Below are 144,179 nucleotides of genomic sequence, written 5' to 3'. Positions count from 1 at the left end.
GTAATAAGGACCAAATGCACATACAGATAATCAGTCTGTGTCTCTCAGGAAAATACCCCTACAACTTGAAGGAATGTCCAGCAGGAAGCGAAAACCCAACTGGACGGACCAGGAGTGTCTCCTTCTTGCTCAATTAATGCAGGAGCGGAAAGACATAGTCCGAGGCAAGTGCAGCACTGGAGTTTCAATAGAGGATAAAAGACAAGCCTGGGAGGAAATAGCCCAAGCCATCAATACTGCCTTTCCACAGGTTCAGCGTACAGTTTCTGACTGTAACAAAAAGTGGGAAAATCTTCTGGCAAAGTCAAGGGAGGAGATCAAACGCCAGAGAAGACAAGCAAGTACAGGTGAGGACAATGTGCCATGAGTCCATATAATTAGGATGATTAAATCTACAAACTAAGACTGGTGAAATAAGCCGAGACCTTGATATGTGGGGATGACTGCAGGAAAATGAATTAAAATCCTAGAGTGAGATATAAGCAAATCCACATCATCACTGTTTGTGTTTTATTTATTGTATTTAATATTAATCAGTGCATGGTATGCTTTTTCGTTCGCAGACGGCCTGTCCCATGAACAATTCAGTACTGTGACTCAAGTAGTGATTTCTGTGATGAACCTCTCAGACATGCTGCAACAGGATAGAGACGACTCTTCAATTTCAGAGTTGGCGGAAACTCAACAAGACAGGTAATACATTTTTTATTTGTTGCCTTCTCTCATGTGTCTAGACTGCATCAAATCAGAACTTTATTCTGTGCAGTAGTTTCTTGGAAATATGTATCTGTAATTGGGGTCTGTTCACCTAAATAAACAATAAACAAAAAGCAGACAGTATTTTCTCACTTAGTCACACTTAATGTCTTAATGATGAAAACTGCCCACACTGAGGTCTGTGGATTATTTAGAGTAACAGGAAAATTGTTTCTGGAAAGAGATGCCATTCATTTATAAAAATTTAACTAAAAATAATCTGTTCACCTGCACTGTACTGGGGTGGAATCTCAAAAGTATTTACGTGGATGGATACCAGTAGAAGCAAGTGAGAAAAATGTTATTTCTTTTCTAATTTGGATGAACAAACCCTTTTTCTGTTCAGGATGAAATGCAAATTCTTGTAATTCAATTCAGCCTTTCCCCCCCCAGCCGTGACGAAGACGGACATGACCACAACATAGATGAAAGATTCACAAACAAACATCCACTGAGAGAGCTCGAGCTTCCTACATATCCAAATCCATCCACTCCTCCAACACAACCAAATTTGGCCGCTTTTACTAATGTCCCTAAATCCCCCGCAGTGCAGTTTAGTACTCATTGTGCTGCTGGCTTCACTGCTTCTGCAGAGCGACTACGTACTCCCTGCTCTACGTCTCCACCCTCAGTACACTGCACAACTTTGCAAGAACGAATGGATTTGGAAATGGCTGTGCTGAGAAGACAAGAGGCAGTCCTCAAGCTTCAAGAGGAATATTACACACTAAAAATAAAGCTGATGAAAAAGCAAATGGAAGGGCCACATACAAACAACTGAAGTAGTTGTATATACATTGTATTGTATAAACATGATTTTGTGTTTAGCTGAAGTCGTCAGTGTTCTCTTTAAAATAAAATATCTCTGTTCATCTGTTTCTGTATCTCTGTTTAAGGCTATGGTCCAACAGCAGTTTTGTCTGCACCAGGCATCCAGGCACCCGTATGACAGTGAAAATGAAGGAATTCATCATGTTTGGTTCCTCACTTTACCTTATTACCACTTCAGAGTCTCAGACTGATAAATTACTGCAATATAGTATAATAAAAACTGTAATGAACCAGATTTAATTTGTTTTCAAATACACCTTTATGATCATATCTAGGGTAAAATATAGGTTTTGTGTAAATCATTTATTGCTTTGAATACTGTTTTTGTGGACTGAAAACACTGATCCGATTTTGCGGATAGTGCGGATCATAGTTATTGAAATACAATGATGAGCGTATAGCTTATACTTAGTACAAAGAGAACAAATGGCACATACACACACAAAAGTTCATATAACCTTGAAATATTTCCACAGGTGAATGTCATGTGCCATATAACTGAGGAATTAAAACAATTAACTTCTTGAAATCACATGTTTTCTTTGTAGGAAGTATAGTTTAGTTAAGTCCAAGTACAGTTTTACACTGTGAGAAATGTAGTTTTTTACTTACTTTTTAGTTTTTTTACTGATTCATGCCATTTACTCCTAAGTGGGAATTTGGAAGCTGTAAATGTTTGACATATACCAATTTACATATTTATGAAAATTGAACTTGGTCATTCCAGTGCAAGTAAAGCTAAAATAATGTCCTGTCTAGACAAATGTAGTAATTTGTGCGTAATATTTTTCATAAATCCGTTTATTTGTAAGTGACTGGGTTTGGCACCCAGATGTAAGCAGTGGGGCCCAGAGTGTTGAATAAAAGTCTGTTATTTGCTGTGTGGTTTGCTCATTTCCTTTGTTAGTGTTGTGCCAGACTGTGTTACAACTGAGTGCTGTGACTGTCTCTCCTTTTCTGCCTCCTCAGCATTAACTACTCGTCATTTCTTTTTTTTTTTGACTGTGGAAAGAGAGCAGCTTTTCAAGGGCCAAGGTTATGGGCACAAAAAGGCATGACTGCCTTTATGTTACTTATGTGTTGATATGAGGAGTCTAACACTAATTGCGCTTGCTGCAAGCATGTACTGTACTGGGCTAGAATGGAAAGAAGGATGACTGGCTGCTACTTCAACAACTGATTTAACATAAATATGTTTCATAGAGTGACTGTGTGTTCATTCATATGTTGAAAGGCCATCTTTTCTCAGATCATGTTTATCCTCGAATACAGTAGTTCCCAACCTTTATTGTCTGATGTACCCATACAGACCAGCTCAAGTCCTCCTTCACCTCCACCACTCAAATATGTTCTTATCAGTGGATTATAAAATGGATGTTATTTAACATTATTAATGATATGAAAGTGGATAGTGTCCATTTGTGTTAGCTAACTATTTCTGTTTATCCATTACTTTTTGCTATTTCAACTGTTATTCATTAGTATAACTTTTTAAACCATGTATCCATTAATTTGAACAGTTTTGAACCATTTATACTTTGCATTACTTTTAACTAACTATTATTTCAACTTCCGTGCCCACTTGCTTTCGCACTATCAATTGCAACACATTTTGTTTATGTGTCACAACTAACTCAGATTGATGGGCAGCTTACTGGTTACTGTAAATAACTACAATTTGTAAATCAATTTGGCTGTCTTTTTTTTTTTATTTATTTAAAAAGCTAAAGGTACCCCCTTGGGTACAGGTAGCCCTGCTATAGAATCACTTCTCTAAAAGTCTTTGTTCTGTTTCTTGTACTTCATTCATAGCTGTTCTGTTGTCAAGCCATCTTTATTGTCATTGTAAGAAATCATGTAAAATCCAAACGTGCCGATTAAGCAGACTACTAAAGATATATGATGATGGCACAACAGACTAAGCATTCTTTATAGGCATTCTTAGATACTATCTGTCTCCTGGATAAAGCGTCAGTGACGGTATCCATTCCTCCCATCCCTGACAGATGAGCCATGTTTTGGAGTGTCCTCTGGCCAGTCCACTTAACTGCCTGAAAAGGAACCCCTTAATCTCCACTTTCTCTTTGTTTGGACTATTATCAGACCTGTCAGTCCTGGCTGCTTTATCTTCACAGAACTCATCTACTGACTGCTGGACGTTGGCTTAATTCTATCAAAGGCCCTTATCTCTGTTTTGCCTGAGGATGCATCCTTCCTCTGACTCGTTAGACTAGTCCCAGCTCTCTTATTGGGGAGAATAATTCTATTTGTGTACAGGCTTTGTGATGCATGTTACTGGCTCATTAGCCTTGTGTTTTCCTGTTGTGTTTTCCCCTCAGTGTGCTGTATTTTCTGTTTGCATTGTTTATTACCGAGTGTAGTCTTGAGCCTGAGCTAATGACACAATGATATCCCATCAACCACCACTGATCCAGATTTGAGATAGTCCCCTTTGGTGGCAGTTAACGCTCTGTCTTTTGGCAGGAGTCACTTGAAACAGTCTGAAGGAATGTCATGCAGCTTGATCTGATGAAGAGCAATTACATGGGAGGGAGCCGTTGCCTTTGAGGTGGGAGCTTACCTGCCACACCCTGCAAGCTTACAAATAAACCTCTGGACACGTTCCAAACATATCAGAACGGTCCCTATTCTTTGCGCCCTTGTCCTCATGACATTTGGTCAGACAGGATTTGACAGGTGGGGGGAGAGATGAAAGCGTTGGCCAAGACGGTGAATTAATAATGAGATGAATTAGAGCCCAGAAGAAAAGATTTATGGAGTTGGTGCCAGGATAGATGTTTGACTCAGGTCCTCTGAGTTTCTTTCTTTGCCTCATGACGTCATGTTAATTGAACAATAAACACTGTAAACAATAAACATTCTTCCCATTTATTGTCAAACAAAACTAATTAAGCAAAATACATCTTGTTATTTTAATGTAGGCTGGATGATACTGTGTATAATGTATGGCTGTTAACACTTCCTTGCCTGTGTGTTAGACTGTTAGAAAAGGATTAGGTTCATGTGTGGGTATTTCTCTGGGTCTCTCTTCTGTGCATGGGTTTGCATGTCTGAGAACATTTAAATGTTAATTCTCTTTTTTACCACCATAATAACCAGGTCCCAGATTCTGCATATGAATCACCTTGCATTACATGCAAGGTCATGTAAATGTAAGTTTCCTGGAAAACTAATCAGGGAAAAAACATGCAGCTTAGTTGCCTGGACCAACAAAGAACTACACATAGGTTAGGTACAGATGTTGCAATCACAAATTGGATTTTCCATAATGCAGTCGCTGTTACAAACGCTTAACTTTATTTAGATTAGAAAGGGCAATGCCCATTACCAACAGCCTTCAGGCACAATGTCTCTGCTTCAGGGATTAACCACAATTTATGCTTTTATTTTGTTGGCAGGTTGACAGCCAAGACAGGGAAACCTTCTACACAGGGAAAAATTACCCTTTAACCACTTCTTTTATTTTGTCTTACCCATCACCACAAGCACAAACAAAATGGTTATTAAGGAAACTATTTTTTGGACAGTGAGACATTGGACTGTTGCCATGAACGTTATCATTGAATCTTGTTTGGCACAAACATGTCTCTTGATTCTTTGTTACCATGAGTTTGGAGGTTGTTTTACAGAGACTGTGGATATATGAGTTTCAAATATGATATCATGCCATGGCCACACTAAAAAAGTCCAGATTTAAGCATTTTGGATATGCTTGACTTGATCATTTTCCACAGTGGTCTTCAGAAATGGACGTCAATTGCCCCACCAATGAAAGGAGATCCTCTTTGTAATTAAAGCCAGTAGAAAATTGGATCATTTTTTGCCTGGACAGCTTTCACATTCCAGCCTAATATGGCATTGGAAGCTTTTGAAGTTTCTGTCTTGGCAGTCCCAAATTATACCTTTCATCAGCCAATCATAAGAAAATGGCAGCCTGACATTCCCAATCGCAACTTACTTTTGAGCTGGTGTCCATGTAATCAAGGAGGAGTGCATGATACCCACTGACAAATCGACTATGAATACTAGAGTTACAATTTCCCAATTGTAACTCATGGAATGTTTTATATAGAAGATCAAAGTGACATTTTAGCTTGATCCACCAAAACTCAAATATATGTAATTATTTCTTTACATCTTATTGGTTCAAATGATGACTTTTTTGGTGAACCTTGAGTTATGCTACTTATTGTAATCTTGTGTGATTTAAACAGTTAACAGTTTAAAGAGTTTTTAACCTGAGCTGTGGGGAATGTGGTCCAAGATGTGTGCAGCATCACGGCTCCAAGTCTTGCAGGGGACCTTTGCCACTCATAATACATGCAAAAATATATATTTTCCAATATGAAGCAATGCAGAATAGCAGAAAGACGATGGAGAAAGAACAAAATAACAGTAAATTACCACATTTTTCACGAACAGTTAATATATATATATGCATATAATAAGGCAGTTAGAGACGCAAGACACGCACACTTCTCCAAAGTCATTGCAGACAACCAGAACAACCCTAAAGTCCTCTTCTCAACAACTGATCGCTTAATTAACCCTGTTTTAACAAAACCTAGCAGCATGTCAACAAAATCCAAATGTGAAGACTTTGCACTCCACTTCAGAAGTAAAATAGATTCTATTAGGTCAAATATATCACTACATTGGCAGGTACATTTTAATAAAGTGGATCCTATATCTACATCCAGGGATACACTGGATAGTTTTGACCTGGTTGACGCTGGCATGCTTTGTAAAATTGCTACTCAACTGAAACCAACAATTTGTCTGTTAGATCCCATCCCAACTTCTCTTTTTAAAACACATTATGCCTTTTTTAGTGAGTATCTTCTGACCATCGTGAACTATTCTCTACAGATGGGTGTCTTCCCTACTGCCTTTAAAACTGCTATGGTGAAGCCCCTTCTGAAGAAGAATAATTTAGATGTTACAGTACTCAATAATCCAATTTGCCATCCCAAAGTAAAATTTTAGAGAAAGTTGTTTTTAATCAGTTGAACGATTTTATTAACTCCCAAAATATTTATGATAAATACCAGTCTGGTTTTCGAACCAATCACAGTACTGAGACAGCATTGGTAAAAATTGTTAATGATCTTAGATGGAACATGGATATGAAAAAAACATCAATATTAATGCTACTTGATCTAAGTGCAGCTTTTGATACAGTAGATCACTAAATTCTTCTAAACAGACTGCACAAGCTGATTGGCCTCTCAGGTACTGTTCTTAATTGGTTCCGATCATATCTCACTGATAGAGAATTCTTTGTGTGTATTGATGAATCTCTATCCAGAAGACATAAAATGAATTGTGGTGTCCCACAGGGCTCAATCTTAGGCCCGACCCTTTTTAATTTGTACATGCTGCCGCTTGGAGACGTCATCAGGAGCCACGGCATCAATTTTCACAGTTATGCTGATGACACCTAGCAATACATTTCCGTGTCCCCTGATGACCCAGGACCAGTAGACGCTCTTTTAATTGTTTCCTAAACATACAGTCATGGATGGCAGAACATTTTCTGCAGCTCAATCAGGACAAAACAGAAGTATTGGTCATTGGTTCTGAATCTCAGACGGAGAAACTGAATGAAATTGCGAATGCTGGCACTAAGTCCCTGTGATAAGGTGAAAAACCTGGGAGTTATCTTTGACTCAGATCTCAGTTTTGAGTCACATGTTAGAAATATTTCTAAGACCGCTTTTTATCATCTCAAGAACATTGCTAGAGTACGACCCTTTCTCTCTCAAGGAAAAACAGAGACACTTATCCATGCTTTTATTACTTCCAGAATTGATTACTGTAATGCTCTGCTTTCTGGGCTTCCGAAAAACAAAATCTCTAAACTGCAGCTGGTGCAAAACGCTGCTGCACGTCTTTTGACTGTCAATGTTATGGCCTGCGTTTGTGGAACTCCCTTCCTGTTGAGCTGAGAGCAGCAGGAAATCTGGACATGTTTAAAGGCAAACTAAAGACATACCTATTTAACCAAGCTTTTAACTGAGCTGTATTTTGGGTGGGCGGGGATTGACTGTTGGGCTTGACCTGCTTTTTATTTAATTTTTTAGTATTTTAACTATTTAAATGGTTCTATAGTATGAAGCACTTTGTGTTACATGTATTTGTATGAAAAGTGCTATATAATTAAAGATTTATTGATTGATTGATTGTTTGAAGCCTTTCTCTCTCTCTTTGTAGTGGTTGAACTGAAATTGAGCCCTTTGCTTTTTCTTTCACAACCTTAATATTAACTATGGGCAATAATCTGATGCTTTCAGAGTCATTCATTCAACAATTTTTTAAAATGTATTTTCCCGTCAACCAAGAAAAAATACATTGGCTGGACTAAAAAGTCATATCATGTTACTGTAGAAATATGTAAGTGTTACCAAAAAACAGACTTAGTGTAATATTAAGTCAGCACGTATTGCAGGTCAGAATTAGTCATGTTGCTTATTCACAATAATGGACACAGTAATGGACAGCTACATTGCTTCGCCCTCTGAGCTAAAGTTGAACACATTTGATGGGGATTCACTGAATATTTTTTTCTTCTTCGTCTCAACTTCAGCATGGTCACCCAATTACGACTTGACAGAGCTGACACAGACGAGTACAGTCACCCTGACGTCACAGTCTTTGAGGGGTAAAAAGCTCCATGGAAGCATTTACAGGGCAGGTCACTGGTTGCCCCATTGCCTCATCCTCACTGGACAGCTGTGATGTTGAAAATGTGATTTTGAGTTTGTAATGACTCTGAGAATTATGGGCGTTAGCACAAGTCAGCGGGTTCACTGAGAAAATCTATTTTATAGTGAGAACATTATACTGTGGTAGCATAGGTAACATACAGTATGCTGCAATTTTCTCCTCCATCAATATAACAGTCTGTAATTTTTGTATAATCTTTGTTGACCCACAATGTACAAAAGACAAACCCTCCCAGGACAATTGGCCAGTTGAGGTCAATTAAACTTGTGCTCTTCTGCTGAGAGACTCTTGGCTGACCAGCGTAACCCTAAAACAATGGCCACTATTATGCATCCTCAGGCATGTCTACTGTACAAGCACGTACTTCTGCCCCAGAACAAACCAACCTCCTCAGAGACACTTGGAATGAAACATGAACTAATTTGTGTCTTGGTGGTTTCTCCCATTCTTAACCCCAGGCTCTGGCCCCGGCCAGAACATCGTGACCAGCTTCATGTATTTATAAATAGGCAGGGAGAAAGGGGAAAGAGAGAAATGAGCCCAAAAGATGACTGAAACCATATGGAACTTGTGGAGAGTAACTCATCTTGTGACAATATAGCTTGCAGCTCCCCCCTACCTCTCCAACCACCCTACCCCACAAGTCCCACTCTGTCTCATGTCACAGACGTTCAGGAAAGACTGCAATTGGAGAAGGTCAATCGGTGGCTGGGGCCAAGAACAAAGTGATCGTGATTTTCAAAAAGTACATGCGGGATCTGAGGAGGAAATGGTTTTGCCGCCAAACACTCAATTACACGTAATTACAATAATTCAACCTTGGAGGATGGTTTATTCCATTTTATTATGAGGTTCGCTCTTTCATGTCTTAGGGCAGGAGGAGGGGAGGGGGCGGCAGGAACAGCGACAGGGACTTTGTGAAACAGATACTCGGTCACTCATCTGAATGCTTTCAGTTTCTCCTTTAATGTCCTGCAGGAGTTGAGCCCATGGACTATTATTTTTGCTCAGAATTTGATGTGTCAAATCTTCACACACATTAAAGGGCAACTTGTCATGACTTCACTCAACTACAAACGTATAGAAGGCTGAGTATCCCAAATATTTCAAACAACTGTTAGAACTAATACATCTATTAGTCTTTTGTTATTTATCAAGCAAAAAATACCAAATGTTTGCTTCTTTCAGCTTCATAGTTGTGAGCATTTGTTGCTTTTTTTTGTTTCAGTCTTGACTTTGAATCTGGATTGAGGTCTAACAACACTGGATCCTACATCTCCCATAATGCAACTCAGTATTGTCTTTCCTGAGACCCTCCCTGCTCTCCAAATGCTCAGTTCTTTAAAGTTTGGAAAGCTGGCTCCAGACATTACACAACTATTTACACAGGCTGTGTACTCCTCATGACAGGTAAACTGAACCTCACATGTAAAATCTAATCTAAAAAAATCTCATCTCAGACTAAACATATCTTTTCTTCTAATGTGTGCAAATGATAAAGAAAACAATTACAAATAAGATGCAAGCAATTGTGTCTGCCTGTTGCATATTGGCAATATCTGATTCTGGATCATTTTCAGATTTAACTCAAAAAGCATCTTCTTCAGTGCAAAAGCTCTGACTCATCCTGTTAATTTGATTTGGGTTTTTCATTTGACAGAGGGTGCATTTCCACTGAAGCATCTTGACATAGAACAAAGGCCTACTCACTGTTGAAGCAACTGAGCTTCTTGACTCTCACCTTCAAAAGATGAAAATGTCCCATTCACACTGTAAATTTAACCATTCTATTCCAAAAACACACTCAAATGTCAGCCCACTCAGAGTCGCAGGTCTGCACCACCACACCCCAAATAGGAGACTGAGAATTCTGTGTGATTGATAGTCATTTTCAATTTTGCTTAAGGTTTTCAGCGTGTTTCTCCGCTGAAATATAGGCCTCTTTACAAGACCGAATCACAGACGTGGGCAGAGAGGAGGCTTTGAAATGCGCCAACCCCTGAACCAGAAAATAATCAAGGGGACTTAGGCATGGCACTGTGGCCGGAAATTCCCTGTGAATACTGGTTTCAACCATGACCATTTGAGAGCCCAACTTTTTGGCTTTCACATTGATTTCAAGTCCTCCCCCCACTCCTCCTCCTTCTCCTGTCTCCCTTTCTAGGCTGTGTGTCACACACTCAATTTGGGCTCCCTCTGACCTAAAAGCTGATCAGTAGCGTCTCTGTTTTCAGGGCAGGTCTTGTTAGCAAAAAAACGAACTGATGCATGCCTTTGGTCTACTTGTGAAACACAAACACACAAAGACGCAAATATATACGTTGCTTTTAGACCTCTTCACAACACATCACAGGGATGGCAAAAACGTTCACTCACTGTTCCACCCTCTGTTATTCCTACTGGTCTTCTTCCACTGTGGAGGAAGAAATTGCGGTTCTGAGTTCAGGCCAAGTCTCCCCACAGCTTGTCCTGATTACTAAGTAGACAAGTACCTATGGTGAGACGGAACCAGGTATCTCTGGTCCTCGTTTGCCTTCATATTTCAGAGTGACGTCTCTGAGGTTTCTCTGAAGGACAAGGAACCCCACTGGATTGTGGATGTTCCTAAAATAAACCTGCTTTTAATCATTCACCACGGTGTTGATTAATATGTGTTATGTAGACATTATAATTGTACACAAAGTCCTTGATAAAGTGGGTCATGACCTCATTCAGCATGTGGGAATACACAAAGTATAATTTAGTTATGAATAAACAAGGTTTGACCACATGTCACTGTCTGGCATGTCCTTATAATGTTCTCATCAGCCCTCAGAATGCCAACCAACCATGCATTTTTTTAAATCTGCAGTTTCCACTCCTTCTTTCTTTCCACACCCCCCCCCCCCCCTTTTCCTCCTCTGATCACGATTTTCCCTCTGAATTGTATCAGCAGCTTACTGCCTTCCAGCCAATTAGTAAAGGCAAACACAACAACAATCAGTCTCTTGGCTTAATGCACTCCACTTCTTCAGCAGTAAATACCTACTGATTCCTCAAAGTATTATCATTCAGAAGGGCCCTGCTGGCTCTGGTCTTTGTCGAGAAGAGAGGGCCCCCTTTGAAATGGCAACACTACTTGTTTGAGAGGGAGACAAAGTCTAAAGGGAGTATCACACTAGCTGATGGGGCCTGATAAAGGCAGATTACAGTTAACTGGCCATTTCATCAGCCGAGCGGGTCGCGTTTTATTGTGCAACAAGGACAGGTCATGACACACAGATCTGCCCAGTGTCACAGGTCTGACAGGGCTGAGACCTTTTAATAATGTTGAGAAACTGTTGACTTAAATCAATACAAGTTTGTATAAAATAAGCCTATATTTCAGTTCAGAATGGGGAAAGTTGGTTTTCTGTTTTAACAAGTAGCAACAGGATCTAAATTAAAGCAACAAGGTGTAAAGAACAGAACTAATGATGATGCAGCAAGACTAAAGAGAATGTGAGATTTAGGTTTAGATTATGGAAACTGTGGAAAATAATGGCAAATTAATTTTTTTATTTTATTAAATTTTTTATTAAATTTTTATTAATATTACATTTGAGTTGCAGACCTAAGCATCCGATTTTCCTGAAATTATATAGCCTACCCTGCAATCACAACCCAGAAGGTTTTTCAGCAACACTTACCACTGTTTGGAAGGTTTTTCCAGAATATTCAAAGACTTAACAATCTGGATAAAAATGGTATAAATATAAATCTGTTTTTCAAGTTGCAACTGTATTTCCTCTCCAGGTACTGTAGCTATGATTTTCACTCTTGTGACCTGCTCTGATTTACTGTATTTGTATATTCAAGGTACTATTGTCCTGGAGAGCAAATTCCCTTTATAGCCTGCTGACAAAGTCAGAGGTAAATTATGAGAGAGCTTCATCCCAATAACAAAGAAAAGGTAATCAAGAGACAGTACCAAAGAGTATGACAAAAGGAGCACATAATAAAAAGAAAAATGCTTTGTATGTAAATCATTTGAGTTTCCTTGGCGTCATGTGAAAGTATGCAAGACAGTGCAAAGAATCCCAGGCATGTTGTTGGTACGGGAAGGCCCTGACGCCAGACCGAGCGGCGGTGCCATTGTCAATTTGTCCATCAGAAGCACAGAGAAAGGGGGCGGGGTGGGAACAAAGGGGAGGGATGGGTAGACAGACAGAGAACAAAAAGGATGAAAGGATAGAGAGAATGATGTAAGGAAAGAAAAGATGGAGAGAGGAGACTCAAAACAAACCATTGGGGGGAGACAGGTGCCTGGAGGCTATGCAGAAGACGAAGGGGTGAGGAGGAGGAGAGCTGGATGGATGGATGAAGCAGACCCCTGCTGAGTGTCCGTCTCAGACTCCCGTCTCGGTCTCCTCTGTGTTCCCGTGAGCACAGTGGGAGAGGCTGAGAACTTCAGTGGCTCCCCATCACACATCCTGTCTACACTTCTCTTACTTTCTCTCAACTTTCTCCTTCGCATCAACAGGTTGACTTTCAGTCCTCACACATATACACACCCTTGCTATCCCCCATCCTCCTGACCTCTCTCCCTTGCTTTCTCTCTCCCTCTCTCTTGCTCATTAGGGGCCATTTCACATCAAAGCCCCTCCATTATCTGCCATCTCTGAGGGCAATTAGGAATGGGGTGACTTTGAGCGGCAGGCACGGCCACGGTTTAAAGCTACTCATCCTCTGTCATGAGGGCCTTTGTGGGGGCCGCCGACATTGATGGAGAGGATACTGGGGCCCCTGTACCCCCAGCCCAACTCCCCCTACTCCTCCATATACCCCCAGCCAGCCCCTCCTTTTGACTGGTAAACTGTGGAGTAAAATGGTGTGTAATTAAGTGGCAGTCAAAGCAGGTCCTGTTTGGCTGTGTGACAGGCTTGGCAGGGGAGAATTGGGGTTGAGGCGGCAGTTTGGGATGAATGAGAATGGCGAGAACACAATAGAGAGGCTATGAAGCGCAGAAGGGAAAAACCGTCTTTGGATGAAATAAAGTCAATGTTTACTTGCCTACAGGGAGAGCTGTAAAAGAGACCCACTACCTATATGGATGAGCGCCAACTTATGCAAACAAACATGAATTACACATTTATCCATTTTTTGAAATAAAAAATATCCTTCAGTATATACACCCCACAGAGAGCTCAGTGGGAGAGTTATTGCCTCTAAAACCAAAGTACAGTCCATGGTCATGACTTCCATTTTGTCATTTATGGCATCCCTTTATATGAGTGTGAAACAGAGGCACAGTGAGGGAAGCTGTCACCAAATAAATGTCTCATTATATTCCCTTTCCTTTCCACAACAACTTTTACCACTCCAAACTGGTGGAAGTATACATGCACAGGGCCCCTCAGTGTGTACGCTGAGTGGTATATGAGATTTTCTTAAAGATGGTGCTTACTGTGTTACTGCTGCCAAAGTCATGAAAACAGCCAATAGTAAACTACAAAATGAAGACAGCTGTACTGTTATACACAGCACTGTTAGAGATACATATATGTTTTGCAGAATGTATCAAGGGCTGAGAATTAGAAGAAGTATGAGGAGAAAACCAGGAATAAAACTGCCAAATCTTAGGAGTGAAACTCGTCTACTGCTACCTTTATTGCCAAAGACACTCAGACTCAATCTTAGGTTGTACATTTTTGTTGTTGCAGAGTCTACAAAGCACATACTCCCTTTCATATCTGCACCTTTGAGGAATGCGGTGACTGTGCTGCGGTGGAAAGGAGCTGATTTAGCTGTTCTTTGATGCTCCCACTAGTTAGCCATCTCCCACTGAGCACTGACATCCTGTCAGCATGAAACCTCTTCTCTTCCCCCGGGTTAGTCACTACATGACCACAAGATGTCTGTGTGTGTGTGTGTGTGTGTGTGTGTGAGAGAGAGAGAGGCAGACAGACAGACAGAGGGAAAAGGAGTGTTCCTATACAGGAGGAAGAGTTAATACAGACTAAAGAAAAGGTTATGTATTTCCTGAATTCAATTACTCACACATAAAATAATTACCACAATCTACTTAAAAGTAGCCCTGGAACATAAACTTTCTCAGCAGCATGTTATGCGGTTTACTCCATATGTCTACATAACTTTTGGAAAAGAAAAACAATTGTACTTTATTTAATATTCACACCAAAATGTGTTTATTTTTACTAGCTTGACAGACCTAATGGTATGATCTCTTGATGACAGTGGTCGAACACACCGAGCAAAAATGGATAACGCAGATAAAAGAAAGAAGAGAAAAACAAATGGTGGAGCTTAGAGGGAGCCCACTGAAAGGGGAATAGTCCAGGAGGAAAGTGCACGCAATGCCAGCAAGGGGCATGGTTATATTTAAAAAATAAAACAGAAAAAACATGCTTTCATGGCAGTTCTCTGCACATGACAGCACTCATCCCGAGTCAATTCAATGTTTTAATATATGCAACTGAGTTAAGTGCAATTGACCAACTCTTGAAAAACTGTTTTCAACTATTTTGAATGTGTTTTGAAGCAGTGTGTGTGTGTGTGTGTGTGTAGTAATATGTAATAATGTAATAAAACTAAAAGATATCTTACTGGCATAAACATTAAACAGACGAAATATTTCATTGAAACAGGTCTGTTGTGAGTGTGTGGATATGATGATGAAGATGGCCTAGGCTGACGCTAGATTTATATTATCATGTCGGACACAGTTTTCCTGCACTGATGGGTTACTGGGTGCCCCTGCTTAAGGTTTTACACCAAAATAAAATGATGTTGTAACAACCTCGATGGATGGATTGATGAATAAAAATCTAGAGGATATCATGAAAACACAGTTGTTTTTTGTTATATTAATCTCTGTACAGCACTTTGTGCAACTTCATGATTGCTGTTAAAGTGCTCTATAAATAAATTTTGATTGATTGATTGAGTTGTTAATACAGTAATTCCATTCACCAAGGGTCACATCCACATAACTTATTGTCCATCAAAATTTTAAAGATGAAATCAAGGACACTTCATTCCAACTTTCCAGTATTCACATTTCTTTATAGGCAATCAGACACTGAACACCTCAGGTTTCAGCTAAACACCTAGCTTGTAATATCCTGAAGGCTGGGTGGAATTAGTTGCAATTACTTTTTCAGATAATTATAAACCCTCAGCCATCCAATAAAGCCATTCACACAACCCTCAAGGGCCCTCGACACTGTCATTTAAATGTGGTGTGGAATTAGTGTGAAGCAAACCCAGGTCTCACGCCACCATAATTGTATGATGCAGGAGCCTGTGGGTGGTTGAGGTTTCAAATAGCTTTAATTGATGCTGAGGGAAAAAGCAGGTAACAGAATCGTTGGGAGAGTATTGCCAGCGGGGTAACGATGAAAAATGGTGTAAGAGTGTCACAACTATGTTCACCAAAAACGAGCCCTGAAAAGTAAGCTGAAGAAAATTTAGAAACTGAACCAAGTATGTGATTTAATTGTTGTACATTTAGACCAGTCTTAAACCTTTTGTGTATGTAAACATTTTGACGTTTTTAACCCTTCTTTTTTGCCCTTCATACATCCATACACCACCCAATTAACCCACTCTGCTTTCTCCTGTGTGTTTAATGGGGTGAATCATGCCTCCCCCCACCTTCATCCACACACACATTCCCCCCCTCTACGCCCACTTCGCCAAACACCAAACTGTGAAGTCCTAATGAGTAATAATCCCTATTCTTGCCTCAGCTAGAAAGGGAGAGTCAAGCAATGTTATTGACCCTGGTTTTTGACGTTCCAAAGATTAAGCAAACACTGGTAATTGCCCCCGAGATCAGGTTCTGTTTTGACTGTTTGTCGTCCTCACGTCGCCTGATGTGTATTTGATCTGCAGTGGGATGGCAGCAGTGTTCCTTGTTCACTCCTCACCAACAGCCGAGCAGGAAGCCTGGACTCTCTCTCTCTCTCACACACACGCACACACACACACACACACACACACACACACACACACACACACACACACACACACACACACACACACACACACACACAGTGGTAAAATGTGAATTAGCAGCCACTTACACCATGATGTGTGCATGAAGTTTGCTGTCGTCCTCTGACCAAGTCATAATAATGCCAGGATTTAACAAGTTTCTTCTGAAAGTGGCTGAAAACCTTGCACAAACAAACAAAACAAAAAGATCATGCATGTGCTCGCATGCAATGGGCACATAAACACGCTTGATCAAAGTCAAATATTTATGTGTACACTAAAACAACAAAATATATTTCTCATAAAGTGCAATTCAGTTTCATTATCTCATCCTGAGGTGATTTTGGAGCTCTCAGTGGAAAAAAGACATAAAATTTCATGCTTCCATGGTGGATAACATGGTCATTAAAAACAAACAATTCCTTCCTGCTTTTATTGGTGCAAACAAATCATGCCCAGACGACCACAATAAGCAGCACTAACTAGTCCCATTTCATTGCTAGAATATATCTTGGTTAGAAGTCCAGTCCCAGGAATGAGAAAACAAAGTTAAAGGGCAGATTTAATATTTGTAAACTGCAGACACTACTTTGTTCTCGGCCAAAATAAAAATATCTTTTTTAATTTAACAATAAATTAAAATACTTAAAAATGTGGCCATTTGCAATATGTAAAAACAATTTGTTGAGGATTATAAAACTTCTCTGTTTGCCAGAAAAATACTATCAAATGTAATTTTCAATTATTTTTTTAACCAACCCCAACATGACATGCTGACAAATGATTGCACAGATGAGTCAGAAGCGCTCTGCAGTCAGTCATGACAACCTCTCGGCCCGTTACAGCTGACCTTGTCAACAGGCTTGGATCAAACCAATCAGCTGTGCGGCTGTTTCAGTAGCTGGGCCTGACCCGAGGAGCTCTAACCAGAGGTGGGGTTAATGCCTGTTGGAACAATCAATCTGCTTTTCATTTTCAACCTGCTGGATCATCTCGGCCAGTAAAAAGGTCGCTGTCAAGGGAAAAAAAGATTTTTGCAAGTAATTTTGACACACCAATTATTGAGGATTTACTGTTATTAGGATGATTGCCCCGATGAATCCACCCAGTGAGGTGCCGGGATTAAAGGAGCATTTGACATTTCTTCTGGGATATGGGATGTGATATGTGTGGTGAGTCTTGTTCCTTTTGCAAATAAAAACCTTGAGAAAGTCAGATGATTTGAAATTATTTCATATATAGGAAAATTAGAGCAACTCTTTGTAGGTATTTGGGTTAAGAAAGAAATATACCCTCACTATATTCTGAAATTGATCTCACTATAATATAGTCAGCGGTTTAAGTTTGGATCAATTAGTTCATATATTAACTGGCTTTATTGATTTGGTGATTAAATTGTTAGTGGCTAATAATATTCTCAAATGGTTAGGACCTGACAGCCATGGGAAGGGTTCAGGCTCAAAATAAGGCATAATGACAGCCTGCGGGCAAAGCTAATACTAATAAAACTGCCTGACAACGCTACAGGAATGTTGCCACAATTAATGAAACCTACCGGCCTTTCTTCTGTCTGGTGCCAAGGCACATGTGGAACCTCTAAAAGCCTGTGTTTCTGGTGGAGTGAATTACCCCCTCAAACCAGTCACACCAGGATACCAGGATGCAGTGCTGACTGAAGTTAAAAGGCCCAACGTAGGGCCCAATCCCTAAAAGCATTATTGTATACACGCAAGCTCACAGGGCAGGCTTGCGTCCGCTTAAACACAAATAGGCAGACAGGAACTTGGTTTACTGGCAGATCAATGATAGAGTAAACACCGAGTTAAGAGAGAGATGGTTGAAAAGGTTGACGATGGACTTGGGGGGTTAGCAGTTCTCACTCAAATCTCCTCTGGAATTGCAAAGACACAGTGTTTGGAGGCCTACTAAACAGGATTTGGGGCAGAATATGTCCTACTTTGTGCTCAGCATCAGTTATGTGTTGAATAAAATGTGGCGGATAAACAGAAGACAAAGTGAAAGAAGTGGAATGTGAGAGGCCACAGTTTAGTAGAGGCAACAAAGTGGCAGACAGCAGCAACAGCAAGAGCAGCAGAGGGAGGGAGGGAGCAAGGGAGGAAGACGGACGAGGGGAATCCTCCTGTAATTGCTGGAGCGACATGGGGGCCAATTCAAGGCCTTGGGCTGATATTAAAGTGACCCGAGAGACTCCAGACACAACAGGCCTCTAAACAGTCCTGGCTCCACTGTGGAATGAGCCTCCCACACTGGCCTACGCACTTCACAAACATTGCTGTCCTGCTGGCTATTTCCAGGTTGGCTGACTAACGTCTTCAACACTGTGGATGTGTCATGTAGCATCCCAGGTCAGCTTGAGGAATGAAGTGAAATTGACAAAATACTAATGTCTTTCATGAATGGCTGAATGTAATTAAAATAAAAACTTTTTAAGTCATCTTCACAAAGTCAGACTGGTTTAGGTGGTCCGACCGCGGCACCAGAAAAACATCAGGTTCTTGAAGAAACTAAAACTCCATATAATGATAGATGAAACAACGTGCTGGCGTGGTTATTGTGATGAGCAACCAATAATTACAATATACCATAATGAATTACAATATGCCTTAACGACAGTCATTAAGCAGAATTCTAATTAAGCGTAATTTCCAGTTTTTAGATAAAGATGCAAGACTGCACCTGATTTATAATTAATGGGAAGCATAGCAACCGGCCTATGACTAGGAAAGTTTATTTTTAGTCTTCTTTAAAAATGTCATAATCTCAAAATGTCACAACATACCTGAGAATATAACTCTGAATACAGGAACAGGACGTGGAGATTTCTCAGGTAACTGTGTGAGGAGAAAAGAGATGAGCATGCATACAGCAACATACTGTAAACATGCCAAACCCAAGACATTCAGATACTTTTTATAAACACTTTGGTATTCTTTAGTCTTTACTTTGGCATGTCTAACATAAACATGCACACACAGATCATACAAAATCACTGCAATATCCAACATCAAGCTTATACAGTTTGACTCTCCCACAGTGCTGCAGAACTGTATTCGGAATTTCCCACAGTGTTTTATTGCAGAGGTGGGCCCCCTCACCTGAAACAAAGACCACCTCTGCAAACATCATAAACAATGTATTCACTTTTCACTTTCATATTCAGAGGAAAAGAGCAAATGCGCAGTTTCACACAGCAAATAGCACTTACAGTATGTAATGAGCGTGACAGTTGTTTGAGCCGTCATAACTAAATCAGTTGATTACGAGACAAGACGCATCAGGATCTGGCCAGTTCAGCTGAACAATTTCCTGGTAAGGAGGAGGTATTTAGATCCTTTATTTAAGTAAAAATAGCAATACTATAATCTACAAGTACTCCTTTCCAAGTAAAAGTCCTGCATTAGAAAATGTCAAAAGTAAAGTAGCACACTGATAATGCATAAAAAATGCCCCCTGTGAGTGTTATGGTTTAGGTGGTACGACCGTGGCACCAGAAAAACATCAGGCATTCTTGATGAAACTAAAACTCCATATAATGATAGATGAAACAATGAACAAAACAACAAATATATTTATGTGTATATATATATATGTTATATTGAGTAAATTTATACATAATATTATTCTTTAAAGCAATAATGTCTAAGCAAAAGGAACAATATTTCTGTCTGAATGACAGTGAAGTAGAAGTATAAAGTAGCATGAATCAGGAATACTCAAGTAGAGTAGGCCTACAAACACCTCATATCTGTACTTAAGTCAAGTACTTGAGTAAATATCCTTAGTTATATTCACCCACTGCTGGTTTCATAACCCACATTGCCATCATCATTCTCAGGACACTCCGCTCATCAAGTGTTACCTCACCACTTCCAATCAACCCCCCCCCCCACACACACCCCCTGTGTGTGTTTATGGTGATCTTTGGTCTCAGTTACAATAAAAGCGTGCGTTCATGTTCTCATGTGAGTTTTCTAATGAACAAGCCTGTCTGTCTTCCTCTGTGCCCGAATGGGTGTGTGTGTTTACTGCTGTGAGGTCCAGCGGTGGCTGACTGATGCCTACCTTGGTCTAACACCATAGTTAACACAGTCCCCCTGGCTCCACAGTGGGTGGAGTCGCCAGACAACATAAATGGGCCCTGCAGCCCACTGTAATTAGCCTTATTGAAGCTGTCACTCAATGAGCCGCCCCGATCCGGTCCCAGAGCGGCCCGGTGCTAACATCAAGGAGAAGGTGCTAGGGATGAGGCCCTGGAGCTGCTGGCCGTGCGATGCTAAGAGCAGCTATCTGTTACAGCTTTAATAATACTACTGACAGTCCCTTCTGTTTTCAGCCATTCTTCCCCTCACTAGCTTTTCTCAACCCTCCTCTCCGAGCCCGGAGATGTGTTTTGACAAACTGATTGTTCGTTGTCATGACGTGATGTAATGAGGGACATGTGTTGCCGGGGAGGAGGAAGAATATGAACGTAACATCAAAGAGAGGAAAATCAGATCTCAGGCATGTAGAGCGAAATAGCACTTTTAAATATGTTTATGTATCTCAATGAAGATGTTTTCAATTGGGGGAAATGTAGCTCTCAGATATAAGGGCATGCTTGAGTGTGGGTTTGATAGAATAACAAAGTCCACATGAATTAAAACATGCTGTGTCCAATAGGTTTCCTCACCGTTACTGCGGCTCTGACATCTGCTTATTAATACTCCATGTCAGAGGAATACAAAATGCTCTGTAATTTCCACAAACAAGCACACACTCATTCTAAACATCAAGGCTGTCTGTACACACACACACACTGATACTTGAGATTTTTCATTTATTGTTTCATAAATTCAGCTGAGATACTGTTTTCACATGAGTGCTGAGGCCTAAACAGCAAAGTTTAAACTGGGTCCAAATATCCTGAGGGTGGTATGGATGGTGTGCTGGCACATTATTTTGCATTTAACCTCCTGATACTCATCAGACATAACAAACAGTGTGTGTAACATAGTCGGTGCAAATATACACCGTTTATACTGCTGCAACTGTTCAGGAACATTAAAAAAAGGTTGCATTACCGTGGGTCACTTTGAGTGAACTTTCAGTTGCAATCTGGTATCTTAGATTTAGACTGAAGTTATTCACAAGTACATATTGAGTTTTTTCACGCGCCTCTGTAAATATTTATTATAAAATTATCTTATCTGACAGTTGGGGCCCTTGTTCATATGCTGGAAGAGAAACAAAACAACAAACTCAGCTGACTTGCAAAACATTCAGTGTTTAAAGGAGAACTGTGCTGATTCTGTTTGAAGTCTGTTTCCTGGTCTTGGGGAGTAATACCGCATATGTGAAAAAAGTACTTTGTGGCCCTGGCAGGAGCTCTACAGTGGTTGAGTTCCATCGTTGGTAATGTAGGCACCAACGAGGAAGACGAAGTGTGCGGAATAACAAAGCTTCTTTGATTTGATTCATTATATAGTGTTCCATTGATTTTGATTACAGATATGATCCACTAATGTTGTCACTTAGCTTGTGTCATTCGGAAATTGGCATCTATTCCTTTCACTTTCATTACATTGCATTCATATTCTTCAGTAAATTACACTCTTTTGTGTAACTCTTGGTTATATTATTTCATAAGCACATTTTATTCTGCACGTATTTTTATGTAATTCTAAATTGTAAATAATAAATATACGGCATGCTGTGGTTGGTTCATGAGTTCTTTCTACAGTGAATAACAACATTTATTCACTTTTATTTGTGCTTGTTAGATCCCAGACTATAGAGACACTTGATCACTTATGAATAATGCACTAAATGAGTTTTGGAAAAGTGGACAGAGACTCCATAGCTCTTATGGTCACAAGCTGGAGCAGGTTTTGGCAGGGTCCACTGCAGGATACAACGATTTTGGGCCTGAATTGTGGTGCTTGGACCCTGGGATACCTGATTTGCAGGTCTAGTTAGTATTATGTTTTTTTCTAAAATAAGAGGAATTTAGATCATCAATAAGCGATAACCTTGCTGGTATCATGAAAGCAGTGTGCATCTCTATATGTTGTGTACTAATACGGCTGTTAAATAATTTTTCTAATATTCTGTTCAGAGAGAAATAGACATGGTGAGGGGTGTTGTGACAAATGAAGGAAACTGAGACACAGCACTGCTATGTAATGGAAGAGCTGCATAAGCACACATCTTCTGTTTATCGAGACTTAAATTAATTACACTGTAGTATCTAAATTAGAAATAGCTCGGGACTGGTAAACAAATATGCAACAAGATACAAAGACATGTTGTATTGTGCATGAATGATTCCAGAGTCATTCCCAGCCAAAGCTCTTGTATCGAACACTTAGTGTTAAGCAAAGTACTTGCACACTGCTAAAGGCAGTAAAACAGCTTTGTTACAAAAGCCGGAGGTATTTGTGGGCTTAATTACATTCATTTTACTCTTGGCATTTGATGGTAAAACCCTTAGCTTAGGAATTTTCATTCCCTTTGTACACCATTGTAATGAACACAAACCCATAATTGTTTCTCACCCATAGGCACTAACTGGGCTTTTTAATTTTCCACCGCTTGCTGAGTAGCTGTGCCAAGTTTTCTTCAGGTAATGTTGAAACTCTGACTCACTGGGGTGCAGGCTATGAGAGCCAGGCCAGAATGGAGCTAAATATATATCATATTCATCAAAGCTTCCTGGGATATGTTATACAAGCTGAATCTACCCAGTGAACCTTTTAGGTGGGCACAACAGAATCACACGCGCTGTTTTTTGTAATTAGAATTGCTATTTAATTATGTCTTCCATAACAGCATCATTGTGCTTATTTGAGGAAAGCAATCACTCAAAGGTAATTAAAGGCTAAACTCACATTCTGAAACAGCCACATCCATCACAGCTGCACTTTAATGATGAAAACACTGTGTTGGGCTCATAAGTAGTGCTTTAGCATTGTCACAAAAGAAACACTGAGCAATATCTTATGTGGATTCTAACTGAAGGGAAAATCAGCCTTGCTGGCAGTGGGCAGAACAAAGTATTAGAAAAAAATGCATCATGAGCAGAGAAAGTGGCCTGTTGGCACGGAAGGAGCGTTATTACCTTGTTGCTTAATGCTGAGTCACTCCCTGACAACGCGGGGTGATTAGCCACGACACAAAAACCCAAATCACTGCAGGATGTATCTCAGCTCTTGTGACGGTAATTACAAACAAATGTTAATTTGAATAATCATTCATTTCTCAGAACCAACTTTTGTTAGTTTTATATTTGAGTTGAGTTTTGCCATAAAACAAAATCACAGCATTTTTTAATTCGATATGAAAAACAACACACAAAAAAGCATTTTTTTTAGGGCTTAGAAGGATGTAGATATATTCCAGTTTAGTGCTAAATGTAGCTCAGCTTGATAAAATGGGATCCCAGCAGAAAGAACAATTTAAGGTATCTTTGCCAAAGGCAGTGGGAATTCATACATGCTGTAGTTTTGATGAGGTATGGTTCAAAATGTTTAGCAACCTTTTTTCCCCCTTTTTCTGCAAGTTATTACCATGTTTGCCAGCTCTTCAAATTGTTCCATATACACCATCACTACATGTTGGTGTCGCTGATCTCATCATATCAACTAGCTGTTTAAACAGCTAAAACTCATTCTTGCATGCAAAGTTTGTGCTGTGATTAAATCACTCTCAACATCAATCTTGGCTTGAGGGAGGAATCGGGGTTATACTGAGTGCTATTGTCAACACTGTGCAGAAGGGCTGCATTCCTCAGAACGAACGCTGGGGAGAGCCCCTCTGCTCGGCGTGAGCCCGGCTCTCTGCGCCCTCCCCTCCAGCATTCATTCTGTTCCACGTTGTGGTTTCATTTGTTTGTTTTGACAAGATTATGAACTTACAAAATCGCACCTTAAAAGAGCGCAATCATTTGGAAACAAACACAGAGAAATTAGTGCACCAGAAGCAGTCAGAAAATGACAGATGTTCAAATATGTCTCCTCATTGTGAACTCTTGTATTTGAAAAGATACATCACTGCTCCACTTATGAGAAAAATATGATGCCTGAAGTTATTGCTAAACATTCCCCATCAACCCTTTACTGTCTTTATAGTCACATCTTTCTTTCTTAGTACTGATCTTCTTAGACATAAAGCAAACCGAGGGCATGCAAAGAAAGAGCGTCAAACTGTCTGCCACATAATGAGCATCCCTTTTCTTATTTAACATGGGTGATTGCTCTGTTTGGGTGGTCCTGCCATCATATTCTTTTATTTAGGTGTACAAACATGAGAAACGTTTGGGAAATCTAATCAAGATGCAAAGATAATGACGTGCTATGCACATAAACACATGCTCTAGTACAGTAGACGTTCCCCAAACAAATTTCAAGTCTACTTAAATCATGTATGGTTTCTGAGGCCCTGCGGGAAACATCATCATGGGCTGGTTTCGCAGTGGACACCATGATGGATTCAGATTCACTTTGCTTTTGATAAATGGAAATGGATTGCATGTCAAGAAGGTACAAAAATGGCCGAAGAAAGACCACACAAACAGGACAATACATGTGCAGCGCGCAGACCTGCACGAGTGTGCGCACTTGAGAGTGAAAACACACACACACACAAATCTGCAACAATTGCTTAGCTTCTGAGTCATCGCCATGTGAACAGTGTGACAGATTGCTGAGAGACAGGGTGGTGCAAATAAAACACTAATGACAATATAATAGCTCATTTGCTTATGGTGTGGGAAGCATTGTGAGCATGCAGACATGTGAGTGTGCAAGCATGTGTGAATGTGTGTGTGTTTGTGTGTGTGAGTGGAAGAAATGCCTGTTGTATGAGTATTTTCCCAGGCTAACCTGACAAGGTGAGACTCTCTGGCACCAGCCTCTCAGTGCAGCCCCAGGGGGAGACGCACAGCGCTGCAGCCTACAAACTGAGGTATGCATGCACACACACACACACACACATAAAGTATAAGCAAAGGTAGAGGGTTTTCAGGCTGTTCTTTCTTTAGGTCTTGTCTCTGTACAACTTCTTTTTAAAAACCTGTAAGAAAGCTACATCATTATGCTATTTATGTTCCCATTACCACAGTGTGTTACACTTAACACTCCCGTGAAAAGGTAACCTTCTGCTCACTGTGGTGATGGGTAAGTTTTTGGGGTCAGGTCTCTTCATGTGTTTGACATTATTAGCAGAGCTACCATGTAATCCAGACTCAATCCTCAGGCCAATGAGACTTTATTGGGGGTAAAGGGTGATGGTTATGGAAGCTATTAGACAATAACTTATTCAGTCCCTGGAGGATTGTCCTTTTCCAAAGAAGGTGCATATCGCTCTGTATTTAGACAGGATTGATGACATACCCTAAAAGGTTTCGGTAGCTCTCATTTTGAAGATAATCTCGAAGCTTGATAATCCCTGTTATGATTTAAAGTATGGTAATCTCAGAGAGCGCTTTCCCAGGGTTAGAGCAGGGGCTGGAGGCATGAGCTCGGGAGATATGATCAGTAACTAAACCATGAGGTTGATGGACATTAACTTTTTAATTTTCTCTTTCGGTAAAAAATTATTATCCTTCTGAGCCTTATTTAATCATAAGTGCTGCATGTTTGTGTGCTAATTCAAATGGAAACTACTGTGTGACTCACTGCAAAGAGAAGTAATTAAAAGTGATGCATCTGTCAGTCAACCATCACTTTTATAATTGACTCATAAAAAGAACAAAAGCGCAACACATTCCTGATGAGTGTAAAGTCACATCAGAAACGCTTAAAAGAACCAATTATGAGGAGTCCTCTCTCTCTCTCTCTCTCCCTCTCTCTCTGTATACCAGCGTTATTATCCATCATTAGCGTCTATTACACACTAAGCTGTTGAACTGATCACTGTCTTTGAAGAGGCCATAATTACAGAGGAGGTTGCCAGAAAAGGTTTTGAAACGTCTGAGACAATATGGTCTGACGAAGACAAATTTGCTGCAGGTTGCCTCCACTCACTGGTGCCTGTCACTGATTTTTTTTTTTTAAAGGAGAACGGTGCTACAAAATACTCCAGACCGGCCAGCCAGCTGCCTCTAGCTTGCACTGTGCACTTTATCTGTCACAGCTTCTGCTGCTTTATTCTACTTCAAAGAGGGCCATATTGTTGAATTTTAAACTGTAGGAGAAAAAAACTGAAGACACAACCCGGAAGTGTAAATTCCTATATTTATCGGTTACCAAAATGCAAGGAGCTTAGCTCTCATTTCAAAATAAAATCCTAGTCATAGGGTACAGTGTACCTGTCCTTCTCCGGCCACTCATTCATCCTGAGAGTAGGAGAACAGAGGTAAGAAGGAGTCCTCTCCTCACAGTCTAACCTGTGTGAGTCCCTGGGAGCCTGCGGTGGGGCGTTTGGCTCTGTGAGAACGCGGCATGGAGGCTAAGCCCCCTGTTCCACTGGAACGTGTTTTCCTTTCTCCGTGTTTAGACACACAGCAGACAAGTGGAGGTTAGGACAACACTCCACTAGGAGCCAAAAGACTTATCCGACAAGTAATTAGGAGCGGGGTCAAGTTGAGAGAACTGAGCCCTGTAATTCCCCCTCCAATGCCACGGGTGAGGTAAGGTCCGACTGGAGATCCTCTCCCTCCTGAGGAGGCCCACTAAGAGAGAGAGAGGGAGAGAGAGAGATGGATGAGTAGGTCACAGATACAATGAAGAGGACAGAACATGAAAGAAATTTATAATAATGTAAATGTTTAGATTTTACTACTCAAAAACCTGTCTAGGATAAGTATATCTCATCCAAGACTTATCTCAGGGCTTCCAGGGATAAATTGAGTCGGTGACTCAACGTTGCCAGTCCTTGTACAAAATATTTGTGCTTAATGCCACTTCATACTTCTCCTCCACTACATTTATCTGACAGCTTTACTCTAGTAACTTTGCTTATTAAGGTTTTACATAAAAAACACAGACAGACTCATAATATATGATTAAACTACCCATCAGTATATAAAGTAGTTAAAAACTATTCAACTCCAGCTACACCAGTGAAATTCTGCTTTCACATTAACGCAGCAGTAATAATAATCTACTAACAAAAAAACAACAACACTTGCAATTGCCATTTTCCTGCATTATGAGTACTTTAACTTTGGATTCTTTAAGTAGCCTACATTTAACTACATTTACTTTTAATTAAATAAAGGATTGAGGTACTTAGTTACCGTGTAGATTAAGAACACTCTTAAAACAGTGCAACAGTATATGAAGTTCAGACATTAAAAACACTTCACTTTGATGGCTGCAATATTAAAATGCTACATAAAAATACATGTTCACATATCATTAATAATAATCCAATGGTATGATATAATAGCATAACACTCTGCATTCTGCATAATGCATTCTTTTTCTCTTTTACTTAAGAGTATTTTACTTGTAACACAATATTTTTATGTACACTATATGTGTACTACAGTCATAGATTAACAGGTAAACAATCAAAAAATGTTGAGCTATAGTCATAGATGCTCTGAAGTGATCAGATATTTTAAGATCAGCCTCTTCAGCATGAACACCGTGTGAAAGACACACAGTCACGTCGTAGATTGTATTCCTGCATTAAGGAGCATATGAAATTGCCTGGTGATGTAAAATCCTATGTACATTTTTGAGCGAACGCACCTTTTGATGGTGGCACTGCAGAATGCACGGCCTATCTTTGAGCCCAGCATGCTCGTGTGTGAGCCCTGGCAAGAAAACACCCACGATGTTTTCATAGCCACAGCGGGCCTGTGCTATTGACCTTCACCTTGGCTTTCATGTGGCCCATTCCTAAAGCAAACCTCGGATCCCACAACATGTTCATAAATCAGTGGCTCAGGACAGATCCAGGGATAATCATTGAGTTTTGAAGCCACATAAAGAACAAAATCTGGCCAAAAAAGACATTACGATGGATGTTTTGCAATTTAAATCAGTTGCTCTATAAACTGTTGTTGTTTGGTACCAGTATATTCTCTTCTCTCTGCTTGGAGACTGCGGATTCCTCTCTGTAAATAGTGTTTTGTTGAATGCTGCATTGAAATATAATTTTCCAAGTTATTTGTTGAGCTTTTCTGGCTCTGTTACAAAAGCCCTCTTATCCATTTTGCCAAATGCGTTCACAAAAACAGATATGAATTATTGTAATGGGAAAGTTGTGAAAAATATTGAACGATCCTTTAAAACGCAGGTTTCCTAGATGAAAATGCCCACAGTTTTGCATGTTAGGAGGAAATTTTAAAAAGTCTTGTACGCACCATGTGTTGTGAAGGAAGAACGGCTACATGTTAGCGAGCACTGGCCTCTGTGTTTGGACATGCCTGCATGTTGCTTGTTGTCTTCACTTTGCTGCGGTGGTGGAGGATGTTAAAGAAGGACGGATCAGCCATCTCAGCGATGGATTAGACCGGACTCGGAGGCTCTGCCGGGAAATAGAGCCTTCATTAGAAAAATGGGAAATAGACCTCTGTTTCATAAAGAGCCATTAGCGTTTAGTGATGAGACTAATGTGTGTGTTTAAAGTAAATTAGAAGGGGAGAGGCCATGCTTTAGGGGAGCTGGTGATGAAAGGCTTGCGTTAATGTAAATGGTGGAGGGACTGCTGTTTTCCATTTGAACTAACCGCTTCCCCTCTGCTCAATTCACCAAACCGCACACACACATACACACACACACACAAACACACTACCTGCTTAGATATACTGTATACTGTGCATACTGACACTCTCTCTCTTTTACATACACACACAAACACACACCAGTCCTCCCTCTCAGCAGCCTACACATGTAAGTCATATGCTAACCAGAGTAGGCCTGGCGCCCGGGGAGAGCAGCCTGGAATTGCCCCTAAGAAACCAAATCCACTTTATCAAACTGCCAGATGTCACTACCAATCCCCTTCCACTGGACACTGCTTTCACCAGGCAGCAGCACGGAGACACAGAGCCTGCTGGAGCCGGTGCGGTAACATGGAACAAAAATACAAAAATAAAGAGAGAGAGATCCGTCTGCACATTTTATACATGACCAGGACCTGTAACTTCTACTTTAAATGTATAATTTTACAATAAAAGACACTTTGTCATATGGTAATGGGGAAGAATTTCATTTGAATCTCTTGTGCATCTAAACATCAATGCACATACACTTCATACACAAATAGACAAAGTCTATACACATGCAAATAGTTTTGTTAATTCTGAATCTGTTTTATTCATTCATTGATTTATTTAGCTGTTTTACCCTGAATTTGAAAGCCTAATCAAGGACGGAGCCTGCAAATCAGCTTTACTTAGACATATGATATATTTTTTTCATTTTCATTGTGCTTGTCTGTGCTGTTCCTGTTTAAACAAATAAACAATAAATGAATAAAATACATAGTAATAATAACATTTTGTTCACATTATTGTACAATTATAGTATATCTTGTGTATGAAAAGAGAGCAACATTAAACATTTTAAAGCATTTCTGTTCTGTTAAACCAAAGAGATCATTTCAAAAACTAAATCACATAAGTGCCATTGCAATTTACCCATTCACATTACTGGATCTGTTCCATGCAGCGTTGGGATGTTGCTGTTGTAAATAAGGCATGCACAAAAATTAACTTTCCAAAATGGTAAATTATTCTTCATTACAACAGGGTCACGGTTACCGGAGATGCCAAGCTAAGCAAACACTTTTCAAAGTCCAACAGCTCCCTTGACGGCTCGAGTGCCCACTCAGATTGAACAGGAAGTGAGGGGTAATTTGCCGTGAGTTCTGTCCAGACTCAGAACTCCCAGACATTGTGTCGTCCAATTAGAGCCGAGTCGCGTGGTTTCAGAGACACAGAGCCAACGGGTCACAAAGTTGAAATGGATTCCTACCATCCCCAGACAGTTGTTGATTGAGTTCTTGGTAATCTGAATGCTGAAATCATTCTTTCCCTGCTGTCATTTTTTGGTCATGAGTGTGTGTGCATGTGTTTTACATAAATGAGCCGGCCTCATGAATCTGAAAAATCAACTGCAAATGGGACGGCCAGGGAGATCGGTAAATATCTTTTGAAAACAAAATACTGTATTACGGATGCTTTGAGGAATGGAATTGGGAAATGGGGACATGCAACATGACCAATATGGTTTGAATCAAGTCAACCTTATTTTGCCATGATTATGTAACTAATTACATTTCAGGCTCTTCCATTCTGAAAATGGATGTTGTCTTCAGTGGGAGAGAGACATTTTAACGCATTTCCATGCCATAATTAATTAGTTCCACTTAATAGCTTGGAAAAGGCCCCTGATTGTACTAACAACATGCAATCTTTTCTCCATCCAGGCACAGTCAATTATTGATCGGTCTGTACAGAAGAATCATAGTGGTCCGTGTCTGTGCAAAGTTATATTTTTATTTCAAAATGACAAATCTGTAATAGGAAAGACAAATTATTTTAAACGTATGTTTTCAATTTATTTTTGAACTGATACCTCAAATAAAAAAAAACAAATGCTGTAGGTGAGATTATTATAGTGTTCTGTTTTAAAAGACAGTTTTCTGACTGGATCTACACAGAAATTAAATAAATGTCTTCCAATCTGTTTTGTACAAATAGACAAAATGTTTCATAATAAGTTTCAGAGCAAAGGCCCTTTCAAGGCGACTACTGATGCTCAGAACAAAACAGCAACTGGAAAAAACTAGCCTGCTCTTTAGAAGCTAACAAAATCTGTCACTATGAGGTTGCGAGGCAACCAGCTGAGACCCCACAAAGTCATTACATCTGTCCAACAAATACACCATGACATAATCCACTGTGAACCCACAACGTGCTGTTTTTACACTTTGTTTTCTTGAGATATGTTAATCAGTGAGCTTTTGACAGAGCCATCACATTCTCACTCCCAACTCTTTGCATATCGGACGCTTAGTCAAGACTGGCGGAGACCCCTCAAGCATTGCTTTTTAACATACTGGGTACCCCTTTAGCAAAATTTTTGCACGTGTAGGGCACCGTGGTCAAGTTAGCAATAATAAACATGCAACATCCAGTTAGACTGTTAGCCGTGATTGGTTGGGTTTAGTCACCAAAACTACTTGGTTGGGTTTAGAAAAAAATGTCATGGTTTAAAATAAGTACGTTCGTTACTTACGTTCGTTATGTAAGTTACGTAGCATAAGTTAAAAATAATCAGCGTTGACTGTTTTTTATGAGAAACAAACACTGGTCTCCTGGGTGAAAGTCTGGTGTCTGACCAATCTTATCACCCAAGTGCCTCCCTACTTTTCTGTTATTTATTCTATATTAGGCCTACTTGTAGCGTTCATCAGTGACACTAAAGGGATTCACCAAGGGTCCATATGTGATGACTTGGGTGTGAGAATAGTGCTGGATGTACTTTCACCGTACATACTTCTCATCTAACTCATGTCAAGAATGTGAATATCCATATTTCCCAAAATATTGAAATATTCCTTTAAGAACTCATCTGCCAGCACCAACTATTAACTTGTGTACTTACTTACCCTTCTGCACACACACACACACACACACACATGCACAGAGTCCTCAGTCTGACCAGATACCAACAGTGAACTTAAGCAGTTTTCCCATCATATACAGGAAATGGTTTCTCAACCATCACCATTCCCAAGTTGCCATGGGTAACTTACCACCTCTTCACCGTCTTCGTCTTTATCCCCTTTCTCTCCCTTGTTTGTTTGTTTCCCTGATGTTTTTATTTAAGGCATCAAAAGACACCCCCCGCCCGTTCCCTCCCTTGCGACGTCCCCCCCAAGCCCCAGAGCAGTCAGGATGATTTGTAAACTTCAAACGACTAAGAGCCCCAGCCTGGTCTCCTCTGCTCATTTAGGTAATTCAATAAGCCAGGGGGGACAAGCACAGCGGCGCACTGCTTCCCCCTCTTGCCCTCTGCGCCCTTGCTCTTCCGACTGAAGCCTCTGTGGGCTTTCTGCAACAAATGTCAGTGTGTAGTTGAAGGAGATTCCGCTAAGAAAAGATCCACTATACAGAAATGCTTCACTTTGATATCTAAACTACTAACATGTTGCATTTTGTTCAAAGTAAGGGTTGTCCTTAGCCTGTATAGCAAAAATCCAATTCATTTAATCAAAATCTCTAATAATTGTGGATATTATGTTGAAAAACAAAGATGTATTACACTGGAATCTTTCTTTAAAAAGCAGCATTTCTTCAAAATGTTTCCCTTTTCCTTTCCTTCATCCACAAAAGAGGAGGTGCGCAAGATCTAAGGTTTCATTTTTCATTTCCACACCTTCATTGACCTGAGAATGTGAATGAGGCCTTCATTATTAACTCTGATATTAATAATGTCTGTGTTTGATCTGATAACCTTAAATCAGACAGTGTCCTGACAGAGACACCCTTGGGAAATCCTCTCAGCAGCTGTCACATCTTTACCTCTTCACAGTAAATGGTTTATCTGAGAATTCACTTCATGCATGTGACAAGTCACAGACTCAGTATGTAGCTGTTTGGCCCTCAATCGGCATTATGAGGTTGATAGAGTGGAAGTGGTGGGGTATGAGGAAAGGGAGCCGTTAACAACATCCGCCTCCCTCCCAGCTTGTCAAGACAGAGGTGGTCGCAGGTCTGAGTTGGCATCGCCACAATGGCCCAGACCCATAAACGCTAGAAGAGCATAAATCTCTATCTTTATCAAAACCACACAGAGACTTTGGTGGCCACTCCCCACTGCGGCTGTCTTTACCCACCAAATCTGCATCTGATAACCTCCACCCTGCCTCCCACAGGCCCAGATCAGATATAACTAATAATGCCACACAAAACCTTGTAGGATAGTAAAATGCTGCTTAGACTGTCCATAGAAAATGATTTGACATTGCATGACTTCTTGCAACTCATGCTGAAACATTAATCAGTGAGTCTTTATGCTCCCCTGAATCAGTTTTTATTGTAAATAGCAATTAAAGATAACACCAAAGAAAGGTGGTGCGGTCTTTCTTGGTATTACTGACTGACGAACGTTTTCAAAGCATGCAAAAATGCTAATTTAGAAGTTACATTTTGAACCTCACAAGAATTGAAAAGCAGAAGCAGAGCATCCTGTTCCCCAAGCCTGCAGCGTCTCCCTCTTCCTGCCTGAGCCCACCCCCAAAGGAGGCAGTAAATGGTCCATTTTATCTCTTTTCTGTCAACCATGACTGCAAGAACACCAGATAGTAATCTGGGGGGGAAAAAGAGTAAAAACAATTTAATTGCCCCTGCAATTTTTTTTTTTACAATTGTCCAAAAACCTTTCAAAGCAAACTATGATTTGGATGAAATTGCAGAGCCTCTTCCGCAGGAAGGAAAAGCTGACTAATCACCTCGTCATTAATGCTGAAGCTCATCAGGGCCTTGCCGCCTGCTGGAAATGCCCACATGGCCACGCTGACTGCTAACGTCAGAACAAGGTTGGCGGATGATTTGCTTCGAAGTGAAAACAGCTAACAGAGAATATTTGGATTGTGCTGTTCAAATATTTGGAGCGCCCTGACACGGCTGCCGCCATCCAGAGCTGGCAAGGCAGAGACGGCCTGTAATTGATTTAATTATCAGTAATTACCCAACATTTTTTGTGTACGCTCTGTAGTACTGGATCGGGGAGGAGAACAGGGGGGTCTGAGTTAATGATGTGTTTCCATCTTATTTAATTCTGTGGTCCAGTCTGGTTAAATTGAAGGCATACAGACACATGTAGATGTAATTTTCTGGAGACTGACACAGATTGTCGCTGAGGGTGGCAGTCTGACATGAGATGAAATTAGTGAAAGAAGAATTAATTTGCTGAGCTGCAGAAAAGTGAAATACGAGGTGCTACTTTGGGTTCATTAAGATTCAAAAACCCTGCAAACCTTTCTTGTAGGTCACCAGCTCTTTGTAAACATGAAACGACAAGGCAGAACATGAGGCTATAACTCAAAGAAATGCAGTGATTCACCATTTTGATAGCTCAGCAATTACAACAATTCCAGTGTCTGTGTGTTGCACGTAAAGCTCCTGCATAATATGTGTCTAAGAGCGAGGGTGGGGGGCTGGTAAAAGTCTTGAGTTCTTGCCTGTAAATGTCATGTTTGGTCAAAGATTTCCGTTTTTGCCTTCTAATTGGTGTCGGGGGATTTTGGTTTTTAAAAGGGGAAGGTGAAAAAAAAAGCGAGTGTAGAAAGCAGGGAGGGGGAAAAATAACCCCACAGAACTGCCGAGTTGCATTGAACCCAAACTGGGTTTTAATGGCTCCTACTCCAGGAGAGCATAACTCGGGTCATTAAGACGGGAAAATGGGGTCGCTCTAGAAAAATAATCCCCCGCTTTTATTTGACAGCACAAGAAAAATATTGTGTCAACACATAAAAGAGGTTACTGGTGATCATAAACTACATTCACTGTTCAAAAAGTGTGAAGGGAAAGGCATCACTGAGTTGAAATCTCCAGTGTAGGAATAAAATGTTTTTGAAGTTGTGGCAGGTTTTGCCGAAGGTGTGATCCTCAAATATCTTCACCTTGAGTTTGAAGAAGAACTCTTCATCAGGCCTTTTTTTTTTTTTTACTAGAGAGGTACCTATTCTGGTGGAGCTTCAAAGGAGACGGTGAGCTGTTGTCACATTCAAAGCATATAAATCTGTAAGCGCTTCTCTTTCACACACTCTGTGTTTCATCTGCAGCCACCCTCCAGCCCTCCAACACCCCCACCGCCCGTTTCAGTCTCGACAGTGAGTGGGTTACTCTACTGTTTACAATATTTCCAATTCCCTCTCAAGTGTTTGGCTTGGCAGGTTGTTCGGCCTTTTCCCTAGCAATTACAGGCTTGCGGGGTTTCTCAAATGGGGCTTTTGAAGAAATAACACTTTTCTCCCCGAGCTCAAGGGAAAAAATGGAGACATTTGGCCAGCAGCTCATACAGTCAATCACACAGACCGAGCTCAAGCTCTGTCTGACGCACTTGGCTACTAAAATATCCTCATACCTTGTGTGTGTGGAGGCATACAGACACACACACACACACACACACACACGCATGCACACACACACACACACACACACGCACACACACACGCACACACACACACACAACTTTTCTGAGCTCAGTTTAGAATCTGTCAGAAACTTATTGTCACTAATGGCAGATGAAGATTTAATGCAAAAACTGCTAAAAAACTTGCTTTTAATTTAATTTACTAAGCAAGCATAAAAAAATATGGATGGCAGAGCAAATTAGAGGGAATAGGAGGTGCTAATAAAGTAATATATGACTTAAATAATGATAGTATCAGTATAAAACGCTGAGCATATGGCAATTATGTGGAACAGCCATTTGTCATGTTGTTCACGGACATCTTGAACTGTGTCATGTCTTTTTAGAGGTCAGTGTCCACTTGTAGATGAAACAAGACAAAAGGGCTGCAGTCGCACTAGCAATTCTGTGAGGCTGTACATAGTCATGTCAGTGCTTTGAATTAAATGCAAACATCAGCATGCAAACACGCTCACAATTATAATACCAACATGCTGATGTATAACAGATATAATGTAACCATGGTATAGTACCATTAGTTTAGCGTGTTAGCATGCTAACATTTATTAATTAGCAATAAAATGTTAATCTGATGGTGGCGCTAAATGAAAAAAATTAAGCAAAGTGAATATAATTCATCCTGAGGGGGACAAAAAATGTCTGTACCAAATGTCATGGCAATCCATTCAACAGCTGTTAAGAAAAACAAAAACAAACATCAAACTCATGTGTTGCTAGGGGAAAAGTCAGGGGATCACCAGTGCCAATGGTATTCATCCCCTGGGAACCACGAATGTCTGAACCGAATTTCAAAGCAATTAGTGCAGCAGTTGTTGAGATATTTCTCAACAAATATTTCTCAAATGTTTGGACCAAAGTGGTGGACCAAACAACAGACCATTGAAATCCTATTAGAATAGTAATAATAGTACTTCCCACTGTTTTGATGTGTTTGTAACAACTCAAAGCAACTGAGGCCTCACATCTCCTGTTTTAGGAAATACAGATAAAAGAAAAGGGAGCATGGGAGGAGAAGGAGAAGATGAGGGCTCAGAGATAGATGCTGATTGTTTATTTGTCCATAGTCTGCTTAACTCAGCCTCTTCAGGTTAGGCTTTATTGCCCAGTACAAAACAAAATGAGATATCATGTGTAAGGCCGTCAATGAGGATACAGAAGACGGAAGAAAGACAGACATAAAGACAAACAGAGAGGGTTTGTTTGTGTGTGAGTGAACAAATGCAGATGAGAGCAGAACAGAAAACATTTAAAGGACATAAGTCATTGTCACATTCTGGTAATTACAATAAAAGTAATTGCACAATTGCTCTGCTAAACTTTCTCTGTGAAGATTATGACGTGAGTTCAGATGAAAGGTTCAATAACATCAACACATTTGGCCTTGCATTGTCAGAAGGGGGGAGGGGGGCTGGGGGGGGGTTAAAGGAGTAGCAAGAGGGGGGGGGTCTGAGTTCCTTACCCTGAGGCTAAGAATCTCCCCTCCCTCTGCTCTTCCACCTCCCCTCGCCCTTCCACCCACACAAGGGAGTTAAAAATCCCATTTACTCTGACTGGAGCCAGGAGTTGGCTTGAAAAGGCCGGGGACAAAAAGCGATTTTCCACGGAACAAAACCATTACAATGGTCCCGCTTTGATCTGGGTCCCCCACCCTCCCCTCCACTCCTACCAGTGCCAATTGAACTTTGTCACCATGCAACTGTCATCCGCGAAGCCCTTCTACTCTGAATGAAGCGGTCCACAGCAATTTACTCCAGACAGTGCTTTGAAGTGTCAGGGAGAAGTCCAGCTCCTAGACTGCACTTTTTGGACAGCTCCCCCTCTCTCCAGTCTCTCCGTCCTCTTTCTTTCTCTTGCCAATTTCAAATGGCCAGCAGGACAGTGTGGACAGTCCAGCGGGGCTGCAGCAGAAGAGAGAGGACATTAAATGTCCAGCATCTTTGCTTTCTCTTGCTTCCCCTCCCTCCCTCTCGTAGTAACAGAGGCATGCAGCGCTGGCATGTGGATAATCAGCCATGGGCCCCCGCAACATCAAAAGCTTGGATAGCCCCTAAGAATACAAATGTGAGGCCTAATGGTACACTTCATTAATGTCCTCCCCATCAAAGGCCACTTTACTGACTTGGGAGATTGACTAATTTACACATTGTGGGAAATTGCTCCCAGCCATGCGTAAAACTGCCAAGCATTTATATAGAGAGAGTCAGAGAGAGGTGGGGGGAGGTAAGTGGAAGGGACAGCCTCTGTTCTCTTCTCCAGTGCTTTCTCTAACTGTTGGAAGTGGCTGAAGGCCAAGCCACATTATCACACATACGAACACCAGGGAGTGCATGCCTTTGTGTCTCATAAGGATTATTACTTTAGGCATTTCAGTGCTCTATCATTTTTCCTCCCTTTTTTCTCTTTCTCATCCTCTCTTCATCCCTCACCGTGCCACTTTTTAAAGGAATAGTTCAATATTTTGGGAAATGCAATCGTTTGTCTTTTTTTCTTATAATGCAATGTGAAAATCACACAAGAACTTGAAGTGGGTTTCACAACAGTATAAATATACTGTTGTGAAACCCACAGTTCAACCACTAAGAAATGGGTCTTTCTCTACAGTGTTGGGCAAGTTACTTCTAAAATGTAATGCATTAGATTATTGTAATTGTAATGCTTTACAGTACTTTTACATTACTTTCACTGCTATTTCAAGGGCTCATTATTCTGATAGTAAGATTTCCCTGCATAGGAGATCAGGTGCCAGCTGCGGATCAGGTGGGTTTTGTCATAAAAATTAACCGGGGGGGGGGCATTTTTTTGTTTCTGTAAGGAAACAAAAAAATGCTCATTTTGAGTTCCAATACAAAAGTTGGCCAATGAAAACAAAACCAAGTGACGCCTCTTGTGTCTAATAGACAAGCTTATTGAATTGCCGACAACACCTGGGGCAAGATCAATCTCAAAATGTTATGCACTGGTTTGCAACGTTGTCGGATTGAACGACATGTTTCCTTGCAACGTTGTACTATGTTCCAGTGGGCTTCGAGGTATGTTGTCTTCTGTTTGGCAAAAAGGCAGGAAAATGCAGTGCGCTTGCCCACACAAGGGGAGGTACACAAGGCACCACCGTTTCCGTTAACAAAAACATTTTGCTATGTTTTGTCGGCACTGAACTCGCCCCAGTTACCTTCCATAACTAGCTGTCACTCAGGATGGACTGTGCTTTTCCACTTGTGAGTTAGATTTGAAACGCCGCCATAGATATTTCCTTTACTGACTGGTGGATGTTGTGTGTGACTCAGGGATGTGCGCTGATCACCATAATATGCTAACCTTATGGTGCACCAAATTTAGATGTTCACAACGTTAACCACTAGTTTCATTTTGAAAGTCCAACTGGACGTTGCATATGTACTGTTGCTAACTGTACCGCATTGCAGTGTCTCTGACTTGTTATAACGGCCAGCAGGGGGCGACTCCACTGGTTGCAAAAAGAAGTGTGATTGTATAGAAGTCTATGAAAAAATTTGCCTACTTCTCACTTAATTTATTTCCTCAGTAAACACTTAATGGTGGTCTCAATTGGTAGTTTGAAGTCTTCTTCAATCCTGCATTATGTTCATTTTGTAAATTATGGTCCCACTTAGAGCAAAGCAGGGTATGCTTTAGGGCGTGACTACCTTGTGATGGACAAGTCACTACGGTGACATCCTTCCCCAGCTCTACCCTGTAGTCCAAATATGGTCTCTTCTGGTTCCAAAAAAGCAAGATGGCGATGGCCAATATGCCAAACTCTGGGTTTCATAATCCACAAACCAATGGATGACGTCCAATTCTTTTATACAGTCTATGATTGACATTGATTTTCTCATCTTACTCTCTTTAAAACGTATACAAATTGAATAATCCCCAACATTGTAAGTCCTCGTGTTTGTCTTTGCACACACACACACACACACACACACACACACACACTCACTCATATTACTGTCATCACCAGTTATTACAAGCTGGAGCCATGTGCAAGCCAGCATGTTTTACAACCACGTTAACCATGCTATGGGGACCTAAGTGACTGCTTGAGATATTTTTTGTAGCTGTCTTACATACATGTTAGTGTGAGCACAGTATGTGTGTGTGTGTGTGTGTGTGTGTGTATGTGTGTGTGAGTGTTTGGGGGGCTGTTGGGAGTTAACGCCTGCTTTGGGCCCTGACACCTGCGATACAGAGCGAGTCTTTCAGCAGGCAAATTATATGGCTTTAATTTGTCTTCTTGAAACAGTGTAGCCGGCCGCAGACACTGATGCCAAGTGCTGCTCGACTGTATTGAGGAGAATGTTAAGTGTGTTGAGTGTCTGTATATGTAAGCACAGCCTTGACATAAGTAAATACACTGGCTTGGGTGGAACACCTGTTTATGTTGGAGACTGGGGGAGCTGACAGATACTATAAAGGAGTTTTCAATGTTTTCCATGTAGCCAGAAAGTAGCAATGAAACTTTTTCAAGGAGCTCCACTGGCAAAAGTGCTGTACCACTGGATTGGGGTTTGCCGGCAGAAAGGGAAAGCCTAATGTGTCTTGTTTGCAATCTGGACAGAGTTTTGTGGTTGGCCCAGCCTGCAGTAGTACACACTTCAGTCATTGGCTGGTCAACAGAGGCGATTTGAATATCGTGACTAATTCGACCAATTAAACTGTCAAAGGCCTTTTTTCAATGGGCCTTTTTCACTGGCTGCTCATCCATAATGCTCTCCTCTGTTACCCCGGGGTTTGACTTTAACTCTCTCTATTCACAGTGAAGTGGTGCAATGAGCTAGATCACAGAGTATGTAAAAGCATAGCCAGAGGCAGTACTGGGCCAAGCCACAGATGGGGAGGGGGGTCTTTACAAATTGAACAATGAGGTCAGTATAAACAGTTTGAGACACTGTTATTTGGCTGCTTTCAAATCAGAAGTGGTCAGGGTGGTCAAAAACTAAATTTACTGGAATTATGTAGAAGTCATGAAATATAATTGACTACTTACAAATATAGCATAGCATTTTTAGCTCCCTTCCGAAAATTAGGCAGTCAATGGACATAAAGTTGATGTCAAGACATTGCACAGTTAAAACTTTACATATGAAAGATAACTTTGTTACAAATTAATAACTTACCACCCTGAAATGTCTTGCTCGTCAGTCTTAGTTGCTAAGCTGGTTTGGGATATTCTGCCTGGGTTTCGGGATCAGAATGAAACGGCTTTGTTTTAGATCACACTACCTTGCTTATCAGGACCTGGTAAGCAAGGACCTCAGCACCCTACTCTGTTTTTGATTGGCTAGTAGTCCTTAACTTGGTACTGCATGTCCAGCTCCCAACAAAGATCAAACTGAAGTGAAATGCTTCACACTGTAGCAAAAACAGAGGGTTCAACACACAGTGTGAAAAGAGGTGCTGCAGCAATGTGAAGTATAACAAAATGAAGGTGTTTTTTTTGCAAATTAAATCATGTAAACCTGTTCTGGTACAATAAAAAATAGCATAATATGACCTCTTTAAACTGCTGTATTGTACTAATTCACCAGTTTGTACTACTTATGCATCCAGGTTGTGGATGTTGCATCGGCAGTGGACAGAAGTAGATTTCACTAGAGTCAGGATGTCAACACCATTGTGCCAGAATGAGTTGCTTCTAGCTTCCTCTTCCTAAGAGCAACACCGTCCCCTTGTTCTACTTATTTACATTTATTTTACTAAAGTTATTGTTATAATATAAATATCAATGCAAAGAGGATAGACTCTTCTCAAAGGCTTTTGTGGTGCTGTACACATCAAATGTGACAATTAGGGGTGCCAGGCAAAACTTCTCACCTACGATACCTGGCTAAACACTGTGTGAAGTGGGTGTTACTGCCAGATTGTGTGTTACATACAGTTACTACAAAACAGGCATGTGAAATGCCAATGCCAGCGTCAGGAAGGTGTGGGGGGAGGAGTGGCGTTTCAGATGCCAACTGATAATAGAAAACATAGTTTTACTGAAGCATCCAGAGGCCCGTAGGCCATGTTCAGACAGATAACAACACTGAAAACGGTGGCCTCCTCATTCATTTCAATGAATAAATGTTAATGAACTGTCATCCATAAATTTTTTCTGCAACGCAACGACTTCATTAGGCCACTTAGTCCAATCGAACATATGCAAGGGCACATTCCTGGTAGATGACCTTGTTATGTAAATTGACTGGTTTTGCTGTTTACCTGCTGGTCAGGATGCAGGATAAATAGATTTTTGCTGTGATTACTTTCCAGAGATGAAAAGTCCTTCCTCATAGTATTCTAAAGCCATGTTATGGTGTCTGATAAACCTTTAGACTCATGGATCTGCTCAAATCAGCCTTGACAATATTTTATTCTCTACCTAAAACAACACAGCCCCTTAGTTTGGAGTTTAGAGGAGTAAGAATCGCTTAGTCTTACAAATTGATAGGATTTTAAATCAAATTGAAAGTGCAGAAGACTAATAAAAGTTGGAATGGCTACCATCACTTCACGCCCACGTAATGTAATGTGTTAAGAATGTGTTTATACTGTTTACATGCAGTCTATTTCCAACATAACTTTCTTAGCTCTACAGAATGGTAACAACATTGTATGACCTTGCAAAACTAGTTTTATTGTTGGCACTAATTTACCCTCCAATTAAAATAGTCTATGGGCCAAAACGTACAAACAGAGGATACATGCTGTCACGCTCAGAGCAGAATGTGGTTATGGCCAAGATCAAAGTGATAAAGGCAGACAATTATGGGAAAGTACATGTTCATCAGTTGAATGTGACACTGGTTTGTATTCTAGACATTTTATCAAGATGATTCAATTTGCCCTTGATTTCTTTCATTGCTCTTAAAACTGAAGTACAACCAGGCTGTTGCAAAGGATCTCTGAGTCACAGCAGTGATGGCTGACCGATGGAGACATTTTGGGAAACTTGACATCAATAGACTAGAGTCAGGTCTCGTGAACCTCAAAGGGAGCGCTTGAATTCACCTTTTGTCTGTCCCTAAACTAGACGCTGGGGAGGCCGCGGCAATCTAGTCCGCAGATCTCAAAGCGAGGGAGAGCCACACTTGGATTTAAGTAATGCGGTGCTCCTTGTTGAACAAATTCACCATTGTGACTCGTTAGCCTGATACTATCCACATACCTGCTTTTGGGGAATGCATGTGAAAAGGCAGCCTGGAGTCTCTGCCAAGAGGAGGGATGGAGTGGTGAGGAAAGAGGAGGGGCGCTACTTAATGGGTCACAAATTCACATTGAGAGGAGCCACATCTGCATTTTATCAGCAGGGCCCAGATAGTGTTACAGGGGACGATTGTCTGCAGATTGGCCATTGGGCCTTTTAAAGTGGTAAATTGTTGAGCAAAAGCAGACCTGCACACAAGATGACGTAGAACCATGCTGCTTGCTGCTCACGGAAGCTGTCAGGCTAACACCATTAAAAAAATGTTGATGAGGATGTATTGTATGGCAATATTCTACTTTAAATAATCTAATTAATAAACCTTCAATCTCCTTATGCTGCTGTTGCATATGTGCATCACTGTTCAGAACCCTACATTCACGTAAGCATTGGAGCTCCTTAGATTAAAGTCAGATTCATTTCAGCAGTTTCTAGTCCTTGGTTCTAGCTAATTCTCTTTTTATTTACACTCGCCCACATCAAAAGCATCAGTGATAATTTGGCAGAAAGCCGTTATCTGCTCAGACATGGACTCTTCCCATGGTTGACCCAGAACATCCTCTGACACATCTTTTCCACAGGGAGCTGTGGACGTGGGGGCCAGCGTGGTCTGACAGCGAAACAAGTCCCGGGAGGCGTCAGAGTCCCCGCAGGGACCTCTTGTCTCTTCTCTCTGCTTCATTACCATCTTTCCCCCTTCTGTCTCCCCTTTCATCTGCAGTCTATCACTGGCTCCAAGCCGCTTGCATCCGGGAATATGGTGAATAGGGGCGGGACACTATAGACGGAGTGGATATGGGAAAAGGCAGAATAAACATTACAAAGAAAAGGGGATTTTCATTTCAGTTTTAAAGCTCCCTTTTTAACAATGAAAATGGGCACAAAAATAAAAAAGAGGTAAATGTTGGCCATGGCATGAAAGATTTCTCTATTATGGCTCAGGTGGTTTTAAACAACAAAGTGATTCATTGTTCTGTTCTATGAATTATTCTCTGCCAGTGACAGGGTCAACTGGAAACTGGACTTACAATACATAGAACATGTAATTAAACATGATAGACCAATAGCATTTTAGTGGAAGAAAGAAAGTGCACAAATAGAACATTTATTATCAGGGACAAAAGCATGAAGGGTAAAATGTATCATAAGAATCATAAGCCCTTTAGCAGGGATGCTGCTGGAGTTGATTTTCGGGTTTCTGATTATTAAATGTTGCCCATTCTAACTTCTGGAGTTGCAGAAAAACTTATTTTTTATTGTTGCCATCCATCTTTGCTCTGAAAGAGATTTTGATAGTTCCCTATCAGTGAGCCACGTTACACAGTTCAGCAGAATCAGCAGCACAGGAAAGTTATTCCAATAAAGGCCAATAAAGATGTTCACTTCACTTTAACTGCCCTAGGAAATCGGAGGGACAGCCATTTCAGTTTATGATCACGTATTTGCCCTCTAATGGTGTTTATGAAAAGGATGAGAATAAACAAATTAGGACAGATGGATGGGAAAACACACACACACACACACACACACACATACACACACATACACAATTCCACTCAAAGTTCAGAGGTATTGCATTACTCAACGTCAAACTGAAATTGAAATTCTCCTCACTAATTGGGTATGGGAATATAAGTTATAATGATACTGCAGCAACTGGATACAATTTTCCATTTTTTTGAAAAGAGGTTTAAAATGTTTTTTGGACTTATTCGTGGAAACAGTGTCTAGGCTTTAGAGTGGGCATTTCTCACGGCGTACATAGGAGATGTGCTGCCAGCTTCTGTTCTGCGCTGCTGAAGGGAGCTCATGATAGCCTTGTAGCCTACCAATATTGACATGACATTTTTCCACCTTTCTCTACAAGCACACGAAGCATTAGTTATGTACTGTTGAGAACACTACTGCTGGGCAACGGCAATATGGCACCAAAAGACTATTTGTTGTTCTCTTGTCATTCTACTTTCCAAGAAATGTTGACTTACTTTGTATTTCAACGGCATGCGGAGGAACAAGAAATGAGATACAAAGAACTTCAATGTATTAACTTACCAAAAAATGGTCAGCAAAACACGCCACACCTTGTGGACCCCAGCTGCTAACTGCCTGTGTGACCATTGAAAGTGATGTGACATTACAAACCATTCGCCTGTACACATGAATATTAGACCAATCAAATGACCGGTGCATTGAAGCAAAAAATTCCTGTCCCTTGGAGAGCACTGATGTAGGGGTCGCTACCATAACTAAAAGTTAAATATTTCTTATTGGTAGCTACAAATTTGATCAAATAAGTACTTTAAAGCAAACATATATACTGATTTTTAGCAAACATTTGTTTTAGTTTCAGTTTTTAGTAAAACGGTTTTGGTATGATAAAAATCTTGTGAAATTACTTTTTGACTACCAATTTTTAATTTCAGAATATATTACAGAATTAATGGGAAAAATATCATGTTCCATGATTAAGCTGTTTCTTAAAGTCTCATAATACTGATAACACAGCCACTTGATCTATTTCAGATATAGTTTGTGCACAGTCAAAAAAAAGGGAATATGCACTGATTCGCTGGCCAGATATATGAAACCAATTTAGCAGTTTCACTCGACAAGCATTAGGTAACTGAAGCTAATTTATTGCTTTATTGGGGGCAGCTTTGAAACACATTTTCCCATGACTCTCCGCTTTGATTTCTCTGACCTCTGACAGACACACACCTAAATGCACACATAAATCCAAGCCTGTCCACACACATACAAGAAAACATACACACACATGCTTACCCTTGTTTATGTGCATTTCTTCTTCAATTCTCTCTCTCTCTCTCTCACACACACACACACACACACACACTCCTTGCAAGTGGCCTTATCGCCAGACTCTCGTGTGCCCCCAGACTCCACTAATCAAGACAAACTCCAGCTATTCCCCTCACCCCCCAAAACCCACCCTATCATATCCTTCTCTCATTCCTGCCTCCTTCCTCCTTCATCCCCTCCCACTTGGCCCCCTGTGGCCGCTAGGCCGCACAGGGTCCCACTGTAATTGGTTTAGACATAATTTACTGCCCACTTGGTAATGTAGCATTTCAGCATCTGATAAAAATCATATCAAGTCACAGCAATGGGCGCTACGGCTTGAAAGGGACTCATTGTAATCATTTAGATACCAGAGGACGTTCCTGCTCTGTCTCACTCAGCCTGTCTCTCTTTTGCTGCTGGTTCTCTGTAGTTCTGTTTCTGTGTGTGTGTGTCTCTCTCTCTCTCTCTCTCTCACACACACACACACACACACAAAGACTAAAATATAAACTGATATATTAACATGTATATATGCATGTACAACTGCCTGCTGGCATTTTCCTCCTTCCTACTTCACTTTACTTTTTACTGCAGGGCATTTTCAAGGGTCAAGACAAAGCACTGTACCCATTATTGTTCAAAAAAACGTTGCTGCATTTAGCCGCTTGACTACTCGTAATAATATACTTGTTAAACAAGAGAGTTGGGGAGAAACAGTGAAACAGGGAGAGGGGTGGGGAAATGGAGACTGAGAAAAAAATCTGACTCAGAAATACAGGAAAAGTAAGGAAATCCGAATGCTGTGACTGTGAATTGATGAAAGTTGTAATTATCATAATTAACTTTTGGGCTTCACACGGAATTGCAGGAAGTACGGCTGTCTTTTCTCTCCGTCCTTTCAGTGAGCCATAAATTGAGCCCCAGGCTGACACATTTGTTTCCACACCATCACTGCTGAGCTACTGTTGCACTGTGGTTAACAAATGATGGTGTTAGACTATGCTAGAACAGATGTCAATAGGAAATGTGCTGTTGTTTGACCTGCAGATCATATTATTTTTCAAAAAATAAAAATTGCGCAAGTTTTTTTTAATTGTACAAAAGATGGTAAACTAGTGTAACAATCATCAAACAAAGCTGCAAAAACATTTTTTTACCCTGGCAAATGTCCTTTTCACATAAAGAGAGCAATCATTTTATTATTTTGTTAATTTTATTTAAGTTGTCACTCCTTTATTTGAATGTGTCTGTCACACCAAACATCTGAGGTGGATAAATAAGAATACTAAAACTAGAACTTTGGGTTCAATTACGTGTGAAAGGACTTTTCTTCCAGACCTATGAGAGCGGAAAGAAGGTTTATGCAGCTAATCCAATGATAACACTTATTGCCCCTTCGCTTGCAGATCTTGGTCTTGCTTTATGTATGTGTATACTTTTCCACATTAAGGCCTATATATGTAATATTAGTTGAAATTCAAATAATGTGGAATTCTTCAAATTGTTTTCTTATCAGCCAATCAAAATACTGATAAAAATTAGATAATATATATGTATTTTGTTCCTTAAACAAACTTGTCAAATATGAAACACTAATAAAAAAAGGCAGGATTGTTTTCACTTTTAGGAAGAATAATAAAGATTAAAACTTCCACCCACCCACAGAGTTGAAACGGTAAAAGAATCCACCTCAGTTGGCAGTGGTATTTGAGATGAAAATTTACTGGACCCTATTACCAGGTCCTGAAGCAGATAGCCATAAGCGCACAATTTGCCTTGTGTTTTATGAGCCGCACTAAATCTGGGTTTTATCAGTGTTAGGGAAAATCCTGATGCACTCTTCAGGTTTCAGCACAGAAGTCCAGCCTCTCTCTCTTCAAGGCTCATCTGCTCCATGCTTGACCACACAAAGGAAGAAGTCACTCGGGCTAACAAAGACGCTATCTGAACACTAAACAGAGGCCTCATGTGTAGAAGAGTCCAGATAAGTAGACAGGTGAGCAGGCTGTGATCACAGACTCAAAATTACTTCCAAGGAGATTCTTTCCTTTTAAAACAACACAACTGACTGTGCTAATTATCGACTGCCAACTCCCATTCACCAAGATAAGCACTTACTGCTCCGTCTGTATGTGATGTCTGTGAGGAGAGCTGGAGCTTCATCAGATGTTTTGCTATCTCTGCTAGTAAATCATCATACCATGTTGTGTGATCAAATGCAATCTAAACATGTGGTCTGTGCAATAATCTTTTGGATAGCATTTACAAAAAAGAAAAGTTTGGAAGTGCCCCCTGCTGCTAAAAATTTAAACATTTTTTGCAGGACAATAGGACAAATACAACTTTTTTTTACAACTTTTTCTAATGACGAGTCTTCAGTTTGTGTTTAATTTGTATACAAATTAAAGACAAACTGAAGACTCGTCATTACAAAACGTAGTTTTGGCTTGTGCCACAGTTACAAGGTAAACACAACCTGATCCTAACTCGCTGCAAATAGGAAAGTGAGAAGTGAATGATTATTTATACTATAAACAGGAGAAAAATGTATCGGCCAGTACGGCTATTGAATCTTTGCTAATGCTGCAATCTCTGGAAGTTTGTTGTATTCACAGTACTGAATAAGCAATGGGTGCTTATCACTATCATCACTTTTTTACCTTTTTTTGCCCTTTCAAAGAAGGATATTATCTCTTTGTGTCTGTCTACCAGGCCTTTTTGCTAGCTAAAGAAGGTTTTATATTAACTTTTGTTTGCTGGTTTGTTCACTTTTTCTCACTTTAACAGCTAAAAAATCTTTGGAGGTTTCTTTAGAGACTCTAATTAGACAATCTCATGTCTTTGCAAACCAGGCTTTAGCTAAGATCCATGTTGGAAGTGACCACAAACCACCACTCAGTCCTGCTGTCCCACCGTTGGGAAGTTACCATTAGGCCTAGCTGGAGTTTCAGAGGCCACTGATGGTGCGTAAACAGCAGGGTGGAACAAGTTGACACCTTCATGCAAAGATCCGAATCCAGTGTCGTCCGAGGTTAACCGACTTCGCTCTGTGTTGTTTGCTTGCTGCAAAGGGGGCTGTCACAATGCTACGAATCTCATATGCCGCAGGGCCGCCATCCAAGGGAGAACTATTAGTACTCATTGTGAATGGTGAGTTGCTGAAGTGCTCACTAAATTAAAGACAGATTTATATCTTCCAAAGAAAAAGGGCTTGGGAATAAATAGGTGGTTTTCCTGATCGTTCCAAAGTAAATAAGTTAGAAAACTGTTTCCATCCACGTTGGAACTCATTCGTCTGGGTCCTATTTACACCACGAGCTATTTAGCCATCTTGCACCAGCACATCCATGACCATACGCACAGCTGAAAGGTATTGTACACTTAGACAAAAACCTTTAGAGAGGCCACATCTTGTCGAGTTGAAATAACAGAGAAAGGATTAACAATGCGTGTGGCTATGCGGTTAAATGCTCAGCCTCTGACTTGATAGTTTTAACAACTTAATAATATGTACAAAAGGGCAAAAGTGAGGCTCCAATTATGGGGAGACCGGAGAAGTTCACAGGATTGCTTCAGGACTGGAAACCATTTCAGAAACCAAACAGCAAGTTAAGTGTTTTATATCACTTTGGTTCGTTTAACATAGCCCTTAGATATCAGATCATGTGTCATTGGTGGACAGAGTAATTGCATATTAATCCTGTCTAATATGTCTCAAATCTATGTAATGAAACAATTAATTCACAACGCCGCCTCTTACCTCCCACGCCTGCAGTCACTGGAACAATGTCAAGCTTTCATAATCTCCTCACCACAGATGAAACTGCACAAGAAACTGAAACCTTAGATCACTCTGCTCTGTGGTCCTGACATCATCATTTCACTGGTGTGTGGACTCAGGACACAGGGCACTCTCCTCATACAGGAGTGTGTACTTGATAAAACTTACAGGCCACTTAAGAAGCTTTTCAGTGGTTTTCAACCCCCTGTCAAGAGTCAAGTGCAGCCCTTTGGCTTTGTTACCGCCAAAACTCTTCTCATTGAGTGGATCTTGAGCTACTCCAGAACCACTGAGCACGCCTCACGCATCCACCAAAACTCAGTCTAGTGTTAAGCTATGGGGGATTAACTTCACACCAATAACACACAATTAGATTTATTTTCCCCTCTTAAGCCTATTAAGCTACAGCCGATCAGTCAGTGGTCCTGCTTTAGCTGAATTTAATTGTGTTTCTTATGCCCAATGAGCTGTGTGCTGCAGGGGGTGCAGGAGTGGAAGAGGCCCTCGTGTCAGCCTCGAAAAGCCAGACAAAAAGCCGCGCATGAAGGGTTCACGAGCGGCCGAGTGCAATCCTGCTTCCTCGCCCCGGAAGGGAGAGGAGGGAACTCTTCAAACTGTAAAGTGAATCTGACACCGCCCATAATCGTGTCGCTTTGGGTGCTGTCCCCTTTCATGGGCTCGCTAATCCTGTTTCACAAAAATAAAGACATGACCACGTCTCACACTCTGAGGCCTGCCGCTGTTCATTTACAGGCCCCTTTTGCCTTTGTATACACGTAGGTCTATGCACCATTGTTGGTTGAGTGGCTCCCCTGCCGCAGTGCACAAGAGAATAAAGACAGAAAAGGGAAGGCACAAGCTCACCTCCTGAATGATTTTGGAACATGTGGCCAGAACAAAACAGGGTTGTAACTTTGAAGTTTAAATGGTCAAATATCAATTTACCCTCTGAAGCTTAAAAAATCCTCTCTGATAGTGCTATAATGTATATGAACACATGCACTTGCTTTGTCACATTTTTTTACTTATTGGATAGTTTGGCTCATATATTATATTATCAATATAACAAATGAATAAAATACACAATTAAGCTTTCCAATCACTTTTCTGCAAGTAAAGACTAATGATTTCAGGAATGTGGAGGTCTAACTGACAGAGAGAGGGATCTTATTCTGGCAGACAATAACCCGTGGTAGCTATTCTTCTGATCACATTTACATTCACTCCAGAACCTAAATCACCTTCACAACCCGTCTCTTTACCTGCTTTCTCTTCTATTCCCCTGTCTCCTGCTCTCTGTTCAGTTACATATGTGATGTCTCACTTCTATTCAGTTACAGAATTTGACAAATTAAATATCCATTCTTCCGTGTCAGGTGGATGTAAAACCTTTGCTATCCAATTGAATGAGTCCATAAGAAGAGTGCTTAATCACATCCTCATCCGTTTGGAAAGAGCAGCAGAGGCTCCTCAAAGGAGGAGGAGGATGTCATCTGTAGCTGTGAGCAGAGACACAGAGAGGTGGAAGAAGGATGTTCAGATGCTCCTGTAGTGATGTCTTCCAAACAGCAGACATGGCATACAGAACATTACCAAGCCGCCAAGTCAGAAAACATGATTACTGTATTACAGTACCCTGTCCAGAACCAAGTGTGTGTGAAGTAGTTTCTTTGCGATCCCATGTCCATGACACTGGTATACCCAACAAATTGCTGCTATTAAAAGTAAATTGCTACACCCATAATGAAACCAGTGAGCACTCAGAGACACATCGAGCCTCACGCAATCCAATCAGAACAAAAACAAACATCTGAAGTTGCAAACTCTCATTACACCATCATCCCCTCCCAGACCCACACTTCAGTTTGAAACACTTCTTGATGACTGAACAAACAAATCCAAACATTTTTAGTGTTTGGATTTTGGGGGGCAGATTAGTAATCGTATCTCTGCCCTGTTTTTCTATGTCTGGGTTTGGAGGAGGAGGTGTACAGATGAGGGGGGGGGGCTTTTGCTGAAAGCATAATTGGCATGGCCCCAGTGACACTGTCCATCAGATTGTGCTGTGCCTCGCTGTGTGCATTCACAGGGCCCCTGCAATGTTTCATTAAACAAGGAGCGGGGCCTCTCAGGAGATGTTTGTGCAGCCTCTGTGGCTCCACCACACAGCAAGGAGCACGCCTCACCAATGCGGCCCAACGCAACTATAATTAGCTTTGCAACTCTGGCTCATAATGAGTGTCTTGGTATATAGACGCTCAAGTGTGTGTGTTTTTGAATGGCAAATTTAAGTTTTAGTCTTTAAGATTTTTATCAAATCAAACTACATTTCTTGTTTTTTTTGGCTTTTTTTCTGCAATAGCCATTGTTTGGAGTTATATTTTTTAATTACCTCTATATAGCAGGTTTCATTGTTAGTGGTGGGGTCTACCATTCCCATGCTGGTTTCAAATTACCTACTGTTCAAAAGAAACAATGTACGCATGTAATCGAGCATTACTGTTTGTAATTTTATCTCACTGATATCAGCCTGTTTACTGTTCAGTCTCCTACAGCAGTTTCAGAGCTGGATTAAGTTACTGCGAATGCAAACTTGAACGTGTCCTACTGGCCGAGATTAAAAGCATTCAGCTGGGGGAAAATGTGGTGGCTTTTATTGTGAAGAAGTTGCAGGAAATGCAATGTATTTGTCACGGAGGTTAGCGCTGACAACTCTCGTCAACATTGCATCTGCAAACATTTTTTGACAATGGATCTATTTTAAATATTGCAGTGGGTAATGGAACAAGAAGGAGGAGCCACAGATGAAGATGTTAGATGAAGAGATGCAGATTTTCAGCAAGGTAACCAACTACTTTTAATATATCCTGCTGTTGTGTCCAAAACTACCTTGTGCAGCTTGAAATCAGATCATGGTTGCTTGTGGCATGATGGGGCTAATTACTGACTAATTTCTTTATTTACACATTGTAAGTTTGTTTGGGTGCACTATTAACAGATACAGAACAGTTACTCTTCTGTTATATTTCTGACCAAGTAGCTGCTCAGCGAGTATTCCCCCAGATTTCTGGGATGTGTAGCACTAAACCACCACCAGTAACCACGGGCGTCACCAAATCAACCAGGACTGACATTTTAAGGATTATAACTTTAAAGAGGTGCAAAATGGAGACAGTTCATTGTGACTCAGTGAGGAAAAATATTGTTTTGATTAGCAAGTCAAGCAAAAATTAAAACATGCCTAGAATTTTCTGGGTCATTGCCACTTGGTTTCGCTAACCTGCTTTCAGCTTCTAAGAAGAACTTCTGGCCAAGTGGGCTGAATGGCATGTCGTTAGACTAAATGAAGGGTGGTTTTATAAAAGTTATCCAATGATGCTGTGTGAGTTTGATTGTCATCCCCTGGTCGGTGCAACTCTGAACGCATGCCTTCCTGTAAAACATCTGAACATGCTGAAGTAAAATACAATAAATTGTAACAATCACTTTAGAGTTAGTTCACAGTAACAGTGAGCAACCATCTGCTGGAAACTAAACCAATTACACAAGTGTGACACAGAAAGCATAAACCGAGATCCAGTTGTGCATAAAAGGACCGAGGCTCCTGGTCATGGCCCTCAACTTCAACAGAGATAATCATCAGAGATATTGAATAAGGGGGATGTGAAGATAATACGAAGCATGCAAGCCAGAGGAATCCACGCTGCCTTATAAGGTCTCAAGTGGTGCAGAGAGGGCAAAGGGGTTAGTGAGGGCACAAAATGGTGGACAGTACCTGCACATCCACTGGAAAAACTTGGTCTACAGATGTGGAACCAAGTTTATGTTTAATAAATAATATCACATCCAAGAGATTCCATTGCGAGCAGATCACTTGTGTCCCGTCTGGATTTAATGATTCAAGGTAAAGCCAACTTCTCTTCAAGTTTTCAGTTTTAAAAAGGGTCAGCATTGGAGTCGATATCCTTTTCTGAATTACCCTTAATTCCACTGTTCAAGTGGCTCTTAGTATTTTCCACTGAGCCATCCAATGCTTTCCTCCTACACTGTATTTAGCAGCTAGATCCATCCCTAAATAGCACACTTGTACTTCTCACTATGCTCATCTGTCCATCAGGTCAAATTTGTGTAACTCACACTCATAATTCCCATACACTCAACAGAAGCTATATATATATATATATATACCACTTCAGCCGGCTCCACACATCTAGTTGTGTCTGCTAGCAATTAACATATAGTTTTGTGCGGCTCCATTGTTTGGACTGCCGGCCTCTCAGAGAGATAATGGACCATAATCGTTGAGTGACGTTATAATTGCCAAGGTGTATGGTGACACTACAGCCCACGCAATTACCGTACTTCTGACATCAATGCTCTCATTAAATGATGTCATTGAAACATTACACGCACACATACATACCCAGCCAGCCTTGCATTTGCACCCACGTGCACACATACACACAGAGCACACAGAGGTATCCTGTATATGTGCACTTATAAATAATTGCATTTATTATGGCATTGAAAAGTCTCTCCAGAGTTTGTTTATGTTTTCTAAAATTGTAAGTTTTAGAATAAAGCTACAATCAGCAGTAATATTTTAATTTCTTTATGCGTCAAGATCATCAATATTGGATATATTTTATATATTTTGTATTATACTATATCTTATTTTGTTGCTCTGTTTGGGATACATACTAAGAATGTCTCCACCACATTCTCCACCACAAGTTTTCATTTTCAGAATCAGTACAACTTAAAATCCTAAGATTGCATCTCACTTTGAAGTTACCAAACATTGCAATAGTCAAGCTGTTCGTAGATTTGGTGCATAAAACAAAGGTTTACCTTTACTTTTTCAGTCAACTCAGTGAACCTCAACCCATACAAAGTGACTCTAATATTTCTGTTTTCACTTAAATCTGGCTTAGAACTACATTTACAAGGTGCCTGTGCAAAGCGTACAAACGCATTTCTTTATTAAGTGCTAGGAGCTACTGGCGTTTTAGTCACCACTTAAATATATGCTGTAAAAATGTGTCAAACAAATAGCTTGTTACAGTTTTATTGTCACACCCAGCACTATTCATCCAAATCCCATTTCTCCACTGCACTCTGAAGGAACTATGATATGAGAGGCATTAATAATAACTCTGCATCCTTCCTAAACACAAACAGAAAGTTATCTTTATTTACACTGTCTATCACATCATATAACTCTATTAATAAAGATTTTCTAATATACACACATACTCTCTCATGCACACTTACACACCTCCTTGAAATCCTTCACTTAACCTCTCTCTCTTACACACACACACACACACACACACACACACACACACACACACACACACACACATCACTGACCAGCCAGCACTCACAAACAGAACACAAGCAAAAGGCCACGACCATAAATAAACATAAGAATTTGTAAGGTTGACTTTTGCAATTAGGAATGCAAGGGAAAATATATCTCTGAGAAACATTTTAATGAGCTTCTGCTAAGCAGCCTTGCTTTCTAAAATGAGCACCCCAATAACGGTTCATCGCCCAAAAACTGATGTAGAGAAAATTCCTGAGTGTGTGAGATATTTCACCATGTCCAGTGATGGCTAACTAAAGAGCCCCGGGCGTAATAAAACCTGAAGGCAATTAAAAATGGCCATTTTTCATCCCTATTTCTAAATTCTGTAGCAATTAATCTGCCCAATTTGATTACGAACGGCACAAATTAAACAATAAAGACCTGTCTAATGAGGGATTAATTATGGGTAGCAGGAGGGGAGTGGGACGGAGGCAACAGCCATACGTCAGTGTCTCCTGCAGACAGCGCAGGGCCATAAGGAAGACAGAGAGGCTCCTCATCCATGTGGTCCCGCACTGATAGGGCTCCCCTCATCACAGATCAGTAGATCCACAGCCCATGGAGCCCATAAACGGCCGGGCCATAATTGAAAGTGCCAAAATCAATAGCGTTGACAGGCCTTAATTAAATTAAATATGTGTCCCATAGGAGAGGGGTGGGGTTGTGGAAGGAGGCGGGTACAAATGCTGCTGCCCAAGTGAGCTCACTTTTTGAGGAGCTGTGACTGTAGGGGGCATCTTTGGTGTGTTTGCACTAGGATGTGTATGTGTCAACACCTTGAAATGAATAATGATTTTGTCATAAAGTGATGACGGCATTGAACTTGAAGATGTGATTAGATGGCTTTTCAAATTAGTGTTTAAATCCCTTTTTTTTATCCTGACCCCGAACACAAACAGCACAAATGAACAACATCCTGCGACACCCTGGGCTTTGAATTTCCTGAATTTCAACTGCCATACCAAACTATAAACAACACAATGCACCAATTGCATACACATAAAATCTGTATGATTAGTCACTTTAAGGCAATGCCAGTCAATGCAGAGCTTCAATATGTTTTTACTGTTTAGCCATTTACTGGGCAGGTTTATCCAACTTTCATTGCAGTACGGTTTCATTGGCGGATACACAGAGGCCACCACAAAACACCATATTTCCTATTACATGCCACCAAGGAGTCACAACACCTCACAAACAAAATTTGTGATTTGACAGAATTTTCCCATAATTAAATGTCCCCAAACTAATCTCAGTTTCCTCATGTTATCTAACAAACTTATCACTTATCACTTTGTGTGACTGTCAATAAATCTTCTGATTTGTTAAACCCCTGCCTGGATTTTCTCAAAACGAACGAAGGGGATGTACCCTGCAGTAGTGAACTGGCTGAATGTCGCACAAATCCTCCTGCATTCCTGCTGCGGACTGCTCGATGTGGGGTTTGCAGCCTGGCCCATTACAACCAGAGGATCTCCTGTGTCTTACGGCTGATCCTGCTGGCCACAGGGAATCACGGCAAGGCAAAGGACATCACCTGTATAAAAAAAGCCCAACTACTCATCATTTCAGGCTTTGCCCACATTTAAAGGATTAGGCAGTTGGAGTCAGCAAAGGGTCACTGACAGAGTGTTCCTCTGGGTGGAGGCAAGCGGAGTACTGGGACGGGATAGGTGGGATGGTGATGGTGGGGCTACGAGAGGCTCAACCCCCTCTGGATAAACTTGAGTTCCAGACTGTTGAGACTTGTGAGATTAGGATGGAGCCAAGTCTGCTATGCTGTGATCTGAAGGACATGGGCACGCAGTGGCTCAACATCCACAGCACTACTTGCCAGACAAACCCCCTGATTCTGCCCCCCTTTGTTGTTTTGGCTGGCTTTCCTTTGGCCAGAACTAAAGCGGGAGGGAACAGCCCAAAATGATGGGCTTAAGGTTTTTGTGAAGGATGGTGTCACTGGAAGGGCAAGGCAGATATTTTTGCGGCGATATTTTTAAATGGCTGAACCACACACTGCTGTATAAATCCTTGTGATTGCATTTCAAAACCTATTTTTTTTATATCTGATGTCAGTTCCCACCGAATTCATTTCCAAACACAATTACCCACAGTTATTATTTTTGCCAATCTTGAGAAAGTGGGAAGTGATTATAGTTTTTCAATGGAAAATTGATTTATTTGAGATGTAAAATATTGATAGTATCTTCATAACTTGTAAGTACTTCATACTTTATTACATATAAAATATACATTATTTTGTGATATCATGCTTGGCACTGTCAAATAAGAAAGAGATTCCTACTGCTTTTACACATGGGAGGTCCTGGTATCTTAAATTTCTTTTCCATTCTCACATTTACAGATTTTATTCTAACTGCAGAAAAAAATAACATAAAATATGCTGTCACTATAATAAATATTAACTTATATAATATATAATATATATAAAAAACACAAAATCACTCAATTTAAAAGATATATTATTTAACAACAAGATCTTTAGTTTTAGTAGATTACACTACAATAATAATGAGGATGATAATAATAATAATAATAATAATAATAATACATTGTTGTAATAATACTTGTTGTATCATAAATAGTGGTTGAAGCAGCGTTTCTATTCCAAAATAAGACTGCACATGTTTTCATTATTCTTGCAATTTGTTTTGAGCACCGAGACTTATGGGTGGAAGCGTTTTGATGCTCCTCATCATTTACCTCAGCATTACAGTAAGCATCTTTTTAATCCCCTCATACCCGATTACAGAAATGATTTGTTGCTCAAACTATTGCTTGTTATGCGCTTATTAAGCATTTCATTTAAGACTCTACTTAGTTCCTAATCAACATGCGCACTGGGGGTTTGAAAAGCCCAAATGATCGACTAATCAAAATAAATCCCGTGATTTGTCACTGGTTAATCAGTCCATTTAGATGGCCCATATCATATTATCCAGGCCAATGATTTGCAAATGATTTTAGTATGCTTCCTGTTTAATGGCGTGAAAGAAATAAAGGGGCGATAATTCAATTTCACACCAATACCTCGGGTTAATTGAGATGTCTTTGATTGAACGATTGAATGTTGTAAATTTAAAAGCCACAGTTTTATCTAAGTTTTACAGAGGAATGAATGTCGGGCAGAAAAACTGATACCGCCGCTCACATGGTGAAATTATTTTGATTTTAAAGTCATGCAGAGGTCAGGCTATGAGGGATAGTGATCCTATCTGACTAAAGGTGTGTGTGTGTGTGTGTGTGTGCGCGCGCGCGCGCGCGTGGAATCACGGAGGGAAAAATGGAAATATTGTACTGCTTTCATTATAAACGCAAGAGAAAAACTCTCTACAAACCAAGCCAATAATCAATTTTTTAGCTTTTTCTAATGACTTCAAATGTCCTTAGATTGTGTGATTTTTTAAAACTAAATGATAGCAATAAATTTGAATAATAATAATAATAATAATAATAATATGTAGCCATATTATCCCGTGAATCTTATTTTTAAATGTTATATATTGTATAGGCCTAATACAACAATGCAACTATATTTTAAGAAGTGCGCCTCACTGAATTCAGGCACTGGAAATGAGATTGAGCAAGTTCCATGTGCTTTTTAAATAAATAGCCTATCTTACTTTTTGGGTGCAGATAGAAAATGCTAAAACAATGTCAGGCCAATGACCCGCTGATTTTACAACAGTAAAGAGTTATTAATTGCGAAATTATGATAACGCACCATCTGAAAATAAGGAGGCTAGGACTGCCCAAATGTACCACTTTATTTCATGTAGCCTATTTATTCTAATTACTAGGCCTATCTATTTAGCCTAATCACCTTGGATGATATTCTCCCGAGAGGCATTGTGGTTCTTAAATAAGTTCGGTGACACCGAAGTAGCGGTTTCCTATGATTAGGCTATTTAAAAGCCGAGCACCGGGACTGTTTAACAGCTATTCCATTGATGTGCCTAAAACTTTAGTAGCCTATCAACCATAATACGCTCTTTTATGTAGACTAGGCTACCCCCTCAGAAAAAAAGAACAGAAAAGAGGACATTAGACCATATTTCCGGTTTTCGACAGTCATCTGCATTATATCAGAGGCAACAGAGTGCCGGGATATCGATAGTTTCTTGTTGACAGTCATCATGCATAATTTCCGGGCGATTTTGAGGCGATGCCAGGCACATATTTCTTTTTGGAGACTGTCCTAACAGTGTTGCCCCCTGCTAGGCTGGCGACAACTCTCCTTTTCTGGACCGCTACAGGGTTTTTATCATCACCGTGGGACACATTCATCCTGCCTGTCAGACGGGTAGAGGTGGGGGAGATGAATGGGAAATAAAGTTCACTAAGCGGTGGATCTGATTGACTTCGAGAGTTAATAATTCGAGAAAACATCTATTTCTTCTTCTTCTCTTCCCCCCTCCCAAGCCGCATGAAGTCGTTTAATCGCTAAAAGCTCCAGAGGCATTTATCATCGTCACCCAGCGTGCCTTCACATTTGGAGTCTATTTCGCTCAGAGCTGCTGTTTCCCTGCTTAGAGGACTCTGAAGACTTTTTGCTGCTTTAGGTTCAACTATTGCTGATTCTCTGAAATATCAGAAGTAAAGAAAACTGAGTGTTAATTGTTGCTACTAAACAGGATGCATTTAGTCCTAAATAACCTGTGAGATTGTTAGCTTTTTTAAATTTCACTTTTTCACACACAAAAAAACGTAGGCCTATGAGCTCAAATCATCGCAATTTGGACTAAAATATAATAAATGGCTACGGTAATAGGCCTATTTGAATTACATAGTAATAATGCAATTATCTTAAATGATTATAATGTGTTCTTAAAGCTTTAACTGTTAATTGATCCGCTAGAACTTTATGATTTGTGAAACATTTATAAACATTTATAACGTAAAAATGCCACACTCTTCAGGATTTATGTCATGGGCTATAGGCTACATGTAGCCTATGTTATATGATAATATCAGCCTATATTTAATTTTCGATGCAGAGCCTAATCGTCTGCTATAGGCTACAGTATTTAAGATATAAATGGGCCCATTCAATTGTAATAAAATGTCTTGCAAGCACTGTTTTCTGTGGCGGGCTTAACGGAACATCAGAAAACGAGATGAGGACTTTTGACTTTGGACATACACCTGCCAGACTGACTGCAGCACCCGTCTGCAGGCGGTCCTGCGAGCCAGCGTGTGAATGGCATGTTGAAACTTAAATGACCGTGAGGCATTGTTATCTAATACTGGCAGCAAAGTGCCCCGATCCGCCTGATTGCGCTAATTGCTTTGAAATAGGATACATTATGTATAATTATGGAGACTTTGTGCCGGACTGACGGCTGTTTTCTTTCATCTCTCTCTGAGGAGCATCATAACCTCACTATCAAATTAACCCAAACTCACTAAAATAATATTGCTCAGATGGTTTCACCAAGCTCTGAAGGATTTCTCGGGGTTGTCACAAATTTAAATAATAGAGTTAAATTCATCAGACAATACCTCCCAAAGAAATTTAAGTAGGCGCACATTTCACAATAAATCTAGAACATGACCATGATATAGGAGTTATACTCACATTTGAGCGACGTCATTGTCTCCAGACGAAAGTCATTTACTTGCACCAAATGCAAATATTTTGCCTTAAAATGCCTTTTGACATCGACTCCCCCTTTTATGTCTTTATAGTCTAAATTGACAGACCTTGCATGAAAAGGGTTAAGACAACTTTCAGAGGAGGCAACAATGGGCCTTTGTCTGGAGTCCCTGCCTCCTGACTGGGAATCAAAGTAGTTTATAAAGTTAAATAAAGGCCCGATGAGCCTTACAGTTGTTTTGTATCTCAGCTCGGACCTTCATTTGTTGCCTCGGGATTTAAATATAACGGTATGGTAATCGTCTTCTCCATGGCACATCAGTCTTCTTAAAGGCCAATGTTTGGGATGCTAATTGCCACGAACATTGTTTTACAGCACCGCTGTCCCCTCTGTTCACAAGACAAATAAAGTGGAGACAAGGACACTGCAGCCATCAGGTTAAATAGATGTTCATTAAAATCAACTTTTCGCAGAGAGAGATCACAATTAAATCACCAGCTATTGATGCGAAGTGAGAAAATGGTGGAGTGTGAAGCAGACAACAATAATTGCGGGGCAGCGTGATTTTTTGAAGTAGGCTATTTTGTCATATATTCCGCTGAGGTAACTTACTTTATAAGAAGATAATTATGTTTCAGATAGGAATAAGGTCATCACGTGTGAAAACACTGTCCAACATGGAGGAAACGCAGTGGGAATAACCTTATCTCAGACCTGCAGAGTTTCTGAAGGAGTAGGCCTAGACATCACCAGGAAAATAGAAGCAGCCTGCTCATATTTCTCCCCTCCCCGCTGTCCTCTCCGTTCACAAGACAAATAAAGTGGAGACAAGGAAAAAGCAGCGATGAGTAGGCTATATGAGCAGCTTGCTCATATTTTCCTGGTGATGTGTAGGCCTGCACAGTCTGTGCGTTGCCACACCTCACCAAACAGCGCGCGTTAATGCGTCTCGCGTGTGTGAGCCTATTTGCGTTTACGCGGACTTGTTTAACTAGTCGGGGTTGGAGGACTTGTTTAGTGTCTGAGTCCCAAGCAGAGGGTACATCAGAAGGACGTGGGAGCCCGGAGCCTCGGTGACTTCAAAGCCTTCGGTGCCACGCCACTCGTTCCAGGTTAGAGGCTTTAAGTGTTTCCAAACACCGCAGCTGCAAGCTGAGCCTTGCTACCTGCGTGCGCGCGCACACACACACACAAAACTAAATCCAGGTTATCTGTTGAAAAAATGCAAGACAACAATAAGGGAGTTTAAATAAGTATGTGACAACCGGAAATCACTCTAGATCAAGGCTACCTATTTTGCAAGAAATTGTTTTTAAAGAAACACCTTTTACTGATTTATTATTCTAATCATTTTAACAATATTATAGCCTACCATTTATAAAAGCAACACACATAAGAAGCCACATTTCTTTTATTTGATTCCACTTTCGCTAACATTAGTCCGCCATAATAAGATCCAACAGCCTATTTCTGCAACGCCTCTACAAATAGCAAATTATTTACCTTATCCTGTCATCTTTATCGCTTATACGTGCAAAACAGGTGCCTGCGTCCCTGGTAAAATCACCATGTCACCTTGAATTTTAATTACAATGTTCAAGCGAAGGAAGCCATTTGATATTTCAACCATGACCAGACTGCACCACAACAAGTTTAATCTTTATGACGCATTTGGTTCCAAACGTGGGGTCTGCGGTACCCCTGTGGTCCTGGCTGGGTTATTTTAATTCCTAAAGTGATGGCACGGTGACAGATAGATTAAGAGGATGACTGGGATGGGGTGTAGGCCTACTTCACACATCGCATACTCCTGCACAAAGTCATAACAACAAACACCTCCTCAGCTCTGCGGTCTGATGTGGATCTTGGGAAATACTTGCACCTAGGAATCCTTTTCAGTAGGCCTATCGCGACACTCTGAGAGTAACCAGTGGGCGCCGGCCTTTTCTTCTGAGGAGCTGTACAACGCCGACTAGGGCGCTCATTTGAATAGATGGGAATGGCTGAGAAAAAGCAAAAATGTTTCAGGCTGAATGGCTCAGTGTCCCTCGGCTAGGGCGGGTGGAGCAGGAGGCGGCGCTGCGCTCTCGGTGCGGGTTCAACTTCTTCAATAGTCTCCCTAAAGTCGAGCGCTTTGATCCGGGCGCTGCTGGCGCCTAAAAACAACATAACTTGTCTGTCCATTAAGGAGACTGACAAATCGTGACAGATTGTTTATGCTTGGCAATTAGCGACGCAGTCGCTTTCCTGGGAACTGGCTACACAGCAGAATAAAGGTGATCTATGCATGTCTTTACAACAAGGCTTTTAAATCTAAAATTAAGAGCAGCAACACTTTTGGGTACAATATCAAACTTTATGAGCGCATCAGTACTTTTCCATTCTAAATGAAATACTATAGCACATATTGACATGTTTTCTGTAAACCATAATAACGATTTTTTAAAATCCCACTTTTTATGGACTCCTAATAATGAGATTGGACCTGAGGTAGCCTATAGCCAGGTAAATCAATGACAGTCTTGGGTTAAATCTCTCCTTGGCTCCACGCTGCCCCCCTCTCTTTCCCCCCGACGCCACATCAATTTTGACTTTAATGGATGTAGTCAAAGGGGAAAAATCCGAGTGATCCCTCCCCCAAGCCCGATAATTACCCCTAAATGACTGCGAAGGCCTGTGTGTTTCAATCTGATTAGAGCCCCGCAGCCATCAATAAACAGCGCGCTGCGAGAGGTTCATCGCATAAAGAGGGGGCAGTAAACTGTTGTGCAATATTAAAGACTCGCATAAGCAGTTTGAGCACATAGCCAACGTCAGTCCTCATATGGGTCGATCTGAATAAAGCTGGTCAAAATGTTTGGGGCAGGAAAGTCAGGCCTATCAGAGATCATATAAACATGATAGGTAATAATAGAAATAATGCACATGACCCAGTTCTAAAATGCCTAACGGCAGAGTAGTAACGGTCATTTCTGCATTTCTGGAAAGATTTTTTTTTTTGTGGGATTAAGTCTTGATGAAACCATGGCCCATTAAGAGTTTGTTGTGTTTATCTGAAGTTGCCTGTTTAAAAAAGTACCTATTGTTAATTTTCCCACTCTGATTTCTTTTTTGTCTCTCGCCTGGACCAGCCCATCTCGCCCCTGATTGGCCGCCTCTCTCCCCACGCCTGCCTTATTACAGCCAGGCACTCCAATTTGGTCACATAAACATGAGGATACCGTCACCTCAGGGCGCACCGCAGTAACGTTGTGCAACTCTTTCAACTATACCCACGAGAGTCAACTAGCCACCTCAGCCGTGCCAGTCGGACCTGTATGGCCCCATCGATCGCCATGTCAGCTTTGACCGCTGGTTTGAAAACCGAAGACTTCCCTCCCCGCTCGGTTCTTGTCAGCAGAGACGACATGCAGACCAGCCTGAGCCCCGCAGAGGAGACTATGAAACCCAAAGTTGCAATTTTGCCCTTCAGCGTCGAGGCACTGATGGCTGATAGGAAACCCAGGCGAGAGGTGGAACCCCCGGATGCCACGTCCGTTCCCGGGACGTCCCAGGCGCTCGGAAAGGGCGCAAGGATGGGCTCTTTCGGCAGTCTGGATACTTCAGTTCCTGCTTTAAACATGAGCTCCACGTTTTCAGTGGGCGAGATCATGAACATGCCAGAAGACGTGCTGATTAAGCCCGAGAGTCCGGACAGTCAAGAGAGGACTTCATGGATACAGAGTCCTCGCTTTTCTCCCACACCTCCACGTAAGTTTGGTGTCAGTACACCGCCTAGATTACAGAAATAAATAATATCTCAGTTAAATATCTGTCACTTTCTGTTATTAAATATGTTGGACGCGTGTGGCGAAGGATTCCTTTCACACTCACACAACTTTTAGGCTACTCAATTCATTTGTTTGATGTTGCGCATTGCAATCCAAGGTTTAAAATGAAAGCGTTTTGTCCTCTTACAGGAAGGTTGAGTCCTCCTGCCTGTCCACTGCGAAAACACAAGACGAACAGAAAGCCCCGGACCCCCTTCACGACGTCCCAGCTGCTGGCCCTTGAAAGGAAGTTCCGCCAGAAGCAGTACCTTTCTATCGCCGAGCGCGCAGAGTTCTCCAGTTCCCTCAACTTGACGGAGACCCAGGTCAAGATCTGGTTTCAGAACAGGAGAGCCAAAGCTAAGCGGCTGCAGGAGGCCGAACTTGAAAAACTGAAAATGGCAGCTAAGCCTATGCTGCCTCCAGCTTTCGGGATTTCCTTTCCTCTCGGTGCGCACATCCCCGCGTCCTACCAAGGCTCGCACCCGTTCCAGAGGCACTCGCTGCCGGTTTCCCCCGTGGGACTGTACGCCGCTCACGTCGGATACAGTATGTACCACCTCGCTTGACGGGGACGGAGGACGAGGGGCACGTGCAGTAGCACACAAGGGGGTTTAGGCTACTTTCTGAGGGCCCCGAACGAGAGGGGGCCCTTTGGACAAGTGAGATGAGAGTGTACTAAATAAAGAGACATCCTGGCGGTGAGCTCAGTGTCACATCTTGTCAGGGGGCCAAGACCTCCAAACAGACCCCCTTCTGAGGACCTTGAAGTTTGTCCACTTCTCTTGACCTTGCCAGTAAGTTCACACACTGCAAAAATAATCCAGCTTTATTAGTCATTTAATCTCGAGTCTTAATCAGTTTTTGTCAGCGGACTTGGAAATAATTATGCCAGTCAAGCACGTATTGATACTAGAAATCTTCAGTTCAGAAAAATAATCTGAGCGTGAGACTAAATGACTTTAAGATGGACATTTTTGCGGTGCAGAGGTGGAAAACAATTCGTAGGCTTATGACATATCACGAATGGACAGTTAAGTATGGCCACTAGGCTGTGCAAAAGTGTATCAAAGATAGCCCATTCCTCTACCTTCATGGCTGCTTACAGCCAGGTAAAAGGCTATTACAACGGCTTCTGTGAGTAAGTCAGAGACTGCTGCGCCGCTTGACAAACATAAGCTGGGCTTCCATCGCATCTGTGGGCTGCTGTCACGCTGCAGAAACCATACTTTTCATATCAACGCGTCACTACAGTGGGTTACTGAATCCAGTGTCAATGAATGCTCTTTGCGAATTTGGAGAACCACAGCATTTGTTTTTTATAACAGCACTGTCTGTTGGAGTGATTCCCTTCGGAAGGGATGTGTGTACTGTAAAATAATGTATATTTGAAGAATATCCTCATTTATTTTATGAATATATTTGTGACATAACTTAACAATAAATTGTTTATTCTTTTTCATTAAGCAGTTTCGTTTTGACTGACACTTGCAGGGTGCCTGTAGCACCAAAATGTGACTATTGTGGTCGTTTTATAAAGCCGGAGGAACCAAGCTTGGAAAATATTTCTTTTAATGGTGTAATGAAAACTTCAAGTAATAGCCTACTTAATATTTTACAATTCTAGAGGGAAGTTTAAGTCTTTGTGAGTTCTGTAATTTCCTGGACATATCATCTTAAGATTAACAAGTTGGGGGTAAAAGCAGAAGGGAATAATTATTATCAGGCCTAAACCGTATTAAATAATTAAAAATATGAATAATGATCAGCTTGACGAGAGCATAATTGAAATATTATGCCTTTTGGAATGTCAGTGAGATGGCCAAAGGCTTTATGTGACACACACTATAACAATATTGAGAAAATAATGCCCACCTTTTCAATTTATCGTCAGGTATTCGATAATGAAACCATTCAGGCTTGCGCTCCAGTATAGGTATATGCACCCTTGCAATGCTAGTGTGCACTGTGAATTTAAACTTGTCAGATGTTATTTGGTGGAATGTATTGCCACAGCTGTTGCCTATTGCTTTAAAATAACTAACCTAGATTTTGTTGGCGCCAGAAGATTTTAGGGGGTGGGAATTGGGGGACAACCAGTTGTGCTGACTTCAAAACACACCGACAAATATTGGAGATAAATGCTTGTAAACAATCCACCAGAGTGTCATTACTGAGTGTTTAGGGTGTAAAATGAGCCAAGTGACACCCCATTATGGAGAAGACAGGGTGTTAAAACCAGTATGCCACTCCTCATATGAACATATTACCTTACTGGAACACATAGCCTAAAGCAAATATGTTATCCTTCGGTTGAACGCTGGAGTCATTTTCTGCCATCAGGAAGACTTAAATGGCAAAACAGGCAACAGACAAGGGGAAATTACAGGCCCCTCCGCAGCAGGTTTTAAATGCTTTCTCTCGAGTTCTCTGCCATTCAGGCAGGGGTTAAATTGGAGTAAAATAATTGCTGTAATGAGCAAAGAAGGCAATCTGCCGCAGACGGAGGCCGGCTCCAGCCAGGCTGTAGCTCCAGGCGAGGCGGAACTTTTATCATTCCTAAAATGTCAACGGGGGACTGGGACGGGCAACACTTCTCCTCTCTGTGCTGTGATTTTTTGCTCCTCAGCGCTGACAGGCTGCTGTCCTAAACAAGGGCCCAAATGTAGGCATTTATTGAGCTATTTCTCAAGAATCACAACACGCTTTTAATCTCCCACCCAATCTTGCCACATCTTTTAGTATCAAATGAATTACACGTTTATTCTTGGAGTTTATTTTATGGTGGATGTTGCCTGACTAAAGGCCAGATAGTCTATTTTTTATTTATTTAGTTGGTGTGTTTTCCTCTGACAATCTCTGCTCCATTTTATCCACGAGGCATAAATTAATAGCTACAGAACCCCTGACAATAAGTTGAAATCACACGGATGGACGCTCAGTCTGAAAAGAGTTGAAACTTGACACAAAAGAACCAAAGGGGATCCGTTCATTCTTTCAACTCTTTCATTCTTTTGTCCCCGGCTCTCCGTATCTTGCCAGAAGCCAAAGAGAAAACAAAACTCACTAGTTTATATCATCCAAAAGATCACAGGAGGCTGTTTGACTCTGCAGTAAAAAAAAATCCATTGATCACTGATCCCCAAGAAAGGAAAATGGGTTATTAGAAGTCGCCTAGACAGCTTGGTTAAATGTTTATTAAAGCAGAGAAGTCAGTGGAAAAGACCTTTAACCTTTATTCAGTTGAGACATATAGACTATGTGACTTTTTATAAACTGAATTAACACAGGCTATTACAGTTCGTCGAGTTATATGTGTTTATTCCTTAACAAAGACTGTTACAAGTGGACCCACTACCCAGGTTTTTATTGCGACATAGCCTATTAGGCTAAACCAGAGTAAATTACAAATCTAGGCTCACGTTGATTTTCTTCAGTCAAAACTGCTGGTTGCTTCCTTTATGATCTCTGCGGAAACAGTCTGCCCAAATGCAGTCTCTATTTACCGCCATACTCTAATTACCCTCTATGATACCTGATTAATGAAGCAATTAGATTTGACCATATTTAATTTGACACGTTTCATGGGAGTTGCTGTTTTAAGTGTATTCATGTCATTTGGTTCTTTACAAATTCGCAACAAATGTCTGCTCATGACTTTTTTGTGAGAAATAATATGTCAATACATGTTGGCCTGGCTGAGTATAAAAGGGTCATCAGGTGCTGTGAATTCATTCAAAATATTAGACAAGGTGTTGCAAGACATTAGCCTTAAGGCCTTAACATGTCCATTACAACCACTTGAAATGTGGGGAAAATAGATCTTAAACTAGTCTCCAGTCCTTGTAACTTTCTCTGTATCTCCCAGATACCAAACCACCACCTTCTGTTCAGAGTCGGAGTAACATTAAAAAGGCTCGTTCTTTTCGATCAAAAAGTATAACGTTTTAAACTAAACTGAATTCAACAAAAACTAGCTTTATAAAATAATATTTTAGTGTCATTGCCAGAAGAATCTTCTTTGAATAGCCTGTTGGCTTTGGGCCTTTTCAGAAAAATGTGGTGCAGGAGTGACTAAACTAGGCTATAATCATAATAATGTTTTATCTAATAATAAATACTTTTTTTTTTTTAAATTTTGCTGTTTCACCTTCATTATGGCTTCTTTCTTGAAGCATGTATCCAGTTGTCTGCTTACTATGAAATGTCTTTTTCTGTTCATGTAAAAAAAAGTTAAAAGCAAAAGGCACATTTTCGATTAAATTAGCCTACTCATCTGTTTTTCACAACATGTGAACTCTGAGTCCTGGATATGAGAGAAGATCTTGGCTAAAATAAAGGCATTAGGACGCAAGGAAAATATTTATATTTAACTATAGCCTATAGATTAATAGAATGGCAGACTATGTCCTTGCTCTGCAAAGTAGCCTACAATGCGGTGGGAGTCCTCAGTCACTCAGAGCCACGTGCTGTAAATACTGTTAACAATGCAGCAAGAACACTATAAATCAGTGTTACCAGCAGACACAGCCATCATCACCAATTTCTTGCGGCTGCCAATACACCAAAAATACCTATAAAATCAATCTCTTGCAGAAAACCACATGTTCTCTAGGTAACGAAACAGAAATATTACAGCCAAGACATATGTAAAGAAATGAAATGCAATAAGCTCACCATGAAGTAGCCTAAGTATTGAGACTGCCACACAGTAAAAGTCAATATTAAAGGAAAGATATAGTCCTAAATAGGCCTACATAATTGAGCTGGACTTTTTAGAGCCACGGATGACTATTTAGCTATGCTGACAGTCAAGCAGATGAATAATACATTTTGAATTGCTTGCTTATACAATTTATCACTACCTTGTCTTAATGAGTTAGGCTGTAGGCCTACCGCCCATGTTGATGAAAGCAGCTTACAAGCAGAGCTAAGCTACATAGTTAGAACGGATTAATTAAGCTAATGAAGAACAAAGATGATATAGCCTAGCCTTAATTTTGTGGTTATAGCCTATCCTCAAGTGTCCGCTGTCCTACTTGCCTTGAAAGGTTTTGATTGACCTACGTTCATGACCAGATTTTGGCCACTTACACTGAAGGCTGAAGTTGTGAACCTCCGAGATACCAACAGAGTGATCCCCTCTGACTGACTGTTAATGGCTGTTCGGTCCTTCTTCACAGACTCCGGTGACCCTTCACTGAATAATTACTTCAGCGTGTTAAATCAGTGGAACAACTGTGCGTTTGTAAGGTACATTTACTGCTGACAGGAGGGAAAGCTAATATGTGAGAGTTTTGAATCTCACTGGTTGAACACTAACACGCCCCATATCCACATTTACTGAGCAGCATACAATAGTGAGGAGAGTGTGCCAATCGCCTATTGGAAATTAAGGGGGAAACATTTTCTTATGTGGCCTAATGAGGCAGCATTTCTTTTTAAGATGCAATAAAAGTGCTAAATGTGATGGAAAATTGCCTGACCCCCCCATAAACAAAAGTGAATCAAAACTGCATCACCGTCCCTTTAATGATCCTTTAATTAATAGGTTTCTGATATGTCCTTTACAAGGCAATTTAGCTAATTCAACAAAGCAGAGAACGATTACTGTCACCCCCCGGCAAAGTTGTTTTTTTTTTTTATTGTGCAGCATTTAGCATCTTTCCTGCAGTGTCGCAGAACATTAAAATTGTTAAATTACCTGGCCGCCAGCGATTTATATGTTCTGTTCTCGTTTTGCCTTAATGCTAGAAAATCACGTGGATTCTGCGGCCCTCTAATGATGATCAACAAGCGCAGCAATTAAGCTTTATAACCGCACTGTGGGCTGATTTCTTAACGAGCCACATGCGGCTGACTAACATTTAAGTTTTTGCAGGGTTGGTTAATTAGCAGTGAGGGGTTCAGACCTGATGGTTCAGAAGTGCAAGAACTTGATTCTTGGCGCATAAAAGAAAAACTTGCTTATTGCAACATGGGCCAAGCTCAAACTTAAACTGCAGGCTGTTAAATGATAATAAAATGATTGTGATGTGTTGTAAGATTCTCAAGACTGATGTTTTCTTTGACTCTGGCTCAGTGTTTAAAGAATAATCAAATGGCAGCTGGGTGTTGTGACATGATTGTGGATTGTGATATATAACAACAAAATAATAATGTGCCATTAGATATTTTAAATAAAGCTCTAAGTTTGCTAATTGGAAAGCTGTTACATTATCAGAAGTTTGAAAATCTCTGTGAACCCATGTGTCCCTGCTTAATCGCTTATTAATGTAACATTTTGTGTTAATCTCTCACTCTCACCCTGTTCTCATCACAGCAAGAAAAGGTTTGAACCTTTTCAACATAGCCTAATGGCTGCAGATTTGACTCTGTTTCCAGGCTGCAGTACTGCATCTGTATTTTCAAATTATATTTCAGAATAAAAATGTAAAAAATGTTCATAATTACTGTCAGTGAAACAAAAACACACACACACACACAGAAAGAGAGAGAGAGAAACAGTCAACATAAAATAATGAAAAACCATCCTCATCTGATCTAACAATATGGAACTACGACAACCAGTGCCACCTTGTGACAGATCAAGGCACTGTCAAACTCCCCTTGATCATAAATAATCCAAACGAGCAGTATTGGATGACCATTGCATGTACCCTGCTCACCCTCCAGAAGTGACAGATGGTCCTGTTCCACCACATCCCAAAGGTGCTCTATTGGATTGAGATCTGGAGGCCACTGTGGAACTGTGGAGGCCACTGGAGTACAGTGAACTCATTGTCATGTTTAAGAAACCAATTTGAGATGATTTGAGCTTTGTGACATGGTGCATTATCCTGCTGGAAGTAGCCATCAGAAGATGGGTACACTGTGGTTATAAAGGGATGGACATGGTCAGCATCAATACTCGTGGACGATGCTCAGTTGGTAGGTAGGAGCCCAAAGTGTGCCAAGAAAATATCCTCCACACCATTAAGCCACCACCAGCAGCCTGAAACGTTGATACAAGGCAGGATGGATCAGTGCTTTCATGTTGTTCACACCAAGTGCTGACCCTACCATCTGAATATCACAGCTGAAATCCAGACTCATCAGACCAGGCAAAGTTTTTCCAAACATCTGTTGTCAAGTTTTGGTGAGCCTGCGTGAACTGTAGCCTCAGTATCCTGTTCTTAGCTGACAGGAGCGGTGTGCGTTCAGAGATGCTATTCTGCATACCTTGGTTGTAACGAGTGGTTATTTTAGTTACTGTTGCCTCTCTGTCATCTCGAACCAGTCTGCCCATTCTCCTCTGACCTCTGACATCAACAAGGCATTTTCGTCCACACAACTGAACTCACTGGATATTTTCTCTTTTCGGACCATTCTCTGTAAACCCTAGAGATGGTTGAATGTGAAAATCCCAGTAGATTAGCAGTTCCTAAAATACTCAGACCATAAGATGACCAGATTTCAGAAATGAAAACCGGGGACTGTTTTGGTTTGGTGGTCAGAATGTCATTAATAAATATAATGTTATTAAATATGAAATAAAAAGGGGGGGATGATTTTGGTTTTATAATCTGTCAAATATTAATATAAAATATAAATGAAATCAAGTCATTTTGAAGCAGAAACCTTTCAGTCAATAAATATAGAGGCTGCAATCACTTCCTGGCAAGTAGAATATTGCATTTTATGTGTTGTTTTGGCCATTTGAAGGCATTTTAAGAGGTAAACTAATTGAGTTATAATCTGTCAAATATAACTTCTGAATGAAATCAATTATAATCAGTTTTCTGCGGTCTATCATTTTTCGGCACGACACATGTATGCTCTACTGTCGAGTCTTTCTGGCCACCTAAAATCTGATTTCAGGTCTGTTAGCACCTTTTACAGTCTATGATTAACACACAGTTAAAAACGGGGACATTTCCGGGGACAGCTCCAGACAGCCTCCGGTTTTGGTGGCCTGTCCCCGGAAAACAAGAAGGTCTGGTTACCCTAACAGACCAGCCCGTCTGGCACCAACAACCATGCCACGTTTAAAGTCACTTAAATACCCTTTCTTCCACATTCTAACGCTCGTTACAATCCACTGAGCCACTTCCTGTCTATGTGCAGATCACACAGTATTGCCAATAGAGGGCAGCACAGGCCATACATTAAATCAGACGGGCATACTTGTTGCCAAATCCAAGAAGCCCTAAAGCTGATGATACACGGAGCAACTTTTAGAGCAATCGTGCAGGGCAACGTTGCCATCAGTGATAATGAGTAAAGATTACTACTGTAATCCCCTTCCCCCACCACTCCGCCACCTTCCCCTCACCGCCCCTATCTGTTCAAAACATAGCCGGACTTGCCACTAGCAAGATTGCCCAGCAACATTGCTCAAAAAGTTGCCCCGTGTATCATCAGCTTAACAATTAACAAAAATGTGGCAACTGCGCCATTACTTGTCCACAGAGCTCTAATGGCAAGTAAAACAATGATGCCAATATTAAAACAAATCTGTCGGTCCTCACTGTGTGAGTTAATATTTTCTATCTGTATCCACTTGCAGGAAGAGAGTGGGGACTGTGGTTTGTGTCAAAGCCACAACGCTTACAGTTCATCAATCACATTTTCAAGTCACAACCACCAGTTTATCGTTGCTTTGTAGAGGGAAAAAGCTTTTTGTGCTTTGACCTAAACAATGCTAACTTAATATACAACAGTAAAAGTCAGCAATTGTGACATGCGGACTGAAAATCAGAGTGAAACTGACTTCACTCATGTCAAAAAAAATATGAGGAAGGGACATCATGCTGATTTACAGACATGAGCCAGTTTGGTCTCAGTATCAACTGAGTCTGCCAGTTGATTGAATCAACTGGCAGACTCAGCAAAGATGCTAAATGCTGCACAATAAAAAAACAACAACTCTGCCAAGGGGTGACAGTAATTGTTCTCTGCTTTGTATAATTAAATTGCCTTGTAAAGGACATATCAGAAACCTATTAATTAAAAGATCATTCAAGGGTCGGTGATGCAGTTTGAGATTCACTTTTGTTTATAGGGGGGATTCCCAGAATCAACTGGCAGACATGGAAATAACTTCAGACAACAGAACAAGTTGATACATAAAGAGATGTTTTATTACATAATGAGGGACATATATATGTATAATGTCATAAAGTATACATTAAAACAGGCACGTTTCTAATATGTCTATGACAGTGAGGGCTCTATTATTTTATATCGGGTTTGCTTACGGCCATTAGAAAATACTGAATACAAGCAGCAGCATTGTCGTAATTTCTTTGGTATAAAAGTTTTTTAAAAACTTTCTACGTGAGAAAAGTCTGAAGGAACACACCATACAAACCGAGTGCGAGAAAGCAATGCTTGGGACATCTATTTCTTACATAACAATTTCAACCACCATGTTCAACTCTTCACGTTTACAAAATGCTGGATAGTGCTCCTTTAAGACATCTTAGTCGGACCAGGGGTTATGGAAACACAACATATTTCTCTTAATTACACATGAAGCTTTGATCAGCCCTGGTAAGTAAGCAACGGTTAAGCCCTGCTCACAAGCATCTCTTATTGGTTTATTATTTCAAGGTTTTCATCGGCATGGTTGGCATTCAGCAAATTTCCTGTGGAAAGTTCTGCACTCCTTGCTGGAATGTAGCCACACATTTCCCCTAACATGAGTCTGCAGCGAACACAGAGTCAACTAGGTAAGACATGAAACAGCACTGCGTGTATTGCTTATGATGCTTCTAATGCAGTACAGGCTGTGGTGTGTGTTGTACATGCTTTACCACTCTACATATTGCTCATGTTTTTATGAATGTAAATGACCAATGTGTGTTGCTCATCGCTCCTCCTGCAGCAGCTGGAGCCTGTCCTCTGCATAGTGAGGGATACTGTGTCCAGTATCAATAGCCTCACAGTCATTTGTAAAAAACACCAGGTCCTGCCAACCAAACAAAGACATGCATGTGATTAAACCACTCAAGCTGGAAAACAAGAATATGATGGTGAAAAACTCGGCAGGCGTTTTAGATGTTCTTACCCGATAACAAACTCTGGAGATGATGGTGTACAAGTTCTGGACTTTAAGTTTGAGTAGCACCATCCTGGGACGCTCTCTGCAGGACTGGTCAGGATGGTTCAGCACCACGTAGAGAAGGTCACGGAGCTTGGCAGTGACGCACGAGTTCTAGAAAGATCAAAAAACTCTTTTAAAATGAACATCAATGATCACTGTGCACTGCTATTCACAAATCTTCTACTGAATTAGTCATTTCTTATCAGAGATTTTGTTTTTGCATGGCAGTATTTACTGACTGCAACTCCTTGTAGGTCGAGTAAGCTCTTCTGAATCTAGGGTACTCAGATATTCTCATAAACCCTCAACCATACACAAAAGGCCACCGAAACATACAAGGTAATATTTGGCACAGGAATAACAGTGCACTAATTTTTGCGTTGAATTAGCTTCCTGTGTGTGGTGAGAGTGAAAGCTCCTGCTCTTAACTGGGATCATTGTCTTGTTTGACTTGTTGAGTTTGTCTTAAATTAATCAGTTTCAATGGAATGTAGGCATCCCACTCACTGTTTAAGTGAGGCTTGCACACAAACGTTTTGGTCTACCTTGCTGTCAGTCACCATATCAACAGCTGTGGTCCTTATGAACAAAATGAACTGTCACAACACCTGAGCTATACAGAGTTCTGTAAATAGCAGTCTGTTTTATCCACTGGTTATGATGCTTTTGTGAAGTACTCACATTTCAGGTGCTGACCCTTTACCCTTATAAAGTCAGAAAGGTTAGTGACATAGTTTGATTTGAGTGAAACTGAATAAAAGTTACTCTAAATCTAAATCTTTTTGTTGCAATTTTTGCCTGTATTATTTATTAGCCATAAGGCTGTCATAAGCTCACAGTTGGGGTCAGTTTAATCAAAAAACCAAACACATTACACTGTGCTACCATTCTTTAATGAGCTGTCACCATCACGATTCTAGTAAAATGCATTGTGTAGCCGTTTTGTATTGGCAAACTTAAATTTTAGACACACACACACACACACACACACACACACACACACACACACACACACACACACACACACACACACACACACACACACACACACACTTATCCATTATAAATCGTGACTACAACTATTCACTTCCTCTCCTGGTTATTCCAAAAAAGACTACGTGCAGTAGGCCTACTTCCATATTTAAAGTTACTATAAGAGACAAAGAGGGACATGACTGAAAGTAGGAGGAAAAACAGAAAGGGTTAATGTCATTAGCTCTTAATATCTAACTGATATGCCTGGAAATAGTGATCAGTGGGTGAAAGGTGGTTGGAATGTCGGGAAAAAAATGTGTCCCAACATCGTATGCATTACTCCAACTGTTTTAAACTTACATGCACATCAAGGAAGACCGTAGGCAGAACCTCAGCACACGTTTTCTGCAACCCAACAAACATTATCATTAGAATACTAATACTGAGCATCAAAACGGGTTAACGCAACCGTGTCTGCACAATGTGACGATGCAACCAGACGTCAAAGTGCTTACCGTGCGATGGTACGTGTGTATTTTGTCCAGCAGAGCCATGATTTCTTTGCTCAGGCCGAGCGCTCTGGAGTAGCAGGTCGGAGGCGCGCAGCCCGACAGCCGCACAAAGCTGAAGAAACACACGAGAGCGGCGAGTCCCGGCCTCATGTCGGATATCATACGTCGATGTGGCTGCTCAGGACTGCTTTCAGCTGCTGTGACAGTCAACTGTGTTTGTACAGTAAAGAGGAGGACCTGCTGTAGTTATAAAGATGGAGTGGTGGAGGGGGAAAAAACGATGGACGATGACGTAGACGCGCAGCAAGGCTGAGGAAAACATTTGGGGCTCTGCTGTGTTTTGGAGAGCAAACACTGTTCATGCACGCTCTGAAAATACCAGGAATGATTGAGCTTCTCCGGGTGACAGCACGACCTTACATTTTTGGGACAGTTTCCAACCCAATTTTCTGGCTTGTAAATTGCCCAATCCCATACAGTCTAAGCCCCAAACCAGGTCACTGATGACAGCCATTAATTATCAGTGGGAGCCAACATGTGAGAAAAGACCATCAAGGGGAACCCAAGGGTACATTTTATCTGTTATCTGCACAAGAGATAACTATGAAGTTGGACGTTCCATGTGTCTGTGTATCTCAAGTGTAAGGAGATTATACAAAAACTCAATATCTATTGTTTTGAAAAGGAATAACAATAGAGTATTTGACACTAATGTTTAGGAGTTTACACTAATACTACAGGAAGCGGGGGTGGGGGTGGGGTTATTCTCCAGAACTCATTTGTAAAGTAAATCTATTAAGAGTGTGTACTTAAGTGGACTTTTCCCACCATTTAAAAGATGTGCATTCAAAAGAAGACCACAGGTCCTTTCAATGACCTTGCAAGTCATACTACTGATTTACAATTTGAATTGAGGAGCAGGAAAACACCACTGAAAACATCAGCTGCCTTTACTTAGAAACAAAGCCAGATGCTACATACATTCCGATTATTTTTTGCTACATAGTCAAACTATTGTTTTATTTTAGATTTTAGTATAATCACATTATAAATTACCATCATCATAAAAAAAACCTTGCAAAAGACATTCTTTGTATGTCTCAAGGTAGGTCTGTTGGAGCCACTGAGCCTTTCTTCAGATTTAGGAAGTTCCTTTTCTTTTTTCTTTTAGGGGCATCAACACGGTCACATGATTCAGGTGGATCCCGAAACACAAACAACCGTTCTCCAGTGGCAGAGGCTGCCATCCTGTATTCCTCTGCTCTGCTGTGTAAGGTTTCACTCACTGTGTCCACAACCCTTTCTTTTGCAGTGCGACTGTGCTGATATGTAACTGTGTTTTCAGTCATGGCTGATTTACAAACAGGCTGTTGTGCTTTGGTAAAACTTTCCTCCTCTGCTTTCTCTTCCACCAGCAGCAGTGCAACATCTCTGGGAAGCAGGAGGCGGGATCTGGGGAGCAGTTTTTCCATCAGACTTTGTCTCGTTTCCTGGAGTCTGAGAGATTTGTAGGACAAAGGAGCTGTTGTTAGTGGGACTGGGGTGTTAAAGTGTTTACCTCATGCATGTGGTCCCTGCAGCCCAGGCTTGTAACTGATGAAAGTAATATTACACATCAACAAAGGATTTGTCTTTGGTGTTTGTTGGTTACAGAGCAACAAATGAGTCTTGATGATAGTGTAATATTAACTCTTTAAATAGCAGCTACTAGCAGTTGAACTCACCTCTCTCTGTCCACAGTGCAGCTCAGCATATTTAGCATATTTTTACGCACTACGTCTTCTCTCAGTTTGACAGGAAGAAGTCTGTTCAACCCTTCGGCACACCTGGTCAAAAAGTCATCAATATGTTATACAGCTGGTAAGTGGGATACAATCTCTGCAGGAAATGACTGGCTTTGATGAAAAAATCATTAAGGGGGCCCAAATATCTGATAAGCTGTATGAACTTTTCATTAGTTCAGACGGAGAGCGCTTTTCCATTAAAGTACTTAGTAGGGTAGGGTTTCTTGGCCCATTGACGCCTGAATTTATTTACAATTATACAAAGTGTTTTCATTTGCTGTTAAATAAAATTAAGATGATTAATTTGTCTGTAGAACATCGAAGATAGAAGATATAAATTCAGGTATGATGGAGGTATGATACAAATTAGCGACAACAGGCACAAACGAGAAACCATGTGTTAGTTAGGTACATACATACATACATACACACATACACACACACACACACACACATTATATATATGAGTAGTTTTCTATTCTAACAAAAAGCAGTAACAAAAGAACTGAAAAAGAAAAACACGTCTTGATATTGTTCCAAACAGAGCATTTTCACTCCCTTGTCCTTTAGCCAGACTGCTCCGATCCAAAGAGACATCCATGAGACATTATTCATCCGTAAAGTAATCCAAACTCAGCGGGGGCCAGACATGAGTGTTCCAGTGTATCAGGAAAAGAAGGAAATTAAATGACGAGTAAAATCAACTTATCTCTCCATCTTGGCTCAGAGAGAAGGACCCTTGTGGGACCGTGTCCAAGCAAGATTTGTTATTTGAATTTAAGACATTATTTGGAGATGGGTTTGTTTCAGCCATCTGCTGTTTTTAAATGCTGCTTCTATTTAATCAGTGACTTCACCCACAGTTTTCTTAAAACCATAGAACTTGAATCGCTGAGACTCTAGCTGCGTACTGCAAAAACTTTTTCACTCTATTGAAGTTGTTCTTTCCCTTTTTCCTTTGGGGGGGGATAACATGAACTAGCAGACAAGGGCATTTAAATGTCCAAAGTGACTATCTGTGCAGATACAAGCTTTCCTCCTGCTAATGGGGCTCTAACAGTTCTGAAACCGTGACACAAACGTCACAGTCTAGTGTCGCGGTTCCGAAGGGCAGAACAGCGACACAACCTCTCACCAAGACTGTTGAGCTCTCATTATGACAGTGTGGCAGCGGCCAGGTATATAGGTATTTGTATTACTAGTATTACTGGTCTCTCACTGCAAACACACCAGCTTGCCCCTCCTCTTTCTGTCTCTCTCTCCCTATGCTGACTTTTTCCATCAGCAGTAGGCTTGGTTTTATAGCTGTATTTAAAAAACTCATCAATGATTTGGTTTTAACAGCAGCAGGTGTGCTGCATGTGGATTGAAACCACCGTGGTACCGAATGACATCTGCACTATGCACTCACTGTCATTCCGAGCTTATACAATATCAACCGCGTCCGCGTCTTGTAACGTAATAGGCCTACCAGTTAAAATCTCTCGGTTTATATTTATGTTGCCAAATATACTTTGGCAGCTGTTAATATACCTGGGCGGCCCGTACTAGTAAAGTCTATATGAGGGAAACACTGTAAAGTTAAGGCAGGCTGTAGACCTATATTTTGTAAATATTACACCGTACACCTAATTTATTGACCCCGAACCTGGTTCTTACCCTGAGGGTTCCTGCTCTGCAGACGATGAAACGGCGTGCTGTTTGGGGCAGAGGGCGTCAGTGATGGAAAGGAGTTCACTTTCAGGGAGGGTGGGGAGGAGGAGACGCAGGGACTCCAGGAGAAGCTCAGTAGACAGCTGACTCTGCTTCACCAGCCCAGATGCAAAGTCCAAATCCTGAGATGAAGAGCAGGGCACACAGCCACCTTGAGGACAGTTTATCTCTACTTTCACTGGCATTCGCGCATGTCCCTGTGTTTTTCCATGCCATTAATATGCTCGTGTTAAATGTAACAGTGGGGGGAAAAGATGATAAACTCAGACCTGGTCACAGTTTGCATAAAGTCTCTTCAGCCCCATCTGTTCTCTTAAATCTTCTATGGCTTGATTGCTGGCAGTCATTTCTTGAAACCTGAAAACACCAGAAACTTTCAGGGCTGTAAAATTTAATGGCCTGTGTTGATCCACAAAATTCGTCATTCCTCCTGAGATAACACTGACGTGACAGCTCACCTCTCAGCCAACAGTGTGATGACCTCTTCACACTTGTAGAGCGCCTCGTGGAGGATGGTCGTCATCCTGCAGTCCCGCTGCAGCTGAAACAGCCTCTCCTCCTCGGTTTCCTCCCCTCCCTCATCGGAGTCCTCCCTCTCTTTCTGTGTTGGATTTGACTCAGCTCTGGACTGAGACAATTGCAGGCTGTCCAACTCTGTCCTCTCCTTCTGAAGCTGCTGTTCTGCTTCCTCTAGGCCCTGTGGCGGGAGTTAAGTTACACTCTAATAAAAGTCTACACAGTTTCAGTCTCAGAGGAAACATGAGAATAGAAATTAAAATTGTCTGAGAATTACACATCACTTTGGACCTCATTATATGCCTCTAAGCCCTCGAGCAGCCCTTTAACCAGGAAATGCTACAGCACAGGGGTTAACTCGGAGTCAAGCTTTACCAAGCAGTGGCTCTGAATACTCTGGGCCATATCTTGTCTCTCCAGGCTCTTTCTCTCTCGGAGCTGCTGAATGAGCAGGCTGTGCAGAGTGAGCATCGCTCGGGAGGTCTCCAAGACCTTGGTCCTCCTCTCAGCCTTCTGGTAGTGGATGGTAGCCATCTGCATCGCCAGGCTGTCGGCCTGAGAGAGCAGATCATCCTCTCTCTCCCGCTGCATCTCCTCCATCACCTGCCATAGTTAGAAGGGATGTATTTCTTGTGAGAACAAATAGCACCTTGTGTACACAAATAGTCGTTTACTTCAAGGAGTATGGCTTCTGCTACTGAATGAGTTTAGGGTTTGATGTGATATAAAATGAATGCACAGGTTCCTTCTTGCCTGCGCATAAACGTGACTTATAGTAACAGTAATTGGAGAGAAATCAATAAGAAAACAGCTTTACCTTGTTCATGACACCGCTCTCCATCTCCTTCTCCTTCTCAAACAGTTGGATTCTGTCCTCAAGTCTTCTCTGGAAAAGCAGCAGGTCAGATGTGTCTGTTTTCTGTCTGGCCTCACCGGTTTTCCCCTTGGATTGCATGTTTGTCTGCAAAAACCACAGTATCCATTAGGTGGTCGAGAAAAGAGTCCAAGCATGCTGTTATGATGTGATTAGAAATGAAACCACTCTGTGGAGCCCTTTATTATTTCTGAATAACAATGTGCACTCATCCTGTGACCACAAAATTGTGGCTGATTGCAGTGTGGTTTGCACTGGTCACCATTCTCCATTTCTAACTCATTTCAGAAAACATTAAGTGGACCATTATCTCCTGCTCTTGTTTAATACCAGTGGACTCCTCCCTTTGAATTATCTTTAGAATCATATCTATGTCTGCCAATGTGACTTTTTAGCAGATACTACCACTAACAGGAGCCAGTAATGTTCTAATCCTACAAACAAGTTTTAAGAACATAACAACTGAATTCAATAATGTGTGACTATGTGTTCACCATTAGTTGCTCGCTCTCCTTTCTCCAAGCTGCGAGAGCGGTGTGGAGTTTGGTTCTGGAGACAGCGTGGGGCAGCACCAGGCAGCGGTCCATCACAGACAGACACTTCTGAAACTCTAGTTTCATCCTGAGCCGGTCATCTTCACACAGAGTCAATTGGGACGAACACAAACAACTGGGACAGAAGGAGAAAAGGAAGACAGAGAGATAAACACATCAGGGTCCCATCCATGAGATTTCACGTGGCTGTGTTGAGAGTAATTTCATGAGCTATAATTGTGGACAAACATTATTCTAGGATGGTATAATTATTGTTTGTCCCCCCGTAAGCCCTGTTGTAGACTGATAAACAAAAACCGTTTGGTATCCACTGCGTTTTTTCTGTAGTGTATCATGTGTACAGTCTCATGTTATCTGGGAAGTGCTCATTTAGAAATATTTCCTAACATTCTTTTTTCCCCTCCTTATTCTTATTCTCTAACTACCTTTCCCAGAAATTAAGTGACTGGCGTTATTATATCACTGACCTGAAGAAAGCCCTGCAGTGTGCCCTGAGCTCCCTCTGCTCATGCAGCTCTCTCTCCATGGCTTCCCGCAGAGCCTCCCTGGTGTAGCTGAGGATGCGTAAGGCTGCCTTGCCTTCCTGATGCAACCTTTCCTGGCCCTGCAGGAGACCGCTCGCTCCTTGTCCATGGGCTTGGCCTGGTCCTGCCTCTGGTTCCACCTGCAGCTGGGAGCATTGCGCACCTGGGGGCAAGAGTGTCAGCAGGGCCTGGGTCGCAGTGGGCTGGACGGCTTTGACTTCTGTTATGGCACCCTGGATAACGCGCATGGTCACCTATGTAACAGGGAGAGGATCAAGACAGGGAGTTAATCAAGTTCAATCAAGCTCAATGGTATGTCTGTGTGTGGATTTTTATGCATCTTTCAAAGTGATTAGGTCATAAATGTGTCTGATGTGTACTGCAAGAGTGGCACCTTGCGGATGTCGGCAGCAGCCTCTTCATCCAGGTTGTTGATGAGCTCGGCTAGCTCCAAACTGTGAGCTGTCAGTACGTTCTGCCAGCAGTGCAGGTGCTGGGCTACATCACTCCTTCCCTCCAGACCCTTGGACAGACCCGACAGATCCTTCTGTCTCTGTTTCTGGACCCGCAGCTGGAGAAGGCAGGAAGCAGGATTAAAGGTGGTATATTATTCAAGATGTGTGTGTTTATCAATCCACAACTGACATATAGTGCATGATCTCCACACCATGTCAGAGATGAGCTCCCGCCTCTTCTTGATCAGTCCACAGCGCATGGCTCTCCTCTCTTCGCTCAGTGCCTCATCTAGTCTCTGCCTCACCATCAACAGCTCTTTCTGGGCCTTCTCCTGTAGCTGGTCTATCTGCTCTGCAGGTACGATGCTCCCTCTGGTGGAGAGATGAAAGCAAACACAACTGCAGCCCAGCTACTCATTTTGTTGAGAGTTGGTAACAAAAGGCTTCCTGAGGTTAATATAATGTGCACATTTTCTGTTAAATGCCAGAAAGATATTTTCTTTTCCATGTAAAATATTTGTGCTCACTTTTTATATATTTTAGAAGCAATTTAGATTCAATTTTCAAAATGTATGTTCATACTGCTATAGAAGCTTACTTGGTCACATTTATAGGGTAGTGTAGTGAAATAGTGCAGCTACAAATCACCATCGCTATGATGCTGTCACAGGTAACTACAATAGGCACCAACCTCCTGATGTGAGTGAACCAGCTGTCCAAATTGCTGGAGGTGCTGGAGAAGGTGTCAGAAATCAGGCTGTTCAGGCTGTGAAGGCTGTGCACCAAGAACTTCCTCTGTGCATGGCGTTCAGCTAGCACATAGCGCTGGTTGGCGAGGACCACATCCAGCACCTCTTCAAGCTGATCCTGGACAGAAAAGAGAAGGGCATGTTGCATAATGTATTTCAAATGTTTGCCTCATGTGCTGATTACCACAAATACAGATTGCTGACAAGAAAAAGATAAAGTAATATGAAAAATGCTTGCAGGTGCCTATTTCGCATGTCGAAAAACTCAAATGATCAACACCTCAAATCCGTTTAACATACATAAAAGTGTCACAACTTTAAAAGCTCATTTTGGTCGCTCACTTGACAGGCAAAATAATCGTGCTGAAGACTCCTGGCTGTACTCTTCACCAACTCGCCCATCCTGGTAGCCTCCTCCAGCTCCTCAGAGAAAATCTTGTGCAGCTCCACCCGGCGCCACTCAACGATCTGCCTCTGGACCTTCGCCGAGGCTTCTTCATGTCTGACCAACAGGATACGCTGGAGGCGACTCTGGCTCAGCTTGTGCAGCTTCTCCAGGAGGACACTGCAGTGGAGGAGCTCCTAGTGACATTACAAAATGAAGTTTACAATTTAGTGATGTAATAAAAGCAATAACCTAACAGGGTTCTCTCGGATCCAGGGGACCTGCTTCATGTCATTTCAAAGTTGCTTGTTTTTGTTTTTCTAAGAACTGTTCTAATAAAATACAAAAATACCCAACAAATATTGAAACAAAGGACTTATTATTATTACCTGTTGGTCTGCATGTTGACACAGCAGCTCGGCCTGGGCCTTCTCAGCAGCTTCTCTGCGGTGCTCTGCTTCCATTTCTTCCCGAGTCTCCAGGTTCCACTGGCCAGCCAGAGCAGCCATGCGGGCCCCTCGCTCCTCCTTCAGCCGGCCCTCCATGCCCAGCAGCTGTCCATGGAGCACACTGAGCAGCCTCTGCTGGGCCTGGGCGCTGGTCTGGCCCTGGGACCGCAGGCCACCCAGCAGGGAGGTCATCACATCCTTGTAGATCTGAATCCGAGTGGCCTCCAGGTTGTTGGTGGCATGCAGCAGTGTAGACATTTCAAGGCTAAGAGGGACAAAATGTAGAATAAGCAGAGTACACTTGTAAATTGTGCGTTTCTGCTAAGATATACTGCAAAAAGGACATTCGTGTCCCTGGTGGAGTTGATAATAATGTGAGTAAAAATGTTCAGATCAATTGCAAACTGGATGTAATAATGATTATAGATTTGGGTGAATCAGTAGCTCTGTGATAAGCAACATAAATGAGTGTTCCTTCCAAGCAACAACCAGCATAACTTAATGTTGAAGTCAATACAGGAGTTCCTTAATGTTAAGCTCTTCTTTTGACTGCTACATGCTGGCCTCAAAATCAATCAACTATATTGAATTGAAGGGGAAAACTACAAACTAATGTTTAATACATTACATTTACAGTATATATTAATGTTAATACATTTTCACAAGCACCATCTTAGTGCCAATTTCTTCCTCTTGGTGGCGATTTTGATCATATGTCTTCCATTTAAGGATATCAAGCCTTATAGAGAGATATTTAATTCCCTCTCGACTGGTCTACTCACTTATCCAAAGCCTGGTACATGTTCTGGGGATCCTCCAGCACCATAGTGTCCACCATCTTGTCTTCAAATATTGCCTCATCTTTTACAGTTTCATTCATGTTGCAGTCTGCGTACTCTGGGTCTGAATCACCTCTGTTTCGCTGAAGCAAGAAAATACATGCGCAATATATGAACATATACTTGACCTAAATCAAAAAACCCAAACCAATAACCAAAATGTACATTTTTATTCAAGAAAACAGTTCTTTCAAAGTATGTTAACAGGAAAGAAACAGAGTTAAAACATGGTTCATCAACCAAACTGTCTTACATCAGACAGTTTGGTTTGATTAAAAAAAAAAATTCTTTGAATACTCAACACTTTCATAACATTAACAAGCACAAATATATAGCGCATGCAATTAACAAATTAATGAGTTGTTATAGTTTGTCAGTACAATAAATATTTTTGAATTTGTGATACCCTTTGCTGAAGAAGGTTCAGCCTGGTTCTGGGTGCTATCAGGTTCATGGCCAGAAACCCCACTGAGAGCAGCGACAACGTTACAAGGAACCCGGCAACAAATCCAGCAAAATGGACCCCATGATTAGGATAAATCTAAAACGGTGAGATCAGACTTTTCATCAAATCAATTCTGTGAACACAAAATTGAAAACAGTACAAGAACAAACATGCAATGCTTGAAGCTGCAAGTGTGCTTCCAGTTAAGGAGCTGTCCACAACTTACCCTGTCTGTGGAATTCACCCTCAAGGTTAGATTAGCTTTTAATGGGCCAAACATACTGACATCATTCTGTGGAGTCAAGAAAACAAAACTCTGGGTAAGAAGACAGAATATTTGTTCTTATTTTATTGCAAATATTGACATTCTGAAATTAACAAAAGAATTACTATTTTGGTTTAAGTTGTCAGTTTAGGAGATTTCAGAAACGGAGCAACAGAAAAAATACCTGTGAGGCGTTAGAGAAGGTGAGAAAAGCTGGAAGGTCAAGGACTTCACTCTTATGACTCCTTATGTGAGCAGTATAATTGACAACAACTTGGGATCCAGCTAAGAAATGAAATCAATATGATGTTATCTACTGTGGATAGAGAAAGTTCTAATATTTCAAGTAAAAACATTGTGACTCCCAGACATACCAGACAGTGAATCAATGGCAAACGTCTGGTAGCCTCTTTCCACCACTCGGCCTTCAGTTTTTAATGGTACTATTCCAGAGATGGAGTCCCGGATGGCCACCTGAGACAGGTTGGTGCCACTCAATGGGCCCATGTTGTGAATCAGCAGGAAGAATGTCAGCTGAGGAGGGTCAGCGTCTCGCTTCACCTATGGACCACATGATCAAACAGGAAGGGTATGAATCACTGGAGGGTTTTCAACATGTTCATTTGCAGTTTAAAATTGGCCCTGCAAAACACATAGGAACTAAACGCACACAGATAAAAATGGGCTGCATTCAAACAATTATGTTGATGTACCTGGGCACACTTGTGAAATTTGACCGCAAATGCAGATGGAGGTGCCCCACTCTGAACCTGCAGAAACATTCAACACACTGTGTGATTAGTTTCTTCCAAAATGATAATCCTTCTATGAATCAAGTAATATTTTAAAAATGTATTGTAACAGGGTGTAACATGTGAATGACAATGCAACATATACGCATTTCATAAATCTTTATTTTGCAAAACAGCCAGTACCGAACAAAAATCTATATTAAAGAACTACAGAAAAAATCCATATAGATGTTGCAGCAGTGGGGGAAAAAATGGCTGATTGACAACTGATCTGTTTAGTGCGGAAGTACCACAGAAAAACTATAAATAAAAGTTTTGACAATAAACTGAACTAAACAATCACCACTTAGATGAAAAGGTGTATTGTCTGTAAACCCCACGGAGAGTGACTGTGTACAACGACTGAAGCGACCAAAACACCTCTGAGAAACACACCTGAGGCAGAGTGTGGCCCGGGTTGTATCTGGTGAGTGTGCTTCTGCGGCTCCGGAGGGGCACGATGTTTGACATGTAGGTAAATATAGTGTAAAAGGAGTGTCCCCATGGACCAGCAGGGGCTGAAGAAGCGAGTGGGCCCTCTGCTGGCAACACCATGGGCCAAGTGATTTCCATTTTACCTGACAGGATAAATAGAGGGTGAACATTCTGAGTACAGCACAGTGACAATAACTAAATAAATGAACACATACATGCCTACATACTATAATTGTGTATGTGTGCTAAAGATTTTTAGTACAATAGTCAGTAAATCATATTTAGTAAATAAATGTTACTTCTGTAGTGTACAACATTATTTATTTATTATTAGCAGTTAGCAATTTACCTATCATGGAGATGCACGGTGTTTGCACAGACATGTGTTGTGTTATTTACTGTATTGTTATTGTATAGGATTGAGAGAACAGGACAAACCATTCATCCTACTCAACATCAGCTCTGCTGATTTCCCACCAGGGGCATGTTGCATTGCATGGACACAGGAGAGGCTCTGACAATGAAAAGAGGGCATTCATTATTGCACATTTAATGTCACCTGTTTATTGACAGATCTTCAATAGCTTCATCCAGGGACAGCCTACAGACATGTATAAACAAGCGTACCTCTCTAAGCAAAGTTATTATCTGTTATAGCATGTTATATGACAAGTGGCTGGTAAAATAAGGTTCAGGGATACAACAAAATAAAACATTTCACGGCAGTTTTCAAGATACAAGCCAGCATAGGGAGAAGTGATGGGTAGCTGCAGAAAGATCTTCAGACTATAAAACTAATTGTGGTGACTCAGCCTTAACCTTCATCAAAAGAGAGATTGGGGACTAAAGTTGTTACACCAATATAGGGTTCTTAAAAGGTTCCCATACTATTGCCTCTCACCTCTTGTTTCTCCGAGAAAGGAGGAGGTGGTCGTGTCCTGTACCAGGGTGCGTCCTGAGATGTGCCGTCATAACAGGGCTGGTGTCCAGCACTGGACTCCAAAACACTGGCACGCCGGGTTACATTGTGACACCAACAGGAATGTAACGTAAAAGGAGGAGGACACAAACACGACACTTGGATATTCAAGATAAATGACCATATCGTAACCCCCTTCGCGATATAGTGTACCTGAAGCATTTGTAATTTGGTGTGCCACTCTCGCCTAGGAGAGCCGCAAGCTAACGGGCTGCATTGTCTCTGGGTGTTGCATCTGTTAAAATCCGCGATCGAAACATTTCCACCGCTTTTTCTTGAGATTCATCCATCGTAGCAGCGTTTATGACGAACAAGAACATCTTACTTGTATGCTGATCTTTTAGGTGAAAAATTGAACGCCGTTTCAAAGATTTGTACACGAGAAGGTCCATAATTGTGGTTGCTGCACAACTTCGGAAAACATTTCCAAAACTTGGGAAGAACGGGCAACTCCTCAAGGAGCATCAAGAGCAACAAAGTGCACACATTTGTTTCCGGTCATGGCTTTTAAAATAAAACAACATAGACGAGCCCGTGAGATGATGTGGATACCTAAAAAGTATATATATATGCTATGGAAAAATAAAAATAGATTTATTTCGGTAAGTATTTGCTTCAACGTTATTAAGCAAGGCAAGTCTCTCATTTTATACCGCAAATCACCATTAGGCTTTAATATTGAAGGTAAAGTCATCCCGTTTCCGGCCTAACTGTAGCTAGCACCACTGTCTCGGTCCTCTTAAATCTCCGTTTGGCCATTGGCTAAAATATACACCCAAACTTTTGCTGGAAGAAGTTGTTGCAAATTTTAGTTTACTAATGTTTCAAAATGTAAACTGTTTCGGGAAGAAGCAACCTTTAAAATGTTCTACAAAGGAAGAAACTTTAGCGTGAACGGCCAGAAGCTCCTTTTCTCGAGCAGATGAGTTTCGTTAAAATTAGCTAACGTTAGCTGGATGTTGCCGACAACATGCTAACACTGAAAACGTTAGTTTTCCTACATTTTGATGGGTTCACTGAGAAATGACAGCCACGGAGCTGATAGCGGAGTGCGGCACTGATGTGTTGGTCAGTTTCGCGGAGTCTCTGCACATGTACACAGGTCTGTTAACTGTGGCTACAGTGTGTGGAGGGCTTTCGGGAATATTAGTTGCTGCTCTTTTATATGTCTTCTGCCTGAAACCTTTGCTGTTGATAAGACAAGTAAGCAAATAATAACACGGAACCTCACCCTCGTTCTCCATCACTTTTATCATACAGACGTTATATTCCATACTTGGATATATCTTGTGTGTCATCCCTTTAGGGTTACAATGCAAGGAGGCTACTTGAACCTGATTATGTGGAAGTGGACAACAACCAAAGCGACTGTGTCATCAACAGCAGAAAGGAGGCTCCGACTGGCACCACTAATGACAAAGTACTGTTATCCAAGACAAGTTTAACACTGTCTGAGACACTTAACGTTATTGTAGCTTCACAAAAGTGGATGGCACAGTTACATGAAATGTTTACTGGTAAATTTGTGGCAAATACTTGGAAATGGCAAACAGAGGCTTCATTCAGGGTTATCTATTTTTTATGTTTACTTATTAACTTCCCACCAACCATTTAAGCCTGTTTACTCGTTGTCCAGGACAAGAAGAAGCAGCCACCCATGAACAGTGATGTGGCCGCATTTGCATCCAGAGCAAAGGTGGTTTATCCCATCAACCAAAAATACAGAGTAAGTCCATCATTAATATAATATAATAACCATACACCTTCTGCCAGGTATACAAGGTAATAGACTCCCTACAAAACTACTGAAATAAATGCTTAAATAGGGACCAGTGAACAAGGTCACTGATTTTATCAGATCTTTTAATGTTTTACTTAAGCAATAGTAATTAATAATATCAAATCAGAAAATCAAGTTTAGCTAAATATATCCACAGTGCTGTTTTAATAGAAGTGATGGCCTAACTAAATACCGTAACCATATGCAAACCAATCCAAGGGTTGCTGAACATCAATAATAATGTAGTATGGTTTAATCTATGGTTTAATCTGTTTGTTTACGATTACAATTCACTTACTGCATACAGTTTGGCCAGAATGCTGCCAAATTGGCCACGAAAATTGCAAAAAGTCTTAAGTGCAACCTTTCGCTGTATCTGTCAGCCTTTAGCGGACGGAGCATCCAATCCATCACTACATGAGCACTCCAAGTTGCCAGCTATGCCTAACAAGGAGTCGTCCTCCTCAACGGATGAAGAGTCCCTAAGCCAAGAGCAGGACAACGACGACAGCAGTCAGTTTATCTCCTCCTCGCTGGTCCCCAAGAGCCTGCAGAACCAGAGCTTCACCAGGGTCTCTCACTACCCTTACACACTTATGCAACCAGGGTAGGCACCAGTAGTTTCTAAATGTTAAGCTGTAACCATACACATCAACTTTACAGCAATTATGCACAAACCCCAGTATGCTGGCAGTGATAATACTTGTTATCTCTGCAGTTTTGAAGGTAGGATCAGCCTTTTCTGTTTGGCCCTGCAGGATATCCAACAACATTGCTCCCAGCTTCAGGAAGAAAAGTGTCTGGTGAGGTTTTTGTCATTTTTCTACAATATAGTAGTAAAATAATTAGAAAGTATATTTCTTAAAAGTCGTCAAAGTTGAAATGGTTTTTTTATTCTTACTTTTTTCCTGCCATAGATTTTTCTTCAAATGGTGAAAATAATATTCAGCTGTCGTTTTCCAAAAGGAAAAAATGACGCTGACTTCTCCAAGAGTGTTCTCCAAATGCAAGAAAAGGTAGAGACAGATGTCCTACTGACAAGTGGCTTCTTGTACTCATCACATGTTCTTTGATGTCAAATGCATTGTTGTTGTTTTTTGCACATACAGTACATGAATATTACATTCTTTTTGCAGTTCTTGATTTACTGTGCACAGAAACACTGACATTTAGATTTTAATCCATAGGAAAGTATATGTTGTCATTTGTCATTTCAGGAACTGAATGAGCTGAAGACACAGTTGCCAACAGGCCACACTGCCAGTGATAAAAATGATGATGCTCCCTGTACTTTAGAGGAAATAGAGAGAGCTCAGAAAGATCTTCTTGAACGTGGCCTGCAAGTGGTAAAAGCAAATAGCAAACCCCAGAATGCAAATTATTCAACAATTATACTGATTCTAATAATTTAAGTCTATGAGACCACCATTATTTGCACTGCCGGTGTTCTGTTGATTTATGCTACCTATCAAGATGTGCTACTTAGTGGTTGTGCGCATGCGTATGACCCATAAGCAGGGTCTGTTTCCACGCCCATAAATCTGTGCAACCTTGCTGTTGGGCATGCCGTCGAGACAATGGCTGATCAGCAATATCAAAAAAAAAATGTATTAGTCTAACAGAATACACTACCCCTGATATCTTAAATAAAGATGGCAAAATATAATAATCAACATGCTCACTATCTCCTTACATTACACATAGAGTGAGTAGTGGTGCAATATTAAATGATTCTGTTGTGGGAGCATTATTTGGTAGGGGATATTAGTCAGATTACGCTACCCCTGAAATAATGTTATAATATTAATCAAAAAACAGAAGATGTCATAATACTGTGAAAGTTATAACTTTATGGGATTGGAAAAGGGAACACATTAGGTAGCATTTTTCGATAGGGCAGAGCGACTCGTAGTCTTTGCTATCGATTTGCGCTGTGGTAGGATTTTTCGACAAGGCAGCATATATGGTCAGAACACCGTCTCTGAAAGGAAAATTAATGTATATGTCTCCTCATAGTCCAGACGTTTCAGCAAACAGGTGGAGGACTTGTGCCAGCATCTGCTGAAGAAGACCAGTGTTTTCTCTCCAGATGAAGCCCAGAATGTGAACACCTCTCTCATTCAGACTCTTCTGTTAGTAGAGAACCACCTGATGAACACACAAGAAGCTGATCTAAAGGTAAAGCAACACTAGTTATTGGTTGGCATGCCATTCATTTTGCTTCTCACCCCTTGTGTCATCATGTGAGGAACTGGATGTACTAAAGACAAAGTTCAACGTGTCTGTTCCTTTTCTCTTGTCTTAGAGGATCCAGCGGAAGTTGTTGTGGTGGGAGGAGCTGACGGGGCTCCTTCAATCCCAACCTGCCTTGCTAAAGCGGGAAATGTCTCTGAGGCAGAGCTTGGTGGCAACAACCCTGGAGCAGCTGACGAGCGATGACGTCTTGACCTTTAGCCACATGGAAAAGATACTTTCAGAGGTTCAGGCAACTCTGACTGAAGGCCTCCAACAGTGTGCTGAGGGTAAGACCATAGACTGCATAAAATTTGGACATTGGGCCTTTCCGAAAGTACTTGCTCCTCCCTTCTTCCACTTGAGTACTGTCCGAAACCAATTAGCACGGAGTGGTAGTGGGTTACAAAACCCTCCGATGCTGAGTGAGCACCAATGCTGACTTGTTGAAGGTGTGTAACAGCCTTTGCTGCACGATGGGGGACCTTTCTTTTAAATTTGACTACGCCCCTAAACATGAGGATTTTTAAATTCCGAAACTACACTAACATTTCTAAATAACCATACACAGGTTAACAACGTAGTCTAAAGGTTATATTGTGTTTAATAATAAAAAAAATCTTCAAAAGTAGGCTAAATAAGACAACAGAATAATAGAACAGGACACAACTGCATATATAGTATTATCACAAAACAGGCAACAAAGGCATTCAAGAAAAATAGTTAAATCTTTACACATTTTAACTGTACTTTACTATTCTTCAGACCATATAATGTTTCAATATAATGTTTATAATGTTGTATTTGTGGGTTTTGTTTGGACCATTTGTATTTGTGAATGTAATATTTTCCATATAAGATAAAGAGGTTCAAAATATATTGTCTAGTCTTTTACAATCAATATCAATCTTATCATAAAATAATATAATGTATCTTTTTCATAAATGAATAGCTCAACCAGTCAACGTCTTAAAGAAGTAGGCTTTTCTCATATACAATCATAAAATAAATGACAAATGGTTTCAGTTCAGTATTGCATAACACAGACTTTTCCCTTAACATCAATCCTGAATCTTAATAGCCTACAACTGTTGTTTGATTGATACACATATGATAGAGGTGAGTGAGGGAGAGAGAAGTTCATCTGAAAGCTGTAACTCGATTTGGCTGTGGAGGTGACTCCGACCAGAGTACACTGATGGAGTGGAAGTGGCGAGGGTCTAGTTTTGGAAAGACCCATAGAGTCCCTGACTCCGGCTAATCCAAAAATGGGCAAAGAGGTGGAGCTGAGGCGGGCAGAATGACGCCTGGTTGCTGAACCTCACTGACTTCTAGCCACTTGAGAGGATGCCTACCTGTCAATCAAAGTGTCCACGCCCTAAATTATGCCTAACTTTAAGATGTAATATAATTTAAACATGAGTTATTAGTTCAGTTTCATCTGAGGAAATTCACTTCAATGTACACTCAGGTCAATAGATAATAGATGGTGGGCATTTTATAAAAAGCATTTTGTGGGTTAAGAAAGGTGATTGCAATAGTGAAACTATTCAACACTCTATAGTAACACAGTTATCCAAATGTGTGTGTCATTTTCTCACATTATACTCACCTAGTTTCTGGTGGCAGGTAGCAGTGGACAATGTCTAGCCTACTTTTCAAACTTAAATGACGTTCTCTCTCTAAATAGACCATTTTCTGGGAATCATTGTTAGCTCCTTAAACAAGGTCAGGTTCTTTCAGGACAGCACTGGATATCATGCCTATTACTGCATCCCACTCTCATGCAAAATCTTGCAGCACACTGTAACACTTGACACAGATTGTCGCTGCTGATCTACTGTGTAATATAAGGCACGCTAATCATGTTTAACTTAACAGTGCAGCTTCCCCCCCCCAAGTACAAATCGTGATTGATAATGGAAAAATCTTTCTAACTATGTAATTATTTAAAACAATAATAAAAAATATTTTAATGCTTACCCCTCTTAATCAAAGACGCTGGGATTCTTTCAATACATGAGCCTTTGCACTCACATTCAACGACCTTATAGGGAAAGAAATCCATCATTGAAGAGAGTAGCCTCATTAGACCATATAGAAGTGCAGCCACAAGACCTTTTACCATTGAGTAAAACGTGTGACCACTCTTTCTAGAACAGAAAGAAGTAAGCCTGCTCACTAAGGGTTGCTGATATGCACAGTGCAAAATGTAGGAAGACTGATGTAGAGCGACAGCAGGCTGAGAGTGGCTACACCAAAAAAGTAAACTGAAATTCAACATCAGAATGTGGAATACATTAAAACCACAGATTGATACAATTTTTCCTTCAAAAAGTTGGTGTATCGTTAATTCTGCAATAATATATTGTCACTCACATAGTACTTATTTTTTACAAGAACAATATACAATAAACAATAAACATTTATACCATAGTCATCCAGCTGGCTTTACAAACTGTAATTTTGAAAAAGCTAAACTGGTCCAGCTCATCTGAAAGTTGATCAATCATGTTCCAGACTGTGCGAGGAAAACAAACGAGCTGGTGAAAGACAAGTGCAGCAGAATGGAGTCCAAGAGGAAGAAGCTTTTGAGGAGCCAGACCAGGGAAAAGAGCCGAGCCCTGGAACTGAGACAGACTCACGGAGACCTACAACAGCTCATTAAGGTAATTTTGCCTCCCCATTCCTCAAAATGTAGATCAGGAATTACTGCAAAAAAATAAATAGACCAAAAACATATGGTGCATGTATATCCACTGGTATCTAAATCTGAGCTGTAACCTTTCCTCCAGGTATACCAGGAGCTGCTGACAAAACACAGGCAGCAGATTTCTGACTTGGAGCTGCAGCAGGACAACAGGATGGCTGAAGCCCTCTGTGACCATTGGAGGGTAAAAGATCGGATACTATATTTGTATTTGTGTGCTTACATGTGCTAGTGTATTTCTATTATTCTTGTGTGCTTTTGTATCCCCAGAAACTCCGTACCTCCTGTTCAAAGAGGCTTGGAGAGCGAGCCAAGGACGTCTTTGTCACCTCTGTCCGTGCCCAGTCGAAGCTCTCTGCTGTGCGCTGTGTGGAGCTGTGGTTGGACCTGGAGCAGGAGCTGGTTGCACAGCTGCAGCCGGCAGAGTGCAGTACCAAGCTGCAACTGGATGACATGAGGGCTCAGCTGGACAAAGATGGACAGGTAGACGCCATCTGGTGGATCAGACAGATACAGCTTCTCTGTATAGCCTAGCAGCAGATATTTGCTAGAGTTGAATTATGCTAAAGGTTTTCCAATGTTTCCAACTGAACCTCTTTTTCTGTAGGTGTGGAGTGAGGAGATGGCTCTGGTGCAGGCCTGTCTCAAACACCTGAGTGAACAACAGATGAAGATCCTCCGAGCCATGTTGGCCAGACAGAGCTACACACTCAACAGGTGAGACTGGACGATTGCTGTCAAGAACTATTCATGGCCTATTGAGGGTGTGAAAGATTATCTGATGTAAACCTGCACTAACAACAGATTCACAACACAGCTTTCTTCTATGTGGCCATATCCACTCAGTTTTTACGAGTTACTTAGAAATAATGCAATATGATCTTCTTCTCAGCCAAGTGGGGAGGTTGATAGAGAAGAAACATGAGCACCTGTTGGTGGCGGTGCAGAGGCACTTTGTGGTCAGGCACTTCTGTCTGCACATGCTGAAAGAGATGAGACTGTCCAAGCTGAAGGCACTCTCTCAGACTGATTTTAGAGCTGTGCTAATGGAAGATCCCAGTAAAAGCCAGTCCTGTGTCAATTCAACACTCAAGGTGGGCAAAATGTTTTGTTGTTATCAATACATTCCTTTAGGCACATCAAAACAAGTAACAAACCACTGCAAAATACAGCATGTCTCAAGTTCCCAGCAGGTTGAACACTGTTGTTGTTCCATACCAATCACAGCATAGCAGTGCCAGCCTAGCAGAGAGGCACCTGGGACCAGAAAGTCAGCTGGTGGGCCACAGCTTCCAGCAGGAGTTCCTGTCTGAACTGGAAACGGGGACGGAGCTTCTTCAGAGCCACGCACAGCTGGTGCTGGGCAACGCCCTCAGCCACGCCATCCAACAGATGATGACAGAGTCACAGACCTCTCCAAAGCAGGACGATTGCTTGAAGGTGGGTGTTGGGTTGTTGCTTTTGGTGTGTTTGTTTATCACATCACAGTAACATTTTTTTTTCTCATTAGCGCCAGCTGACAGAGGCTGCTTCGGAGAGCGTGTATGTCACCAAAGATTCTCTCACTGCACTGGTCCAAAGCTACTATTCCCACCTACAGGACATTATCAAAAGATTACAGCAGGATCTGACAAACATAAACCAGGGTGAGATGACAATCACAACACACATGCACATATCCACATCTGTATAAACGGTATAGATGTGGAGGATTACACAAGTGGATGCCGCATTTATAGTATTTCATTAGTAAGTCATAGGAAATATATTTGCAGTAGTTCAGTGATTATTATGATTGTTATGCAGCATGAGTTAAGTAGACAGTAGAACACAGTTTTGAATAGATAAAACACTTCAAGTTACAATGACTACTGTGTGTTATTTTTGTTGTAAACATTGCCTTCAGAGGTGAGTGAGAAACAGGAGAGCAGCAGTCAGCTGAACAGATCCTTGCTGAGGGAGCTGGTGAACTGGGGAAAGAAACCCACCTCTGCTGAGTTTCAACAGAGGTACACAAACCACAAACTACTACCTTTCTGCACTACACATGTTTATCAGTCTTAAATACATAAAATACAAATAATTTGGGTTGTTTTCTTATGTGTCAGGGTTGAACTCCACAAAAGGAGGGTGTTGGAACAGTGTGATCCAGAACAGGAAATGATATACGAGGAATTGAGGCGGAAGAAAGTAGCGCAGGATCAGACCTTGGAAAGGATCAAAGCACAGCTGCTGGTTAGTGTGTTTCATGTCTTCTGTGCTTCCCTGCCTGACTGACAATGGGTTTTGTGACTATGACACTGTGTTGCTGTGTCCATTAGGAGGCAGAAGAAAGCTTCATAACTGAGCTGGCAGGCTTGGCCCGGGTTTCTCTCCACAGTCCTGATCCAGAACCCAGCGATGAAGAGGACAACACCGGTACACACCTTTTACCCCAGATAGTAAACAAAATATGTAATACGCCTCTCTTCTGTCTCTTATTGTTCATGATGTCATATTTCAACAGGTATTGAGAGTACTGCTATATTGGACCTGCTTGCCCTGAACCCAGGACTAGATCCAGCCTTGAATCCGTCACTGACCCCAACGATTGTAACTCCAGTGGTGAAATCAAAGCCAAAGAAGAAAAGAGAACATGAATCTCATCACAGCTGAACTCTTAATACAGTAATGTTTATATATTCACACGGTAATGTCCAGTAAAAGGTTTATACTTATATTTTAATAGTTGTTGCCTTTATAAAGTAATGCCACCGTCCGTCTGCTGGTACCAGTTTTGTTGTTAGGAAGGTACTTTTGTTTGTTGGTTTGTTTGTTATATTGTAGCTATTTTATGTCTCAATGGACTGTCCAGTCATGTGTCATGTCATGTTTTCTAGAAGTGATGTGCTTGAATTAGGTTGCTGAGATCTTACAATAAATGTTTCCTGAAATCATTATGTATAATCTATATTTTTTGTAAATACCATGTATAATTAAATAATGCAACTGGTAAAAGTATCTTCTGAATGCATTATTAAACTTTTGTCCTTTTTTCACCTTATATACAGAACTACCATGCTACGGGCCTGACAGTAATACATTATTGTCCTTTACCTACACCCACATTGCTTTTCATAACACGGCTCATTCACTGCATCGATTCCCAGTGATTCCTGAGTACAGGGGATGATGGATGTGCTGCTCTGTGTGTTGAATTGGAGATGTCCATTCTGATCATAGCAGAGTGCTACTACTCAGCGATGAAAGCCTTGCCCTTCTCTTGCTCTAATGGGGTTTTAAGTACAACCTTTTATGGACGATAATGCAGAGTAATGGTGAAAAGTATAGGGAGAGGGGGCTGAAGTCTGGCAGACAGTAAACCACAAGGTCTAGGGTAAATTGCCTGCTAGATTGCTGCCTACACACAGAACTGTCAGTTTGGAGTTTTAGGAGCGTCAATTAGCAAACATCAATTTTTAATCTCTGCTTTATTCATATGCTCAAGTTGCACACATTATCAATTATTGCTATGGCACCCTGAGAAAATTGATGCTCCTAGACCTCACCCACTCAAACACACTGGGGTGTCCTGCCAAGAGTGTGTATCTCCTCCAATGTATCAATTAAACATACGGCTGTTCTCTTGACGTGTGTCGCCGATGATCTGTGGTGAGGGGAAACCGTTTGGATGTATTTTGAGGTCCCTTGGAGGACTGCAGGGACTTGTGGGAAGATGACCTGATTTCTAATTTCTCCTCTCCTGCCTGGGCTGTGGGCTAGTCGCTGCTACCAATAGAGAAGCCCATCAAAGGAGTGTGAGTATGAGACGGCCCGGATCTACTTGGAGTATGGCCTCGCTATTCGCGTAAAACTGGATTTTATTTGTCATTTTTCAATGGACGCAGGCGTGACTGTAATTGTCTTTCAATAGATTCAGGTAAGTGGAGATAATCCTCATCTATGCTTAAGCTACACCTTTTGGTAAAATGTTTACAACCCAAACTGCATTTGCAACACCGGCATGGTGTTATCCCAGCAGGTGCACAAACAACCTGTCCTCATCTACAGACCGTTTTAAAAGGAGCCATAAATGTGCCTGTATTCATCGATACATCCCACATTTATTAAGCGAAATGGCGAGTATGCCCTGAAGCTGTCAATAGAAATGAGCAGATAAAAAATGTCCAGCGAGGGAAAGATGTGCGAGAGTGTGACGGCGTCATCAGATCAGATGATCGGTTATTTTAGGGCCCAGGAATAAGGTCGCTTTCCAAATTCACACTTAAAGGGCTTTTTCCATCCGAGCTGAAAAAGTCGAATTTGTCATATTTTCCTCCAATTAATTGCTGACTTTGAAAGAGTATCAAATCTGAAAGACTGTTGATATTGTAACTATGTGAAACTTGTAGTTTGTCACTCAAAAATAAATTCAATACAAAACGCCCGGTATTATTACTATCAAAGCTGGGTTTTTTTTTTTACTGTTATTAACATGTAACATAATTATAGTATGGATAAAGATAATTATGTTTTGGATGATAATAAAATAAGTAACACACAATTTACAATAAAAATGCTTTACTATTGTTTTTATTATTTTTATCATCGTGTAATGTTAATATAAAGTATTATACAACAGTATTATTTTACTTTCATTGATAACCACCTGTTTTCTTGTGTCAAAGAAAGAGAGCTGAAAACTTTAATTTCCATCTGGTGTTTAAGATTTACATGCACTTGTATATGGGATTTTAAAGCCACCTGTAATTATGTTTGTGCCTTATGTTTCTTTTATATCTTAATTTATTTTTATGTGTTATGAAAAGCACTTCAAAGTCACCTTGTTTATGAAAGGTGCAAAATAAATATACGTGCTTTGCCTTGCTAACTGCCTTGTTTTCCTTCTCAGGTGAGCAGCCATGGCTAACCTGCAGCAGGAATACCCCGGGGTCCTTCTGGGGATCCTGGAGGAACTGGCCAATATGCGCCAATGGCTGACCTTCCAGGACCTTTGTCGCATGGTCAGCACCCGCTTTGATCTGGAGCACCTCATTGAGCTCAGGAGTTTGCTGTTTGCTGCTGCGAGCCGGGATCCCTGTTTCCCAGCTACGCTTTTCAGAGACCGGGTTTCCACCAGAGGCCAGGGGCTGTCACCCATAGGTGTCGCTGCTGACATTGTAACTATCTTCAATCTTATTCAGATGACGGGCGGGGCCCCTGATGACAGCCAACCAATGAGAGCCCAGCCGGTCCTCCCCGTTGACCAGTCCCCAAGCCCCAGTCTGCCTGGAATCTACCAGCTGAACATTTCTGGTCGAGAAAGAGCCCGTGCCCACTCTGACTCCAGTGGCAGGCCTATCGACCAGCACTTGCTGTTTCCGAACTCTAACTACTCGGCCCGAAAGCGAGCAAGTCTTCCTCCAGATCCAATCTCACTTGTGTCCTCCCCTCCAATAAGGGCGAGGGCTGTGTCTTTTGACTTGCCTCACACCACACTTTTGTACCCTACTGGTCAAATCCCCAACGAAGTCATGAAGAATATGTACCTGCCTTTGGATACGGACAGTGAGTCTAGTGGTGATTCTGCTCCCATGGAGGTATTTGAAGCTGAACAGGGATCGTCTGTTGACCAGAAGAGAAACATCTTTAAGAAGGACTTCCATAACCAGCCGCCTCTGATACCCCAGGTGACCATTAGCAGTGAATCTCCCAGTCCTAGCAAGGGCCAGAAAGGCATAGACAATCACAGCTTTGAAATGATCCAAAATCCTTACCCGTCACCGACAACAGTCCATCAGTCGCCAGAGCAGCGGGCTAAACATGAAAGTCTTGATGACCTACAGGACTCAACTTACTTCGGACCCGGGTCAATCCCAGACTGGTCCCCACGGCACCTTCGACCTCCAAGGACCCAGAGACCCATGTGGGGCAACAAGAGTCACAGTCTAGAGGACCGGATAGGTGTGGGCACCGTTGGATTGGGGATGGAATCACAAGGGGGGCAACTTCCAAGACGGTCAACCCCTGCTATGAGTAATTTGGGGGGGTCCTCGGGGGGTGAGAGTGGGGATAGTGGATTTCCAAGTGGAGGCGATGTAGTCAAGGCTCAGGGAACCCAGACAGACCTACCGGACCCCCGGCGCCTGCGTAGCCTGGTACACGCTGATCGCCTTTCCTTCATGACATCATTAGATGACCCTGAGTTTGGTGAGGATGACATCAGTGCCATCTTTCGTTTCTTAGATGACATAAGCATGTGCGGTTCCACGGGAGTCCTGCACCCCAACGATGGATCAGCCATTAATCAGGACACGCCAGAGGCCAGACGCGGCCGTCTAGGTCAACTCTCAAGGCTTTTTCACTCTCTGGAAAGCAGTGATGATGGGCTCAAGGCTAGTGTATGTAAGCTACTCCTCCGTATGAGCCAGATAGAAAGACAACTAGAGTCACTGAACGATGTAAAGGCTGAGATTTCCCAGGTGCTGTCTGCTCTGCAGCGACTGGATGAAAAGATCCAGCAGCCTATCAGTAGTGGTGGACAAGGCACTAGTGGCCGATGGCTGGAGCCTCTCAGCGGTGTCTCATCCTTTATGAGCCACCCTCTAACCCCTTCTGAGTCATCAGAGCCTCAGCCTCTGTCTGCATCTGGGCATCTGTTTCCAGGGACCAGCACTAGTAGTCTGGACTGGAGCCGATGGAACACTCCTGGGGAGCAAACAGAAAGCAGCAAAGGTCAGGCTGATTCAAAGGGGCGAAAAGAAGGGAAGAAGGATGCATCATTTCGCCGTGCCTCCAAAACCCAGCCTGAAGACAAAAGTGTCTCTGATGCCAAACAGCCGATTGTCTCTAACTCTGCGAGAGACTGGACAGTATCATTCTCGAAAAGTAAAGATGGCAAAGCTTCACATGGAAAGGTAGAGTAATTCTACTGTGTACACTGCATCCTGCAAAGAAATATACCTCATCGATTCAAATTCATGTGCATGTTTAGTGGTGGTATTTAATTAGACAAAAATTATGCGTGTTTGCCTGAATTTTACATATGTTTAAAGATTAAAATAAGTATTGTTGTAAATACACAACATTTAAAATCTGTGTTTGGCCCATTTTCCTTTTAGGCAGATCATTCAGGCAGCACAACTAACCTACTTTCCCAGAAGTCCTCCAGCCTGGTGGAACAAGTATTTAACTCATCCCTGTTCCGCCACAAAGACAGCAGTCTGACAGGTGGGCTAACCTCTGGGAAGACTGTGGACCCCAGATTGGCTGAGGGGAGAGGAAGGCCCATATGGACTGTAGATGACAGAGAGGCACGAGTCACCCCTTTGGATTTACAGGTAATATTTGTTGACAGGGCTACATTAGCTAAAAACATGTAATTACATTCTGTTTCTATCATGTCTATTATATGAAGTCAGTGGTTGTAGTCTATAAATGACTAAAATAGGATATGCTTTGTGGATTGTTTTAGTACAATATATTTTTTATAAATACATAATGCAAAAATAGAGTAAAATACAATTCTGTGTTATGAAATAGCCTCATGCCAAATTAATGATGCATAGTGGGAAAGAGTATACAATATTTAAATTTTCTTTGATTAGATTAGATCTTAGATTAGATCAGGATTTGTATTTTATACTTACCAGTTTATATCTGCTCTATAAATCTTTTAATGGCATCATGTTTCTCAGGCCCAGGAATCTCTGAACCCCAACAACATGGAGTTCTGGATGGACGACATCTACACTCCAGGGTACGATGCTCTACTCAGGCGTAAAGAGGCTGACCTCCGCCGGGCCAAGGTCTGCAAGCTGCTTGCACTCATTGCCACTGCAGTGACTATCATTCTCATCATAGTCATTCCTATTTGCACCATGGTGTCATGATGACCCGTACAGAATACCCAGATTGTTGCCTGTTTTCATCGTATTTATTTATTTTCAGCAGCAATATGCTGTACCCAGGAACTTGCACGCCATTCTCATGGAGATTAGTAGACGAGAGACTGTGATGCTAGGACGCTAAAGCTGGATCGGTGATCACTTAACTTTCAGTACCTTACACTTGTCTGCATGCAGCAACATTATTTATGACTTCAGAAAAATAGGAGGATTTGAACAGTAGCTTACTTTGAAATCGAGTCACTCCCTCATGCAGTTACAACAAATTGTAATCTCCCATGCCAAGTTTGTTCTCTCATTTATTTCTTTATTTTTTTCTTAATAATTTCAGTTGGCTGCAAAAGGCAGTAATTAAGGATGAATGTTTAAAATAATTTTAAAATAGCCCTGAGCGCATATGTTGAAACTAGTAATACTGAGCCATTGCAAAAGATTTCTTTTTATTTTCTCATTTGGCTGCTCTTCTTCTGAGAAACAGCACTGTTCCAAATTCCTTGTGAAGCAGCTTCAGCCTTGAGCACTGCCTGACTCTTTCTTGCTGTTCCCGTGAGAACATTATTATTTCACTTCTATGTAAGATAACAGTTTTATCAGTACATATGTTTTTTTTTCTTCAGTTCAAATATCCTTCCTTTAGGCACCCAGTCAAACATGCTTCTCAAACAAGCTTAAATCAATAAAACAAATCATATTTTCATAGAGTTCCCTCCCATTTTTCTTACTGGAAAATATCAGCTTATTCCACTCATGAATGTGTTTGGGTTGGAGTGTTTACCAAGTGTCAGATTTCAAAAAATGGAAGATAAAAATCTTGTTATTGTTGAAGCAGTGAAGGAAAGAGTGATCCTTTTCCAGTAAACACTCTCTGAGAGGGAGAGTCCACTTAAATGTAATTTAATTGATGGAATGTTTGGAGTGCACCTATGCACATTATCTTTTCGCTGTACTCACTTGGCCGGAGCTTCTCCACACACCTGCATGCTCACGTAGAACCAACAGATTCATCTGGCGTCCTTTCACAGATAGTTTTGCCAGTGGTGTGACATTCCATTTTGTAAAAACATTATGTTAACTCAGGAGACATTATATTTAATTTAACCTTTGGTGCCAGACTGTAAAATCTTGGGGGGAGGGGGGGACAACAAAATGTCAGTGTCATTGTACACTTTTTAAATATAATGAAATTCAACATAATATTTCTGCAATAAATACTACCTTTGTGAATGTTCACTTTTTGTTGAGACTTTGTCAGGGAGGTGTTGACTGAACTCTAATGTAAGGCTGTAATTCAATGTACGATGTGTATTCTGGTCAAAATAATACAGCCATATTAGTAACCACAGCCTCAAAATTGAACAACTGGCACTATCTCAATACTTGTATTTATTGCAGTGGTAATGTATTGGGTTGCATTGAATTTTCTAGGTGTTCAAGGTTTTTTTTAATTTAGGTCCACTCCCTCTACATTGCTAAATATTGATGATTTTGTTTCTGTTCAACAGTAGATAAGCACTTTTCTCCATTTATGGGGTATACACCAAAGTGGACAGAAACTATGCATATCTTTGGGAAAAACTGTATAAATGCTTGTTTTCTTTATTTGTATCCAGACCCTTAAACTTCACTTTGCTTAGTGTGTACAAATATGTACAGGATGTATAGAGGGTGTGTTCTGCTTCAATGCATCCTCTTAAGTAGATGTATATCTGCCAAGTGTTCCCCGGGAGGCTGCTTGTGGATCAATTACCCTTCTGATGGTGCCACTGAGGAGGCTTTACCCTGTAGTCAGCACAATCAGCAGGTGCTTCCTCTGAAACTTCGGTGCATTAGAGTCTCCTGATATTTTCTTCACTCCTGAGATGCAAATTTGGACCTTGTTGTTATAGTATTCATGCACCTTTTAGGCAGACAGCTAAAAATCTGTGAACTCATTATTCAGGTAAACACCCTGTCTTAAAAACTGCTTGTAAATGAAAGAAAATATGTCCAGGTATTAACAGTACAAGTTACTGGTGTGCAACGCTTTATATGATTGTAATGGTGTACACTGACTTATGTTGCCTATCTGAATAAACTTGGCAAAGTGGCAACGTGCCGTCTACACTATGTTGTCTGATCTGATAAATAACAAATTAAGACCTAATTACACTATTTTATAAACACATTTAAAACATGGTGAATGAAAAAAATGCCCCCTGAATGCATCTGTTCTGTTTTGCAAAATTAATTATTTCCTATTTTTTATATTGGGCTTGCACTTGGCTGAGGCCAGATAACACTTGCAGATAGCAATAATTATTCACTCAGTTTAAGGAAGGGCAGACAGTGATTGGAAAAAGTAAAAAGAGAATTCTGGCAGCTAAATGATCAAGTGACTGGAGGAAATGTATAGAGGTGAATAATTGATAAAGACAGAGAGCGCATATCGACTGACAGATTCTATTATCTCAAATCAACTCTAATGGACCTGCAGTATTCAGAACGCACACATGCACACACTTCTGGGGACAAGGGTATTGCTAAATCAGACTGTCAATGCATTATAAACACACACACACACACACACACACACACACACACACACACACACACACACACAAATCAGTTACAGTCTATTGCGGAGTTGTTTAAAATGTCTTATGTGTTATGGACACATAAATACATGTGAATTGTTTGCAACTGATTTTGTGTGTGTGTGTGTGTGTGTGTGTGTGTGTGTGTGCGTGTGCGTGTGTGTGTGCACGCTACCCTCATTAAATGTTGCACAGGAGAGCTGCTGCTGCACCCAGATATGCCATCCGTGGCTGATTAATGATGCTGTTCTGTGCATCCCATGTGCCAGGCCCATGGCAACAGGACACAGTCCTGTTTTTCAGAGGATTTTATGATTTCACACATAATTTCACCATACTGTTTTCATAATTTGATACACAGTAAGGAGAGCAGGAGGCACAGATAGTGGACTCATTCAGCATTTTTTCTTTCTCTTTTTTCCCACCGTTTTGATTTATTGCGCAAAAAAAGGATTCGATATAAAATACTAATGGGACTACTGGGTACAGTTAATAAGTTAGAAGCAGATATTTGAAAGAAAGTGAACTCAAGCACAAATCTAATTTTAAAAACCTCCACAGATTCTTAAAACTACAGACCCAGCCCAATTTGATATAGATTTTGAACCAGAGTACACTAGGTCACTGTAAGTGTCACTATAATTATGTTTGTCCCTCATGTCCTTCTCTAATGTATGGAGGACCTAAATAGTTATATAGCAGTGTATTAATTGATAATGATTTGGACAACCGAAAGAGAGATTCGTATAGAAAAAAAGTTAGAAATGAATATGTTAACCAAATCCACATTTAATTTGAAAAAGAATGCAGTTCGTGAATAGATAAAATAATGAGATTAATACAATACTTTGCAAATGTTAAACAAAGTTATTGGACAAATTTAAAAGAACGGTGTGTTTGTGACATATAAACTCTATATATCTATAAAAAAAATATACCTGCTTCGCCACAATCCCGTGCAGTTACAACTCTGTGTGTGTGGGGGCGGTACAGCGCTTCAGCACTAGCTGCCAGCTGACGAAGAAGAAAACCGGCGCTGATTTTGAACTTTGAAGAAGAATGTGCAAACTTTATCAGACAGGTGTGGCTCCGTTGTTGCTGCTGTGGGAATAAACAATATAACATCTGTTTTTAACTCTGGACGTGGTTACATTTCATGTCAGCCGCACTATCACAGGGAAATTTGCACAGGTAATTGTTAAGTTGTTCACTTTTCACCAGCATAACTACAGGTAAGTTAGCTAGTTAGCAGAGTCAGGTCTACACAACCTTGCTAACGTGAATGTTAGCATACCGATAGCTTCCTCACAGGCGCAGTAACGTGGCGTAGCCTAACTATATGCGTGGCTAGCGAGACGTTTTGAATACAGTGGAGACAATCATTGCTAACGCTTGAACAAAAGGAACATAACGTTATATAAGTTTGGCTTGTTTAGTGAAAATTGTAGCCCGTTGTTTACCTTACTACGTAGAAAAGCAATGTTGTGTCGTTTATGAGTTATTGATCAACGGAAGTTCAAATCTGTGAATATATTTCGAACTCAGTGCAAACAAAATATAAAACGTCAACAAAATAAAAAATAACATTAACCAGCATGTTATCCAACTCACCCATTTCTCCCTACTAATCTAACTAAGTTGATGTCAACTTTAGCTAACCCAGCTGCAGTTAGACACAATGGAGTCGTCTGTGGTAAACCTGTACAACCAGTTCCAGAGTCTGACAGCCCAGGTGGACGATCTGAATGAGGGCATTGAACCACGTAAGTAATTTACACACTTACTTTTGGTATTTGTCACCTCTTTAGGAGCCTATCAGTGCTACTTGTGTAGCCTTACTGTAGGTAAACCGGTCTGCTGTGGCATGGTGGTAACGTTAAAAGCAGTAATCTTGGGTTCATTTCCATCCCAAAATGTGTTAGATGGTGTTATTAGCCACTGTCTGTAACTTACATACATGCTCTAGAAACTGATGGTGCTGACCATGACACAAATGGGGGTTGAAACTATTGGGGTTAAGGCTGTAGGAAACATTTCCATGTCAATAGTCCATATAATGCACTTCATTTCCATTTTAACTGAGGAAAGAACTGTTACTCACTTTACAGCAGGGCACTCTGCCTTTTTGTGCTCTGTGCTAAGGTAATTTGCATTATTGCCACTGAAAACCAGTGGAAATTTGGACACCTAATTCTCCACATCAGAAAGTAGTATGTTGTGCACAGCAGTAACATAACAATCTCGCCTCCTCCGTTGTCTTATTCAGAGTTCCTCCAGATGGCATTGAACTTTGAGGAGTGCCGTAAGAAGTGGCTGCGGGCAGGTGAAGAGTTGATTTCCTGTAAAGAGGTGCTGGCTAAAGCAGAGACTGAGAGGGGAGCCCTGGAGGTCAAACTAAAGCATGCTCGCAACCAGGTGGATGTGGAGATCCGCCGGCGGCAGAAGGCTGAGGCAGTCTATGAGAAGCTGGTTGGTGCAACACTATTTATAAATCATGTATAGCTGCATGGTGCTTGTTTATGGGATACAGAGGAGATTAGAAGGAATAAAAGCTATTTGTTATCACTAAACAATGCATTTTTCTGCATTTGCCTTTTCTAACAGGAGCGTCAGCTACAGCTGATCCGGGAGCTGCTGATATCAGAGAATAACGGTGGCAGTGTCCTCCTGAGTGAGGAGCAGCGCTCTGCCCTGGCCTTCCTCAGTGCCCACTCCCAGGCAGCACAGGCTGTTAAAGGCAACCTCAACTCTAGTCGAAGGTCAGATGCTCCTTGTCTCATTCTGAAACAGCTAGATGTCTACCATTTTATATATATATAATCTCTCTCTCTCGATAGATCGAGAGAGATATCTAGATAGAGAGAGAGAGAGATATCTATATAGATATAGATATATATCTAGATGGATAGAGAGAGATATCTAGATAGAGAGAGAGAGATATCTATATAGATATAGATATATATCTAGATGGATAGAGAGAGATATCTAGATGGATAGAGAGAGATATCTAGATAGAGAGAGAGAGATATCTAGAGAGAGAGAGAGATATCTAGAGAGAGAGAGAGAGAGATATCTATATATCTATAGATATCTCGATAGATATCTATCGATATATAGATATCGAGAGATAGAGAGATATCTATATAGATATATATCTAGATGGATAGAGAGAGATATCTAGAGAGATAGATATATAGATAGATATGAGGATATAGATATGATATAGAGAGAGAGAGAGACAACTAGCCATGGAAATTGGAAGTACTTCAGACTGTGCTGACTTTAATCTATTTTACAGGTTAAATACCATCAATGAATCCGCTTCTTTGATGTCAGACATCAGCTATGACCAAACGGATGACTCTCTGGTATATTGATCCATTCTCTTAAAAGTTTTTCTGTACATTTGCTAGAAGTGTGACAATACGCTTAGCTTCAGAGACGATACATGATATTTGGTTCACGAGAATGAGTAGAGACACTATTTTAACACAATTTTTAAAAGAAATCTTCAATGACAAAAATCGGCGTTTACAGACACTGTTCTGCTGAATTGTCTCCTAGCATACCCTCTCCATCTGTGGCTGGCTTCTTAGAAAAGGCAACAAACGGTCTGACCCGCTTTGAGTGTTTCTGTCACTCGTTTGTGAGAAGGCGATTAAGATAGTCTCACCTACATTTGGAGTGCACACACATTCAAGCCTTTATGGTAACTGAAACGAAGCTGAGCAAGCTGCCTGGCAGGTTAGCGACTTGCGCAATACGAGAACCACATACAACATTTATCATATTGGATCATACTTGATGAAGTTAGCGTGAGGATACACATGACAACGTCCGGTTTTCAAAATAAGGTGTCTATATAGTATGGAAATAAGATTAATTGGATTATATTCACAGAAAGTATACAACACATTACATGTGTCCATTAAAAGTAAATGGACACATGTAATTTACTTAACCGGACCCTCTTGGGCCTCGGACGGCACCATAGTCTCTTCAAATCCTGTGTAAAAAGCACATTTTGACTATTTAATTTATGCAATGGTGTAAAAAAAAAAAAGGCAAAATAAATGGGAAAATGTGGTGCATTTTGAATCGTAGCTTTCTTATTGTTCATGTCTTGTCTGTCACTTTTTGACATTTATTGTTTCCACCGGGTACCCCAAATACTGCCACAGAAATTATTTCAAAGTGGCATGCAAAGGACGTCTTCTATGCTAATTTCACCCTCACACTCCATCATGCTGATATCGTGAGACATGGCTTCAACTCAACGAAAAATATCGTCAGGTTTTAATATCATGGACCGTCACACTCAAAATATTTGCTGGTTGAGGATCAGTTAGTGTAATAAATAGTGTAATAATAAAATCATTTAGTGTATAACAGTATTCATTAAGTTAAATTTATTAAGTGCTATGGCCTGTCGCTCCACCGTTCCTGTAGGACTGGGATTCCTCTGCAATGAAGACAGTGAGACTACGGAAACGCCAGAAACGAGTGAGTCATGTATTTACTCAAATTTGAAATGGCTGCCTCCTTGCATGCACTAATGATTGATGGATTGATTGATCATTTGTTTCAGGTTTGGTGTAAAGGCAGTTAGTGGTTTGAGTCATGTGTTTCTGTACATCAGCACAACTTTGTCCTGCTATTTGTTGTACAGTTTTCAGCAGCCAAACCATGAGAAACAGCGTTTTTCAAAGTTACTGTACATTTTAAATCCACAGCGTTCCTCCAGAAAACTCTCTGAGGTTCCTCCACAGACAGTGAAGAAACCTCGCTCCACTGGATGCACGTCAGATAGGGTAATGCTCACAGCTGAATGCACTATATAACACTTTGGAAATTTGGAAAAACAGTCTGTGTCTGTAAAACAGCGATGGGTGATTATGTCTTTTTATTAAAATAGCAGACAGCTAAAATGGCTGTCCAGAGAAAGTAAACCTCAGTATTATTTTAAAAATCAGTTTTGTTGAAAATAAAATAAAATGTGTTTTTTTTTCTTGTATGAATCAGATGAATGAGTCTATAGTGGCCAAAACCACCATCACGGTTCCTGTGAATGGTGGTACTGTGGAGGCCATCTCCACCATTGAAACGGTGCCTTACTGGACACGCAGCAGAAAGAGTGGTGAGAATTTTGTTTTTTGATCCTCTTTAGGTGACCATACAGCAGAAAACAACATTAATAACACTGTAAACCCGATGTGTGTTTGAAATAAGTCCTTTTGCTTAACTGGTTCTGGGATTTTACCAACATGTTATTACTTCTACAGTTGCTCCAGCATGGGGTGATACAACCACTACTGACCAATCTGAGGCTGCCAGTGAGCCTCCCAGCACACCAGTCTCAGATTTCTCAGCCAAACTCCGAACCCCGAGAGCTAACAGAGGAGGAAAGAAGCACCAGTTCATCCCCAAAACAGTAAGGCTGTGTACTTTGTTGTGAAAGTTAAGTGTTTCAGATTTGGACTGTATGTCTGCATGCACCAACACTACAAGCCGGTTCACCGTGTTGACGTGCTGCCACTTGAAGTATCTACTCACCTTGTGTTCCCTCTGTCACTCAGGTGATCAAGTCTGAGTTCTGTGTACCATGTGGAAAGAAAACAAAGTTTGGCAAGATGTACCTTCGCTGCCAGGATTGCAGAGTTGTGGCCCACCCAGAGTGTCGTGACTGCTGTCCCCTGCCCTGTAATCCTGTAGCCGTTAGCACTCCCATCAAGAACACATTGGTAAATTTTTCCCATTGCTTCACAGCATGTTTCCACTTCATAATCTTCATTACCTTTCATTATTTCTTTTTTACTACTTTCACGTTACCTATATATAAATTGCTGTAATTTCTGTGCAGACCACCCTGGCTGACTTTGCTCCAGTCACCTCTCCAAAGATCCCAGCTTTGGTTATCTACTGCATTAAGGAGATTGAACACAGAGGCCTACACGAGGTGAGACAGACGTCATTAAAGTCCTTGTTTGCTTGTCACCTTCACGTTATGCTCTGATCATTTCCCTTGAGCGATTACAGTAGATCATTTCTCTCTAATTAGTTATCTCATTCAGCAGTACGGTATCACAAGCGGTCAGACAATGAAAGCTGCTTTCTTTTATCTTTCCCTTGGCCCAGGTTGGCCTATACAGAGTCTCTGGCAACGAGCGGGCGGTGAAAGACCTGAAGGAGAAGCTGATTAGAGGAAAGACTCTGCCTCCGCTCAACAAAGTCGAAGACATCAACGTCATTACAGGTGTCCTCAAAGACTTCCTCAGAAAGCTTCCAGAGCCACTGCTCACCTTCCACCTCAACAAAGCCTTCATGGAAGCAGCTGGTGAGAGATGGTTTACCAGTGATTGCTGTATCTAAAGTGTCTTACACGAGTATTAAAATTGAGTGAATTAAAGAGCTCCAGGAGGTAAAGAACACAGGCACCTACATGAATATTGAATAACTGATGTTAATGTTTTTTTTGTTTGTTTTTTGCAGAAATCCAGGATGATGGCAACAGCCTCGCCTTGTTGTATCAGACCATCAGTGAGCTGCCTCAACCCAACCGAGACACTCTGGCCTGCCTGATGATCCATCTGCAGAAGTAATTTTCCTTACATTTCAGCAGCCCTTTGTTTGTTTGATTCTGTTGTCACTCCCATCTACTCCCATTGCCGTCCACCTATTAGACAGGACTGGTGTAAGTCCAAATTGTGTAAGATTTGAGACAAGAGTGAGTAAGTATGTTGTAACCTACATCTCTGCAGTACAGATCAGCTCTCATTGTAGTTAAGATGAAATGTTCCATCCCTCTCTTTTAACAGGGTCTCTCAGAGTGTGGATACCAAAATGGATGTGAACAATCTGGCCAGGGTGTTCGGCCCTACTCTTGTGGGTCATGCTACTCCTGACCCAGACCCTATGACCATCCTGCATGACACAAACAGACAACCACGGGTAAAGTGAATGACTGCTCTAATGATTCATTACATCTGCAGCCACAGTCCAGTGTTTATAAAGTAGCACACATTTTTTATTTTTTTATCAAGATCATTGTTTCTGTCCTTTTTAGAATTGTTATAACTACAAATACTGGATTAATTTAATATCTTTCCAGGTTATAGAGCGCTTGCTCAGTATTCCAGCAAACTACTGGGGCCAGTTTGCTTATCCACTTAATACAGGCACGGACAATGCTCACCACGCTGATACTCCAGACCACAAAGGTACGTCCGTGATTGATGGTGATTATTAGAATATAAGTTTCCAAATTAATAGCATGTGAATAAGACGACGGGTTCTATTTAATTTTTAATATCTGTTGTGTAAATGGTACACATAATATGACCAATAAGAGATTAAAAGCAGCTTTTTTCATTTAAACTGGTGATATATTGATCTTTAATCTGTAGTGAGCATACTGGGACCAGTGACCACTCCAGAGCACCAGATGATGGCCAAAACACCATCCTCCAGCTCGCTGTCCCAGCGCATGATGCACACCCTCTCTAGTACCACCATGTAAGCTCAGTCACACTCTCACACAGTTTAATAAAAACCAGAGAAAAAGCAGGGCCACATTCTTCCAACATGGCCGAGCCTGATCCAGGCTAAAGACCTTATTCATTAGGGCTGCAATTTCCGATTGTTTTCACTGTCGATAATTTTCATGATTAATTGATTAGTTTTTTGGTCTATAAAATGTTGGAAAATTGTGATAAAGGTTGATAAGTGTTTCCCAAAGCCATAGATGACGTCCACAGATGTCTTGTTTTGTCTACAACTCAAAGATATTCACTTTCCTGTCACAGAGAAAAGAAATCACAAAATATTCACATTCTATATTCACTAGAAATTTTGACTTTAAAATTAATAGTTTAATTAATTTAGTGCTTGACAACTAATCGATTAATCATTGCAGCTCAGTTAGCCAGAACAAATTGTCTTGTTAATTACCATCTAGTTATTTTATTAATTTTTTTATGTGGACAGTAAAAACTATGCTAAGTACTTGTATGACAGGGAAAGAAAACTTTACGTAAAATTACATTATAATGGTTTTTAATTCTCAAAAAATGTTTTCCTTTCTAAAGGGATTGCTTTAGAAAGCATTGCTGCGTGGACACTGATCTAGATGCATGTGTGGATATAATGCAGTGGAATGTAATGGAAATTGTAATGGTAATTTTAGTCACAGTAGGCCTTTTCCACAAAGGCATGTCATATACCACTGTCAGTGTAAACAGCTTGACGCTAAGATATCACAGGTTCGGTTTAATGTAAAAGGATCCCACACTTGTTAACTCTGGGGGGAAATGCTCCAGAGATATTTTAAGCTTAATGAACTCAAAAAATCCAAGCTCTTGTCAAAATATCAACAATCAAATGAAGCAAATTAAGTTATGAATTCCTGTTTTTTTACCTCTAAACATTCTTGTTCCACCTATTGCTTTTGCCAAAATAATTCTTACTAAACTTTTCTAAAATTCTGTCTACCCCCCTAACCCCCTATCCCACCTTTTAGATTTGGGAGCAAGAGCAAAGCAACATCTGCCTCCAACCGCCAGGGCAACTTCTTTGCTTCTCCACAGCTAAAGTAATGGCAAAGGAGAAAAAAGTTCACCCATATTGTACTTGTGGGTTTCTTACTGCAATAATAGAATATATATTCACATAATCATGTGGGAAAACTATGTGCAATGTTAGCATGTAACAGTTTTATTACGTTATGTCAGTTTCATTATTAAGTATTTTAGGCAAGACTTTCTAACCAGATTTTTTCTTTGAAAAGATTCTCGCACATGAGTGTTTATTTTTATGTCTTTTAATTTCTAATGATTTATCATTTACTAAAACTGTACTGACATCTATGTGATTGTAAGAAGTTTGAGGTTTTGAAAGGTAACTACTGTATTATTCAGTCTGGACTCTATTTCCCAATGTTTTCGTGTCTATGTGACTAATGAAGAAAATAATATATTATTGCTGCTGCCTCGATCAGTTACTTTGTTTGTGTTATTGTGACTTTGTTGTTTTAAAGGGTTAAAAACACCAAAAGTCGCACAATCACACAAACAAGCTAACCATTCGAGGCAGCGGTAGACCAGAGAGGTCTGGTGGCTTTGAACAGCATAAACAAAAGGATCTGAGTCTGTCAGAGGCAAAATTACGCACTTCAGTGGGCGCAATTGCCTGGAAGAATTACATTGCAGGCCTCTTTCACTGCTGCAGACTGCAAATTTTTTTTTACTAACTTGTCACATAGACACAAAAACATGAGGAAAAAAGGGTCCAAGTTGAAAAATACCAAAGTTACTCTAATGACCAAGCAACCATTTGATACCAATTCAAGGATCACTATGTTCTACTTTGTGTTTAACATTTTGATGTCCAAAAGTTATGCATTCACTGGTGTTTGCTCATCTTTGAACCTGTGGTTGTAACCACAGCGCCAGGGGTGCTGGAGCACACGTGAACTACAAAGCTGTAGTATTATTGTTGTTACTGGCCAGTGTCTCGTTCTCTTTTGGGTTTGGTTGCCTCGTCGTTGTCCTAAAACTGACATCTTAATTGTTTTCATGATTTAACACTTTTGTTTTATATTAATGTTGATTATGTGGTGTGACGTATACCAATCATGACAAATTATATACTTTAACAACGCTGCAGTGTACACTGAATGGGGAAAAATGTTGCATTTGCACTGTATCTATGTAACAATCTGAGTACACACCACTAGAGGCTGCTGTTGCGCCACATTTGATATGCAAGCCTTAACCAATGAAGATGACCTACTGTATATTCTGCACACAACCAGTCAGCATGACTGACATACACTCATTACCTTGATAAATCAACAGATCATTGGAAATACTGTTAGTTATTCCTGTTACCTAGGACAGTTAAATCAGTATTTTATTCCTCTCACAAGCCAGAGATCTGGGACATCTGTGTGTCATCACAAAACAAATCTGGAGCTTGTTTAATTTATGAATGTGTAAACTGATATGCATGCAAACTTGCTGTATTTGTATCTACAGTAGCTTTCTTGTACAGTGACATTAGTAATGCAGAAGAATTGACACTTCCTCGGAGTACATTTCCTCTTTTCTTCTCCCATTGTCACCTTTTAGCAGCTCCAGATTTTAGTGTGATGACTACATTAGTGGTTCGTTCAGGTATTAGTTATTTAGAGGAGAAATGTTAAAGATGACAAAAACTAATTGACAGTATTTACTAATTAAAACCAAATCCAGCCATATTGTGCGTACCATTTATCTCCAGAGAAATGCTACATTAGGTTTTATACATTCTTGTGCTTTTATTCCATCATGATTCTGTTTCTCTAATGAAATGTTGTCTAACTGATGTAGTTCCTTTCACCAAAGATTTTGTGCACTGAATGTTGACGCTAATTTCTTTGTCTAAGCTCAAATAAGATCACACAAAAGTCCATGGTGGAGCGGAAAAATAAAACATCAAAAGACTGGCTCTTTTGTCTTGCTGCCTGTTGTTCATGCATGTGGGGCAAGGAACCCTGCTGACCCCAGAGCATGTGAGGCATATGTGCGGGTTTTGTTTCCAGCAATTCAACCTTTAAAAAAACAAAACAAAGAAAACCCTCTCACACGTGGAGTCTGATTAGTGTTGCCCTATTAACTGGGTATTTTGTTAATGCCTAATTCACAAAGCCTAAAACTTTCATTCATGTTTAATACTGCATCTTCATTTCCTTGGTGTAAATTGAATGCCGGCCATTGTTATTCAAGATCTTTAGCAAAAGAGCAAAAGCACAGCACTAGTTATTCCAAAGCCGACATGGCACTGAATGATAATGCAATTTGGCTCATTGTTCCAATAGTCATTACAGCTATTTCCATAATCTATCGGGCTGAGTGGGCAGGCGATGAGGTCCAACATTATTATGAATTAAAGCAGGGATCATTTATACATCTTATAGTTATTCCATTAACAGTTGCTGTGGAGAGCGCTAAGCCAGGCTGAACCCATTGACATACATTTTATATGGCCTCATTCAACACAGCGCTTCGGCAAAACACGCGAGGCCCTTTGAGATGGAAGCCCAGCTGTTTGGGGGAGAAATGAAAATATGGTGCACAGAGTCCCTCCAAATGAGTTTGTTCTCACTTCCCTTCTTTTTCACACACACACAAAAAGCCACGAATAACTGCAGAGAAGACCCTCCAAAAATGTTTGAATTTCAAATCAACATTAATAGTTCATTAGCCTGAAATAAGGTCTCCTGTGTGTCGATCTGTCCTCTCATTGGGGGATTGTGTGTTTATTTATGCTGTACGGTGCAGCATACGCTCGGCGGCTGCAGACATCAAACAGCTGGCTGTGTACAGTGTGTCTCTGTAGCTCCATATTCCAGCACGCCCCAGTGTGCAGTGATAGAGCTCCACTCTGCTGTGGGACCAACAAGGGCCAAATGAGTAACTAGTCCAATTAAGAGCTCTTAAATAAATTACAATGTAAGCTGGTAAACACACAACAACAACAACGGAACTATTTAATTCCTCTATTTATGGAGTGAACTGCAGGCAGTGATGCCAAAGGAACCAACCAAACTATTACCATCTCTGGAAGCTGAACAAGATCAATACATTGTTTAATTCATAATGTTTGTGTTATCGCTGTTATTGACTGATTGGAAATACAGTCAGTGCGTGTCAAGCTCTGGCTGTGCAGCATAGTGTCTGCAGCGTTGCTTGCTTGAGGTCAGGACCAATAAAGTCAGCACCTCAGAGATGTTAACTCAATAACTGGCAGTCAAATCCACCCGTCTGATCATATATCTAATCAATACGTAGGTTTAAGGTAAAAAGCCATATTAGCCACTAGACAAATGGTTGCTGCATGTCTTGTGCATGTGCAGTTGTCATATGAAAGACAGTGTTTTACATGTTTTGTCACTTGCTGGGGGGCATTTCAACTTGCTTGCTTTGTGGTTGTTGTGGAACCTTCTCACTCGTTTGGAATATATACTGGCTGGATTAGGCTAGGCGTCACGCAGGAGCAGTTTGTCAGGTTTAGACAACACGAAAGTGTAACGCTGCAAATTCATAAACATGAGGACCAGGGCTGCTGTAGTGCTTCCTTAGCAGGCTAAGCATGTGCTTGAAAAGTGGCCATCCAGATTTGTTTCTGACTCTGTTTTCAGTGAATTATGTGACAGGCTGTGTGATCAATATGCTTTCCATTTGGTGAATTAAACATACAATGCTGAAATACCAAACTATGTTCTGCACTAGGCTTATTAAAAGCCCTGATAAACAAGACGAGAGTCATTGTCCAATCTACACCCACCTAAAGCCAGTGAGCTTTTTAACTGCAAATAATTGTCTGCCTTGTTGGCTTTCAGTGCTCTTGGTCTCTCACTCTATCTCTTCTTTGGCATCATCCCTCGTTCCCTCTATTTTTCCTCCCCTCTGCTCCCTGTCCACCCCTCCTTTGAATCGAACCGCCGTCTTAGCCGGCTACCATGCGTGGTCGATACCTTGTTACCACAGAGAAATCAATTATCTCGACCAAGCAGCAAGGGAAAGAGGCAATAATGAAAGAATGCTCCTCCTTCCCAGACGATAGCCGTGGTCATTAAATATGAATTTATCATTGGCTGAGGAGATTTATGGAGCAAGATGTGGGCCCTGAGTTCACACTCTCTTTACAGCATAAGTTCAAAGTCTGATTACAAGTGTAAATTAAACAGGTAACAGGTTGTCAGGTTGACAGTATTATATCTTATAGCTTAAACTGGGACTTGATTATTTCAGCCACTGTATTCTGGATGCAGTTGAAACAGAGATGTGACATTAAACTCTCTAAAAATAACACAAGACTGCCTGCAAATAACAAGAATGTCTTCTTACTTGTTCAAATGACACACATTTCAACCAAATGACTGGCCACTGAGGGGGAAGTGAAGGACAATGAAACACTAAAAATGGTTTAGCATCTGTAAGGTGTAGTGTATACTGAGTGCATGAGATGCCATCGCATTCATGGACAATGCCGGTTCTTTTCAATGTGATGTCTGAGCGCCACGCAGGTGACAGTGGAGATGGCAGTGATGGCTGACAGGTAGCCGGCATGGCAACCATACCTGCCCAGTTGGGTCTGTAATGAGCCGTTCTGAAGACTTGTGTGACAGCTGCTGCTAGAAGTGGAAAACAAAAAAAATCCCACACCACTGCCATCACCATAACTGGAGAAAAAGAAAAAGTGCAAATGAGAGGGAGGAAAGGAGGGAGGACAGAGCGCAAAGGGAAAAATGTGTAATTCGGGCTTGCTCTTAAGGCAGCAATAAATTCCATTTTAATGGGGCACCACAAGCAGTAGCAAGCACTCAGCAGTCTGTTGTGTTTGATGCCAAATTGTGCAGAATAAACAGATTTGCTGTGCAGCTGGTCCAAACACACACTTTCTGTCTCTTGCTCTCGCTCTCTCTCTGAGTTGCTCTGTTCCCCCGCCACACACACACACACACCATCTCCTCATTCCCCAACTCCCTCTTCACCCCGCCCCCCCAACATACCAGACAAGAATTAGACAAATCATCACAAAAAGATGGCAAGTGCTTTGATTTATTTTCTTCCACTTAACTGAGTACTCATCTCCAGCTGTCACGCACACATCTAAAGCAGCGTATTTGTTTTAACAAGGAAAAGAGTGAGCTGCGTGTCACTAATGAGAAACAACATGCCACATCTGGCTCATTTCCCCCTGAGAAGATGAGTCTTTGGTCATCCTGCACAAGTTTATCGTAGACAAAACTGCACACGTTGTCTGAAGCCTCTGTATTCTGAAACAGCAGGGCACGCTGACCACACGGTAGGTGATACTATAATGCGAAAAGAGAAAAAAAAGATGTTGCTGGCTGTCAGGAATCCCAAACTAACTTTTAATGTGCTTAAAATAAACTGTGACAATGCAAGGGAATTTATGTCTGTATGCAAAGACAAGTGATGTTCAGAGCATTAAAAAATGGGTGACCGTTTTGCAGTGTAGATGTGAAATTGATCAGAACAGCAGTATCTCTGGTGTATTAACAGCCATGCTAGCTGCTCTGAGGATGTGCTATGGCACAGCAGCGCTTTGAGTGAAATACTAATATTAGCAATCACCGAAGTTATTACAATTCATTCTTAGGGGAACATGAATGTGTGTACAGAATATCATGGCAATGCGTCCAATAGCTGTTGAGACAGTTCACTCAAAACCACAAATCCAGGTCAGGGGATCATGAGGATACATCGTCTGGGAACAAGAGGCTATCTGTATGAGATTTTGTGCCAGTTCATCTATTAGATGTTGAGATAATTTACAGGATAAGAGAAAACTTGCAAGTGGCGCTAATGGCTATCCATTCAATGGTTCTCAAGACATTTAACTACAAACCAAAAATGTCAACCTGCTGGTGGCACAAGCAAGAACAGTCAGGGGACCACCCAGTCAGTAGAATTCATCCTCTGGGGACCAAGAATATAGGCCTAATAGGCCTAAAGAGTTGGAGCTAAGAGAGACTTGAAGACTTGGACTTGGAGACTAAAACAAACTGCAGTGACACTGAACAACCAGGTAAGAACACGTAAATACAGACTAAAAATGAATAATTAAGAGATCCAATTGAAGGATAGTGCAAAACAGCTTTAATAATTGTTGAGGTATTTCAGCCTGGATCAAAGCGGTGGTCTGATCAACAGGCTGACATTGCCATCCATAGAGCCATGCTGCTAGCATGGCTAAAAATAATTCTTCAAAGAATAAAGATCTTCAGCGATAGGTTTCCTGCCAGCGGAGTGACACCATGGCCTGTTTGGCAACACTGTGAGCGCTAGTGGGTGCATCCACACACACACACACACACACACACAGATGTACACCATTTACTGCTGCCATTGTTTCCATGATTTATGTTTTTTTTGTTTTAGAAATCGAGCTCTCACATGTGCATGCGTCACACAGCTCACACACAAAATACCTGTATACATGCACCTGGGTATTTGTGTGTGCCCACCTGCATGAGTGCATCTGAATCCATGTAATTGAATGTGAATGTGTGTGCACAGATGCATGATGTGGATATGAAATAGTGTGAGAGGGGCTGTGTGAATGTCTGTTTTTTAGTGAATGTGTGCACTGACCATGTGTGCAGGTGTGTGTGTGCCTCTGCCTCTGAGTTTGGGATTGTTTTTTCTGCATGGATGGACTTAATAAATAAATAAATACTGTATATATACGATATGATATACTCATATCTTCTCAACCACACACCCCAAATCTCATTTCTTTTGTAGTCTCTTTTCATGAGCTTCACTTGTACCATACCGCCACATCAATGGCATTATCAATTGGTTTTGTCAATTTAGCTAAACTTGAACTTTAGCAATACATTATTAAGTTATCTGCAGTTGATAACCTGCACCTCCTGTCATGATGCTTCCCCACAGCAAAAAGGCAATAGGCGCCCTTAAACAAGTTTGATCCGAACCTCTAGCATCAGAAATACCACTGTGTTGCTACACATCAAGATCATTTCAGTTTTTAAACACTTTTCAACATTCAAAGTTGAAATGAATGCCCCACAAAAACATTTCAACCTGAGCACACTTTTAAAATGCTTCCTGTGATTTTACTTTTGGCCACTAGAACACGCTGTTGCACCCTGTTATCCACCTTGTCATGAAGCCACTCTTCTCCAGCCGAACACACCCATTAATTTCACCCATCTCCACAGCTCTATCATGAACGGTTCCCCCGTGGTTGTTAGGATATAGGAGCAGTACAGGATCGTCAGTATTTGTATCATTTGCACCACTGAAGCTTTCATTCGAACTGATAAAGTTTTGCTTTTACTGTGGCAGGCTTTCTCAGATGACAGGTATTTTACATCTTCTTCCTCTGTATTTCGCCTCCAGGGGTAATATCCAGTTGGGTGGATCAGAGTTCATACATAAATGTAAGCTGAATAGCCACCAGTGTATGCAGAAGCCTTATTCACACGTGTAGCTAATTCACATGTTCATGGTTTCACCATAACTGTAAGGTCGACAGCCGTTTGCGATTGTATGCCTTCTCCTTTTATCACACCCTGCATGTGTTAGTTGATATATATCACTAAATATTTGACAGGCAGCTGTCACTGTTGTCCATTTTCCTGTGATATCCTGTTCTTGCTGAAAATGCAGGGCAAAGTGCGCACACAGCAAGTAATAAACTGTAAAGTGACTCTGAATGTGCTGTACTGTGTACATTCATCAAATGTATTATTTCCATTTAGTCAACATATATCTTTAACTGTTTCCAGTGTTAGTTTCAGCTCAGCTTGATGTGATACATGAGCATATTTTTTAGGACAGTCCTTAACTTTAGATCACTCTTAATCATCTTGATTAACACTGGAATTTGAGACACAGTGACAGAAAAACATTCTAAGCTCTACTGTATGTTTGATCTACGTTTGGTCACCACTGATAGAATCTCTCGTGTCCACATAAAAAAGCCACCATTCAGAATGCTAACTTCGACCTGCCAATTATATCACTGACTCCTCACACAGGCAAAAACCTGGTGCCTTTCAATTAGCAATCAAGGCTTCAGTGATAAAGGGCCAAATGTGGGCTCTTTTTTTTTACAGGTTGATGTTGGAAGTTATATGAATGCAATCCCCATGGCTCCATACCCCTTTTATACAAGCAGTGGAGGAAGCATGTGGTGATGTGGCTGCTGAAGCATATCAGGGCTGAGTTGTCATACCAGGCGATACTTTCCCCGCTGGTTGGTTAAAGAGGCGTTGCCTGTGATGCCAGCGAGGTCCTGTGGTCAGATAAAAACAAAAAGCATGATGCAGCCCAGTGTTCATAGTATAATACATTTAAAACCCATGGTACCAATTTGCAACAGGCTACTGTATAGTAGGGGGGAAAAAGCACATCAGAGTTCAGTTGATCCTTGTTATTCTGTTGTGTACGTGTTTAAACATTCTTTTGAATTCATTGATTCCTTTGCAAGAGTTTTCTCTTTCTTCGACATGTTGGATTTGCGTTTGTGACAATGAGCCACACTTTCAGAAAATGTGTCTAAGCAATTGAAAACTGTAATAGCCTCTGTCGACGCTGCATTATACATCTGCACACACGTTCGATATTACAAAAGTGTGAACAAATGGAATTTTGGTATTCTCAGAGCTTCATCAAAAATTAAAAATGTAAAGTCTGTTCTGACAAATAGCGCCATTGGCAATATCTTTAAAAATTTACAACAAGCTTTGACCAACCTGGTTTAAGACCTTAATAAATTGGTTCTCTCTAGTTTGTGACAATTTGTAGATGCAGAAGAGTTGGCTGTTTTAGCTGTTAGATTTCTACAAAAAGGATGAAAATAAGTTTTGGATACAGCGAGTGAATAAATATGTGTGCCAAAATTGGGTCTCTCTTGCCTAAATTTAGTCTTTTCTGGGGTTGACTCATATTGAGACCTAACTCTATGTGTTTCCTTAAATCAAATTGCAACTTCCTCTCTTAGAAGGACATGCAAATACAACCCTCAGAGCAGTGAAATATATCAGTTGTGTGGAGACTGTCAGCATTGTCTGAATAGCAGTGAATTTATGCCCAAACCTTTTCTCAGTAGATCACCATGGAGCAAGAGCTGGAGCTTTCTGACTACGCCACTATACATGCACATGGGAGACCTGAAACAAACTACTGTGACACTGAACAGTCAGGTAAGAACACAAGTAAATACAGGTTAAAGAAGAAGAATTAATTAAAAGATCCAGTTGAAGGACAGTGCAAAACAGCTATGTTAGGGATTACACCAATGATTAACTGCCTTACTATTTCAATCATTTGATATTAGATAATGATAAAGCATCAGGGAGCACCCAACAAAGATCGGTTTTGTTGCTCAGATCACTGTCCTGCAAGAACTTTGATTTAAAGATGTTTTGCGAGGAACAAGACCAGTCGCCTTACATCAAAGTGGGATAAAATTTTGGAGAGGGGTCAGATAGCAGTGTCAGTATCCTGAATTACAGAATGATTGCCTGCACTGTGTGTGTGTCTATGTTTGTGTGTGTGTGGGTGTGTGCAGGCACAACATCCACAGAGAGAAGACTTCTCAGAATTGGGATTTTAACTTTAGGAGTGTTGTGCATCATTCAAGCTGCTCTCAATGTCTCCCTGCACCTTGCCTGTAAGTTGTGAACAACTATAATTTGTCTTACAAAATGCAAGATAAGGAATTGCACATCACTGCAATCACTGTGGTAATATGTTTCCTCTGTGGAATGTTTTGCAATCATAACCCACAATTTCTGTTTTCTGTCAGTTTATTCAAAGGCAGATACAGATCAGTTTCCTGTCAACAGCTCCATAATAGCAGAAGTGTGCCAGATTGACCAGTCTCAGCAGAATTCAGCCCAGTTATGTTCCTGCTGTAACAACCTGATGAGGATATTACAGAGGGAATATCAGGCCTTGGAAACAGAGAGAGACCTCTTACGCGACAAGGTCATTCAACTGACTGGAGACAAAACTAAAGAGGATGACTATTTCCAGGAGTCTGGTTCTGGTTCCCTGGAGATATTCCTCTTTTAGAGAGATTAGCATATACAGCTGAAGTTCAGTGCAGACCACACTCAAGCATTGGGAACAAAAGTACATGGCTTCAAGCATGCAACAGCAATTTGTCCAATGTTACGTTTTCATGTTTAACATTTGATCAGCTAAAAGGACAGTATACTAGTAGTAGCTAACTTATTTGCCAAGTACTGTCATCAAATGTGTGCCCCATGTTCCTTTAATGAGGAAGCTTTGACTGTTCTCACATTGTGGGACCTCAGATCTATAGAGGGCCAACAACTGCAATATTTCATGTGATTATTTTATTTTAGTTCCAGCAAACTTCAATCTGTAAATGTAACTTCAAATGTAAATTTAAATATCTTATATTGAAACATTGGTGTTGGATTAAAAAATATGACTGAGTGACAGTAAAGTGACATGCCACCACATCTCACTGCTATCCCTCCATAGGTGGAAATTGCTCAGATCTAAGGGTTGTCCCCCCTAAAATATCATTAAAATACATGCTGTGGATTGTTTATACAATAATATGATGATATATACCTAAGATAAGTGTGTAAGCAGTAAAAAAAATACAAATGCAAACGGGACAAAACCTTTTGAATCTCCCCTCCCTTGCCTCTCAGTGGTATGGTCGGCTGCCTGCTTTCCTCCTTTATGTCACTTACACACAAGTCTGGTGGGACAGAAATTTTGAATAGCTTCAGTAGTTGTCGAACTCCAGTAATGTTAAATAAGTTTGCAAGGTTATTTTATTTACTTTAAACATCAGATAAAGTGATTTTTTTCTCTTCTCTTTATCTCTTTAATACAGATGATGCTGCATCTTTAATAAATTAGATTAAAAAAATAATTCCACCAGTCTGCTATGTTAGCCATTATCACATTAGCTTGTTTAATAGCTTGTTGTATAGTGAGTCACCTGCGATAAGCCTATGTGTGAACTGATATATTTGGCTAATACTGTAGATCTACCGCTGTGTTGGATTTGGCTCAATATGTTGTTAAGTGGCAGATCAGTGGGCTTGATGTGTAAGAGACATCCTAACTCATATTTAAACACCTATTGCTTTTTGTTGTTGGCCAGATAAAATGACAGAGAAGAGAAAAACAACATAAGATCATTTTTTAGTGATACGCTTCACTAATAATAGTAGGAAGTATTTCCTTTGGTCCACTTGACTCCTGCATACAGGCAGAAACTAAAACTCTGTAAACCTGTGGTGAGGACATCTAAGATGTGGACCAGTGTAGCTGTAGAGGACCTTCAGGCGTGTTTGGACTGCACTGACTGGGATGTTTTCAGGACTGCTACCAACAGTCCGGATGAGTTTACTGATGCTGTGACGTCTTACATCAGTTTCTGTGAGGACAGCTGTATGCCAACACACACCAGGGTGAGTTATAACAATGACAAACCCCGGTTCACAGCTAAGCTGAGGTTCCCCTCAAGCCTGCCTTCTTTCCCCTCTGCTCTTCTCCCTGTACACCAACAGCTGCACCTCCAGTCATCAGCCCGTTTAGGTCCTGAAGTTTGAGGATGACTCCACCCTCATTGGGCTCATTTCTGGTGGGGATGTATCTGCCTACAGGTGGGAGATTGACCATCTGGTGACCTGGTGCAGCCAGAACAGTCTGAAGCTCTGAAGACAGTGGAGATGGTCGTGGAGTTCAGAAAGAGCCCAGCCCCACCCTACCCCATCATCCTGTGTGACTCCCCAGTCGCCACTGTGGACTCCTTCCGCTTCCTGGGCACCATCATCTCCCAAGACCTCAAGTGGGAGCTGAACATCACCTCCCTCACCAAGAAGGCAATGCAAAGGATGTACTTCCTGCGGCAGCTGATGAAGTTCTGCCTGCCAAAGTCAATAATGGTGCACTTCTGCACCACCATCACTGAGTCCATCCTCACCTCCTCCATCACCATCTGGTACGCTGCTGCCACTGCCAGGGACAAGGGCAGCCTGCAGCGTATCATTCACTCAGCAGTGAAGGTGATTGCCGTAGTCTTCCATCACTTCAGGACCTGTACTCCTCCAGGACACCGAAGCGAGCAGGAAAGATTGTAGCTGACCCCTCCCACCCCGGACATAAACTGTTTCAGACCATCCCATCTGGCAGGAGGCTGCGACCAATCAGGACCAAAACCTCTCGCCACAAAAACAGCTTCTTCCCATCTACAGCTAGCCTCATCAACGAGGCCTGGGTCCCCCACTGACACTCCCCCTTTCAAATAATGCAAACGTCTCTGCACGTGTAAATATTATTTAATTTAACTTAATTTAACACTTTGCACATATTTGTTGTTAATTGTTAATCGTTGTTGTTGTATATTTTTACATTTTGTCAACATATATATTTATGTACACAATATTCTCTTCCGTTGCAATACGTCTGCACAACATGAACCAGAGTAATGTACATGTAAATATCTGCCACATTGTTCTTTCTCTGCAAATAGTTGTATTATAAACTGTATGTATGTCTACGTGTAGCAACTTATCACCAAACCAAATTCCTCGTATGTGTAAAACATTACTTGACAATAAAGCTCATTGTCATGTTTAATGCTGGTGGAGAACAGACCAGAGGGAGAGGGAATATTGGACATATATATATACACACTGATCAGCAACATTATGAAAAATGGTCCATGGAAGGAAAAGCGATGAATGGGTAACAGTGTCATGGGTAGCCTAGGCTCACTGATGCACGTGGGGAATGAACACTGCCCCGTGTGGTCAGAAAGGTAGTTTGTTGCATATGGGGCTGCATCGCCATCGACCAGTCAGGGTGCCCATGCTGACCCCTATCCACTGCTGAAAGAACTTGTTTTCTTTTACATTACATGGATGGCCGGGTGCATATATGTCGATTACCTGCTGTGGACAATGTTCTGCTGGGAAACCTTGGGTCCTGCCATTCATGTGGATACTTTGACACCACCCACCTAAGCATTGTTGCAGACTATGTACACCATCATCGTCATGGTGGTGGTATTCCCTGGTGGCAGTGGTCTCTTTCAGCAGGATAATGCGCCCTGCCACAAAGCAAAAATGGTTCAGCAATGGTTTGAGGAACAACGAGTTTAAGGTGTTGAAATGGCCTCCTAGTTCCCCAGATCTCAATCCAATCGAGCATCTGTGGGATGTGCTGGATAAACAAGTCTGATCCATGAAGCAACTTACAGGACTTAAAGGATCTACTGCTAACGTCTTGGTGCCAGATACCACAGCAGATCTTCAGAGGTCTAGTGGAGTCCAACCCTCGAAGCCTCAGGGGTGTTTTGGCAGCGAAATGGGGGCCTACACAACATTAGCCAGGTGGTCATAATGTTAAGGTTGATCAGTGTATCAGGTAGACACAAATGCAATCCAAATAAATGCTAATGTTCCATCGCTGCTGGATGTGTAAATAAGTAACTGGTTGCTAACATATTTCCCATCAACTATACAATTTTTCTCAGTTGCTTTGGTACATTTCTCAGATCAGAATTGAAATTCTCAAAACTACTCAACCTTCACATCATCTCGTCACTTGTGCACATCATAAAAGCAATTTCTTGCTCTTTTGAACACATTGCAAATGCTTTGACACATTTATGCAAATGATTATGTACACTGTTTACGTTTTTCAAATGTGTCCTGAATTGATCAAGATATCAGTTGGGATGTGGATGAGAATCTGTGGCCCAACAGACAGGAACGTCAGCCCGGCGTTTACCATGTTTACATGTCAAATTTAGTAATTGTTTGTGCTATGCAGTGCTACAAAGCAAATCTGTCAACAAGTTACAATACAAACAGCAAAAGGTTAACCGGTCCAATCTTTTGCAATGTATGACTTGGTACTGTTGAAATTAATACAGTTTGCCATACTGAAAAAGTACAGCATTGTGCAATTTCATCAAAGTCATCAAAGCCTTGGCCATAGTTTCAGAAAATACTTGCATTGATTGCTTTGGTACTATTATTGCAAGTAAGTGCTAAAAACTCTTACAAAATTCCAACCTTATCACACTTGTCACACAGCCAGTCTTTCATTCAAACCACACAACCATTGATTCAAAATATAAGTTTCTCATGAAATCTCATGAGAATATGGTTTAATCGCCAAAACACAACATAATGATCTCTTGTCAGTTTAGTTGTTTCGACTATCAGTGAATCAAATAACAATGCAAGATACATGTTTCAAATCACCTTAGAAGAGCTGAAAGTATTATCCTACAGTATCCTGTACAAGACAGACTACACAGTTTTCATATTAGGCATTACATTATCCAACATTTACAGAATCTATCATTTCCACAAAATCTATCCTATATTTAATTAAGTTGTGATTAATGAAGACCTCCTCTACAATCACTGATGCAAAAAACAAAGTTACTGTTTTTTACTCTATTGCAACATGTATTTTGTCTAATCAAATGTAACATGACCCTGTCCTCTCTGATAGGAACGTTGCCCAAATCTCTGAGCTTGTCCACGAGCCTCTGATCGATTCCACTGCCTTGCTGTCTATTCTGCTTCATGTTGAAAGGAATTGCTGGTGTTCACACCACCTTTTACAGTATACAGTTACCAATTGAGTTTAACACCACATGAAATTTGCAATGTAATAATATATGGTAATCATGTAATGTGTTTTACAGTATTGTGCATACCGTAATCATTGCACTGCTCCTGTGTTGCTCTGTTTGATACGTATATATTTTAACAATAGAGAAGAAAATCTTAAACATTCTTCTTGTATTTTGTATGAACATAATGTATTTCAATGCGAAACATGTCTTTCTACATGTTTTTGTTGTCAATGTCAGATGTACTTAGTTGTGAAAAAAGGCCCTTTTTGATATTGTGTTTTTTGTTCTAGGAGTGGTGAAATATTACAACATAGTTGTGTAAATAGTACAATAGCAATAAAAAAAATCTGAATAACAATGACAAGCGACTGAGAAAAAATGTAAAATGACTAAACTGAAAAAATATCATTATGTTGTGTTTTGGTGATTAAACCATATGTTCTCATGACATTTCACGAGAAAATTATTTTTGAATCAATGGTTGTGTGGTGAGAGATGTTTACAATGGCAAATTTTGAATGAAAGTCGGGCTGTATTACAAGTGTGATGAGTTCGGAGTTTTGTACTAAGTGTTGTGAAATTTTACTACATACTTGTGATAGCAGTACCAAAGCTATCAACAACTAAATATTACCTTTTGAGAGATCAACTAATGATTTTGAACTTTTGAATTTTTGCCGGTAATCCACTGGGTTCTGCTGTTTCTATGATCTGTTTCGGGAAATGCACTTACTGTTTTGCAAATGTTAAGGATGATTAGAGAAATTTACCAAAGCGACTGAGAAAACTGTGAAATTGCATGCAATTTATTTTATTATAATTTGTTTTTAATTTCCATTTGTTTTCACATATTTGAACTTATACAGTATAAATGATTTGTCTTCTTATTGTGATGATTCAGCTTTCTGTATTTTCTACTTTAAAACAGAAATAGTCCCAGGCTATGTTAGAGGTGTCTGGACAGCAGTCTTTGCCGCAGCAGAGAGAAATGAAACAGACTAAATACTGGCTAAGACATTTTTAGTGGTTTTGACTGGACTCACATCCTCTTAAGGAACATCCAGTCAGTTCTGCTGGTTAACATATCTGTTGTCTGGCCAGTGTAGCAGTGTCTGTCAAACAACATGTTGTATGAGTGGGTTTTAGAAACACTGTGTTAGTATCAAAGGCACAATGTAAAGACAAAGCTCATTAAGTTCTGTATCCGAGTGGCCTCCTCTGATCCCCCTCAGTGAGGTGAGGTAAAATGTGCAGGTGTGACCCATGATAGTTTCTATCTTTCCAACCAGAGCCCCTTAATATATATCCAGAAATGTTGTTATTAAGCTAACCTTAAAGGGATAGTTCAGGATTTTTGAAGGGGGCTGTATGAGGTACTCCATAGTCAGTGTATGATCTGCAGTAGATGGTGGTCCCCAGTCTGGAGAAGCAAAGCATTGTACCGGTGTCTGCTGATAGCAGAGTCTATCGATTCACACTGACCCTAACCACAACATACAGTACGCACAACGAGCTTGCTAAATTAAATTTCAGTCAGGACAACTTTTATCAAAGACTGATGTTGTGGCATTGTGGTTATGTTTGGCGGTATGGCTCTGTTCTGGGATCTCCCTGCCCTTCCACACGCCTATGTGGAAAGCATAAGGTAGGGAGAGCACCTCCCTGCCCATCCATGTGCATACATGGAAAGCCCGAGGCAGAGAGCAGCAGTAAGGACCCCCAAACGCCCACAACAAACCTACCCGGTCCTTCATGCGCTATGTGGAAGTGCTACAGGCGGATGGATTGATTCTCGACCTGCTTTATATGAAAAGCGCTATGAGAATTGTTGTTGTGAATAGTAATATATAAAACAAAACTGAATTGACTTACATAAGGCATGGGGGTTAAAATTTGTGTTTGCGACTTGAGCCTGTGGCTCGTGTTTGGCTATCAAGTCGGCTAAAGTCAACCGCAGTCATCTCAAAGGCCCATGCAGTTAGCCCCTTCATTATTACATTTATTGTTTATTTACGTATTTACCCCAATAGATGCAACGTGTGTAAATGCATCACTTGAGGGCCGTTGTTGTCTGTCTTGGCCAGCCACACGGCTCTACCAGTTTCCTTGATAAATTTAAATTCAATGTTGACAGAAGCACAACACAGGGAGGTAAGTTGCTAACTTATGTAAGTTACGTATTAGCATTAGCTGCGTTAGCCCTGCCATGCTAGCTTCATAGCATTAGCGATTTGCTTTATAGTGTTGGTTGGCTATGGCTTTGGCTTAGAAGAATTGTGATTTGCTTTATGCGTTAACTTCATGCTTTAGCTTCATAGCATAGTGTTTAACTTTGTAGCGTTAGTGTTGCTTTGTAGTGTTGTATTTGTGAGAGGGATCTTACGTAATTGCTGACGTAATCTGCACTCTGCGCATGCGTTGGCGTCTGTAGCCACCTGTCGGAAGCTCCGTCTTAAACCGGACTCTTATCCAGTTTTAATCCACTCTTTTTCGTTAAATTTTTTATATCCTTTTTATTTAACTTAAGTTTTTAACTTGAGTTTTACGTGGGTTAAGGATTTTAGTCATCCGACATGGATTTTAAGCTAGATGACCGTAAAAACGAGATCAACGCTACTGATCGCAACAAAGCTCCGGTGACTATGCTAGCCGAGATAACTCTGCACCATGAGGACTGCACACTCCTTAAGAAAGCGAACAAGAAGATTGCTGACCTTATGGAAGACATCCGACGACTTTCAGAGGAACTCAAAGAGAAAGATTCCCTGCTGACTGGCTTTATTGATGTGGCTTCAGTACAAGCCAAACAGATTGTTTCTCTTAGCGCAACCGCTAACATCCAGGACACCGTGTTTTGGGACCCCTCTAGCCTTCCCAGGCTTTCATCCTGCTCGACTCAGAAGCATCAGTCAACCTGGGCTGAAGTGGTGGTCCGTGGCTGCAAGAGAGGCTCGGACGGGGCTGCCTCTCCTCCGCACATCGGCCTCTCCAACCGCTATGCAGCCTTGTCTAACGACACTCCAGTCCATCCAGCGGATGCACCTGCGGCTTCGAGTCTCCCTGATATGGATCTCTTTCGGCGGACAGTGCCTGCCGACACTGTTGCATCTCCTCCAACGGCTACATCTCCTGCACTGGGCCGCCGGTCTGCCGCTGGGCCTGATCGGCGGCCGTCATCCCGGTCAAAAACCTCCGCTTCCCGACGTAGGATCCTAAAGGAGGCAGTGCTCAGACGCTCCGGAGGCCGTCTCTACCCTGCACCGTCGGGTAGCCCTTCTCTCAGGTCTGTTACTGCTACTCCAACACAACACTCGGCAGCTCACACACTCCATCCTCAGTCCGCACGCAGTGTTGAAGCAGATTCTGCTCAGTCCTACTCTGGAACCCCACAACCGGCATCTCCTCGTCCTCTTTTCTCCCCAACCACACTAATAACTGGTGACTCCATAACCAGAAACATCCGTTTCTTTAACGCTACCACTCACTGCTTCCCCGGTTCCACCACGGCTGACATTTAAAAAAAACTCCAGGACCTAATGCCATCGCTCCCGTCTTCCATCACAAGAGTGATAGTACATGTCGGAACAAACGACACAGCTCTTCAGCAGTCTGAGCTGACAAAATCAGATTTTACCCGTCTTCTTAACTTTTTAAAGCAGTGTGGAAAGTCCGTTTTTATCTCTGGTCCCATTCCCACAGTTGGTCACGGTGCTGGCCGCTTCAGTAGACTCCTTGGCCTCCACGACTGGCTCCAGTCCGCCTGCAGGGCTCATCGTGTGTGTTATGTGGATAATTTTAATATTTTCTGGCAAAGAATGCCTCTTTTTAAGACAGACGGACTTCACCCAAACAAACGGGGCTCAGAAATGTTAGCTGCGCACATACAGAATGTGGTGCGGTCCACACATGACTTACGTGAATGACTTATCATTCATGCAGCACACCTGGACACACCACCGCTCACTGAACAGATCTCTGCCTCACTGCCACAAACAACTGTCTCCACCTGCTGGCATGTAAAGCCGTCTGCTACCAGCGCTGTTCCAAAGACACAGAAATAATAGTAATCTCTTAAGGATTAGGACAACTGCACCAACTCCAGCACCCAGAACAAACTCATTTAAAATGGCTCTCTTCAATGTGAGATCACTTTCAAGTAAGACTTTTATCTTAAATGATTTTATCTTGTCTGAAAATCTAGATTTTATGTTTTTAACTGAATCCTGGTTGCAAATGAATGACTATAGCCAGCAAGCTGAACTGTGTCCGCCTCAATGATATTGTTTTAGTCAACCGAGGGTCAGTGGTCATGGTGGTGGGTTAGTGAGCGTGTATAGGAAAAATTTAAAATGTCATCAAGTACGCTGTGATGAATTTAACTCCTTTGAAGTTCTCACTCTTAAAGTTGGAGGGCTGCAACCTATCATATTTGTTATAATTAATCACCCCCCAAAACCGCCTGGAGGATTTTTATCAGAACTTCCTGAATTTTTATCTACTCTGGTTTTAAATTATGACAGAATTGTTCTTTGTGGCGATTTTAATTTTCATGTTGATGACCCCAACAATGTTAATGCAACTGACTTTTCAAACATGGCCACTTCTTTTAACTTCAAACAACATGTCAAAGGGCAAACACATAACCGTGGTCATACACTGGACTTTACCCTGGGTGTCAGCATTTCCTCTGTGGAATTAGTGGACATGACCATATCTGACCACAGATGTATTGTTTTTAGCTGCGATTCGCCTGTTACTCATGCCGCCTCACCAAGCTCTGTGTGTTCTCGCATCTTTAATGAACAAAGTGTTTCAAAGTTTTGCGCATTCTTTCAGAGCCAAAGCCAACACCTGTCTGATTCCATTACCAATAATCTGGTCGATCACTTCAATCATATCTGCTTGTTGTCACTAAATATTACTGCTCCTCTAAAGGTTAGGCCTACGTCTAAAGCTAGTAAGCAACCCTGGATAAATGACAGCATTCGCAGCCTAACAAGGGAATGCAGGAAAGCAGAACGCAGATGGAAAAAATCCAGTCTCCAAGTCCATTACCTCAGTCTGAAGGATTTATCAATTAAATACCATAACTTGGTTAAGGATGCGAGAACACACTATTTTTATGAACTCATTACTACACATAAACACAATCCCAGGTTTCTGTTTAAGACTGTGGCTCAGATGGTAAACCCAACCCCTCCTTGTGCCTCAGCTGGAAGTAACGATGACTGTGAATTGTTTTTATCTTATTTTACCAATAAGGTGGTGTCAATCAGAGCCTCTATTACCCCCGCGGCCTCTTACTCAGAGGTTCTTTCACCAGTAACAAGAGAGTTTTAACCAGTTTTATCCCATCGACTTGTCTGAGCTTTTAAAAACAGAATCACAAATGAGAGTGTCCTCCAGCCCACTTGATGTAATACCTACAAAGTTTTTACTGAAAGTAATGGATTCTGTTGGGCCCCATTTGATCTCTGTTTTCAACAGCTCCCTATCTACTGGTTGTGTCCCTGATTATTTTAAAACGGCTTGCGTGAACCCACTTTTAAAGAAACCTGGTTTAGATCCCTCCCTCCCACATAATTTTAGACCAATTTCAAAACTGCCTTTTATTGCAAAGATTCTAGAAAGAATTGTGTCCAAACAGCTGCTCACTGTACTGGAAAATAACAAAATATTTGAAAAGTTTCAGTCTAGTTTCAGGAAGTACCACAGCACTGAGACTGCCCTGCTTAAAGTCACCAATGACCTTTTAATGTCTGCTGATGAAGCATGTGCTCAGTCCTGGTACTCCTGGACCTTAGCGCTGCTTTTGACACCATTGATCACAACATCATGTTAGACAGACTGAGGCACTGGGTGGGGATCTCTGGTACTGCCCTAGAATGGTTTTCATCCTACCTGTCAAATAGGAAGTTTTGCGTGTCTGTAAACAACTATGTCTCCTCGCTCTGTCCAGTTAATATGGTGTGCCTCAGGGGTCAGTCTTAGGACCCATTTTGTTTTCCTTGTATCTGCTTCCCCTTGGACATATTATCCATAAACATGGCATTTCTTTTCATATTTATGCTGATGACACACAAATATACTTGCCCGTCAGATCCACAGACCCTGGAATGCTGAGTTCACTTAACAACTGCCTTTGTGAAGTTAAAAAATAGATGTCAAATAATTTCCTCCAGCTGAACTCAGACAAAACAGAAATCCTGGTCATCGGGTCCCGGCAGATGGCAAATCAAATACTGCCATCTGCTGGTTCCCTAGTAAATCACATTAAGCCTGTGGCAAAGAACCTTGGTGTTTGGTTTGATAGTAATTTAAATTTCGAGCAGCACACCACAAAGCTTGTTCAATCATGTTTTTATCAACTTAGAAATATAGCAAAAATTCGATCTATGTTAACTTTTAAGGACACCGAGACCATTCTACACGCCTTCATCTCATCACGCCTGGATTATTGTAACAGCCTTTTCACCTGTTTAACCCAAAAATCTATTGATCGACTCCAGACTTTCCAGAACTCAGCTGCCAGGCTTTTAACCAGAACAAAGAAATATGACCACATTACTCCTATTTTAGCTTCATTACACTGGCTCCCAGTATGTTTTAGAATTGACTGTAAAATTCTATTGATCACTTTTAAAGCTCTTCATGGCCTCTCGCCTTGTTATATTTCTGACCTTTTAGTCCCATACACACCAGCACGTACCTTGAGATCCTCGGGCAGAGGTCTGTTGTCTGTTCCAGAGTCTCGACTGAAAACTAAAGGGGACAGAGCGTTTGCTGTCAGGGCACCGAGGCTCTGGAACAGCCTGCCCGAGGAAATCAGGTCGGCTGAGTCAGTGAACTCTTTTAAGTCCCTTCTTAAAACATACTTTTATAGGAGAGCCTTTCCCGATCTTATTTGACTTTATTTTATCCCTTTTATTTTATTGTATTTTACTAATTTTATATTTATCTGTATTTTAGTCTTTTTAATGTTTTCATGCTTTTATCTTGTATTGTTTTTGTATTATTGTCCCTTGGGTATTATTGTCTTTACACTTGTTAAAGCACTTTGTAACTTGTTTTTGAAAAGTGCTCTACAAATAAAGATTATTATTATTATACTTATTATTATAGTGTTATAGGCCTCTGAGATAGACCGCGGCAATGGCATCGCTATGCTGTGAAACCCATTGTTTTCAATGGCTAGCGCTGCAACAGGCGCACCGCTTGGCAAGCTCACGTGCATGCTGCGTTTTGCGTTTAGCTCTGTAGCGTTAACGTTACCTTCGTAGCGTTACCTTTGTTGCATTAGTGATTAGCTTCACGTCATTAGCGTTCACTTGTAGTATTTAGCATTAGCTTGTAGTATTTAGAATTACTTTGTAGCATTTAGCATTAGTTAGCTAGCTAACTATGTTAATGTTAAGGTGATGAATGTGACTTTAAATTATTGACACATGAAAACCAAGTCAGGCCAGCTATTAGCCCCTGAACCAATCAAATATTAACAAGAGCGGCAGGGATGCTTTCCCAGAGCCTTCCCCAGCCCAGGGAAATATTGTGGCAGCAGGGGAGAAAGGGATCCAACTGCAGACCTCCACTGTCAGGCCGGTCAGTTTTTTACGTCCCCACAGAACGTAACGTGATGCATTCTCGGTTGTTTCCATACAGTCTATAGTTGTTTTGCTACTCTACACATTGCGACAGCGGTAGGTGACTGGTTAGCATTATCCAAAAAAACGGAGTAAAGTCTGAATGCATTGCTCTTGGTATATGTTCGCCGTCAATAACTAACGCTGTCAATATTGTACATCTAAATTACACAAATTACAGAATGTTACACGTGTGTAAGTTTGTCGTTCTACATAGGTAACGTTCAGCTACGCCAACAGTGGCTAGCGTTAGCTCCTGAAGTAGCAGGATTAGCTTTTTTTTCCTTTGGATAACATAAGCTACTCATAGACTGTACACACTGCCACAGTGTGTTCGTTTTTTGTAAAGCATTTTGGAAGGGCATAGGTTTGCATTTGTCTTAACATGTTGACGACGCTCAGGTTAGTTATTTGTCCAGAAGAAGATAAAATAAAAATCTGTATCGTTTAGACCGTTCGGTGTAGCTTTTCACACTTAACGTAAAACAGCGTCCAAAGACTTTGCTGGCTGTATGAATTGATCTTAGTTGAATTGAAGTTTATGTACTACGACAGAGTTTTCCCTTTCCTGGAGAACCCCCTGTCCTGCATGACTTACTCTCTCCCTGCTTCGACACAGCTGATTGAAGCAGCTTCAGGATTCATAACTAGTTGGTAGTTTGAATCAGCTGTTTTGGAGCAGTGAGATGTTTAACATACACGGTTATTTAAACAGTTATCCACATAAAGATACTACTGCTCACCACAGCTACTGTTGGCATATCCTAATTTACGTGATTTAGATGTACAAACATTGATAGTGCTAGATATTTTGATATAACATGCCAAGACCCATGCCTTCAGACTTTAAAAAATAAAAATCAGTCACTGCTGCCAACTGCTTTTCTAACTGTGTAATCTGTGTGTGTACAGTGAATAAAGTAAAAGTATTATTACAGTAGGCTATTGTCTCCATTTTTAAAAAGTGGATATTTACAAAATACTCTACGAGTATGGAAAAGTTTGAGTGACAATACATACGCAAACATGTGTACAGCATGTGAATGGGGAGTACTGGTCATAGCAGGGCAATCTGGAAAATATTAAAATCAAGAAAGTACCAAGTTTTATGTATCATGGATGGTTGTAACACTTTTTATGGAAATGTTACAAACCACCCCACCCCTGTCAGCCAATGTTTTGCTACCTGTATTACCATAGTGGTTTGAAATTAGAAAGGAAAAAATGCATCACATGTTGCCTGAGAAACTATATTTTAATCTAATATAAGTGAAACAATTCTATCTGTAATAGTATAGATACTGAACAAAAAATAGTCTTGGTCAAAAACTTTACTTTCTTACCTCAAAATCATTTTTTTCACTATATATTCAGAATACATCTCTTTCAAGACTTGATAACCACCATTCCTGACTGGGGAGGAAGTAGGTAAATACTGAAATGATCACCTAACTCCTATCTTATCTCTATTTGGTGCAATGGGTGTTGTTACAACTCTCCTAATGTTACAACCATATAGGGCGGTTTTGAGCAGTCTCAGTAGTCTTTGTTGGTTTGTTTCAAGCTTTTAAAACTTGAACTTTATGAGTATCACACACATCTGGGGCAAGTAGTGGGCTGCTGAGAAAGTGTTGACCACATAATGAGCAATGAAGTCTCTGTCCAGGCTTCTATTATTTATTTATTAAACCCCCCTGGTAATGTCCGTTATACCACAGACTCCCACAAAGCTCAAATTGTTGTCCAGTTTCCACAGTTGGCCATTTTTCCTATTAAATTCAGCTGAAAGCAGTAAAAGGATTTCCCCTCGGGGAGAATCCCTTGGATTTCAACCACCACTGCAGGGCTCTCATGTGCAGCAGGCCAGATGGGATTACGTTGGACGCTGCTGCCATGAGACCCAACACTCTCTGAAAGTGTTTCACAGTGATGGAGCGGCCTAGCTTCATTCTGGTTACTGAGGACAAAATGGACCCGATGCGTGCAGGCGACAGGTGGGCCCACATCGTCACTGGGCCAGATTGAGCCAGTCGTCGATGTAGTTCAATATGCAGATGCCCTTGAGTCTCACTGGGGCCAGAGCTGCATCCATACACTTGGTGAACGTGCGAGGAGAGAGTGCTAGGCCGAACGGAAGAACCCAATACTGGTATGCCACGCCCCCGCAGGCGAACCTCAGGAACTTCCTGTGAGAGGGATGGATGGAGATGTGGAAATATGCGTCTTGTAGATCTATCGTGACAAACCAATCCTCAGATTGGATCAGACTGACGATGGCGGGGATGGTGAGCATCTTGAACCTGAATCTCCTCAGAGATTTGTTCAGGAACCGTAGATCTAAGATTGGATGCAATCCTCCGTCTTTTTTGGGAACTATGAAGTACCGGCTGTAGAACCCGGACTCCCTGACTGGCTGGGGTATGTGTTCTATGGCCCAGCCCCTCGGGGCTGGTGGCCGGTGTTCTGCGTAGGCCCTCGGCGGCACCCTGAAACGGAGCTCCGCCAGGGAAACCCTGCCGATAACCCATGGTATGTGAGCCGAAACTCCTGCCAACTACGGCTCCTCGTGGCAGGCAGAATGGCACGTGTTTGCTGGAGGCCAGCGCGTCCTGGGTGTCGATGCAGCGGGATAACAGCGCCTGCTTCCTGAGCTGTCACGAGGGAGGGGACCTCGTTCGCCCTCTCTCGGGGGGGGGACCCCGGTAGAAACCTCAGAACCTCTTCCCCCGGCCCCGGTGAGACTGAGACTGAGACCCCGGGAACCCCATGACTGAAGCCACCGCTCCGCCTCAGCGACCGCCGGGCCCGATACATGGGGAGAGCGCTTCCTGCCGTCTTGGGAGAAGAGAGCTGCCTGGGCATGTAGCATCCCCAGACAGGAAACACACAGGATATGAGTGTTGCCCGTCGTGATGTAGCGTGGGCACGGGAAAACTCATCGCCTGAATTGCTCACCAGCCATCTCTCTGTCTGCCATCCTTCCAGGTAAGAGTTCGGATGTGCTGTAGCTTTCTTAGTCTTCAACATGCCAGAGTGCCTGCTGAAAAAAAAAGGCTAATGTGTCCGGTGTGCCGGCGTGCTTATATACGCCTCCAGTTACGCCGTCACACGTTACCGTTCTAGCAACACCAATAGGATTGGAGTAGTTTCATTCATGTTCAACCCTGCCACGCCCAGAGGCGTTCCCATAGTGTCGTCACCGACGCAGTTCGAGTTCCCTCGAAGGGGAACTGCAGGTGGTGCTCGATACGGAGGTTTTCCTCAAAATTGGGAGTCCGACTGGAGCAAGGTGACCAGATTTCAAAAATGAAAACTGGGGACCTCTTTGTTTTGGTGGTCAGTATGTCATTAAAAAATATAATGTTATTATATATGAAATAAAAAAAGGGGGATGATTTTGGTTTTATAATCTGTCAAATAAAACCAATCAAGTCATTTTGAAGCAGAAACTACCTTTCAGTCAATAAGTAGAGGCTGCAATCACTTCCTGGCAAGTAGAATATTGCATTTTATGTGTTGTTTTGGCCATTTAAAGGCATTTTAAGAGGTAAGAAAAGTACTTGTTGAGTTATAATCTGTCAAATATAACTTCTGAATGAAATAAATTATAATTAATTATAGGCTACATTCCGTTTTCCAAACGGAAAACGGAGGTTACTGAGGTTAAGGATTCTGTTAAAAGCAACGTTAAAGTTTCACAAAGACATACCTTTGCTATTACCAAGGAAATAAAGTGATTTTTATTTGCAGTTATGTCTGTTTGCTCCATTAAAGCAGCTGTAGACGTAAAGAGACTGGGAGATTCAGCTTTGACATGCTGTGCGCGCTACCGTGGATGGCAATCACTTTCTATCACAGTCTATCACTTTTCGGCACGACACCTGTACGCTCTGCTGTCCAGTCTTTCTGGCCACGTAAAATCTGACTTCAGGTCTGTTAACACCTTATACAGTCTATGATCAACACAGTTAAAAATGGGTACATTTCCGGGGACAGCTCCAGAAGGGGACAGGCCACCAAAACCGGGGGCTGTCCCCAGAAAATGGTCTGGTCACCATGAAATGAGCACTGCCATTCAGGAATACTGAGTATTGAATATTGCTTGCCAGAAAGCCTCTCTGCTTCATAAGCAAGCTATTCATTCACTGATGTGCTGCTTAAGATGGCTGCTATCAGCTGATATGCTGGAATGAGCCGAGCTTGACTTCCTTGCCTGCCTGAACTAACGCTATGCTTGATTTGTTTACATGCTTACTGGTCAAAAGGTGCAATGATTTTTTGTTTTTTTAGATATTGCCGGCCATCACTGTCTCAACAGCATCCCCAACAGCAAGGTTGCATATGGGTGTGGAAATAGAGTTTGTGGGTTGAGCACAGAACCGCTAAGTAGCACATCTTGATAGTTAGCATGAATCGACACAGAAGCAACAATGTACTGCTGTGGACAGGGTCAGCAGCAAAACATATTTTAGCCACCTAAAAGACAGCCCACCTAAAAATAACAATATCAGTTCAGGTGTCTATGTGTTTAATATTTTCAACACTTTACCTTGCTGTCAGGCAGCCATGTCCTTTGGACCTATTTTCTCAAATGTAGAACTTTTGTATTTCTATGCAAGTGTAACTTGGCTGTGCACTATATTACGCTGCCAGAGATCAGCTGTTTGGGTCAGCCTTTATGGAAGAGACAATGAATAAAAGAAAATTTAAATGAGTGACTATAACAGTGACAATGAAATTTCTTTCACTGTGGAGACAAGGTGACACCTTTTCCCAGAGTGTACAGAAGAAGAACTTGTGCAGAAGAACACTGGACGAGAGAGAGAGAGAGAGGGGAAACTCCTGGGGAAACTTTACTAGTTGTGTGGTGAGTCATTTCATTTATTGTAGGTATTTAGAGCCATTTTACCTGATGGTTGTGTACAGCAGTGCACCTCAGTACATGTCTATCTCGCTTATTTGGCCGTGGTGTTGCAGTGGAAGCCCGGCTGAAGGTGAGTGCCCTGTGTTCTTTTGTTTTTTTTCCTTCGTCTCACATTTCTGTTTTTTCCCCTGTGTCTCCTCCCCTCTCCCTCTGTGTGTGCTCTCCCTCTCCGCCCCGGAGCCCGGCTGATGACCTGTGTCACAACACGTGGTTTTACATTATCCTCTTCAGAGAAGTGATCAGCAAACACAGAATTGTCACAGTGCTGCACATCGAGTGCTAATGTCTATATTCAGCGCAACTAGCCCCAGCAAGCCCAGTATCATTCAATGGAATACTTTCTGATCCAAACAGCAGATCTCCAGCAGCGTAATACAGTGCAAAACTAAGTTGTGCTTATGCGTAGATATACATAAGTTCTACGGTTGAGAAAATGTAATTACAAAGGAAATGCATGGTAAAGTACTGAAAATATTAAGCACTTGAACTAATATTGATTTTTTTTTTCAGTGAGCTGTCTTGTAGGTGGCTAAAATACAAATTGCTGCTGACACCGTTCACAGTACATTGTTTAGCATCTGGGACCAGTACGGCTCTCTGTTTCTCCAAATGGGGACACACTGGTCACTATCTATTGCAAGTACCTTCTACAGACTTCACTTCAAAAATCCCAAACTATCCCTTTAATTGCTCAATTTGAATTATAAAATGAGGTTTTGCTATTCTTTTCGTATATCAAAAGCAGCCTGCTTCGCCTGGGAAATGGCACTCAGTGAGTGGAGTGCAGAGGAGCTTTCATGTCAAAAAAAGGATTCAGCTTGGAGTTATTCAGCATGTTCTTTGTTGTCTTTGTCCAAGCTTTATACATAGTAGCAAAATAAAAATTTCATGTTGCAAATCTGAGGTTTGCAGGCATGAAATGTGGTATTCTTGCTACTAATCCAACAACACTCTGCATGTGCATAAGAATGAGTAGAGTACTTTTCCAAATCAATTAATTTTGCTATGTCTGCGAACGTTCTTGAGATCACTGAGTCTTTCTTTGCTGATAAGTTTGTCAAAGTTAAACTGACAGAAATGAGAGCTGCGGCACATTCACTCATCATTTCTCATTAACACTGCTGGCTTTGTTTTAATTAGCCGTTGTGACTGACACCTGTGTTCCTGTGACACTGTATTCCAGCCTTATGTTATCCTCCTTCCCAGCTGTTGCTTGTCAATCATCCTAAAGTTGTCTCTTGTCTCTATCTCTCAAAATAGAACCACATGTGCGAAGCTGCCTGCACTATTTGATGGCCGTCAGTGGCAGGACGGGATACATGTTTGATTTGCTTCTCTCTTTTTTTAGCTTAATAGAAGAAATGAGTATTCAACAAACACATGACAAGGCTCCTCAACCACCATGAAAATATAATACTAAAAACAATCGAGTACAAATGGGTGTTGCAAAATAACCATTTTCAAATATGTCTCTTGCAATAAACCCTCTATCTGCAGCTAAAGATCAAATGATTTATTAATTTTCAGATTTCCTATCCTATCACGCCTGTTTCTGTGCGTGTGGGCAGAATGCGACACAGTGTGGTGTGAGGGTTTCTAGCTGTACCACCTGTTTACACTGCAGTTGTTTTGGTCCAGTAAACACATTATTCCTTTCACTGTGGCTGCAAGAACGTCCTCCTTGAGGTACTTAATGTAGTCTTACAGTAAATGTGGTGTAAGAAGTGCAACTTCACACGCAGAATGTGGATATTGCACATTTTTGCAAATGTTTATTGCCAGTGAATTTTTATTATTATACAAGATCTGCATATGGTAACTATGTATGATTAATGTTAGGCAACCAAAGCTGCTTTTGTAAGGCTTTTGTGATCAAAGTTCTCCTTGCTGGAGTGTTAAAGGTTCAGTGTGTAAGTTTTAGTGGCAAAGAAGCATGATTGGACAAGCTTAGTAATGGGTTGTTCAAAGCAAAAATTGCTATCAAAAAGGACACCAAGATTTCTGGCAACAGGCGTAATGTAGGTAGACAAATGACCAATAGAGAGTATAATTTGATTAGTAGTGTGCTGGGGATTACGAGGATTTGAGTTGTAGAAAGTTTATTGAAATCCAGGCTTTTATGTCAGTCAGGCAAGCCTGGAGGGAACGCAGCACACTGAGATTAGTTGGCTTTACCGGGAGGTATAACTGAGTGTCGTCCGCATAGCATTTGTGTTGCTAGTGTCACTAGTTAGCTCAGATGGTAGAGCACAGGACTTGTAATCCAAGGATTGTGTGTTTGATTTCTGCTCTCAATGACTTTTTGTCTTCTTTTGTGTGTTTGTTATCATCCTTTTGTTATGAAGAGATTCAGGGGAATCCAATCACACATTTCCTGACAGCTATTTCAAAGGTTCTGAAATAGCCGTCAGGAAATGTGTAACAGTAAATGGATTCCCCTGAATGAGAAGCAGGAATTTCCTTTGCCTGATAATGATGGGTGAATGAAGAGTCCATAGGTTGATGGATGTGGAACAATCGCCGGGATGCACACAATCCGGCACATGCTTTATTGTGAGCATGTGAAGCAGTCTCTTCATCAGAACTTTGTTGAAGAGGATTATAAAAAAGATAAAAAAGTGATAAAGTGGGGATTGAACATACTTCCCCTTGACTGCAAGTCAATTGAACTAACCAGACACAGGAAATTCCTTTGAAATTATTATTGTGAAATGCTTCTGCTGAGCCCTGTGTTAAACTACTGTTATCTCAAGATCATGAGATAATTATTCTGTTATCATGGGAAAATGGAGTAAGAAAAATATTTGAATGGATGGTCGCTTTGGGCTTCCGTAGTGTAAAGTATTTGTTCTGAAACACTATTAACCAACCTGATTTATAAGCAGGTAGGTTGGAGAAAGATCGTGGTCATCATTATTAGTGTTATGTCAACAATGATGTCTAGTTAATAAAAGGAAGCAAAACAACCACTACCCTTATCTCACACCTTTCTTATCTTTTGCAGTCAGTGCTCTCCATTCACATGTCGGCGTGTGTATTACACCGCTGTGGTTAAGGTTTGATTAGTGCTAATGTTAGTGCATTCATTATAATTTCAGATAACAGTATAGACTAGGCTACTATATAGCTTACCACTAGTATGCTACAATATTAATTCTACATGGTGTTCATTCTCTGATCTCAGATTTTGAGAATTAAACTCTTAAATTGCTTCTTTCTGGAGACATTTTCTGCACCAATTTATAGTGGAAATGTCACAAAATGGCAGGTGACAATACAAAAGTAAAACATATAATATAATACAGTAATCAGTAGCTTGATTGAAGTAAAGAGTTTTGGACAATGCACATTTATTTCATCTACTGTATACGCCTATTTCATTTCCATTGCACGTTATCTTATTGTGCAAATAAACCTTTCTCAAAGCAGTTTGATTTGTTATTTAACATTTGTCATTGCAAGCTGTTTTTCAGAACATTTTTAACAAATGCTATGAAAAAGTTGTAGGGACGTTCTGATTCTGACATGTCCCCAGCGTCCCAAGTGTAAACAACAACTCTGGATGTCAACCATTTTTTAATGTCCCGCCTCATCCAGCCTGTGATTGGTTGGTTCATGAAAAGCGACATTAACAAGCTACTTTATGCACACTTGCATATGTACTTTTCCCTGTCTTCGCCGCACAAAAATTGTCACTTGATGTAAGTCACTAATAGAGATTTGCATCTGAACATAATTTGTAGATAACAGAGCTGGACAGATGATTGTTACAAAGTACTATATTTTGGTGAAGTGGCTTTCTTACGCTCTCAACAAATAGCCTATGACTAAAAGGAAATTGTGTCTGAACTATTGTAGGTGGTCAAGGATCTACAGCAAAAACACATATTGGCCAATCTTTG

General features: G+C 41.1%; 6 protein-coding genes, 2 long non-coding RNA genes and 1 pseudogene across 11 annotated transcripts in view; 6 read left to right on the top strand and 3 right to left on the bottom strand.

The window, feature by feature from the left end:
- Window positions 1-2,468, top strand: part of LOC119885805 (myb/SANT-like DNA-binding domain-containing protein 4) — a 2,774-nt gene extending 306 nt beyond the window's left edge. The window contains exons 2-4 of one of the 2 annotated variants that reach the window (XM_038696034.1): window positions 49-347; window positions 564-693; window positions 1,653-2,468. In XM_038696034.1, the coding sequence (XP_038551962.1) occupies window positions 74-347; window positions 564-693; window positions 1,653-1,827 (579 nt within the window). In that variant the 5' untranslated portion in view covers window positions 49-73 and the 3' untranslated portion in view covers window positions 1,828-2,468. Of the gene's footprint in view, window positions 1-48; window positions 348-563; window positions 694-1,149 lie in introns of both variants that reach the window. The other variant, XM_038696033.1, reaches the window with a different exon arrangement.
- A 60,813-nt stretch (window positions 2,469-63,281) lies between these two features.
- msx1a (muscle segment homeobox 1a) lies at window positions 63,282-70,067 on the top strand. Its single transcript, XM_038697837.1, has 2 exons — window positions 63,282-63,955; window positions 64,165-70,067. Exons 1-2 carry the CDS (start codon window positions 63,523-63,525, stop codon window positions 64,581-64,583), a joined length of 852 nt encoding a protein of 283 aa, XP_038553765.1. The 5' UTR covers window positions 63,282-63,522; the 3' UTR covers window positions 64,584-70,067.
- Window positions 70,068-73,114: 3,047 nt separating this feature from the next.
- On the bottom strand, window positions 73,115-75,893 carry LOC119885830 (cytokine-like protein 1). Its single transcript, XM_038696088.1, has 4 exons — window positions 75,592-75,893; window positions 75,437-75,481; window positions 74,066-74,212; window positions 73,115-73,966 (listed from the first exon to the last, which is right to left on the bottom strand). Exons 1-4 carry the CDS (start codon window positions 75,748-75,750, stop codon window positions 73,865-73,867), a joined length of 453 nt encoding a protein of 150 aa, XP_038552016.1. The 5' UTR covers window positions 75,751-75,893; the 3' UTR covers window positions 73,115-73,864.
- Window positions 75,894-76,047: 154 nt separating this feature from the next.
- LOC119885831 lies at window positions 76,048-77,214 on the top strand. Its single transcript, XR_005441394.1, has 2 exons — window positions 76,048-76,156; window positions 76,760-77,214. It is a non-coding gene; the product is annotated as an uncharacterized LOC119885831 (long non-coding RNA).
- On the bottom strand, window positions 76,521-87,795 carry LOC119885828 (limbin-like). Of its 3 annotated transcripts, none has more exons than XM_038696083.1 (23): window positions 87,268-87,794; window positions 86,805-86,880; window positions 86,328-86,509; window positions 85,854-85,910; window positions 85,515-85,701; window positions 85,325-85,425; window positions 85,102-85,167; window positions 84,837-84,971; window positions 84,374-84,513; window positions 83,532-83,856; window positions 83,100-83,339; window positions 82,700-82,875; window positions 82,221-82,407; window positions 81,948-82,124; window positions 81,497-81,807; window positions 80,970-81,144; window positions 80,419-80,562; window positions 79,977-80,204; window positions 79,544-79,782; window positions 79,355-79,442; window positions 79,032-79,207; window positions 77,313-77,414; window positions 76,521-77,085 (listed from the first exon to the last, which is right to left on the bottom strand). In XM_038696083.1, the coding sequence occupies exons 1-23, from the start codon at window positions 87,505-87,507 to the stop codon at window positions 76,689-76,691; spliced, it is 4,149 nt and encodes a 1,382-aa protein (XP_038552011.1). In that variant the 5' UTR covers window positions 87,508-87,794; the 3' UTR covers window positions 76,521-76,688. The 3 variants fall into 3 exon arrangements, with proteins under 3 accessions (XP_038552011.1, XP_038552012.1, XP_038552013.1); XM_038696084.1 differs by having other exon boundaries at window positions 76,689-77,085; window positions 82,221-82,380; window positions 87,268-87,793; XM_038696085.1 differs by lacking the exons at window positions 76,521-77,085; window positions 77,313-77,414 and having other exon boundaries at window positions 79,067-79,207; window positions 79,355-79,458; window positions 87,268-87,795.
- Window positions 87,796-88,071: 276 nt separating this feature from the next.
- LOC119885829 (ellis-van Creveld syndrome protein) lies at window positions 88,072-97,064 on the top strand. Its single transcript, XM_038696087.1, has 20 exons — window positions 88,072-88,548; window positions 88,652-88,765; window positions 88,982-89,071; window positions 89,509-89,732; window positions 89,844-89,928; window positions 90,043-90,141; window positions 90,343-90,471; window positions 91,142-91,303; window positions 91,431-91,647; window positions 93,878-94,026; window positions 94,153-94,251; window positions 94,338-94,550; window positions 94,675-94,784; window positions 94,960-95,161; window positions 95,295-95,507; window positions 95,578-95,713; window positions 95,974-96,076; window positions 96,176-96,302; window positions 96,389-96,485; window positions 96,574-97,064. Exons 1-20 carry the CDS (start codon window positions 88,369-88,371, stop codon window positions 96,720-96,722), a joined length of 2,898 nt encoding a protein of 965 aa, XP_038552015.1. The 5' UTR covers window positions 88,072-88,368; the 3' UTR covers window positions 96,723-97,064.
- Window positions 97,065-98,741: 1,677 nt separating this feature from the next.
- Window positions 98,742-104,061, top strand: LOC119885506 (annotated as a pseudogene).
- A 1,506-nt stretch (window positions 104,062-105,567) lies between these two features.
- On the top strand, window positions 105,568-115,008 carry LOC119886643 (rac GTPase-activating protein 1-like). The gene is made up of 17 exons (XM_038697523.1): window positions 105,568-105,717; window positions 106,181-106,289; window positions 106,793-106,995; window positions 107,131-107,285; window positions 107,825-107,894; window positions 108,976-109,029; window positions 109,260-109,337; window positions 109,549-109,663; window positions 109,809-109,957; window positions 110,103-110,267; window positions 110,387-110,482; window positions 110,662-110,860; window positions 111,016-111,121; window positions 111,342-111,474; window positions 111,635-111,743; window positions 111,930-112,038; window positions 113,042-115,008. Exons 2-17 carry the CDS (start codon window positions 106,205-106,207, stop codon window positions 113,115-113,117), a joined length of 1,902 nt encoding a protein of 633 aa, XP_038553451.1. The 5' UTR covers window positions 105,568-105,717; window positions 106,181-106,204; the 3' UTR covers window positions 113,118-115,008.
- Window positions 115,009-126,027: 11,019 nt separating this feature from the next.
- LOC119885401 lies at window positions 126,028-140,459 on the bottom strand. The gene is made up of 3 exons (XR_005441336.1): window positions 140,263-140,459; window positions 126,317-126,433; window positions 126,028-126,168 (listed from the first exon to the last, which is right to left on the bottom strand). It is a non-coding gene; the product is annotated as an uncharacterized LOC119885401 (long non-coding RNA).
- Between the last annotated feature and the right edge of the window lie 3,720 nt (window positions 140,460-144,179).

This window comes from Micropterus salmoides, unplaced genomic scaffold (genome assembly GCF_014851395.1).
Source record: "Micropterus salmoides isolate LMB-PRFRI ecotype aquatic unplaced genomic scaffold, ASM1485139v1 Ms_hic_scaffold_4, whole genome shotgun sequence".
Classification (NCBI taxonomy): domain Eukaryota; kingdom Metazoa; phylum Chordata; class Actinopteri; order Centrarchiformes; family Centrarchidae; genus Micropterus; species Micropterus salmoides.
The sequence above is the reverse complement of the archived record's forward strand: the minus strand, read 5'-3'. Positions and strand labels throughout refer to the sequence as shown.

Bases quoted from the DNA above. Each gene is read 5' to 3' on its own strand.
- msx1a (XM_038697837.1), top strand. From the start codon at position 63,523: ATGGCCCCATCGATCGCCATGTCAGCTTTGACCGCTGGTTTGAAAACC. The intron at 63,956-64,164 runs GTAAGTTTGGTG...GTCCTCTTACAG, and splicing joins CTTTTCTCCCACACCTCCAC to GAAGGTTGAGTCCTCCTGCC.
- LOC119885830 (XM_038696088.1), bottom strand. From the start codon at position 75,750: ATGATATCCGACATGAGGCCGGGACTCGCCGCTCTCGTGTGTTTCTTC. The intron at 75,482-75,591 runs GTAAGCACTTTG...GTTGGGTTGCAG, and splicing joins TACACACGTACCATCGCACG to AAAACGTGTGCTGAGGTTCT. The intron at 74,213-75,436 runs GTAAGTTTAAAA...TGATCTTTCTAG, and splicing joins CGGTCTTCCTTGATGTGCAT to AACTCGTGCGTCACTGCCAA.
- LOC119885828 (XM_038696083.1), bottom strand. From the start codon at position 87,507: ATGCTTCAGGTACACTATATCGCGAAGGGGGTTACGATATGGTCATTT. The intron at 85,911-86,327 runs GTGTGTTTCTCA...ATGTTTCTGCAG, and splicing joins CGGGCCACACTCTGCCTCAG to GTTCAGAGTGGGGCACCTCC. The intron at 80,563-80,969 runs GTGAACACATAG...TGGTTTTTGCAG, and splicing joins AGGAGAGCGAGCAACTAATG to ACAAACATGCAATCCAAGGG.
- LOC119885829 (XM_038696087.1), top strand. From the start codon at position 88,369: ATGACAGCCACGGAGCTGATAGCGGAGTGCGGCACTGATGTGTTGGTC. The intron at 94,785-94,959 runs GTGAGACTGGAC...TCTTCTTCTCAG, and splicing joins CAGAGCTACACACTCAACAG to CCAAGTGGGGAGGTTGATAG. The intron at 95,714-95,973 runs GTGAGATGACAA...CATTGCCTTCAG, and splicing joins TCTGACAAACATAAACCAGG to AGGTGAGTGAGAAACAGGAG.
- LOC119886643 (XM_038697523.1), top strand. From the start codon at position 106,205: ATGGAGTCGTCTGTGGTAAACCTGTACAACCAGTTCCAGAGTCTGACA. The intron at 109,958-110,102 runs GTAAGGCTGTGT...TCTGTCACTCAG, and splicing joins ACCAGTTCATCCCCAAAACA to GTGATCAAGTCTGAGTTCTG. The intron at 111,475-111,634 runs GTAAAGTGAATG...ATATCTTTCCAG, and splicing joins ACACAAACAGACAACCACGG to GTTATAGAGCGCTTGCTCAG.